The sequence below is a fragment of the Zosterops lateralis genome (genome assembly GCF_965231275.1).
Source record: "Zosterops lateralis genome assembly, chromosome: 2".
Taxonomy (NCBI): domain Eukaryota; kingdom Metazoa; phylum Chordata; class Aves; order Passeriformes; family Zosteropidae; genus Zosterops; species Zosterops lateralis.
This window is the reverse complement of record NC_139763.1, coordinates 35865617-36009795: the sequence shown is the minus strand read 5'-3', so window position 1 is coordinate 36009795 and position 144179 is coordinate 35865617. Positions and strand designations below refer to the sequence as shown.

Below are 144179 nucleotides of genomic sequence, written 5' to 3'. Positions count from 1 at the left end.
CTGAAGCTGGCACATCTGGTGACAAGCCACATCAGCAGACTGGAGGGAACTGAGGAGGCTGTGCAATGTACACTCTGTTACTGGACTTGCAGCATGTCTTGCCCTGAGGGTGATGTAGGTCTGTGAGGAAATGGTTCTCCTGCTCCAAGTGTAGCATGAGCACATACACAAGGGAAATTTGGGGTTAAGAGTAGTGCTAGAGCTGGGTACTTTACTACCTCCTCATCTCGTGACCTAGGCAGCCCCACACTGCAGGGCTAGAACACCTGTTCCCTCACCAGCCCATGCAGGTATTCTCTGAGGTTTTACAGTGGTTAGAGTGTAACTAAGGCAAACACAGCATCTGGCCAAAAACATGGAAAAGATTTCCCACCCCAGTGCAACCAACTTCTTAGGCCGTTTTGTGCTTTTTCACCACATATTCATGTCAATGACAGGAACAATTTGTTTCATTCTAAGTGCTAATATTAATATCAACAATGAAAGCAAGTAATTTTTCCTTTTCCTTTTAAATTATTTTGGTTTTATGATCACTGGTCATGCCACTTTACTTTTTATTTTCCTTACCAATGCCATTTGTTCCCACTGTTTTACCCATTAACCCCACCAAAACTGCTCTTCTTGTTCTTTTCTCCTTTTGTCCGGGTTGGGCAGCCCCTGGATGCATTTTCCTGGCAATTTCAGGCATAATTTCAGGCATAGCCTCTCCAAAATGCCTTGTTTTTTCCCCCTAATATCACTGTTCTGTTTTTCTTCTTTTTTCCCCCATTATATTTATAGACTTCAAATCTTTCAGTCATAACCATTATCTTGCTAGACTTGATTGATTTCCTCATGGTTTAGCAACTCTCAAAGCTCTCTTTTTCTAACTGTTACAATGTCAAAACATTTTGCCATATGTTCATGCATTGCTTTTAAAAGCCCCATTGCCTTCCTCCTTAGAGCAGAGTCTTTTTGTATGAATACCACCTCCAGCAGCAGTGCTAGCATATTTCATCCCTGGAACGGCATTGGAACACACCTCATTTGGGACTTGTCTATCCTGAACATTGTGAAAAACTGTGCACACTGCCTGGTATCCACTGCACCAGGAAATGTAAGGGTCTCTCCTTCCGTCTGTTGGAGAATGAGGAGAGGCAAGGCTACTTCAGTTTGCTTTACTTGCCTATTTCCCTCAGTGTGAGTCATCCTTCAGTCAGAATTAGCTTAATAAATTGGAGTAAAGAAAGATTCAAGAAAGACTACAAACAAAGGGTTTGCTGGGGGACTCCAGGTGATTTGTGCTTCTTGTTACCCTCTGAGACAGTTCTGTCAATAAGACTTTTTTGTGGGAGAAGAACTTATGCCTGAAAATTTTAGGCTACCAGTTAAAGCTAAGGAGATTTTCCCTGTAGGATAAGATGTAACGGAGTTGCTGGTCATGCCTCCCTTTCCTAGCCATTAATGACAGTAATTCTTAACTTTCTGATCTCCTTTTGGTGCAGTCTTTCCCCATTTCATTACTGACCCGTCCCTCTGGACAGGCTAGATAGATTGGTTGAGACCAACAGCATGAAGTTCAAGACCAGGTGATTAGACATTCGAATAGGCTGCCCAGGAAGGTGGAGGAGACACCCTCCCTGGAGATACTTATGGGGAGACTGGACATTGCACTCAGTGTCACGGTCTAGTTGACGTGGTGGTGTTGGGTTATAGGTTGGACTCGATGACCTCAGAGGTCTTTTCCGACCAAATTGATTCTGAATGATTCTGTCCCTAAATTAATTCTCTTCCCCTTTTCCACTCTCCCCTCCATTTTTAACACACAGGTTTTCCAATGCTTTTTCTTATCTTAAACATGAAGCCTAAAACTACTTGTTCCCTTAAGACCTGTCCCATATTTTGACTACCTAAATCTGGGAATAAACCACATGTTGTTCCAGAAAACAGCTAGTGCTACAAACTGCACTGTACTAGTAACAGATGAACTATTAATTATTCAGGGTTTCTGAGCATGAAAAATAAAGATTGAAAAATTTTGGTGTAAGATTCTCTTATAATTAAAAAAATAAATTTTAAAAAGAGTTACTGTAAAACAATGTTCCAGAAATACCAACATGTCCTTTGGGAGATGGAAATTAAGAAAACCCCACTTCTTTCTTCCTGAGTGATTGTCTCTGTCTTTAAAAAATCCATGCCTCTCTGAAGAGATGCCATACCTCTTTAACTATATAGGCCATTTCTTGTCATCTTGGTGTCACTTAAGAACTATGACATTTGTGGAGACATTTCTTGTCTTAAAGTATTTCCCTTCTCCTTCTGCTCTTTTTACATGTGTCTTATAATTTTTCAGGAATGTTTCTGTAGGTGCCTCATAAATTCAATATTTTCATATTTATGGGTACATGTGTTTGATAACATGTCAGTGGCTGTGTATATACTTCTAAAGCAAGAACCCCTTCTTTTATTTTCAGATAAATACATATACAGGACTAGTCAAGAGAAGCTCTCTTAATGACATTCTTTCCATCCAAATATTTTTATTTTGTCTTGTATTTTGTTATGGTTTAGTCAAAACAGAGTGGCAAATAAACTGCATTTCAGTTTTATTGCTGCTGTTTCTGTTCTGCAGAACTCTGCGGGTTGTCTCCTAAAATACTGTCTGACAAGGAAATTGTTTCCACACTGTTTTGTGCTTTCACCCACAGAATCTCTCAACCAAATCCACCAAAAATTGACTCTGCTGTAAACAAAACAAAATAGTTTGATCACAGCTAGTGTAAAATAGTATCATTCAATCAAAGCCAAACTGTACCAGGTTGACTTTTGCTAGTTAAAGTGTTGGCTCAAAATATCACTTGTCTATAAAGATGCCCAGAATAATCTGTGCATATCAGATGTGAAAACTAAAATTTAAATTTTAGTCCTGTCCTACACATGCTCAAATACAAGGCTTTAAAAATGAATTCAAAAATACACGAGTCAATAAAATACTTCCATACTTAAAATTAACCATATTTTTAAGCTGTTGGCAGGGTAAGATCAACAAAAATGCTACAAGCCAAAGGATTGAATTTCTTTTTCTTTTTTGATGGCCTTTGATCTTTCATGTACTATGAGGATGACATGTGAACAAAACTGTTTGCTCCTGATGCACTAACTGAAACGGGTTTTTTTGCCTGTGTTGATTTGACTTAGAGCAAAGAGCAAATGCATTTTCAGCAGTAAAAGATAAATATACCTTCATGTTTTTTAGAAAGTGGAAAACAGAAAAGGTCAATTATTACTGCAGATGCACTGCTTCTTCACTGATGATATCACCAGAATAAAAGTGATGCTCTTACCAAGTCAGCAACTTGATACAAACCAGCATCCTTCTAATTTCAAAGACATATTTATCCAAATGTACAGGACCATAAAGAACATGATTATCCAGATACACTTCTCTTATCTTTTGATTCTCCTTTTCTTAAAATGTCATTTCTATAAACACAGTCATTTGGCTTTCTGCATGACACAAAGATAAAGGTAAATTTTAACTCTTGATTTATATTTCAAATATTCTGCAACTCTTTCTGCATATAAGTAATAGTCAGATGGGGCTTCTCACTGAAAACATCTTGAAAGCTCTGAGTATGTCTAATGACTCTCTTAGCACTCATACAGGCATAAGGAAACAAAATTATATACAGGTGCATATAGAAAAGGTTTGCTTTTTCTATTTTGACTATGAAGGAGGCATGACATGGTAAGCAAGGACGTGGGCGAGCCTCAGAGGTCACCTACCTCCAGGGCTTAGACACAGAACTCTAGGCTACCCAGAGGCATTTCCATTTAGTTAAAATGTACAGGTGGAATGCCTTCTGGAGGAGGACACCAGTTTAATAATATATGTATCTATATATATGTATATACAAAGCTAATATGTATATACAAGGTATATATATGTGTGTGTATATAAATATATACATACAGTAACAAATTAATCCGTTAGTTTTGTGTTGGTTTAGGATTCAGAAGAATACTTGTGAAGTATTGTTTTTGTTGTTACTGGATGAAATATGTAATCAGTTCTTGAAGCAGAGTTGCCAATGCAGTGCTTCTGCACAGCTTCCACAGGTAAGTTAAAGAATGCCCATAGTATATCAAGGCCTTCAGCCTGCTCACCTGGGTTTCCTCTGGAAAGCTGGCACAAGTGACCCTGCAGCCTCTCAGCTACAGGGTGTTTAACACAGGTCACACACATCCTGCATGTTAACATCTGTTATAACAACAAACAGCACCACTTCAAAGAAACAGCAAATTTCACTGCATACCAGGCTGAACCACAGCAGCAGGTTTGCTGCGAAGTGATAACTGAGTTGAGTCCTTGTGGAACAGTGGATGGAATATTATCAGCCTTCATCACCAACAATGCTCAGTGCTGTGAAAACTGACATGCTGCTCTTCATATCCAGAAGGAGGAGACAGAATGTTTTTTTTAAGATAAGGTACCAAGAGCTGAGAATCATAGAATTCCAGAACAGTTTTGGCTGGAAGCTTTCTAGTCCAACCTCCCTGCAATGAACAGGGATGTTTTCAAGTAGATCGGGTTGCTCAGAGCCCAGCCCAACCCGACCTTGAATGTTACCAGGAATAACTTAAAAAGCTTTACCAGCTTTTGGTAGTAATTAGGGAGGTCTTGTAGATGTTAATTAGAAGTCTAAACTCTGTCTAAGGTGTGCTTGTAACAGCTAAATCCTATTTTTGCAACTTTAACAAAATGAAGACAACAAAGGGCTTTTATGACAAAGGACTTAGAAAACAAGACTGATACAAGGTGAAAATTGTCACATCATTGGAATTACTACAGATTAGGAGGTAAAGGCCAGCCTATGCAAGCTGATTGGTATCTTTCAAACATGCATTTTCTCATTAAATGTTTCACTCCAATGGTGCCATAGTTCATACTCTGGTCTTGTTCACTTCTGCACTTGGGAATGCTGACTGATGATTCAAGAACCGTGAATTGAATGCTTCATTTATGTAACCTTTACAGAGCCTAGGTAATTTCAAAAACACAGAGTAATATCTTTGCTTTATTTTTGTGCTCAGGAAGTTAAAGTTATGTTACTTCAGCAGATTTTTTCAGTTATATGTCAGCTGAAATTTCGTGTACAAATGTATTCCCCAAGTTGAGTGATCATAAGACTTTAAATGTCAACTCAGTATTCATGAGGAATCTTTTGTCTGTATTAAGAGCCAGCTGCTGTCAGTGATATTGGGTTACAGAGCACAAGAACAGCCAGACAAGGAAAAAAAAAAAAAAAAAGAAATCCAAAGTCATTGCTTGATTTGATTGTTATTCACTTTTAAGTACTTTCATTCAACTCTGATTGCTGTAGAATTTGTCGGCTTTATGAGTGTCTTTAAAAGGAGACATTGATGTTTTATGCTGTCTTAAGTGCTAACAATCATCGCTGCTAATGAACACAGACTCATTAATGTCTAAATCATTCACAGCACAAGGGTGTTTCTTTCCCTCTTGAGTTTGCTTTTCCTGGGACAATTAATATTAGCTACTGCATCTGTTTCCAATACCATCCATGAATTCTAGTTTATCCTTTAGATTACAACACTAAATTTTTCACTGTCAAGGTAGAATTTTTTATTCAGGAGAAGAATTTTTAGAACACGCCCCCCCTCCCCCCCCCCCCCCCCCTTTTATCCATAGAAATACACATTTTTATTTAAATATTGTGTTTAATTCTTACATCTATAACTTAAAGCTCTTTTAACTGTTCCCTAAATGAAAGCTGATATTATTTTAGTGTAAATAACATTACACTGTGAACTATGAAGGAACCAGATATATTTCTTGAGCACAGGACTATTAAAACTGACAACATTACACAATGACATTATCAAAACATGTGGGAACAAGTTAAAGAAGAAATTGTATCATCATACCTGTTTTTATATTTAGATCTTATATTTTGGATCCTGAAGAACAAAATTTTCTTTAAAAAATTCTTTTTGGTGACATCTTATTGTGACCATTTCTGGAAAAGCACAGCACTGCCAAAGACTTGGACTGAACTACAGCCCTAAAATTTCTAAGGAAAAAAACTGCAGTGTCCTGAGAAAAATGAATACTCTGAAACTGCATTACCAACAAAAATATAAAATTAATAGTTGTCCTGTAGGTTTGGACAATGCAGAAACCCTTCATCCCACATACTATCCAGTAACTCTGGTGAAGCACTGGGATACCACGTAAACCAAACCATAATTGAATCAGATGATTTTGTTGGGAATTTCTATTGGTTATCAAATCACTCTCCCAATGCTCTGAGCTTGGCTGTTATGTAGTTTATGGAACGAAAAGGAACAATCTGTGGAACAGTTTTTTGTCTATCAGTCTTTCTTCCTCACATTTGGCTCTTTCTGTTCAGGTAGAAATTACCTTCTTATATGAGCACTTTCCTTCTATTTCCTTCTATTCTGTTTAGATTCACTGAATATTCATAAAAAGGATGAGATAGCATTGTATTTTTAGTATCTTTCTCACTAAATAAAAATGACAACCAGCACCATATTATAGAAGACAGTAACAAAGCAAGAGTGTGTTTGATTCTGAGAGTCTGACTAAACAACACAAATAAAAATCATGGCATCTGCAAGAGTGGTGCACATCAGGATATACATCACACACCATTGCAATGCTGAACATACAGAGTTCTCTGAGCAACAGAACCAGATGAGAGTGGTTTCAAAGAGTTTTGCAGATTAGTGATTAGATACATTGATGCCTAATGAAGTATGAGATTTTCATGTGACTGTGCATTCACTGTTCCGTCTTAACATCAGCACTAAGCAACAGACTGGAGCAGGAGAGGCAGTGTCACAACCAAAGAAGCTTGTGTTCCTGTTTCTGTGCCTTGGATGGATTGACTTCATGAGAAAATGAGAAAACTGGGAGAGTTTTCTTGGCACCTGAAATATTTTCTTTCCAGGATAGGTACACAGACTCTTTCCCTCACAGAGGCCATTAACACCTTCTCTTTTAAAGCGTCTCCCATTTGGAGCTTGGGCAGAGAGAGGGATGCCACTATTTCTTTATGAAATTTGGATAAAAGTGGTTCAGAAGTTACTATATATGAAAAGACACAGACACAGGCATTCACATTTTGATTGCTCAATGTTTGTTCTTTTCAGGCACCTTGATTGAAAATGTGAAGGGAGGGAGAGAAAACAAGTAAATAATATGCTTTCTATGTAAAGAGGTCTGACTCCTAACAAGCTGCAGTTCCCTTCATTTTGCCTCTGACTTCCCACTTTATGGTTAATATAAAATTCTCATAGGGAGAAAAGAAAAGAAAAAAAGCAAGTCTCTAGAAAAACAATTTAACTACACACAGCACTTAATGCATGCAGCTTCTCTCTGAATTCAAAATACGTGTCTTGCAAGTTCCATTAAATATATATATATATATATGTTTTATGAATGTGTCTCTTCATACAAATTTTCCTCCCTCACAGGATTTCAGCTTACTGTGTTTCAAGAGTCCGAGGTTTACCTCTGGTAGGGAAACCTAGCTCAGACTTCTGAGGAAATTGCTAAGTTGGAAGAAAGAGCTGTGACAGCATCTGCAGAGTGGAACTGTGTGGGACAAGAAAGGTAAAGATGACAGTGGAGGTAGAATTATTGAAACTGGATCTGTGAGTGGTTCAAAGATTCTGAAGGAAAAAAACTCCAGTGTGGAAAATAAAAAACTCTGAAGGAAGAAGAAAGTGGTGAAAGAGAACTCAGGAAGAGATGAAATCCAGAAAGCATCAAGGGCCAACCTTGGTGCCTTTACAAGACTGGGGATCTTCCTGACCTGACCTCATTATTGATCCCTGGCCATCTCTCCCTGGAGTCTCTGAGTGTCACATGGGAAGGGGTGAAGGCTGAGCACAGTAACATTTAGCCTTGCTCTTTATTAGATAGCTAACATCTGTATTTGCCAAGCAATGAATAATTGTTATATACTTTATAGTTGTATGTATTATGCTGTCATAGTCTCTGCAAATAGCTAAAGGTGTCCAAAATATTACAAACAGTTACATCAGCTGGGTACATCAAACAGGTAATGACTCAGCCATGCTGAGTTTCTGTGCATGCCACCAAAACCCAAACAGACCAAAAACAATTGGTGGCAGAGTTTGGACAGGGAGAGAATTTTGAGCTATAACTGCTAAAAGAAAAGGAGTTAAATGATCTGCGCTTTTCACTGCATGATCTGGACTTTGAAATATGGTTGTTGAAGGGGAAGGCCTAATTGTAACTGTTCAATAGTGTAATTTGTGGCCAATTAATGATCTGGAGTGCAGGGCTAGAAGGTCTAACTGCAAGAAAGGGTTAACCTCTCTGGAAGCAGGAATGCCAGATACAGATGGACTTCTTGCAAGGGAAAAAAGGTTCCCTGGGTGTTGAGATGAGAAACAACCTCAGCATTGCCTTATAAACCATCCTGGAATGGGAATATTCAGGGGTGCAAGATTAGGGATGGCCTTTGGATAGCAGAGCTGGGCTTGGGGGACAGACCCACAGCTGGACTGAGATGCAACCATTATCAGGATTGGTGCTGATGCAAGAGTTCATAAGGCATCTGCTTATGACACATCTATGGAGACTCCCTGTAGAACTGCATATACTGGTAGAATTCTGGCCAATGCATTGTTCATTAACCATTTCTATTTTATATTTAAATTCACATATGTGTTTAATGGTGGTAGCATAAAAATTCCTCAACACTGTATATATCCCATTTTCAGACTGAACCCCTGTACCTTCTAACATTTCCTAATCACTCAGGAGCAATATGGTAGCTGACAGGTAAGCTATTGCCCCAAAACCAAAACTGTGACTTGACACTTTGGACATTTATAGGTATTTTCAACCAGCAGAAGAACTGTGGTGTGCAAAGCCTCTCTCTTTAAATTGGAGACTTTAATGGAAATACGGTATCCACATCAGCCCAAAACTTCTCATTACATCCTGTGGGGTAATGGCTGGGGCATTTATATGGACTGTTGTATCAGTTCCTATCATGATTCCTCAATGATGTCAAGTAAATAAACAGCTTTGAGAGCCGGGACTGAAACTTCCTATGGCAAATACTTCATTTGTGAATCCAGGTTAAAAAGCCATTCAAAAATCTGGATGTTTACCAGTCCTTTTTAAAGAAGAGTTTATGTTCACCCAGCTTTAGGAAGAATTCAAGCTCTGTGCCAGCCTTGCCTTAAATATCTAAATTTGGAGGACAAAAGAAAGAAGTAATTTTTTTTCAGTTAATGAGTTTTTTTTCCCTTAACAGTGTGTTCAGATCCAATTATTAATATTAGAGAGATGCCACTGCCTGAAGTAAGGTGCAAATGAGACCATATGCTGAACTCAATAATACAGATTTTTATTTAATAGTAATTGTTAGGTAGAGAGATGGATAGACATAGAGATAGAAAGAAGTAGGGAAAAGAAAGAGAAAGAATAAGAGTAGAAAGGTTTATAGTCATGCCCTATGGGATCCTGCCACAAAAATTAATTTTTGCAACTTCAAAGGCTGTTGGTCAAAGCAATGGTCACTGTCTTGATCCATCAGGGGTGGGGCAAAGCCACAAAACAGCATCTACTGGGTTTATATGCGCTCAGGTTCAGGTGGGAATGCACAGGTACCTTCCCTGGGGTGTGAAGGTAGGATTTCTGGAGTTTCACACTGAAGGATGTAATGCTGTGGATCATGGCACCAAAGACTTCAGGAGTCTTTGGTGGTTTAAGACCTAACAGTTGCCTCTCAGGTTGGCACAGCTGAGTCAACAATAAAAGGGGCAATAAATAGAAGGGGCAATTACCTTCAGGCTACATGTGAATGTCCAGATTCTTCCCTGAAGGGGAGTTTTCATACCTGAGCCATTATGTGAGGACACTGGCATGATAAAAAGCACTGTCCTGCCTCATGGGATTTGCCTCTTGCCAGCTTTCTCCCTTACCTCGTTTAATGCCCAGCTGTAGCCTCCTGTGATGAGTGTGCACTGCCCTCTGCACCTGGGCACTTAAGAGGCCAATGGTCTGAGTTATTAACCTGTCCAGTCTCTCACACACTGTTTCACTCAGTTTGTGAGGTTTCTAGAGGCCTCTTTTTGTATAATGGTCCATTAGTCAGAGAGTCAGGCAGCTGGATGTTTCAGTGCAATACAACATGCTACCACGGTCCTCCCATTCCTGGGAAACACTCAAATCACAGACTGTAAATAAAGCAGGTGGAATATAGAGAAGGGTGAAAGCTCTTTTAACTGTTCTCCCAAAACATAGGTCATGCATGATTAAGAACGTCAAGGAGAAAGAGGTGTGAAGAGTCAAAGGGAATCAGATTTCACTTTTACAGATGTCTGTGGGACAGATTAAGATGAGCTTTCTGCTTCGGAATTTCTGGGGTGTATATTGACCATTTTACAAAGAAGAACTCCTGGGAAGAGGACCCACTTTATCTCAGAAAGTCTTCACAGAGCACTAAGCTTACAGCTGCAGTCAACAGGCTGGACACCCAAATAAGTGATACCATGAAGTGAGGGAAGTTTTTGTACAAGTAACTGGAGACAGGCAGACCTAAATCCTCTCTGCAGATCTCCAGAGGCTGTTTAGCAAATTTAAGCAGTTCAGCTTTGATGCTACATGCACATAATGTTGATGGGTCAACGTTTAAGTTAGAAGGATATATTGGCAAAACTTATTTCTTCTTTGTGATCATCTTGAACCTGCTCACACTACATTCATGCATGTAAAACAGCCAGCCCAGCCTATTTGTCTTATACACAGAAATTATTTTACACCATTTTCAGCACAGCACATACTGCTTAATGCTGGTGCATAAACTTCATTTGAATTTAACTAATTTCCAAGTCATCCTGATAAACATATTAATTGAAATAGCTTGTCTGCCTCTTTCAACATCATTTAAAACAAGACCTAGCATGGGAGTCTGCAGCATGCAACCCCACCTAAAAGGAGGATAAAGTGAAGGATAGAAGAGAGGTTGGGATTGGAGGTGGTTGTGGTGTGGAGAGGGAAATTAGGCTGGCTAATAATGCAAAGGCTGTTCCTGCTTGAATACTGATGAGCCAAGTTATCTATGCTGGCCACCTGCCTAACTATTTATTTCCTGCCAATGTTTGATTGCCTGTGCTGATCTTCAGGGAACTCTTATTGTGTGAATGCTGCTAAATGATTTTAATCTTTATTTTAATTCCTGTAAGCTTTTAATATAATTGTAAAAGATAATATGTGATTTGTGCGTTGTCTGATTGCTAAAACCTTTGTGCAGTAATAAATGAGTATTGAAATTCCCTGTGGAAATTCTGGAATATAGCCAAAGGGCAGATAACTGTGGGTGAAGGCTTAAGTGAACAGCAGCAAAGCATTGCCACTGCCCTTGTTGGAGATGCACAGAGAACATTTTGGTTATGTCAACATGGCACTCTTTATCTCTCCTCAGCCTGTGTAAGAGGCAGCTGTGGTCTCTTTTCTTGCCCTCTGTGCACTCATTTTGTTCTGCTGTTACCTATAACTGCATGGTCAATTGTGAACACTTGTCTTCTCATGAGCTCCAATTCCCACAGCGGAGCTGTGTCTGTGCTCAGGGACCACAAAACCCAGCCACCTCTCTGTGTTTCTTGTCTGTTCCTGAACATAATCCAGAGCATAGCATATCTATTCCCATGGTCTCAAGGCTCTTCTTCATGTCAGATGCTCAACCTGGGCTCAATTCCTCTTCCTGACTAGACAGTTCAGTGGCACAGGCCTGCCACTACCGTGCTGTTGTTCATAATGCAGCTTGGTCTGGACCAAATACCATTCTCCAAAACAGTGATGAAGTACCAGCTAGGATGGCCTGACCTAGGCTAAGGGTACAGCTTTTACATGACCAGACTATTTTAAGAAATGAGAACTTTTGCTGTACTAATGAGGAACAGCTGGTGGTGGTTGGCAATATAGTTTGAAGAACTAGAACTGGGAACCACTTCTGTTTAGTGTAGGCAGAAGAATGCAAGAAATGGTCTGTGCTGAGTCCTGGGAACTTCTTATTTCTACTGACAAGTAAAACTTTCACAGTCCATTTTCTGGATGGGGAGGAAGGGGTCTGTAAGGCACAGTCATGCCAGTGACTGTGTGCAGGTGTGTTGGCCTGGGGCAGTTTCTTGTTCTCTAGCCTTCCCATCCACTTCTGGGATCTCTAAAAACATTTCTGAGCACTGTTAAAGATGAAGGAATAATAAGAGGTGAGGGCAGAAGAGAGCCATTCTAATCATCACATCTCTCTCTCAATATTTATGCACACACACACACACACACACACATATACACTCCATATGTGTGTGCACATTTACACATGCTGTAGCAGGTTTTGGCTACTCTGATTTAGAAATCCCCTTCCCCTCCATGCAATTCCTGGAGCTCACTCCACGTCACATGCTGGACAGACAATCATGCAGTTGCAGAAGTTGAGCAGGGTCATGACTGAGCCACAGTCCATCCCTGCAGCCAAAACATGGGCCAAGGGTTCAGCACCCAGAATGAACCACAGAATTGTGTAAGTCAGACCAGAATTCATAAACAAAGACAACCCAGTACAAAGCATGTAATTCTAAAAGCATTTGGCACTGAGAGCAAATATAAGCATGATTTTGGAAAGGTTGAATCAGCCGTATCTTCCAAAAACACAGGTGAGGAAGGCAGGTTATCCAAAACACACACAGCAGAATATTTCTCCTGCACCATTACATATTAAGAGCCAGGTCTTTTCCTAGTGGTAAAATGTTTCTTTATATTTCCCAGTCACTAAAAAAAGTTAAATATTTCAGTCTTAAAAATTTAAATATTATCTGTACTGCACCTTAGATGGCTTTACTGAGTGTCTGCCAGAAATCTGTATCAGATCTGTATACAGCAGTTTTTCTGTTCATAGAGCTCTTCATCACCAAGCATAAGAATTTAGACAATTGATATACAAAAAAAATTTCTCAAGTTACCACATAATTCAGAGGGGGAAAAAAAAGGAGAAGAATTGTGGGTTTTTTCTTAACTGTCTTTTATTTATTAACTTTGTTGTTAATGCATGTAACCTCACTGCTCTGCCCTGGTTGCTGCTATTCCAGTGTGTCAGGCAGTCAACTCCCAACACCTGTTGTGTTTCAGTTACAGAGAGATGTAATCAGCAAAACTGTCTATCCTGTTTATTTCCCTTCTCTTCATACAAGAGACCTAAACAATGTGATACCTTCATATTTACTTTTGCCTTGAAAAATCTTTTTTAGTACTCTAATAGCACTCAGGTATTTTAAGTAAAATAAAAATTTTAAAAATTTAAAAAAAAAAAAAAAAAAAAAAAAAAAAAAAAAAAAAAAACACCACAGGAACCCAACAAAATCCCAAAATCCAAGATGTATGTGACCATATGTGAACATGTTTGCAGGGCAGACTGAAGCATAACAGAGAGGTATGCAAACTACCTTTAAACTGTATGTGTAAATTCACAGCACACAGGTCTGCCATATAAAATCTATAATACACTAGTCAAAAGAGGCCAACTCAAAAGAAAAGCTGTGGGAGACCAAGAAGGAAAAAAGCAACCACAAGACTTTAACTGAGACTAGCTGTGTTACACATCTATTTGCTGTCTTTTACTTATGCACCAACAGGAACTCCTATCCAAGTGCCTTTGACCAGACAGTTATTGCATTAATTGCAGGTGTAAGATGTGCAGGCTAAAATCTTAGATTTCAGAGAACACGTTGCCTCTGCTTGCTGCTGTTGCTGCCATAGCAAAGTGTGCTGAGGTTGGGGCATATTAGCTGCAGGAGGAAGCTTCCATGTGCAAGAAGGTGAAGAAATCCTACCTCTTCCTTGAATCTGTAGTGTTTATGTTTGTACGTCTATCATCACAACAAAGAAGCTGTTACTTAGCACTCCCAAATCAGCCCTGGGCAATCAGATGAAAGTGGTTAAACTAGCGGAGCTTTTTTCACTTTCACAATTGGTAGAGTTATACATCACCTCAAATTGAAAACCAGTTTTTCTGTTCTCTCAGATATGGCTAGTATTTAAACATTTATACACAGCACTTACACAGCTCTTTCCACTGCTCAGGAGACTGAACGACCTTAATGTTCATGTTCATTATAATTCAATTTGGTTTATGCTTTGGGTTTTCTTGGTTTGCTTTGTTTTTTTTCCTCCAGTTTAATGTGCAGCTTTAAAAGTCATCCTTGATAAAGAGAGTTAGCTATACAAATATCTATTCTCCTGCAAGTTAAAAAAAAAAATAATCCATTAAATTTGCAATGTATATGTCACCACTTGACACTTAGACCATTCACAAGACACCTAAAATCAGAATGGGAAATTTAGTTCAGACCTCACAGAACAGCTGAGGCTGGATGGCCCCTCCTGAGATCACATAGTCAAACACTGTCCAGTTGAAGGGTCAGGTAGAGCAAGTTGTAGCTGATTGCATATTGAATGTCACCAAGGATGGAGATTCCACAACCCCTCTGAGCAACCTGCTCCTGTGTTTCACCACCCTTACAGTAAGAATTTTCCTAGTTTTAAGCAAAAGTTTCTGTTCCATATTGTGCCCATTGCCTCTTGTCTTGTACCTTGGCTGCTGATGACAACTCTTCAAGCCTGGCATTTAAACCAGATTTCAGTCCATTTCCCTGTCCATTCATCTAGCCCACACTTCATTAGCTGTCTATGAAAATATTACAAGAAGGTGTCACAAGGCTGCCAAAAGCTGAGAAAAACAACATCTAGAGTTCTACTTTTCTCCATCAAGTTGGTCTTGTACTATAACAAAACACAAAATGCTGGACAAATTATAAAATTTTAAATTAGAACCACAAGGACCTCTATAAAAAATGAAACAAAACAAGCAATCTTCTACCCAAATCTATTTCAGAAGGTTAATTTGAACTTCATAAAAAGCTATAGAAATACCATAGTTAAGTTATTCTAACTAGTACAACTCTATACAGAACCAGACTATGTGAATTCATTCTATTCTGGGAAAGACTGAGGATAAAAGAATTGAATATGCCACCCCTCACACCATACCCACTCATTTTGTGTGTAACAAATATTTCCCCCCACCCCCCACCCCCCTCCCACCCCATTATCTTATTTCTGGCAACTTTAGTCCTGAAAAATGTATTTTACTTTATGTATGACAGGGAGAAAAATGAACTTTGGTTTCATCTTTACATAGTTCCTCTACCGATCGTATTAACAGAAGAATTTAAATATATTTTGTCACTAATCTAGTGATAATTATACATGTTGAAACATTCTTATTACATCAGTTTTCAAATACAATCACATATGCTGTGAACATTAATGTTTGTGGTTTGAACTTAAATTCAACTCCCTTATATGTTCTGTCAAGATAATCTTCCCCAAAATTACAAAGAAGGAAAAACTACATCTGTTAAAAAACCCAAAAATAATGCTAAATATATTTTTTCTAAAAGAAAATAATTCTGAGGTTGGTGCCTTTTCATTTCCTTGCTTCTAGAAAGGAACATGGAGAAACATTATAATTATACCTACAAGCTCTTTCACTGTTAGGTTTGCATAATAAGTCAAACTTACAGAGAGTTCTCTCATTCATATCCCCTCACAGCAAAAAAAGTAGAATAAAATTTTACAGGCCATCTACTGTTTTGTGCTACAACAGCTGTTGCCAGCTGGAGATGCTTTATGCTCAATTCAAATATGTTAAAAGGCATTTCCTAGTAACCTTCAAATGAACATTTTTAAATCATTTTATGACATTTTATAACTTCGAGTACCTCTTTTGAAAGAATTCAAGCTACAATTACATATAGATTGGAAAGATTAAATGGCTTTTGATTGTATTTTAACAGAAAGAGTGACATAAAGTATTACAAAAACCCCATAAGCAAACTACAGAGCTTTTTAAAATTTCTCATCAAATCACTGAGATGCCATAAACAGAACAGTAAATCTTACCTGTTATTTACTATAGCTGACAGATTTTGACTGATTTCAACTGAATAAGTGGATCTTCTGCTTTTCAAGGATATTAATAGAGACTCTGAAAACATACGGATGTAGTCTTTCAGAAAAGAGTAACTGGAAACTGAGCAACAGGAACCATACAGTTTTTAAATGTTTCACCAAACAGATACGCTATAGTAAAAGTGTGACAAAAAGTTTTTAAATTTGGTTCTGGAAAGGAGTTCACATCCAAACTAAAGATCAGATGAATGTCAGGGGGACAAAAGAAAGGTGAGGATTTCCATAACTGAGAGAAGTGAGGTTTTCCTTCGTTCATTCAAAGCCCTGCTGGGTCAAGGGGTGCAAGTGGGCTGCTCCATGAGGGACAGCATGCTGAGGGAACAGCAAGGCAGTGTCCTCACCAACAAAAACCACAGTCCCACCATACCAGCCCCACTGAGAAAAAGAGCAAAGCAGCCTTGGTGACAGGAAATTTGTGGACAGTGGCTATTACAACCAATATTTTACCTACTGAGTATACTTCAAATAATAAGGGAGCTGCTGACATACTAAGAGATATCAATACAATTCCAACTAACCGATACTGCAATAAAACTTTCACATAACAATTACCAATTCTTTTTACAGGAACTTTTGCATGAACATGACCACAGAAAGCAATGTAGAAAGAGGTCAGTTAAAACTGACTCCATGTGATCTGCCCAGCTTCATTTCTGTTTCATACCAGTGTTGATGTAACAAGAAACAAGGCCTCAACCTTTCTCCCCTGAAAGTTAATGCATGAATTATCTATCAGTAGAAATCAAGTTTTTCAAAAGTGACTGTCTTTTAGAGATAAACAGCAGGCAGACTTTAAAAATACGTTTTATTTACTAATTATAAAAATATACATTGAACAGGATATCTGGAAATTAATCCTACAATATTTTAAGAAGCATTTTAAAAAGATAAACTGATAGTTAATTGTAAAAGCCTAGTCCTGTCACAATTCACAGTTAAACTGTAATAAGCACAGGAGTTATTACAATTTTTAAGTAAATAATTTGTATTTCATACACATATAGATCATTATTAATTCATTATCACTTCAATGATAAGTTTAGGTCCTTTTGTACAAAGGGTATTTACACAAAGAAACACAGGATCTACACAATATCCTAAAACCAAAGTGCTTTCGAGTCTGTGTGGTGCTTAATGCTAAAACCAATGTAAACAAATTAAAACAGTCCAGATGAAGTTTATAAATCACTGGATCCTCTAGCATATGGAATACATACAAAACAAGTCAACAAAAACATGAATGTGATTGCAAATCGATAGTTAATAGATAAGCAGCAGCATCTCCATAAAATAATAAATTATTGTCTCCACTTTGAACAATGGAGGCAAGCATTATTAAAGTTAGAACAAGCTAGCCAGTTTCCAACATATTTTATTTATGTAAAATTTTAGATCTCTCCTGAGACCTGTTTGTGGATTAAAAGGCTTAAATTATTTATCTTGTGGTGTTTTTTTTCTTTCCAACATAGCTTAGCATCCTCTTGCTTCTGCAACAGTAAAATTAAAAGCCTTCCTGATTTCAGCAATTCAGTGTTATTCTTTAGCCAGAGCCAGCTTTAAAAAGACATGAAAGCACACAAAAAAATTTAGGACCTCACAAAACCCAAGTCACATCATGCCTTTGCTCTGATCTTAAAAACTGCTTTAAACTAAGTACTGATTTTCATTCTTTGTGACTCCTTCCTCCACTGAGTGTGTTACCCACAGCTCAGATACAATTTTAAATTTTTTCCCAAATGTTCTTCTGAGTGCTTTCATCTCTTCTACCCGTGAATGATCTTCTCCTACAATAACATGGGAAACACCCTCTTCAAGGTGAGAAACTACTTTTGCACCATAAAAACGGAGCTCCAAAGCTCTAATTGATAGTGTAGTTCCAGGGATTTTGCTTTCGGGCTCGCTGACAACAGCATAACAGTCCACATAAATAGTGCTTCCTCTGAATACACCGAGCTTACAACTGTTGCACCAGTAACGTTCTTCTAGCTCTACAATCACGTCCAGAGGCATTGCCTTATTGTCTTTCATTCTTGAGAACACTTCCTTGAGCTGTGCAACATCTGTGTTTGCTGTGTAACTGTCTCCATAACAATCATACTCACAAGCAAAATGTTCTTTTGTGTCAGGAGACATGTGAATCATAAAGGCTGGTTTCCAAGGCACCAGCATTTTGGTTTGAAAGCACTGAAGAAGCCACTCTGCCCTCACCACATCATATTTGTTGGAAGCAATGATGTTTTTCACTCTGACATTCTCAGCTCCTACAATGACACAGTAAGTCTCCGGCCCTGGGTTCTGTACCACACTGCCACCACACTGGGCTATTTTGCTTTCCAGCTCAGACTTTGAGTATTTTCCCATTCCTGTCATAACACAAAACTCAACGTCTTCAAATACATTTGAAACCTTGCTTACACTAGAAAGATCAGGAGCTTTAAATTGCTCTGCTATTCCAATTATCTTCCTCACCTTTGAAACAGTTTTCCTTTTCTTCTCATGTGGCTCATCAAACTCATCTATGTGAAGGTGCTTAGAGGCCAACTTTCCTTGTGCTTTGCTTCTGAGGTCTTCTAACATGTCTGAAGTCATGCACTCATACCATTCTTTGTCTTCCCTTATCTTCTCAATTCGGGGGAATCTCAAAGTACAATCAGTTTTGTACATATCACTGTCAACAATCTCAGCTGCCTTGATCTGAACTATGACAGAGTTGCAAGGTTCAATGTACATTTCAGGTTTTTCAGTTCCACACAAAATGTTACCAGGAGGGTCCTTCCTATTGTAGGGCTTCCAGTGTTTAGCCAGTTTCAGGCCTAGATCATACAATTCTTTCATAGTATAACCAGAGCCAACACGACAAATGGAGTGGAAAGTGGTTGGTTTTTCATTTGGAGGGGGCGTCTCTGCAACAGCACATAGAAAATGAGACATCATTCCACCACGAGACCCCTTCCCCCAGTAACCACCAACAATTAAAAGGTCCAGTTCATCCATCAGTCCATTGACATATTCTGGCTTGATTTTTAACCAGCCTTCCCCACGTTTGTCAGGCTTGTAGGTGGACATGGGATCTTTCACCATAATTCCTTCCTCTCTGTTATCTATTGCTCCATTTAAGGCATCAATCACTTCTTTTCTTGTTTTGGCACTTCTCTTATCGACAACATGTATCCTGCCCTTTACTGGGGTAAATACACTACTTAAGATTTCATATCTTTTGCTTAGTACTTCGTGCCCCAACTTCTGATCATTAACCATCAATACATCAAATACACAGAAGCAGGTCTGCAGATCAGAGTCCTCCACCATTCTTTTTATGTCAAATTTGTTTCCTTTTTGCATAAAAGTTTGTGCCTCAGGATTGTAAGCCATCATTTCACCATCGAGAATGCAATTTTGTATATTGCTCTTAAATACATTATGAATAAATGGCGTTAAAGAGCCTTCAAGGGGTGAAGCACCAAACTGCTGAGTATAGTCAAACCCATTTCGGGAAAAATACTTGTACACATCCCCATCTTTGTGCATCTGCATACGTTCACCATCCAGCTTAGTTTCTATGTAGAATGTCTGGTTATTCATTTGTTTCTCAATTTGCTGGACATCTGCAATAGCAGCAAGCATTGGTTTAAAGGCAGAAAACAACATGATAGAAACATCACTAAGTGAGACAGAGGGATCATGCAGTTGTCTGCAAACTTTTTCCAAATCAGTAGTAACATTGTGCAATTCAGCAGCATCAGGATGAAAAATGGAAAATATAGTTTGTTGACTAACACCAAGCTTTAGATCCTTTATAATCATTCTGATAAGCCATTTTTGTTCCAATGCTGTGCTCTGGGTAATTAACCGAAGAAGACTTTTCTTTAACTGACCCTTGTTTTTAGCAGCATTATTATTAGCTATCACATCTAAATGTTCATTGACTTGTTCTATTGTCAGACTGCCTTCTTTTGGGCACCTAGGTTTTAGCACAAAGTATGCGATCATTGCAAAATCTCCAGCATCTCCACGCGAGCCCGAAGGCGTCCTGTAATTTAAAAGCCTTGCAGCATCTTTTCCATCTTTTGGTAAATTAAGGAGTTCAATATAGAGCTTTGCAAGCATAGTTTCCTTAATTCCATATGCCATCCTTTCTCTTTCCAGCTGTGGGAGAATAAGTCGCATAGCTGGGTAAAAGGAGTCTGTAACATCTTTCTCTTTTTGATGAAGCGCATCATGGAATTTCCTCCAGGAATCCAGAAAATTCTTGAAATGCTGGGCTTTCTCTGGACGAGATTTGGACTTCTGTATTTGCTCCAGAGTAGAACACAGATCTGCAAAAGGCACGTGAGAGGCCACCGTTTTTTTAGGAAGAGGCTGCGAAACAGGTGCAGAAGCCATCAGTCTGTTTTTCACTGGGAACAAAACAAAATTATATATTTATAAACAAAGCCTCAGCACGTTATTCTGTCTAGAAAAACCACTGTCTCTAATTAGGATCTATGTTTTTTCTCATTTTTCTACCTAAGATCTAACCACTATCTTTGAGGTCGCCAGCTGATTCTTCATTTACTCGTCCAAGTCAGCGGCGAGACACCGAAGCAGTGCCGTGCCTAGACACAGAACTGCGCGGCTTAAGGCACCGCGCCCCCCTCCCGCGGCTGCCCAGGTGAGAGCTTTCAGTGCTCGGAGAACGATTCCTCCACCGTCCCCGCGAACAGCCTGCCCCCGACACCGCCCGCCTCGGCCCCTGTCCCCGGGCCGCTCCGCGCCGCCGGAGGGAGCGGTGCCAGCGGGGCCGGGCGGGGACCGCCCTGGCCAACCCCCCGTTCCCCGGCACGGCGCCAACACGGCCACAGCGCCCGGGGCATGGCCCGCTCCGCACGGGAGCGGAGAGCCGGGAGGAGAGGACGGGGGAGCGGCCACCCCGCGGACACTCACGGGGAGCCGCGGGCACCGGCGGGCCCGGCCGACAGCGGCCTCCACCGCCCCGGAAGAGCAGGGCCAGCCCCGCCACGGGCCGCGCTCCTCCCCCGGGCCGGGCGGGGAAAGGCGGGGAGAGCGGGGAGAACGGCCGGGCTGTGCTGTGCCCTGGAAGCGGAACCGCGGCCGCGGTGACTTCCTGCCTCGGGAGGAAGGAGCGGCGGTTGAAGTTGCGCGTCGGGGGCTGCGCTGGCCCGAGGCCCCGGCGGCGCCCGGGAGGATGCGGCGGGTGGGTCTGGCGGCGCCCGGGCCCGCCGCGGCACCGGCACCGGAGGGGAGCGGGGAACGGGGGCCGGGCCCGGCCCTGGGGCCGCGCCGTGCACGGGGGCAGCCGGGGCGGCGGGGGCGGCCGGCGGGTTTGGGGCTCGGTTTGGGGTCTCGGCGGGGCTAAACGCGGCTGTTCCCCGGGGAGGCGGCAGGCGGGACAGTCCCGGGCCGTGTGAGGCCCCTGCCCAGGGGCTGCTCCCTCGGCAGCGCCGGTAAAAGTTCCTGCAGGTGCCGTCCTGCCGAGCCCCGGCAGATCTTGAGCTTCTCGGCAGCAATGTCTCGCTCCGGTGTTTTAGTTTATTTCCGCTGCCAGATGGAACAATTCCTGCAGTTGGGTGCTTGCAGAAGGTGGGGTAACTGTAGTGTAATAAATGGGCCAGGTGACTGTTTCGAAAAGGCTGAACTCGGTGTTTTTCTGAAGTCAAAAAGGCGTCAATTTAACAGGCTTAATTACTTCTAAAATTGCTGTTAGGAGCCTACGGTCCCTAGAAATTTAAGGTTCTAAGTTAAGGTATAGCCAGCCTTGTTTTGTTGTTTGGTTTTTTTACCCATTATCATCGTCATCGAAGGCATGGAGTTACGATGATACTTTGTACCGTTTGTCAGCCGGGAGAGGTGTCCGGCCAGTTAAGGGGGAAACATTTTCAGTTTCAGTTCTATGGACAGTTTGATGCAGAGCTGTGGATGTTGCCTCTTTGAAATAAGTAGGACAAGTGACTCGTTGATTTTAACGTCAGAGCCATGAAATGCGTGTTAAGTTATTCTTATTGTACTTTTTCCTTTGGCTTTGCTAGGAGTCTCTACTTTGCTGGTGTTTTTCCTTTTTTTTTTTTTTTTTTTTTTTTTTTTTTTTTTTTTTTTTTTGTGAGTGTCTAGGATTTTAGTATGAACAAAGTGTATTTTTCTGGTCCTTGCTAAGCCTGTAGGTTTTCTTCCAGATCAGTTCCCCCTCTGAAAATAACTTTTTATAGTTGAGGACCTGATATTTCTGCTTACAGATGTCTTCTGAATAAATATGAGTAAATGTAACACTTGTGCAAATCTTATCTGTATCTGGAGAAGGTGGAGTCTAGGAAAAGGAAATGGAGGCAAGCACATGTCGTTAGATATTTCGTAAGAAGACTGAGAATTGCTTTTGTTTGTTTGCTTTGAAATCCAAAGGATTAAGGAGTGTTAAGACTGCTTTTTTTTTTAAAAGCTCTTTAATAAGGAAGCAGCCATTAAAGACCTAATTGTGCTTCTTAGCACTAACTTTAAAGCTACTTGTGCACTAAAAGGTTTAAGGAGAGAATGTAATGTTTGTTTTTATGCACTACGTATATATGCTATGTTATTAGTAAAATTATTTATGTACGTATATTATTATAATATTTCAGTATTGTCATATACTGTGTGTTATGTATATAGCCCAGGACATTTCATTGTGATTCTTGAACTTCATTATAAGATGTTTTCAAATTAATCAAATGTTTCAAACAAACATTCAGCTAGAAGGAGCATGAGATGAACAGCTTCATTAGTGAAGCAGTTGTAACTTCTAGGGGGTTTGGCTCTTATCACTTCTTAATCTTCTTTCAAGTAACAAGATAAAAAATAAATTACATGTGTAATTCAAAACAATTTTACTCAAAATTCATAAATGGAATTGTCTTTCAGGCAGAGATGAAGCCTGGGAAATCATCACATCTAAAGGTAAATTTTTTATGATATGATTAGTGTATGAAAATAGTACTGTTTAATATTAAAAATGTAGACAAAGGCTAAACAACAGAACCTGTGGCAGATACAAGAGTCATTTCATCTGCCATTCAGAAGGAACAAAAAAAAGTTCCCTAGTACTTTAAAAATACACTTGAATTTTTATGATTTTTTAAAATTGATAATGGTGTTAACCATTTAAAAATAGCATTAGGGCAAAATACAATATTGTTAAAACACCTTGATCATAAAGAGGGTTTTTTCTCAAAATTTTTATTGTTGGGAGTGATTTCTATTTTCAGTAGCTAATTGAATTTTAGGACTTGTAGCTCATATGATAGAACACAGAGGTCTGCAATAGTTCCTAGAATCGTCAGTGGAGATGTACAGATACAGGGGGGTGTGTGTATATCAACAAATGTGTATATCCCAACACAAAGCTGAAATGCACTGCTTCCAGATTTCCTGTTTTGAGAGACAATACGGTTCCATGGCAGTTTAAGCCAAAGGTACAACAGCAGTTTGGCCAAGTCTTACTTTCGTTAGGTCTTGATGTTGAGTTGGCTGCATTGCTGTTTCTGTGGGGCAATGGTTTCCACAGTAAGGCTTTGTATTTCAGTACTGTCTTCTGCTTGTTGTTTAAGCTTACCAAATATAAATTACCGAATAAATACTTGTAGGAAGTATTAGAATTCCCAAAGGCTAGCTTTTCTAATGCACATTATCAGAGGGACAAGGGGAAAAATTCTTTTTAAAATGACCTTATGCTTATTTACCTAGTCTTTTATTTAGTTTAAATAATCAATGATTATGAAATACTGTGAATGCTGTAAAATGGGATGTGACTCCTTATTAAAGGAAAATGTTGTTTTCAAAGTTACAAGAATTACATGAAACACGGTGCTATAATACGATATTTCTTAAGGTGGTTTTTTTGTTTGTTTGTTTGTTTTTTGTTTGTTTGTTTGTTTTTGGTTTTGTTTTTGGTTTTTTTTTAGTGGAGTAAAAATGCCCTCTAAGAACTTAAAGGGGTGAATGCTTCTTGATATAAGTGGGACATCAGACAGTTATGGGGCAAGTCCACGACTGGTTGTTGCAGTCTAGGAACAGAACCAGTCTTGTCTAGAGAGAGTTAGTCCAGGTGGTGGATTGGTGGGTCTGCTCTGTTTCTCAGGTTGACCACATCAGACACCAAACTCTAAATACACTGTTCTCCCACTCCTACCAGTCTTTTGTGGATTATTCTGGCCCCCTGTTAGTCATAAAATTGGAGATGCAAGAGAAATGTACACATGCCTTTCATAATTCTGACAGAGTATTCACATCATAAGATGTTACCTTGTAAACTTCTTGAAAGATTTATAACTTCCCATACAGCACACCAGGGTGGGAAATAAAGACCAATAAGAGAATTTTGTGTGCGTGTGTGTTGTCTTGCAGTTGAACAGTCTCAAATCTCATGCACTTCACAAAGTGCTGACCTTACTGCTCACTGAATATCACTATATTAGCTTTCCCTTTTTTATTTCTGTCTGTCAAGTGGAAATTTTGTTCTGTTTGTATCATCTTCTGCTGTCCAAGATAGTGTTTGGAAGGTCTGCTGCTTTGAGCTCCCTAGAAAGTGTGGGTTGCAGCTTTATTGAGAGCAGGATTGTATTGATTTGGCTTAGAGTCTCTTCTAGGCCTGTATGCTTGTTTGAGAAACCATCCTTTTCTGCTCTTCTTTTAATTGGTATTGAAAGGTGGGGAGGAACCTAAAAAACTTTTTATCCTAGTTTCCTAGCTTACAAATCTTCCAACAAGATGTGAAGGCTTGGAAATTAATGGAACCAGTGAAGTTTTACAAAGCTGGGGAAAAAAACCCCCTTTAGTAGTAATGTAATTGTTCAATATCACAGAGTAGTCAGCTTTATTTAAATAAGTAATGAGTGTGAAACATTTGTGTCTGTGTAGTTTGCTCTTCCTGTTAACTGCTTACTGTACATTGAGCTTTAGTTGTAGGATGTACTGGCTAGTTCCAGTAGCAAAGTGTTTGTATATACCTATATATATATATATGCATACACATATATACACACCTATATATCTATATAAGTATTTATATATATACACCTATATATATATATATCAGAAATAGTCACACAGCAGCACTATCTGGTGTATGTATCTGTAGTATGATATTTTGATAATATTAGCCTGCTGAAATAAAAATAGAAGCAGTGCCCTTCTCATGAAACTAAGATGGCTTATAAAATCAGCTGTGGGTATCAGTCTCCAAATAATCCTTATTGTACGTGCAAAACTTCATCACTTGAAGTGATATTTTTATTAATTCTTTGTCTCTTAGTACTTTTGTTTAAGAGTTGGTCTCTCATTCTTGTGAATGTCTTGTTGAGAAAGCATTTTTGGAGTTCCTTTCATTTGTAAAGAAAGTCAGCAAAGTGTTGAATAGCATAGGTAAGGAGAATGGTTTTACTCACTCATTATCAATTATCTTATAGTTCTGAAATGTAGTGCGGGAAATGTTTGTTAACTTCTTTAGGAAGTTCTCTTAGAAATTGAAGTAGCTCCTTTATATGTCTTCTAATCATTGTGAGTTCTTTTAAGGGAAATGGATCACAAAAATTAAATTTTCCTATAGACAGTATTTGTGCTTATTTGGATATGGATAATAGACGTGAACTTATAAATAATATCAGAGAACAAAGTTGAGATAACTGCTTTTTTAGACTATTTTACATTTCACCATGTTTTTGTATTTGGAATAGATACCATATATAAAAGCTTAATATCACATTGTGTTTGGTTAATACATGAATCTTAAGATGGGGCATTTATTTTTTATTTCTGATTTATTTCTAATTTTTGCATAAAATAGAGATGGCAGTTTTTCCTGTTGTAGCTGCAGAGGTCAGCTTTTATCACTCGAGCCTACCAGGATGGCTGGTATAAAATGTTTGGATGCATCTCTGCATGTCAAATTCCTTTGGAGTTTGAATTCAGATTATTGCTGTGATATATCATTTTAGGATTATAACTTTGTGTCTTAAGTGTAACTATTTTCTGCTATATAGCTTAGTGTTCTCAAACAAGTGAGTTTGTGTTGTCTCTTCCAGGGAGTGTGATTATTCAATTCAGTGGTGACTGAATGGTTACTGTAGTTTTTGTGTAGGTTTGGCAGTTTTTGCCTGTTTCCATATGAACCAGGAGTGAATACTGCAAGATCTTGTATGGATGCTGGGAGACATAACCTTTGGTTAGAAAGAAGGTTTAATCCATTGTCATTAACATCACTCTCCTCATTTTATGCCTTGTATGTGTTTTTGTCATGAGTCTGTTTTCGTGTTTGGTATTTTCAGCAGTACTTTTCATTGACCAGAGAATAATAATGTAGTTAACTGACTGTTTTCAGTTGTCTTGCATGATGATAAAATCTTCCATTCAGCTAAAGACTTAATATGGATTACTGATCTGATAGCAGAAAATGGTTGTTATAAATCAAAAGCAATCAAAATATAGGAAAAAAAACCAAAGTTGTCATAAATGTAACTACAGTGTGGTATCTTAGTATAGAGGAGTCTCTCTCTTCTGAGCAGTTCAGGTGTTGTTCTGTAACCACAGTTGATTGAGATGCTGAAAGGCAACCAATAACTCATAGCAGTGCTGGGATGTGTGGTGAGCCTCCAGTGTCTGCAGGGTGACGTGCACAGGCTTACTGCATGCTACTTAACAACTTAGAAATAAAGGCTATTTTTGTTTGTGTTCTCTGAATTCTAGCATTACTTACCTGAGCAGCTTTGACAAAGTGGTAATACAGTCTGTATGGTTGGTCTATTGCTTCGTAGGAAAGTCTGAGGGAAAGCAGAAGTTACTGTGGTCTCAGTCAACTAATCTTCCAGTGCTGTTAATGGACTGCCTGAAGAAATACTGTAAATGGAATTTTGAAGATCTCTAAAGCCTTTCTTTATGATTGTATTTCTGCTTGTTTTACAGAGTCAAATGGTTTCCAAAAGCTCAAGGGGGGTTTGCCACCAAATTTTATGTTAATACTCCAATACATTGACTTTCCATTAATCTTCTGCAAGTACAAATGCTTAAATTGCTACCTTTTCCTTTTTCCTATATTTATATGTATACATTTGGATTCTTTTGCAGGATTTACTTGGAGTAAAAGATCACTGACTTCTACAATGGAAAAATCATGGATGCTTTGGACCTTTGTTAAAAGATGGCTACTAGCTTTGGCTTCCTGGTCTTGGAGTCTCTGCCGTATTTGTCTTTTGCCCTTGATAGTGACTTTTCACTTGTACGGAGGCATTATACTCCTTATATTAATATTTGTATCAATAGCAGGTATATTATATAAGTTCCAGGATGTTCTGCTTTACTTTCCCGAACAGCCCTCTTCATCACGTCTTTATGTTCCCATGCCTACTGGTATACCACATGAAAACATCTTCATCAAAACCAAAGATGGAGTTCTTCTCAATCTTATCCTGCTGAGATACACAGGGGACAATGCAGCGTATTCTCCGACCATCATTTACTTTCACGGGAATGCAGGCAACATTGGCCACAGGTTGCCAAATGCTTTGTTAATGCTGGTAAACCTGAAAGTCAACTTAATTCTGGTTGATTATAGAGGGTATGGCAAAAGCGAAGGAGAAGCAAGCGAAGAAGGCTTGTACTTAGATTCTGAGGCGGTCTTAGACTATGTGATGACTCGGTCTGATCTTGATAAAACAAAAATTTTTCTTTTTGGCCGTTCCTTGGGGGGAGCAGTAGCTATTCACTTAGCTTCTGAAAATTCCCATAGGATTTCTGCCATTGTGGTGGAGAACACCTTTCTTAGCATCCCGTACATGGCCAGCACTTTGTTCTCTTTCTTTCCAATGAGATATCTTCCGCTATGGTGCTACAAAAACAAATTTCTATCCTACAGAAAAATCTCTCAGTGCAGAATGCCTTCTCTCTTCATCTCTGGGTTGTCTGACCAGTTAATTCCACCAGTTATGATGAAGCAACTTTATGAATTATCCCCAGCTCGGACTAAGAGATTGGCGATATTTCCTGATGGAACTCACAATGACACTTGGCAGTGCCAGGGTTATTTCACTGCACTTGAACAGTTCATCAAAGAAGTAATAAAGAGTCACTCTCCTGAAGAAATGGCAAAAACGTCATCTAATGTAACAATAATATAATTGATATTCTTCTTTGGGGTGGGGCAAGTACCTGCACTGTACCTTGATTTGTGATAAGTGGTAAAAGAATGTCTGTTTTTAAATGTGTGTCATGTCTGTACTTGCCTAAAGAGTGAAATTAAACTTGGAAAGGTCTGATATTTTATTAAGATGTTCCAGATAACTTTTACATTTGCAGCATTGTAAATGAACCATTTTATGTCTTTCTCATACTTTTTTGGTATCTCTGTCCATATATTCCATTTGTTTGATATGTACAACAGATGCTATTAAAGAAACTTGCTACAAAAGTAGTACAGAATGTATTTAGAACAACGGGAGGCTCTTTGGTATTCACTGCTGTATGTGTGAGCTTTCTGGACAGCCATGGTTAGCACAATGATTTGTTGCTTCTCTTAGAGTTTATTTAAAGTGTGCCATGCATGAGATTAGTGTTTATTTCTTGAAATTTTATATTATGCAAAGTGGGAAGTCTTTAATGTGCTAAATAATATAAAATAACATAAATGGTAGAGTATACTTGCAGGTATACTATCCTGGGTTATTACTGGTTTCTATGGTTATGCAAACTTACATATGTCAAACTGCAGCTGAAGATGGAAAGATACTTTCCTTATTTTCATTTACTATTTGTATTATAATAGTGCACAGAAGATTGTATGTGCCTAACATCGTGACTTCAGGATTTTACCCAGGAAATTTCTCTATAGAAAATAGAAGTAGCTTTTTCTGAAAGAGATCAGTGCAATCTAAGCTCCTTTCTGCCTCAAGCTCTCCTCACTAATGTACAGGCAAACTATTAGTTGGTACTAGTCTGCTTGTGCATTTGAGGTGGTTTTTCTTAAGGCAAAATGGGTGGTCACACAAGGTAAAAGTAGATTTTTGTGTTCAGACTTTTATGCTGGTATGTTAAATGTTTGTTCCCTTTATTTATACTTCCTAAAGAAACAAATTCAAATAATTACCAGTGGACACATGATTAGAGATAGTTGTTGCAGTAAGCATAATGAAAATGAGCAGAAAGTCCTAGTTGGTTTTAATCATTGAGGGTAGGAAGGCTCTGCAGATACTGATTGACTGGAGCAACAAGCCAAGGTCAACTGCACAAGGTTCAGTAAGACGAAAGGCCAGGTCCTGTGCTTGGGTCACAACTACCCCATGCAGGCTTGAGGGCTGGCCAGCAGAAAAGAGACTTGGAGCTGCTGGTCAGCAGCTGGCTGGATGTAAGCCCGCAGTGTGTCTGAGTGGTTGAGACGGCCAATGGCATCTTGGCCTGTATCAAAAATAGTGTGGCCAGAAGGACCAGGGCAGTCCTGGGTGTCCCTGGTCCTTCTGTCCCCCTGTATTTGGCACTGGTGAGGCCACACCTCAAATCATGTTCTCATTTCTGGACCCTTCACTACAAGAAAGGCATTGAGGTGCTGGAACAAATCCAGAGAAGGGCAACAGAGGGAAGAGAGTGGAGCACAAGTCCTATGAAGAGCGGCTGAGGGATATGGTGGTGTGTAGTCTGAAGAACAGCTGGCTCAGAGGAGACCTTATTGCTCTACAACCACCTGAAAGAGGCTGTAGCAAAGTGAGGGTCAGCCTTTTGTGCCATATTTCAAGAGCAAGGATGAGAAGAAATGGCTTTGCAGCAAAGAAGGTTCAAATTACGTATTATAAAACAAATTTCATTGAAAGAGTGGTTAGCTATTGGACTAAGTTGCCCAGTGGAATCACCACCTCTGGAATTGTTCAAGAGTCATCTGGATGTGGCACTTGGGGATATGGTTTAGGGGTGATTATGGTTGTGTTACCTTGATGATTGTACTAAATGACCTTGAGGCCTCCTTCCAGCCTGGATGATTTTGTGATCAAAGACATATGCTGTTAGCTCAGTCTCTAATGGAGTGTGAGAGCTGTTTAGATCTCTTCTGCAGGTTTAATTACTCATCTGCTGCAGCTGAGCTTGCCTCTTCAATTTTTATTTTTTTTTTAATGAAAAGAATAAATTGGAAAATCTTCCACACAATCTGTGAAATTGCCCTTTGGATTCAAATTTTTAAGTAAACTTTTCTGCCATGTTGTCCCGATTCAGAAAAGCATCTCAGCACACTTAGAATCTGCTTCCCGAGGGACAGTAATGTTTTAAGCTTGTGCTTAAGTTGTCTGGTTGAATAAAACTGCTTTCCTGAGCTGGTGCCTTAATGGTTATGCCTCCTAATGGAATTATAGTTCTTAAGTACACATGGGTAATAGTTATCAGCCGTTTGTATATAGGATGATACATCTTTTCATAAACGTGATTTTTTTGGTGGGGCTTTTTTGATTTTTTTTGTTTGTTTGTTTGCTTGTTTTTGTTTGGGTTTTTTATGTTTTTTAAATAAACAAATACGTACCAGAAGTTGCTGCTTTCTCTGGTAAGTATCTTTCGTGATACTATTATTAAGGTTTTCTTAGAGTTGATAGAAAAAAACCTATACATCTTTGTGCATCTATAGATATGAAAACATAGAGCATACTTTTCAATCTGAGTGAAACCAAAATTATCTTTTCAGCCTTAGAGTGGTGATAAATTTTTTTTTGGGGGGGAGAGAGGTACTTGGGCAAAGTATATTGGAGAAGTTTGACTGGGGCCTGGAAAATGAGGCTGTGTTTGTATAGCAGAAAGGAGTTGATAGATGTAGTACTGCCATTCCCTGGTGTATTCTACAGTGAGATATGAGCTGCTTGCATAGGGTGTTTAATGTACTTCACATTGCTTTAGAATAGAAGTGGAGGCAGAGAAGGAAAATTAGCAGTCAAATACTCCTTTTCTAAACTTTAGTTGATAAAGCCGAAAGAGCAGATAAATTGTTGGAGACAGAATGAAGAGAAAGTAATTGTTTCAGAAGTTATCATATCTTGACGTTAAATACCATTGGGCGAGGGGGGAAGTTCACAAAGCATCAATTTCTAAAGTAACATGGCATTTAACTGCACTTCCCACCAATCAAAAAAAAACCTCTCTACCCCAGAATACCCCTAGTATTATGATGGTACTTGTAAACAAATTATGTATTCCTATTTGAGCACACAGTTGCTAAGACAAAGTCAAATGTGTGGTGTAGATTATGGCAATCTAAAACTCTTCAAAGTGGGCTGTATCTAAATGTTACTTTTTATTATCCAGACATAGCACTATAGTGTCTGCAGGAAACTTTAATTTTGCAGGTATTGGGTGTGAGTTGACACAATTGTCATGTGTAGTGGGCACAAAACCGCCGCAGTCACATATGCATCCTTTACACTTACGTGGTTTCTTCCACCTTCCACATACGCAGTTTTGTTTCTCACTTAATGGGTTGGCCACATACACTTGTGAATGGATGTTATTATGCTGTTTTTCATTGCATTGGTTATGAAGTCCACTGAAGGAAAACAGGGAAGTGATGTTTTTATGCAAATATTCCACTGCTCTGCATACAATTCTTTAAGGGAGGGAGGAGGAAGAAGGGGGAGGAAACTTGTTCTGACAAGTGAAGACTTGTTTCTATTTCATGAACTGTGTGATGGAAACCACAGTTATCTGCTGCTAAAAAAATGAACTGCAAGGAACATAATAATTTTAAATTGCCAAATGGTGTGTTGTGATACTGTTGCATTTATTTTATTTAACACTATTATGTTTCCCCATAACAATTATCCATATATGTATAGAAGTTTCCCAAATATTTGTCCTGTAGATATAAATTTCTAGTTGGGAAGAAGTCGAGTTCTTTTCACAGGTTTGTAAGAAAGTCTTGGTTTAAATGTATTCATTAAAAGAATTTTCTGTTTTATAAGAGGAAATTTAAGTTAAAAAAAAAAGAAAAACAAAGTTCCTGAGGAGAGGTCAGGAGTTGAACAGCTGTAGCAGTAGAGTTCCTTGTAAGGAAGCATAAAACCTTGTGTGTGCACACGTATGTGTGGTTTTAATTAGTGGAAATACTTGAAGCTTCCTAGTAACCCAAGTTTACATTCCCAGAATTTGTTTCTGAACTGTGAAATGCAGAGAGATAAGCTGTGCTTTTTTCCTGGAGAAATATTAACTGGTTTAGCTGCCCTCATGTCCATTTCTCAGGTAAAATTAGAAATAGAGCACAAATGCATTTGGTAGGCTACGGACAATCTGTCATCTGAAGGGCAAAAGGATTAAGTATTTATACAAAATATGCATATCAGCATCTCTAAGCTAATAATCGGGTCATGTTGGATGTTCAAAGTGAAGAATGCAAGGCAGAGTTGAGAGTTCAAGGTATAGTATTTTCTGTTAGCAAAAAGATGCAGATGTACCTCCATTTGTATTTCATCAATTCTTGAAAAAGACATTTTTATTTTTGTTAATGACAGATGATTTTGCTAGGGGCACTTCTGCCAAATACAAAATCAGTGCCTCTTGCATGTAGTGGGATCAGCCTGATATATCCCATTAGGTATAATTTGCAATGCCATTCTGCTTGTATAATTTAGAGTAGAACCTCACAGAAGCGTAGCTAGAGATAGCATATTGAAGTTCTAAATAACACTTATGTTTTGAATTCAGAAACAGTCACTGATTATGAGATGCAAGGTTGTTTTTTTATTATTTTTCTCTAATATATAGTTAAGGTAAAACTATCATAAGGTATTCTTAAGTTTTGTAAACAAAGCATAAATGTTATTGTAAATGTGCTAATTGTGGCAAAGTTTTACATTATCATTCTAGTTGGTTTTTACAATAAAGTTAATTTTACAAAAACACTTTTCTATTTTTATGTACAGACATATGCAATAAATTGATACATTAAAAATGCTGTTAATGTCTTGTTCTAGTTTGTGGCCTGTCTTCAGTGTGTGTGAAGAGGTAGTTTTGTTTGCATGGTAACAGATCAACTCCAAGGTATCATTTTCAGTCTCTTACTAAAGCCAGAGCATGTGGTCTAGACATCTGCATTGTTAGATGTGGCCTTTGTGGAAAGCTATTACAGCAGAGGAAAAAGCATATTACAAATATGTTTCTAAGCCTTGTCATGTATCCTCACTTTCAGGAAGTGTTAGTAAGTTAAACTGGTACATGTTAGCTCTCCATCACTTTTTAACACATTTTGCATTTCAAAATTTCTCTGTTGTCTGGAGGTCTGAGAGATGGTCTAAATATTATGTCCGTTGGGAAGTATTTTGAAGTGTTTCTGAGTAGTTCTACCACATATGCTGGCAATATTTTAAATGTCAATTTTAAATCCTATAATGCCACTCAGATTTTTTTTTTAATAGTTAATTTATACAGTTGGAGGGGCATACTCAGTCTGAAGGAATTTCTGCTTTCTTACAGAGAAAGCTTACTAAGCTTATATTACCTCTGCTCCCATTCAGCATGGTTAATATGAAATACCCAGAAAATACTGCTGTCTTTTCTAAAGCTGCAAAATATGTGCCCTCCCCTGAATTACTGCAAGGCTTACAGTTCCTTTTTTACCCAGCACCTAGGAAACGGGGCTGTGGGGGTGTAGGTGTGGTACATTTGGACACTCTGTTCAAGATACCTATTAATTTAGAATGGAAAAAGTAAATTCTAATTTTTGTAAAAGAAGAAATGACAGTACAGAAAAAACTCCAGATTTGGGTACTTCATGTGTATATTGCCCTGAATGAGAACCAGGTTGGTGTCTTGTGAACTATGTCACTAAAACTTACTTGCACAGTGCTGTTCTGGAGAACACAAGTCTTGCATTTGCTTCTTCTTACTTGAAAATTGATAAGCAGCTAGGATACATAGTGCAACACAAACTGTGTCTTGGAATGTCTCATGATGTTACATTCATTTTGTTATATTCATTTGCTTAGTAGATGGGTATAGGTCTTCATGTCAAGTAAAACACAGTATTTGATTTTTTTTTTTTTCTCTGAATTTGTAAGTACTGATTAAATCATAGTAAACATTCCTAAACTAAAATTGGAGGAGCTGTGCCAAGAAGGACCTGGGGGTGCAGGTGGATGAGAGGCTGGACATGACCCAGCAAATGCACTCATAGCCCAGAAAGCCAAACACGTGCTGGCTTCCAAAGCATTGTGGCAGCAGGGCCAGGGCGGAGATGCTGCCCCTCTGCCCTAGTGAGACCCCACCTGCAGTGCTGCACCCAGCTCTTGATTCTTCAGCACAAGAAGGACATTGAGCTGTTGGAGGGAGTCAGATTAGAGGGATGGAGCATCTCTTCTATGGGAAAAAGCTAAGAGAATTGGGCTTGTCCAGCCTGGAAAATAAAAGGTTTTGGGGTGACCTAATTGCAGCTTTACAGTACCTGAGGGAGGTTACAAGATGGAGAGACTTTTTGCAAGGTCATGTACTGGCAGGACAAGAGGGAAAGGCTTAAAATTGAAAGAGAGTAGGTATAGATTAGATATTTGGAGGGAGTTCTTTGCTATGAAGGTGGTAAGGCACTGTAACAGGTTGCCCAGAGAAATTGTGGATGCCCCATCCCTGCAAGTGTTTAAGAGCAGGCTGGATGAAAGTCTCAGCAACTTGATCTAGTGAAGGATGATCAAGTTGTTACAACTCCTCCACATCAGAGGAGTTGTAACAAGATGACCTTTCAGGCCCCCTTCCAGCCCAAGCCATCCTATGACTATGAAATGAAACCTAGACCAAAGGCTTGCTGCCTGTTAAAAAAGACTAAGTATAGACAGAGAGGTTTTGAGAAAATGCTGAACCATTCGTTTAGCAAAAGTTATTTGCTCCAAAGATATTGAAAATGCCTGAGCTTTAGATCTCTTGTTGGACCGTGCTCAGAGTCGTCATTTTAGATTTTGTTCGGAGTTCTTTCTCTGTAAGTAGATAAGGAAGATACACTGATTATTTTCTGAATTTGTTTTGAAAACATTAATGTGATTAATTTGTTATGCTTCAGCTTGGATGGGGGCAGAATAACTCTTCTATTCCTTGGAAAAACAGCAGTTTTTCTTTCACTGAAAGGCAATGCAGTCTAAAAGCAAACTTGGTTTGACTATTAAAGAACATGGTTTCACTCCCAACTGGAGATACATATTTAATAATCTGAAGCAATGATCTGAATAATGCAAAGCTGCAAGGTGGCTGACAGAAATGAAAGTACGTTCACATACCAAGTTCAGAGAGATGTGGCTGCTAGTTTGACTAGTAACTAAGGAATGGATTGCGCTGCTTGAAGACAGAAAGAAAGGAAGTTCTACAGCTGGTTTGAATTACACTTAACATCTAGTGTGGGCTAATTATTTACAAAAATTCAAAGGGAAAGGTCAGGCAGAGAACTTTTTCCTGTCTGTCCTCTAGGACTCAAGGACAGTGTAGCAAATACGGCTATGAGGAAATAACATTATGATTTGAAAATACTTGAATCCTTGTCCTGTGCTCTCTATTGAAGGTCTCCAGACTGAAGCAGCAGCAGAGCGGCCACTCCCACATGAAGGGCCATGGCTCCATGTTTATCTTGTTACCATACAAAAGCATTTTTAGTCCATCTGTGCAAAATCTGTTAAGTTGCACAGGGTCAAAGAGGTGGAGAAATGCAGTTCTCCATGTTGCTGGATAGCACAGCCGGTGAGACTGTAAGAGAAGTGGGCTTCAGCTGTATGACAGAGCTCCTTTTTTCCTGGGCAGTAAGAAGCAATTGCTGTAACATCATGGGGAGGGGGAGGAGGGGAAGGGGAGGAGGCTGTCATTGAGCTGCTGCAGTATATAAATCTTGGGTTGTCTTTTTATATTTTATGTGTTTTTAAAATTATATATTTTATATGTTTTAAAAATTATTTTCTAGCTGGTTCTGCTGCATATTTTGAAAGACACCTATAATAATTGCTTTTCCTTTCTGTGTCAGTTCCTTTTCTCTTTGAAAGCATTGTCACAACCATGTAAAAAGTGACAGTGGCTGCCAGTCAGACATAGGTTTATTTTATGCAGTATACATTTGGACCCAAATTGTCTAGATATCTAGAGAAATAAAATATTGCAAGGAATAAAACAAGGATGGCATACCTAAAATGTGCAGAGACATTTGTGTTATCTTCAGCAATTTTGAAATGTTGAGGAAAAGAGAAAAGATTACACTTTTCGCCTCATAAAAATCTCATTAAAATTTTTATTTTCCTTTTAACAAGGTAATTTATCAAATAAGGCTTTAACTGTTTGTATAACACATCTTTTACTTGCAAGGTATTCAACAGCTTCCTAGAAATTAAAATAATAAGATGTAAGATATACAGCCACAAGAGTGGAGTATCCAGAAATAGAGTACTTTTTGGATCCATTTGGGAGGCAGAAGTTGCCTGAATTTGCTACTGTGTAAGTTGTAGTTAATAGCTTCAAGAACTAATTAGGTGTTCTTGAAGGGAATGTGTACTGTTTCAGAGGGATATCTGTGAATACTCTTAAACAGATCTCTTTATTAGCAGAAAACTATAATGCAGGGTTTGTTCTCATCTCCTCCAAAATAGTCCTCCTATTTTGTCCATCTTCAGAAAGGACTTGAAATTAAATGGAAAATTTCAGAATGGAACCTTTGCTTTTTCTGTGCTCCTCTATCTGTTCTGCACTGTCTTGTGTGGTAAGGTGAGATACCGTGGTCTCTTTCTTGTAATAACCACAGGGACCATTTTGCGGCTGCTTCATAAGTATGTGAAGCTGGACCCTTGCCACTGGAGGCTACTTTTAGTGTACACACTGGCCTGGATCTCTCTTGGTTGCAACTTCTGCAAAACCTTTTTTTTTTAAAGCAGAACATTTATTTTTAAGTAAACTTTCATGTTTCTTCAGTAAACTGGGTTTTTCCCCAAGGCTTCACAGTCGTATCAATTGCTTCTCTTTTGTGCACTGAACTTCATTATGGGTTTTTCCTCCCTCACAAAGAAGATGCTTTTGTGGTTAAAGCACATAACTGGATTTCAGGAAATCAAGAATTCTGTTTCTGGTTAAACCACAAATTTCCTGTATGATTGGTTACTATCTCTGCTTTGGTTCCTCACAGATGTGATGTTGATCTTTTATAAGTTTTCAGATTAGCAGGACACATCTTGATCATTTAATCTGATACTCTGCATAATGGAAAAAAAAAATCCTGCATAAAATTCAGGGCTTGTTTCTGCTGTAACATCTTGGAAGTTTTAACCAGCTTTAATTTTGTTCAGAAAACATTCACTACAATTCATTCAATGTTTCTTGTAGTGAAACATTCTTACCCTTAAGAGTCTTCAGTGGTAATGTGTTGGGGTTTGATTTTCACTTATTTATTATTTTGAATTTTACCTAAATGTTTGCTCTTTTTCCTGGAAGTAAAGGACTTGGTTAAGTAGAATTCTTAGACTAACCAAGCCATTTCTTAGTATTTTTTCTTGGCTAAATTAAAGAGGTTTTTTTTTTTCAGTCTGAGTGTTCAACATGGTTCATCCTTTGGGTTAAGGAGACACTATGGTATATGCATGGATCATATACTCTCCATGCAAATTAAGACCCTGTTTTCAGGATAACTTTATTATAAGGGTTTATTCTTATTTGTTTGCAGGATTAGATGGCCAGGACTAGGTTTCTGCAGTTTAATGCAATGACATTTTGTTTTGTAGAAATAGTTTGGAAAATGCTGCTTTGAACTGGTCTTGAGGCGGCCCTTAAGGTTTCCTGACTGCGTGTGTGTCTCGAGTCCAAAATTGTTGATGTGGTACAAAAGTTTGCAAAAGGATTTTCAGGAAAGCAGTCCAGTAGAAGCAGTCTGCTAACCAAAACCTGAATACCATTTCTGAAATTAGTTCCTTAGGTGTCTTATATTCATTCTGGATTTTTGACATTTTTCACAGTTCAGTTTGTCAGTCTTAGCTATAAGTAAATAGGCTTGTCAATATAAAAGCACAATGCTATTTCCCCCCAGCATATATATCTAAATAGTATACCTCTATTTCAACAAGAATATTCCACTGAGGGCTTGTATTCAGCTGAAATCATCACCTTCCCATGTCTGCTGATGGGAGGCTGATTTGAGCGTTCCTTAGTCCTCTTTAGTCATGCCTTAGTGTAAAACACAGGAGAAACAGCATGTGCTAATCTTACTGACTTGCTTTAAGCGGGCTAAGGACCTCTTTGCAGCTCTGCCAACAAGAGGAATCATAAGGACGTGTTATGACAAGACATAGTGGCAAGCATTGAGGCACTGACTCCATCCAGGTTCTAGGCTCTGCAACTAGCATGGGGTTTTTGTTTGGTTTGGCAGCTTTTTTGGGTTTGGTGATTTTGGGAGATTTTCATTATTGATCTCTTGTCATTAGTTATTGTTCTACTGTTTTTGTCATCACAGAAGTTGTCTGAAGTTACATTTTCTTTCAAACCACATAACTGCTTATAAATCTACAGAACAACACAGAATTGCCAACAAAGAGATCCCTTTGATGTTTATCTACAAATTCCTATTGAATTTAACATTTTCCCATGTGTGGGCTGTTGTGATTTTCCTCATCTTCCCTTTGAAATTCTTATTGATCAGACTTATAAGCAAGATGGAGCCAAATGTCTTACAGAAGTTCTCTATGCCACCACAATTACTTTGTCAGCCCAAATAATGACCCCATTTAAAGAGGCTGTGGAGGCTGGGAATAGCCTATTTTCTCTAGAAGTGGCTAGAGCACTGCTATTTATATACCGGTCTGTTATTTTCTGATACATTAATGACTGCAGAGACCTCACTGGCCAATAGTTTCTTGGTATTCCTGGATAGCTAGTTATAACTTTCATGCTCTCACTCTGTTTCATTTTCTAAAATAGCACTTCTTTTCCAACTGTCACATTATCTTTTATTTTTGGAACAGTCAGTACTAGGCTGGTAATGTTCTTATGTCTAGATATACTTGAAGGCATGTCTGCTTAGTTCTAATAATTGCTTATTCTGTTGAAAAACCTTACATTACTTTATATTAAATTTACTTCAAAATGCAGCCCCATATATAGCTTAACTTAGCCTTTAAAATAGGAACAGAAATTGTATGGTATTCTATTTTTTCCACCCCATACTGATTTCTATATAATTTCTCACAGTATGTATGCGGCTTCTAGGTGCAAGATACCGGGGTTTTTTGTTTTTTTCCTTTGCATTTAGGAGCAGATCTACTTGTCTATGCAGGATGTGTGTGGTTGGTAGAAGTGGCAAAATAAAGAAAAGAGGTCCTTGCATCACAACAGAAGATGATAAAGTTTATAATCACACTAAATTTCTTGTAGCCTTAAGAAACAGAAGAGGGAGACACTGCAGAAGTTGCTACTCTATTATTGTTCCTTCTTCCTTCTCCTTCCCAACAGAATTAACTTGATCTGAACTACTCTGGTAGGTGTTGTCATCAGGATTTATTACACATTGTTTGGACTGACCTGAAAAAGTTTTCTCTTTTGCAAAGATAAAGTTTACTTACATGGTAAGAGGGGCTGACCTGTTGATTTTAACCATAAATGTGATACTGTTTATCTTTTTTCTTCTGTCCCAGACTACTGGAACTTTTAATAAAGCGGTAAAAGTTGAATTTTGTATGGAAAGAGAGTAAAAAAATCACATGAACAGATGTGGAATGTCTAGGTAGCCTTGCTGTTCCAGAGAAGAAAGGAATTCCTAATATAGAGTTTTAAGAAGAAAAGACTAATAAAATCTTAAAAGATTAGCTTAAACCAGACACTCAGGATTCACCTGAGTGTTGTCAATGTGTTTGCTTAAAGTTTTGGGTTGTGTTTAATTTTAAATCATCTAAATAAATATTTTCCCTTTCACCCTGTTCTTATTTCTCCTTCTCTTATTCTTTTCCATCCCCTAGTTTTCACTTCTTCTAGTTCCACCCTGCCAAATTTCCTCTCCCTGCTTCGTGTTCCCTTCTGCATTAATGCAGGTTCTTGAATTCTTTAGAGAAACTGTATTTATTAGAAAAGTTTAATAAAATGTCATTCCTTTTTGAGTTAGTTTGATGAACTGAACTGCAGAATTTTCATCTTCTTACAACTGAAAAAACTGTAATTTGCGACTCATACTTGGGAATGTTTTTCAGTATTGTTTTTAGGAAAGGACACAAAATTTATTTTGAATAATTTGTCTCCTTTGTAGGCATATTGGCACTTTAGATATGACTATAAATATGTTAATATAGATGATATAAAGTATATACAGAGTACATCTATATGCCTTCACACACACATAGGCACGTGCATGTCATACATGTATGTCTTTTAAGTAGCACTGGATGAAATACTGCCAGGAAACTTTACATGGTTTCTGCACTTCTAGATAAGGCTCAAAATTACCGGTGATACTGGCTGTGCCTAAACTTAAAGATTATGGGAAATGGCTATAGCAAGCTGCCACATAAATAACCAGTGGAAAGTGAAAGGAGGAAGGTAGCTTGTGAGAAAGTATTCATTTCCAAAATGCAGCACAGAGAGGTGAAAACAAAGGGAAGACAGAGTCTTAGATGTTCACTCCGTACATTAAGTTTAATGGTACTATCAACAGCTTCATATGACAGGAAATGATCTGGGCGTTTTGTTCACTTATTCTGGATGCCCTTAGTTTCAGAGAGCAGCTGGTAACATGGATTGCACCTCGGAAGGGGACAGCTGAACTCTCCCTCTGGCTTTAGTAAGGAAAGAGCAGCGATGAAATCCGTGGACTGTGTGCACGTCATCCAACAGAAGGATACCGCCTCCTCTCCCTCTGCCCCCCCTGGTGCTCTTTCAGGCACCACGGGACTCTTTTCTGTCACATTCCTGTGGCTTGCAATGCTCCTGTCCTCTTGTCTTGCAGCAGTGTCTCTTTACCATGTTATCACCCTGAAAACAGAACTAGAAGCTCTGCGCAGTGAGCTGATCTACAGCGTCCAGGCAAGGTCTGCGCTAGACCAGCCACTCGTGTCCCGTGATGAAAATAAAGCAGGTACCCCTGTTTCTTCCTTCCTGCAAGTGTCTGCAGCTGGCTCCAGGCAGGTAAGCTGCAGGGGTGGATTTTGGCTTGCAGGGCATGGACAAATGTGGGGCTGCTCTCACTGTTGCTTCTCCTTGTTAGGAGAGCAGGCTTGCTGGTACTGGCCCAGCTGAGAGCTTCCAAAAGGAAATCTGGAACGGGAGTAGAAACAGGGGCAGGAGGTCTGTTGACGACACAGAAGAAAAAGGTAAATACCACCTGATGAAGTGGGTTGGGATGCCATGGTTGGATATTCTCTAGAGAAAAGCAGGAGTGTTCTATCCATGTTTTCTTTCTCCTGTTGGTTGATCCGTGTTCCCAGAGCCCATTCTAGTTTTCAAAACTGTTGATGGATGAATGCTGTGAACCATAGGCGTATTCTCTTAAAGGAAAGAATACTGAAATCACAGGATGTTTTGGATTTGAAGGGACCTTTAAAGGCCATGCAATCCAACCATCCTGCCATGAGTAGGGACATACTGTTTAAGGTACCAGATGTTTATGCTATCTGCAGGGTAAACTTTGAATGTTAAATGCCAAATCTGCATGGTATGTTAGAGTTGAGAAAGGCAACTTTCTCAACTTTCTCAGTTTTTAAACTGTTCAATTCTCTCTGATCAAAGGGGGGCAGGGAAATCTATAAATAAAAATGCCAATTCACTTTTCTGAGGGAGCATGCTCACCGTAAAAGAGAGAAGTAATGAGAACTTTAGGGAAATAGGAGCTTTCAAGAAGAAAGGCTGGCTTGTACCTCATAAAAGAGGCAGACTACAAAGAATTTAGAAGTTTAGCATCATTCCTACATTAAACAACCCATCAATAAATAGTAAAATTACTAAAGGATTGCCTATCAAGTAAGATTTTTTTTTTTGGTTGTGGTTCTCCTTTTTGAAAGGTTCTGCAAAGAACACTGAAGACTGTGCTCCATAAAGGACCTTGTATGTGTATTATGGAGTTGACATATTAATGGGATATACTTGTTTCCTTTGGGGACAAAATGCCTACATTTCTTTCTTTTTTCCAAACACAGTGAGGCCTTATAAGATGAAAAGCAGAATTTCATTATACCAGTTAGCACACATACTCTAATTGCACTGAGTAATTAAAAATATTTCTGTGTTGCTAAATCTGTTCACTCTTCTTATGTATACTTTTATATCATTTTAACTGATACCTTGAACTATTTAGAGAAGTTGAAATGGAGTAAATTCTAGGTAAAGACTAAATGAAGCTTTGCATAAAATGTGTATATCAGTGAGCAACTAATATGAAATGTATTTCACTTGAGCTTTAGTAAGCTAAGTGAAATTAAAGTCCCGGAGTATAATCACTCTACTTACTTGTAATATTTAAAAAAACCCCAAAATATTAATTTAAGACATCACTTAAAATCCACAGGTTTATATGAGATTTATTCTATTTCATTAGTATTTGATTCAAGATCTTGGCTAAGAAAGATTTCGCAAACAGGACTGAGGTCATGATTGCTTAAATTGTATTTCTTGTAGTCTGTTTCCTACCACAGAAACCACAGTCCTCCCCTGCCCTCCCCACCCTAGGAACTCCCAAATAAAAACAAGTGATCTGAAGTTCAAATATCATAAAAAATAAGGAGATCTCCTTTTTAAAATTAATGTTAAAACAACATTACTTGCTAAGTGATCCAGTTTCCTTCTTTAGAGCTTTCATCTTTAGTCTTATTGCTATTTGAGCTGAGCAGGGTTTGGACCTCCTCAGCTGTACTTCTGAGTAGAGTTTAGATTCTTCTCATCATGTAGCCACCTCTGATTACACCTGTTTACTTCTAACATGTAAAATTTCAATTAAGCTACTTATTTCTGTAAACTTTTTTTTAAGGTACAGCTGGCTTTAAACTTGTTTAGGATGGATGGCAGAAAACACAGAATATGAATGTTCATTTTAAAGGGAAAAGCTACATAAGTTGACCTATTACAAAAATGTTTTTTAACATGAACCTCATATTTTTGTCTATATTAAAAAAAAAAAAAAAGTAAATTGCAAATCTTGCATTTATAGCAAAGGTTGTCTATTAGAATTAGCTTTCTGCCTGCTCTAATTACAAAAAAATTAGCTTTTCAGAGTTCAGTAACATATTTTCTGAGATCAGATTTCACAGATGACCATGAACCTACTAGTCAATGTTAACTTTTGTTTTAGCAGAGTGAGTTAAATAGAAGAACATGGTGTTGTTCATGGTGCTGAATCCAGTCTACTCCTTGGTGATGTACATAGAATTACAGGCTCTGCATTTTGATCTTTTGAGATTCATATTGGGGTACCAGAATCCTATCAGTCTCCAAATTGTCCTGCAAATGTGTGGCACTCATTCTTTTATAATGGCTAATAAATCAGGGTATTGAGTGAGATGCCTGTTCTTGTGTTACTTCTATTTGCTTCAGCAAGGTCTCAAAGTAGAGTCTGAGTTCATAATTAATTGTTGACCCATCATTTTACTTTTATATGCATCAATTCCTTAGAAAGTTAATATTTGGAAACATCTCTGATATCTAATTGCTTCTCTTGTGCTTCAACAGAAAACAGAAGAAAAATATAGAACTAATGTCTTGTATATAAATAAAGTTATTGTTCAGTTCTGGGGTTTTTAGACTTTAATTGCTAAAATCCAGGAATGGATGCTCCATCATTCTTTTTTTTTCACCAAGTACAGCCTCTCTTAAACATACTGAATTTCCACTTCAATGCATACAAGTGCCCACAAATTAGCATTTTAATTTAAAGGACAATTGAACGGAAGTGGATTTAACACAATGTTGTTTCTTTTTCTATGGTTACAGGTTTGTCTGTGCTAATGCATAAAACTATTAGTCATCAACAGTTGCACATTTTGTGTTTTGCAAAACTTTCCAGCTTGGGTAGGTTGAAGAGAAGTGTTTCAAGCATCAATTCCAAGTAAAGCTGCACAGTCAGCAGTCAGAACCAGAGCTCTTGCTGAAATGAGTAGGAGGTTAATGGGGGATTTTGAAATGTACGCTTCTGGCAAATGTCATATCAGGACGCATTACAACAGATGTACTTGTACTTTTTCCTTTTATCTTTCTCTTTACAAATTTCATCTGTGGAAGAAAATTGGTGCACAACGAAAGACATCCCCTGAATTTTATATTCTATTCACAATTATTGACTGCGTTGCCTGTGTGTTTCTTCCTAAGCTGCACATACACTGGAGTCTAGGAACAAGATTTAGGTCCCGTTGCCTAAGCCAAAGTACGAATATCAGGTTTTATTTTCACACTCCTCAGTGCCTCATTCTGATCATTATTGTGGGATTCTTATTCTCCTGACCTAGGGAGGTGAGAACCAGGTCTGCTGTAAATGCAAATGCAGGTGTCCTGCTGGGATCAGACCGGAGCCCCTGTGGATTACATTTACCTTGGTGAATTGACGTTGCCCAACTCCTAGCATGTATGAAGGAGCTGAGGAACTATTCTGTGTAATTCCACAAATCAATGAGTCAGGGTAACCTGGCATTTGATTTGGCAATTGGTTTTTACTAGCAATTCTCAGGTTCTACTCCAATATCAGTTGTGTCCATGGGTAGTAACTATTGCCTTCCAAGCATGGTGTGAGAATTTTGCCATTGCTCTTGATAAAATTGCTGTACTGGAAAATTGGTACATTTGTTAGTTGGAAGTGTTTTGACTCTGCATTGTTGTTTTACATGTCCATGACAAAGGGATAGCAAGAGGTTTTACCAATGGTATTTCACTTTAGTGATCTTTGAATTGAGACACAAGTGTTTTTTACTAGCCTAATCAAATGCCACATATAAAATTCCCTTGCCAAATATTCACAGTACTTTGTATTTTATTGTTTGAAGAGGTTAAATATAAAATAAAAATTAAAATCAAATTAAAAAGGAGAAAGAAAGGCCTACTTCTTGAAAATATGTTATCCTTATTTGCATCTTCTGACAACAGTCTAACTCAAAAGGAAATAGACTGTTCTATGCAAAAGGATAGAAAATATCTTGATCCAATTCCTGCAATTTTATGTGAAGAATGTTACTGAATGAATGACTGAATAAATCACTGCTATGTATTATGCAGAACACTGTACAGTCAAAAATACACCAAATAGGCTCTAAGTTTTAAAACACCATTCTGCTTTACACTTTGTATAATGGAAATCTTAATTCCTAGTAAGCAATTCCTTTGTTTTTCTAAATGTAACATGTTATTGGCAATTCTGTGAAGGTCAAAATATTGCTACTAATTCTGTGATGTTTGTTAGATCTTAGTCATACGTGCAACTATGATCAAGGCATTTTAATGCAAGGACTGATTGAATCCATAACTAATGCCATATAAACATGTCTCTATAAAAAAAGCACCAAATTAACCAGTTGTCCTGGTTTCTGCTGTGATTGAGTTCATGAAAACCAGTTTATAAAAATGTGCAAGCCAAAACTAGGGTAAGCTCTCTTGTGATGAGAAATCAAGAAGTTAAGGTAAGAACTGCAAACAGTTAGAGAAAATGTTTGTCACTTATAAATTAAATTGTCTGATGTTTAAATGTGCTTTGGGAAGCCTACAGAGAACAGATCTAGACAAAAAAGGAACCTAAATAAGCAGATCTGGGGCATTTTTTTCAAGGTTAGGGTTTTTCCTAGGTTTTATTTCAGCAAAAATTGGCACAGATGTCTCAGGCCTCAGTTATCAAAACTTTACATTTTATACATGAGCTCATGAGTATTAAACTTGAAATTTTGTTTAGATGGATCATTAAGTGAGATTGCAAAATACTAGAATTATTATGCAATTTAAATAATAACAAAACTTGCATGTGAGGGAAAATTTTATTTTACCAATATAAGGTCTTAAATCATGGAGATATGCAGATATCTGGACTGCTGTCCATCAGCAAAAGATTGTTTTTTTAAAATTGTGACTGCATTGCTCAACCGGTAGAGAACACATCACTTTATGTGCAGGCTGTGGCATCTGTACTGACTAACATCTTCAGAATTGGGTTTTCTGATCATGGAATAAGACAGACTCCAAAATGAACTTCTGCCAACCCACAGCCTGCAGAGCAATTAAAATCAGAGAGAAAAAAAAAGAATGTTCATCAAAGCAAAGGTATTATGTAAAGTCACAAGACGATGGGGCATGCTTTATCATTCTAGGTACACTTCTATGGAGACAGATCTCATGGTGATACTCACTCTAGGTATTTTTACATATTTTCAAGATGTATTTCATTAATCCTGTATTTTGCTTTCATTATTAATCAAAAATCCTTTAGACTACAAAGATGTTGCTCAGGTTGGATTTACACTGGGCTGAAAGACATTCAATAGCAACTATTCAATTTGTATTTTGTAATACATGTATTCTTTATATTGTACTTGAGGTAAGGGTACTTCTTGGAGCAGAATTGCTAGCTTTTCTTAACAACATTTACTGTTTACTGAAAATTCCTGTTAATTTACCCAGAAAATGTACTTTGTATATCCCTATCTTCTCCTTGATAGTAGTTGTTGTTTCAATGAATTGCTTAATTTTAGGCATGCAAGTTGTTCCACTGAAGTCAAAGTACTTGTATACTGGAAATAGTCACGTGTCAACTTTGGCTTCTGAACATATTTTTGAAGCACGTTGTTGTTGTTCAATCCTTCAGGCACTTTTTTAGATATTGTCTTTTGTAGCTTTAGGCAAAAGGGCCACTGTGCTAATTTCTATTGTGGTGAAGCACACTATTGCATGCATTTTCTCCAAAAACAAGCTTATGATATTCTGTAGAGGCTTGCTCCTATCTGCATATATTAAAAGAAAAGAGACAGGTTTATTGGTGTTTTTTTAAGATTATGTGCAGGTCTGTTTTCTGTAGAATAAAATAGAGTTGATATTTTTTTAAAAAAAGATGAAGATGATCTCACTGTACTGATCTTGCAGATTTAAATTACTGTGAGAAGTTTTCAGCTCATAGTTGACTAGAATGTCAGTGCTGCAACCAGCTGAAAAAGAAATCCAGACCTGAAAACTGAGAATTAGGATAGTTTGAAGAATGCCCACCAAGTTTGCCAAGTGAGTTTAACAAGAGTTGCTAAAGTAACCATGGCTTTCACTGCTTGTGGACACTACTCACTGGTACCCAGCTGGATAGCAGCAGGTTAGTGGGAATCATCACAAATCCTCTCATTTGATTAGTGAAAAATCTGGTGGCCACACTAGTGCGTTCTTTTAAAAGCAAGAATTAAAATTTTGTTTTAGAATACTGAAATACTAGGGAATCAGCAAATTCCATTCACCAGGAAGGCATTTTGTTCCAAAGAAGAATTAATACCTTGTGAAATTAATTGCCTGATGTGCTGTGTTGTGTTTCTCTATAAAATTACATTTAAATTTTATTTAGAAGTTTATTTTCCAGAAAATTCTTTTGCTCACAAGTGTGATAGAAAAATAAATGAAGTATAATACCTTTTTTAATTTGTTCTTGGCTTCAGTTTTTTTATTTCTTACCAGAAGGCAGATAATTCAGATGCCTTTAAATTCTTGGTTTGAAAAATCTATAGATTGTAGCATATTATTGATGTGTATTGGCAGGACTCAAGGACACACTTCAGTGTAGGAGACAGGAGTTTTAGCCTTCCTATTAACATAAACAGGGCTTGCAGGTTGTGTGATCATTCTGGCATTGGAGCATTCCCAGATGTGCACTTCAATCCTTGTGTGCTGCCAGTTGGCACTGCTGGGTGCTGGTGAGCATCCAGCCCTCTTCTGCTGTTTTCAAGAAGGACCTCATAAAAAAAGACAGAAACAGAAAGTGACTGCTTTCCACCCAAATCTTCTTGATATCTGCTCTGCAGCAAGAGGTTTGTGCTACTGGACACTTGGTTGCTCATGTGGGTACCCCTGACAGATGCAGAAACAGGATCCCAGTTATCCATGGCATTCCTCATGATAGCCAGATCTGTGAGGCCAAGTCTGATCCATACCCTTCTTGTCTGAAAAGTGGTAAACAAAATGGAGCAATCCATAGCAGAAGTTTCTTCTATTGAATTTTAATAAATTAATTTGGTCTCTGTCATGTGCAGTAAATATTGCTACTCAGTTTTCCATCCTTCAAAGTGACAGGAGAACCAGCTATTTTGATTAAAATCTGCTCCAAGCAAATGCAGCTATTGTTTTTTTCCTTTTATCCTGCTGCCTGACACTTATGCTCAGCAGGTTTTTTACAAGATCTTTGTTTCACTTGCAAATCTATATTTTAATATTATGCAGTATTTTTCTCTGAACAAATACCTAATTTCTCACTAGTGTCACCATCTCTACAGTTTTGAGCAACACATTTTGACAGATACCAAGCTATTTGTTATGTGTGCATTAATTTGCTCAGTCATATCTCTGTTTTCCCCCTTAGTATCAGTTTAGATTGATCGAGTGTAGGCTTCTGAAAACATATTGAAAGTACATATATATGGACTTTGAGAATTTATTAGGAAAGTATATATAACTAATATTTTACAGCAACTATAAATAGAAAGTAAATTTTCTAAATAATACAGCAAACATAGTTAGAAAATGTGCTATCTATCATAGCTGGTGGGGTTGCGGCTTTTTTCAAGCTTTCTCTTAAAAATTTAACAAGGCTAATTGACCTGATGATTTCTATCTCATTTGACTTACTGTTACATAATTATATTAAGACCAGATATTAAAACAAGCGAGTGTTACTTCCATAGCTACCTGACGCTTCCCACTTAGCTGCATGGTCTCTGAAAGTCGTCTACTATATGTTATGACAGGAATTTTCATTTTGCACACTTGAGTAAGATCTGTGTTAAAATCAATATATTCTGTTTAAAATAAGTAGTGAGACTGAGAGATTCCTTTCATGTCCTTTTTTCTCCTTAACGTAGTTTCATAAGTTTATTCTATTACTGATTTATGTCTCTTTGATTACAAAATGCTTTCACTTTGCAGTGCTGCAGGCCTGCTTACAGCTGATTGCTGACAGCAAAAGTGATATCCAACAGAAAGGTAAGAATATGTGCCATGATTTATAGTTTGTAACTATTTCATGGGATAACTGTTTCAATAAATTTTACCTAACTTCAAAGCAGCAACTGGGTTATAACAGCACATTTAAAAATAAAAATTAAAACAAAACCCAGCAAAACCAAAACCAAACAAAAACAACAAACAAAACACAAGAAGGAGGTCCCTGAGCCTGGAAGGTCCCTGTATCTGGATGGCTCTTGCAAATATCATCCTTTCAGTGGGGAAATCTGCCTAGTGAGACTGGAAGTTCTATCTAGAAGTCAGCTTTGTTAATTTTCAGCAGGTGAAAATGAAGAAAATAACCTTTCTGATCACCCAAAATTATTTTGTCTTTTAGATGATTCAAGCATTGTCCCTTGGCTCCTGAGCTTTAAACGTGGAACAGCTCTGGAAGAACAAGGAAATAAAATAGTGATCAAAGAAACAGGTTATTTTTTCATATATGGCCAGGTGAGGAAGCTCAATTCACTTCAGCACCTGACTTTTGTAAGGATTTTTTAATGCCTCCATACAATAAGCTTAAAGTTTTCACCTTTTCTTTCTGTAGGTTTTATATACAGATACAACATTTGCTATGGGACACCTAATACAGAGGAAGAAGGCTCATGTGTTTGGTGATGATCTCAGCTTGGTGACATTGTTTCGTTGCATCCAAAATATGCCACAGTCTTATCCAAATAATTCTTGCTATACTGCTGGTAAATATCTGCATTTTTCTTTTGTTTGCAAATAAGCATCTGTAGCGCTGGGAAATTGTATTGTAGCAGTCATAAAGAACAGGGTCTGAATTCATGGATCTGGCTAACTGAAAAATTACAGAATGCTTTCAGAAAATACAGTTTTATATAAAGTATCAGCAGTTGGAGATTATGCATCCACCTTGGTGATCTGAACAATTTTGCTCTCTCCATTGAGTCTGTAATGTGGTTAGACATTTTGGTGCTTTCAGTTAGGTGCCTGAGGCAGGCAAGAGGAGTACTTACCATCCTTATTGAAGAACTCAGTATAACTTAAGAGTTGAATTCCACATTTAGTAATCTCAAGAAAATATTAAAAATCTATATTCTTCTTTGAAATGTATGGATTTTAGCCATCCAATACTTGCATACCTTACTGTGATATTTCTACTCCTTATAAAGGCTACTGCATTTTTAGTCTTTGGTTTGATGAAAAACAGTCAGTTCCTATAAGGTGCTCTTTATGACTGCATGAATTGGAAACACCACAAGAAATACCAACTAAAATATTTAATGCAAGTCCAGCAGGCTCCATGATCAATATATATGTATATTCCTGCAGTAGCATTTAAGGAATTAAGTGTCCAGGCCTATAAAACCCTATATCATCTCTTATCTGTCTGTCTTCCCACTTTAATGGTGGATTTGAGGGTTTTCTCTTTGGTTATTTTCCAGAAAGATTTTTTTTAAATGCCTTACAAAAAAATGGGTGACACTTGGGATGGAGTTCACTGTCTGCAAGTAACAGCATTAAACAAACGGGATGTGGCAGGAAGCTAATTTTTTTCCAAATAAAAATAAATTCCAACTAACTAACTAGATATTTTGTTCTGGCAATTGAGGCTGTCCAAACATTTCCTTTAATTTTTTGGCCCTTCAGTCAGACATTCTGGCAACATAACCCCTTCAATTTCATCTATATTCTGATTTTACCCTTGTATTACTGCTCCCCTTTTCTAACTAGGATCTCTATCTTGCCACTTCATGATTCCTTCTTTCCAAATTCCCACTGTTCTGTTTTCACCTGGAAAAAAGAGTTCTGACTGCTCTCTCTCATGCATGTGTCCCATCAGATGTTAGATGTTCTCTCAGCTCTGTGGCTGCAGCTTGAAGGAGACCTGCTCTTGGTTATCATATCAGCTGATGTCTGGCTGGCAGGAAGCAAAATTTGTGCTCTGCAGTTGCAGTGGGTCAGCTGATGTGTGATAACTTTATTAGGTTGGTAAAACTCATAAGACCTCCTCCAGAAGTGTGGAGCAGAGTGGTCTAGGGCCACTAATACTCAGTGCTGACTTTGACTGTCTCACCACCCTAACATGAGGAACCTGGGTACACCACTGTTAAATTTTTTTGCAGTGTTTGCTTAAGTGAACTGTGTTATGCCGAGTGCAGTGTGGCAATCAGGTCCATCTTCACAGAGGATGTTAAGTGTCACTTTTGGATAGGCTGTAACCTCTAAGATTGTGCCTAAAGATGAAAGCACTCATCACAAGTAACAAGTTATGCTTACATTTGCAAGATAACACATAATGACTTTTGAATACCATTTATAAAATAGTGTATTTGAAATATTAACTTTAAAATATTCCAAATCTTTTGCCAGGCATTGCAAAATTAGAAGAAGGGGATGAACTTCAACTTACAATACCACGGAGAAGGGCTAAAATATCCTTGGATGGAGACGGTACTTTTTTTGGTGCAGTAAGACTCTACTGAAGCCCTTAATTTCTGTTATTATGCTTAATGCCATTTTCTTCTCGACCTATGCCTTCGTCAGAAAAAATACTGAATTGTAATAAAGCTGCCAATTCAGCCTCTCCCAATTCACCATAGGCTTCTAAGAATTTTCTTCACTTTAATATGCAAACCCAAAACAGGAAACATACCAGACATGCTTGTGATATGACCACCATGTGATTACCAGAAAGCCAGTTTATTTTAGACAACTTTAAAGCAGTGAGGTTTTGGTTTTGAAGGAATTTGTTGTCCATATGGTAAATCAAAGAAGGAGTTGACCAAAAATAGCAGCATGACCCAGACCACAGGCTATCAAATTGTTATCAATTGAAAAGGAAATCTAAACTAAAAGTGTATCTTAGGTTTGCATTACTTCCTAAAAAATTATTTAATATATAAAGTGTGGGGAAAAAACATCTAACAGTAGATTCCCCACTAAAAAATGAAATTGTTAGGCAGATTCTGAGTTTTGGATTTCTTTTCTTTCCCCAAAGATACTGGGGAAGGAAAAATTCTAAATGTCCAGGATAATGAAAACAAATATACAGAATAGTAGCCACTGTCTTTCTTCTTCCCGGTGAACAAAAAGTGAATAAATCACAAATCTATTAGCATTTACTAATTAGAATTCCTTTTATTGGAAAAAGGACATGTAAAATTTTGCTTCAACAGCTCAATTTTGAAAGCATTGCTACTCATCAAGGAATATGTGTACACTTCTATGTCAACAAGGCTGGCACAGGAAGAAACACAGTAAAATTAGACACAATACCATGGTTGGAATTTGATTTTGGGCTCCATAATTTCTGCAGTCATATATAGATGTGTATATATATATACAGTATATAGACGTATCTGTATATATTTGAAAGTATGTATACACACATAGGTCTTGGGCATTTGGGGACATAATTTCATCTTCTTTTGAGTGGTTTATCCAATAGAAATGCTACTTCATACATATTTTTTGTATTTCCCTTGCTTTGTGCTATGATCCATTTTATGCAATATAGTAAAAAGAAAAATCCAATAAATCTGGAAGCAGCCATGCAACTAAGAAAATACAATTGTATGTCAGAGGCTTTTTCTGCAGTTTTGAATATAGTGCTTGAATCTGTTTTACAAAGATATTCAGATCTGTAGAAAGAATAAATAGATGTCCTTTTTCCTTTTCTTTTGTCTGTCTGCTTTGTTCAGTAGATAGTATTTATGCCTTTTTTATCCCAAATATTGTATGGCCAAAGGAGCTATTGTACTTTTCCCCCTGATCTTAAAGGACCATTTAAGTGCTATTAGAAGAGATAAAAAGTAAAACCCTAAGTAATGAATTGTACTTTATTTGAAAATATTTTTAGGACCTGAGAATCATGTTATATAAGCTCACTTAGTAAAAAAAAAAAATATGACCTGTATATTGCAGTTTCCTTGATTGTTTTTATGAATTGTGATTTGATTAACTTCTCATGGTGATAGGTAATAAATAAAAGAGATTTGGATCTCAGAATTATAAAGCATGGTAAACTAATGAAAAAATTATTTCCTCTTCTCTGGGCTTCAGAAGACATTTTAACAATAAGCATATGTATATTAGATTTATACACTGGGATTTTTATAAGGCTTAAATACAGTTTCAAAATACATGCAAGTCCTCCTTTTTTTGAAAAAAGTTATTTATGTGTTATGGAGCTGCAGCTACAGCTGTTTTTTGGGTTTTTTTTAATCATTATTATTAATATTAATATTATTGAACTCTGATGTGCTGAATTTGCCAAAAAAGCATTTTAAATCCTACACAGGTGCCCTCCATTTAACCATGGTTGTATAATGCTGCATGTAGGTAAAACAACTGTTAGCATGCAGCGAGTTGTTTGTTATTACTGAAGTACATTAATGATGCCCAGAATCTCTCATCAGAGATTTGTCGATTCTAGGAAAAATTATGTTGTTACTGTTGCTTTCCCAGAGACTTGTAGCTAAACTTGCAAATTTGACTTTCATTGCATAAGCTTTCCCAGTGGTTTTGGTGGACCTGTGTGTGCTCAGCTTAAACTATTTCTCTGGCTGTATTTCTTCCTTCTGCTGCTGACAAATGTGCAAAGTGCAGAAGTTTGGAAGGGGTCTGGCACATAATTTGACTTGGAGGAAAATTTCTGTCTTCTGAAAGAAGAATTTTCAAAGATGTTCCCTTCCTTAGATGGATGAAACTGAACTTCAAGTTTCTTCACAAAAGGCATGTACCATGTTTCTGTGAACCACGAGAACTCCCACATGTATGCAGAAGAGTCCAGGTTGACAGGCTGTTCAGATAATTTTACTGACAAATCTGGCAATTTTGTTGCTGTCAGACTAGCTTTTTACTAGCTTCATGAGAAAACTTGTCTTCTCAAAATTAACCTGCTTCTGCACAAAGTTGAGTTTTAACAGATCAGCATTTTCTTGTCAAAGCATAAAGAAAAGGAGACTAGTTCATCCCCGATCATTCTGCTAACAAGCTGGCGAGACAGAAGGTAGCAGAGTGTATCCAGACCACCATCACACACATACTTCAGTGAGTGAGAGTTAGTGAAGCATTCTGCATTTGGGAGATATTTACTAAGTGTGATGGGCAAAAATTAGTATCTAGTTGATTCATACATTTTTACCAAGGATATCTAGCATTTAAGACAGGTTTCTGAAAATGCAACAAACTGTATGCGTACTCTGGTTCCTTTTCATGGGTGGCAAACATAAGGGACTTTTTCTTTCCAATACATTTTAACAGAAAGTGTGAAGCTGTATCACTCTTTCTTTTTTAATAATGTACAGTTGACAGACATATAGCTGCTTTGAAGGTAATGTATTTAATGTAATGTGCATCTCATCTCTTTTATATAATATGCAGTCACACACCCTGCCAATATACTGAGTATATTCATTATGTGACTCTCTGACCTAAACAGTCCTATGAGACTGTTTCTCAAATTGTTCAGCATTTGCCAACTTAAGACTTTGATTTCAGAGGTCCCATACTTTTGCCAAGCTTAGGCTGCTGGAGGTGACAGTTTCAGTATCTGTGGTTTGTGTCTTAGGTTATCTTGGGTTATCTTCAGCCCTAAAAGTTCTGCTCTTTTGCTCTAAAGATGAAGTTAAGAAAAAAACATTCTTTGGAATTTATTTTAAAAATTTGGCTACTTTTTCTTTGGAAAAGTCTAGAGATTTTGCTTTGAAAGAAGAAATGTGTGTAATGTAGATTTTTGCTTTGCTTTAAAAAGAGTTTTCTTTGTTCCTTCCTCTCTTTCTTCTGAACTCTCACAGGGTATATGCTTTTGAAGAATATTTTATGCTTTCTCATGTTAAGCATATTCTACCTCTGTGGAACTTTCAAAAAGAAGAGGAAAATTTTCTTAGCAGTTTTGTGTCTGGATTACATCAGTGAGGTCTAAGCTTGTTTTTCAAGGTCAGTACAAAGCAGTGAGAAGTAAGTTGATGCAAATACAGGGAAGACGGAAGCTAAATATTTGATGTAGAAAGGCTCTCATGGAGTTTTCAGGTTACACAGATCCCAGCAGTGATGGGGAAAACAAATTAGACTTAGAGCTTGATGGCAGGAAGCGGAGACACCCAACTGGGATTTGATTGCTTGATTTCTAATTCACAAGCTCTCTTATTCATAGCTCACAACTCGTAACTCATGCACCTATGAGCAAAACATGGCTGCTGGGGTGAGCTCCTGTTCTTCCTCCTCTGCCATGGTACAGGTGTCAAACAGTGAAGCATGAAAGCCTCAGCAGTCCAGCTGCTGCTGCAGCCACTTTAAAAACTGCTTGGGTAAGCTGACACCTTCCAGCTTGGACATTTGGTCTACACCATTTGCGGGAGTCAACAAGTATTGAAGAGACTGCCAGACAAACAACAGGCAAAGATGATGGCTGCAGGTGACAATGGCTGCATAAGGACCTTTAGCTCTTTCTGGCCACTGTGTGGAGCATACATGTTGCCTTTCCTTTGGCCGAACAGCACTGACCCCAGCATACATCAGGGGGTAACATACAGCATGAGCCATGTGTTAGCCAAAATCTGAGCTGGAAGTGAGTGAAGAGTCACACCATGGGGAGTGCAGTGAGCCACTGCAGCAGATTGTTCACAGATTTCCAACACTTTTTTTGATAAATCCCTGAGCAGCATCATCTGAATTCAGTGTTGATCCTTCTTTGAGCAGGATGAAGTACAGGCCTCCTAAATGACCCCTTTCCCCTGGGTGATTCTCTGATAAGAAAGCAGGAGATGTGAGAGGCAGAGAAAGGACTGTAACTGGTGGGTCAGAAAAGGTCCTGCTGGGGAAGGAAGGGTGTTCATTTCCTGAGTGCAGATGACACACAGGTTCCTCAGTGTGTGCTTCAACAGGATCAGCAAACATTTATGTACTGAGCAGAGCAGGTTCCTGTTCAGCACAGCAAGCTGCTAGTAGTCATCAGGTACTGCATGACCTCAAACCTAAGAGTGTGAATTGAATCAAACCATGTGGCCAAGTAATAACCTTCATTCACTCTCTTGCAAATTTCCTTTGACTTTATTTTCCTGGCCCCCTCCCCAGTTCACTCAGTGGATAGAAAGAAGACACTTCATCCTGTGGAAAATGAGATATCGATGGAAAGTGTTTTAAGCTGAAAGCCAGAAATATATTTCAGAAATGTTGAAAGGAAGTAGTAAATGAGGCAGAACATGAAAGAAGAGAAATTAGTGTCCTTATTAAATTGGAATTGCATTCCCTGCAATTGCTGGCTGAAAAGTCATGTTTACTTTCCACAAATGTTGATTTTTTTTTTTTCTTCTTTTAAGGCTAGAGTTGTTTCAGTTTTGACTTTAAACCATTTCTACAGTAACTTTTGTTGGCCAGTCTACAGATCCTATCTCTAGACCTGATGAATGTCAGTTATTCCAGTGGCTGTGGGAAGTCCTGTATCTCAACATGCGAGTTCTCCTTCCCTACTGTGCTCAGGGTACTTGCTTTCCAAAGCTTCTCTGCCTAGGGAGGCGTCTTGATGAGCTCCTTTGAATCTGGAGACTTCCACTTTCAATTTCCCTGGCTCAGCAGCCAACCACCCTTTTGGAAGTCCAAGCTGAGTTCCCCCCAGACATAATTTTCAGTTTCATAACGGTTTGTTCAGTCTGAAATAATTTAAGGAGAACATGCTGAGCTCCACAAACTGTGGTTTTGACAAAGCTCTGTTTTGTCTGAAAATTTCCAGACTGCCCTAGTCTTTGCTGTAGAGTTCCATAAACAAGATTTTTAAGGTGGTCACTGAGTGAATGTTCCTTATTCTCTGTCTGACTGACTGATGCCCTTGTGGTCTCATTTGCAGAAGTGTTGAAACACACAGCTGCAACTGAAATTAGCAGGAACATGCTTTGAATGCATAGAGGGCTGTATATTTCTGCTAGAAGTCTGCTGTGGAAATACTACAGCAACAAATATTCTGAAAAAGCCCCAGGGGAAATAAATTCTGATCTGGAGGCAAACACAGTTAGAAGTATGCAGTCAGCCAAGAGGCATGCTTTGGAAAAAGTTTGAGGAAAAGTTCTTAAATCATTGCTTGGGTACTGGACATTGTGTGCATTGAATGTGATAGAGATCTAGATGGGAAGGGCCATATGAGAGTATATAAAGTAGCTGCTGCTACAGGTAGTAGGACTGAGGCTACAAAGAAAACTTTCATCCATCTTTACTGTGAGCATTTAACTTTGCATTGGAACATTTGGCGAGGTTGGAGACAGGATATCCAGGGGCCTGTTTCTATTTCCTCCATTAAAAAAGGAAGCTCCACTCCCCACAAACCTCATAGAAACTACTTAATGTAGCTGTAGAAGGGTTGGTGACAGTTCTACCTGAGCTTAGAAAGTGTTTGTCTTGACATTAAGGGAACTTGAAAACAGCCACTTCATAATTCCTGGCACCACTGGAGAGCAGACCTAGCATTTTTAAAGAGGGAAGAGTAAGGGGTAAAGTTTTGCCAGAGAGCAGCAGATAAGGACTTCTGTCTCAGGATTTCTTACCTAGCTTTGTTTGTCTTCAGAACAGGAAAGTCACAAGGATGACAGAGATTTGAAAAGCTAAATGAGTCTATTTTGCAATAAATACTGTTGATTTTTTTTTCTTTCTTTCAAAGAGTAGATTTTCCATCTCCCCACCAGCCCAGGAAGGGCATAATAAGAGCAAAGTGAGTGGATGGGGTGAAGAGCACATCTGATGTGATGGCAAGTGGGAGAGGTAACTGAGATGTAGCTGTGTGGAAGGGATGAGTGAAGATGAGACAACAGCAAGAAGACTGTCATGCTGCTGCTGCTGCCTGTCTTCCCACACTGCTCCATGCAGCCTTTCAGTCCTGTGTTAGTCTGGCATTTAATCGCAACTGGTAACTTTTTTGAGAGGAAGTTCATGATGGGTCTCTATTCAATTATCAGTCACTATCAGTCGCAGATACCAGCCAAAATTACCAGTGTTCAACCTATAAAATAATGCTGATGATGCTCCGTTGGGCTGCTACACTGGAAGTGAGTCAGGGCTGATGCAAACAAGCAGAGCAGGCTGATGAGAAATGAGGTTGAGTCTGACAAGGATGATGGTACAATTTCCTACCTCTCAGGCTGCCAGAAATGCATCTTCCACCATCAGTGTATGCAATGAGCAGTGGAAACAGCATGTAGTCTGCTACTTTTCCCATCACTTATTTTCTTTCTTTCTTTCCAGAATCCCTTTGTCCAGCTTTATTTATCTCTGTACTCTCTTGTATTTATCACTACTATACTCAGAACATGCTGAAAAAAAAGCGGGCGGGGGGAGCAGATAATTTTACTGTCCCCATCGTTAGTTTTTGTTGGATAACCTCACACCATCATCATCAGAGCTGTAGTCTCGCCCAGACCGAGGTGCGGGCGGTCTGTCCCCATCGGGGGGCAGCAGGCGGTGTCCGCACCCCGAGCTGCAGCTCCCGCCGCTTCCCACCGCAGCGCACAGCGAGCTGCTAATGAGAATTCCTCTCCCCTTTAAACCCAGTGCATCACTGCTGACACTGCAAATGGAAAATGAAAAAAAAAAAAAAAAAAAAAAAAAAAAAAAAAACCAAAAAAAAAAACCACGAAAAGAAACAAAAAAGAGAAAAAGAAACAAAAAAGCTTCTGGAGCACCAGGGCCGGTGAAGTAAAGTAAGCTTTTCTGCCAGATTCTATGATTAGTTATGAGTTAGTTCTATGAATAATGATAGAATATCCTGAATTTCAAGGGACTTACAAGGATCATCAAAATCCAGCTCCTGGTCCTGCTCTGGACAGCCCCAAGAATCACACCAACACACACAAACATTTTAAGAATTTTGTTCACTATTCTAGTTGGATTAGGCCCACCTTGTTATTAATTCTCTCTTCCCTCTATTCACATACATGAGTCTACACACTCTCAATGTACATGTAAGCTCAGCCTGGTATGAGAAATTAAAATTTATTCACCCATAATTTCCCAGCATGAATGGATCCTTCTCTAACGTCTAAAAAGCCAAATGCTTTGTTTTGTTTTTTCTTTCTAACCAGGTTGAAAAAAACAGGATGGAAAGAGTAATATTCTTTTCTGTAATTTAGAAGCCAATGCTTTGAGAAATTTTCTATAAATCCATTTTCTCATCTTGATTTAATATCTGACATGAGAAGAAAAATAAGTCCTTGTATTGCCATAAGTATCTTACCTCTTTGAAGACATTACTTGGGTGCCTGTAGCTATCTTCCTATTTTCATTAGTTTCTAATACACTTTTCATTTTAGCTGAAAACCACTTCTTTGTTAAACTGGGAATAATGCAAACCCTATCCATTTGATCCTACTCTCTAATTCACAGCTTTAGAGCTGATATGTTCTTTTAGTCTGCTCAAATATTTGCTTCTTTGGAGATGGTGATAGCTTATATTTATATATATTCATTAGCTCTCTTCACAAAGGAATTGTACTAAAACTGATCTCTTGGGATGCACAAACTTATGGTCCATGCAGAAGAGCCAGGCAGAATGGCAACATTACACACCATTGTGGCTAAACTGTGCCTTACTGCTCAATTTTCTTACCCTAATGGTTATGAGTACAGGAGATCACACTGACTTTCTCTAAACACTTAGGACAAGGTTCTTCTGACTTAATGGAGACATCAGCATCTGCCATGAGGAGGCCTCCATGTTTTGAGGTAAATATCTGGCAGACCATGAGGAGAAACAGGCACTTCTGTGTCAGTTTGACTTTTACTTACGTAGATGATTCATGGCTGAGGTGAATCATACTGAAAATTATCTTTTTTTTTCTCTGTGACTGATACTCAAGTTAACACCTCACAATGTAGCTGTCCAAATTTAGAATAAGCAGATAACAGCATATAAAAACAAATGAAAGAGGATAGTCTTCATGTCATGATTTGTAACTTGGCATTTAAGGGGATAAACAGATCAAGAGCAGCGTGGCTGAAAAGGACTTGGGAGTAGTGGTGGGTGAGAGGCTGGACTTGACCCATCAATGTGCACTTGCAGCCCAGAAAGCCAAATGTATCCTGGCTGCATCAAAAGCAACAGGGTGAGGAAGGGGATTCTGCCCCTCTGCCCTGGTGAGACCCCAGCTGCAGTGCTGCATCCAGCTCTGGGGTCTCCAGCACAGAAAGGATAAGGATCTGTTGGAGTGAGCCTGGAGGAGGGACACCAAGATGTTTAAAGGAATGGAGCATCTCTCTTGTAGAGACAGGCTGTACCAGCTGACATTATCCAGGGTGTTTTGTAAAGAGGGGAAGCATGCAAGTACTCTCAACTATTTGTACAAGCATGCAAGTACTCTCAACTATTTGTATAATAGTTTATATATGAAAAATAAATTTATTCGAATTTCTCAATTACTTTTAAATATTGCCCAGCTCCATGGGTGCAATAGGTTCTCTCTTTTTTCTTTCTTTTTCCATTTTTTTAAACTTTAATTTTATTAGTTTATTTTTTCTCCATCTGGATAAAATCAAAACCCCCAGTCATATAATAGTTATGAGTTACCTTGACTTTGCAGATGAATAGGGCCTTTTCTTCTGCTTATCAAGAAAGATTCAGGTCCCAAGTTCAGCTTGGGGGTATCCTCAGCAGTGGCAATGGTGAGTTCTGCCTCTGTGTCTGTCTATTTGCACCTGCTTTAGAAAGGCAGAGCTTTCTCCTTAATCCTGTTACAAAATCCTTTTTCCTGCCAAACTGAGACCAGTGGTATTTAACTCAGCTGAGCTGTCATCCATTTATTCAGCCCATAGACACAGATCTAACTTCCATTACTCACTGACCCAGCAGCAAAAGCTGCCCTGGGAGCAGACTCACTGCCTCTGCACAGACTGTTAGGAATTTCATCTGCGTACTCTCTGAACTGGCCATGCTAGTCCAGAACTAGTGAACTCCTGGGTAGGGAGATACACAAGCACTATGAAAACTGAACATCTTACCAAAGTACTGGAAGCCACGAAAGCGTGATTCAGATGAAATGCAAGTCATTTTAGTCCCAGTAAACTAACATCATCCTAACTTCACAGGGCTATTTAGGCAGCCTAAGCAGTAGCAGATTTTGTAGGGTTTTGAATCACCGTGGGTAAATCTTCTTCATGTCAAATGTTCTGCCAACGCATATACCCCAGGGCAACTAAATGGCATGTCTCAGAATCAAAGAATCTTGGAATCACTAGGCTGAAAGAGACCTTCAAGATCATCGAATTCAACCCATGCCCTATCACCTCAACTAAAGGTAGCACCTAGTGGCACATCCAGTCTAATATATCCAGGGATGGTGACTCCACCACCTCCCTGGGCAGACCATTCCAGTACTTTATCACTCTTTCTGTAATTTTTTTTTCCTAATATCCAGCCTAAATTTCTCTTGCAGCTTAAGACTGTGTCCTCTCATTCTGTCAGTTGCTGCCTGGAGAAAGAGATCAACCTCCACCTGACTACAGCCACCATTCCTACATGTCCTAGCAACCCCTTCAATACTTCTGAGAGACCTGACCCTCCTTCCAAAGATGATACATTTTCTTTTTATTTCTAAATTCCTTCAAAACCTTGTTGCCTGTCCAGGCTGGACATTTGCCTCATTGACTCATCTTTCAGCACACCGAGACAGCCTGTTCCTTTGCCCTCGAGATCTCTGTTTCGAAGCACCCCCAGCTTTCCTGAGCTCTTTTATTTTTAAGGGCTGCTTCCCAAGATATTCTCTAAATAAGTCTCCTAAACAGGCCAAAGTCTGCCCTCCAGAAGTCCAAGGTAAGAGTCTTATTGGTGTTCCTCCTGATTTCACCAAATATTGAGAACTCTACAATTTCATTATCACTATGCCCCCAAGCAGCCTCCAACCACCACATCTCCCACCAACCCATCTCTATTTGTAAACAATAGGTCTAAACGCAGTCCTTTCCCTGGTGGGCTCACTCAGCAGCTGTGACAAAATGTTGTCCTCCACTCATTAAATACTTCCTGGACTGCCTCTTTTCTGCTGTACTAAGTTCCCAGCAGTTGTCTGCTAGGTTAAAGTCACCTACAAGAACAAGAGCTGGTGATCCTGAAACATTCTCCAGCTGCTTATAGAATAGATTGTCCACCTCTTCTTCCTGATTGTGTGGTGGGTAACAGACTCCCAGTAGGATGTAAGCCTTGTTGGCCTTCCTCTTAATTCTTACCCACAGGCATTCAATTTATAGCCATTAGTTTCAATTTCTATGGCATCCAAAGCCTCTCTAATATAAAGGGCCACCGCTCCACCTCTTCTCCCTTTCCTGTCTCTCCTGAAGAGCTTGTAGCCATCGAGTGCAGTGCTCCAGCTCTGTGAGTCATCCCACCACATTTATGTGATGGCAACTACATCATAGCCCTGCTGCTGCACCATGACCTCCAGCTCTTCCTGTTTGTTACCCATGCTGCATGCATTGGTGTACATGCACTTCAGCTGGGCTACTGATTTCACCCCTAACTCAGGCTTAGCACCCTTGGGCCTGCCCCTAGATAGTCCATCCCCTTCCCCCTTCAAGCCTAGTTTAAAGCCCTCTCAATGAGTTCTGCTAGTTCATGAGCTAAAATCCTTCTGCCCTTAAGAGAGGAGATGGTGCTTATCCAGTTCCAGCAGGCCAGGTGCCAGAAAAGTTGTCCCATGATCAAAGAACCCAAAATTCTGCTGACGACCAACCTTTGAGCCACTTGTTGATAATAGGGACTTCTATTCCTTTCATCATTTTTCTCTGCCACCAAAGGGACTGAACAGAACACAACCTGTGCTCTTGCCCTATCAACCACCTGACCCGGTGCTCTTTTACTTGCCCTGGTGCTCCTCTTTTCAATCTCATCACTGCCAGCCTGGAGTATCAGCAGTGGGTAGTAATCAGAGGGCTGAGTCAGCCCAGGAAGTCTCTCAGTAATATCCCGTATCTGAGCTCCAGGGAGGCAGCAGACCTCTCTGTGGGATGGGTATCGTTGACATATGAGGCCCTCTGTTCCCCTTATAAGGGAGTCAGCACTTATCTCAACCTGTTTGATATTCATGGACTAGTCACCACTAACGATGAAAGCCCAGAGCATGACCCAGTTTCATTCCAAAACCTGACCCACAAGGGAAGGAAGTGGTGTCCTGACCTTATAATAGCTAATAGCATGGTGGTTAGTGCACTTGTTGAAGTAGGGCATCTGGAATTGAACACTGAGCCTGAGCCTGGGAGGGGAATCAAATGTGTGCCTCAGGTCTCCTCTCTCTCATCACTCGTGCCCTGCAGGGCAAGCACAAGACAGTCCCTCACAGCTGGAGGAAAAATTTAGCTGTGCATGTGAGGACAGAGGTTGCAATGGTGAAACTCAGCCTTATTTGAATCCCAAAAGCAATGATACAGATAAGAGCGAAAATCCTGTTTGATATTTCCCAAATTCATGGTAATGGCAATGAGAAAGTTTGATGTTTACTGCTGACTGCTGTGAACCTCACTCTGCTGTGCCTACCTGTGTCTGTCCTAGCACCTTGCTGTGGTGATTCTGAAACCTCTCTCAGCTGCAGAGAGTGAGGGGTTAAGATACTTTTGGTATGAGTTGCTTTATCTTTCAACATTACAATGAAAACTTTTCCTACAGTTTATTCATTCAACCAAAGTAAAATTCAGAAAAATATTTATTTCAAGGAAATTTACAGATTTCTCAATCTCCAAGTGCTTGTACTGGTACCAGTGGTTAACAGAGAAGAAATTAAGAGAGAATGTTTACACTATATGGATGAGAAACAAGTCATATCTGGTAGTAGACACATATTTTTTTAATCATTGGGAATCGTAATTTCTTTAGTGGGTTGCGTTTGTGATGGACTTTGTTTCTTCCAAAACTGATCTTGTCTCTGGATAGTAAAACATCAGAGGAAGAATGTTTCCCAGCAAACTCTGTTCCTTGTAAATTCCAGAAACCTTTTTCACTGTAACTATTTTCATTATTTTGTTTATATTGGAACCCACGCATTCTCACTAAGACATAGAATCACATGATAGTTTAGGCTGGAAAAGACCTCTAAGATCAGCTGAGTCTAACCATTAACCCAACCTGCAAAGCCCACCACTAAACCATGTCCCCAAGTGTCACATCTACACGCTTTTTAAATACCTCCAGGGATGGTGACACAACGATCTTCCTGGGCAGCCTGCTCCAATGCTTGACAACTCTTGCAAAAAAGATTTTTTTCACTAATATTTAATTCAAACCTCCCCTTGCGCAACTTGAAACATTTTCAACATTTTCTATGTTTATTTAGCTTGATACCTGGGAGAAGACCAAGTACTCTTGCCTTGCTACAGCCTCCTCTCAGTTAGTTGTAAAGAGCAATAAAATCTTCCCTGAGCCTTCTTTTCTTCAGACTAAACATCCCAAGCTCCTTAGCTGCTCCTCATCAGACTTTGCTCCAAATCCACCACCAGCGTTGCTGCCCCCCTCTGGCCATGGTCCAACACCTCAATGTCTTTCTTCTTGTGAGGGGCCCAAAACTGAACACAGGACTAGAGGTGAGGCCTCATGAGTACTGCAGAAAAAAACAATGAGGTTTCCCAAAGTATTCACATGGGGCTTTCTGGGACCCTCTTGATATCATGTATGAGAACATGTATGTGTCACTGCCTTTTTATGCCTTGCAGTTGGGTATCTTGAGAAATACACAGCAAGAATGCCATAAAGGGTATATCTTCCTTCAATTTTCTACTCTTCTGGCATTTTAGGTTATGATTTTTTCCATTACAGTTGAAAATATAGGTAAATATTTTGCTTTTAACAGCTTCAGTCCCAAGAGAATAAGAAGTATACAAGTTTTAGAAATTAAAGTAATCTCCATTTTTCAAATAGTAGGATTGTTTTTTTTCATATCAGATGGTTTTCCTTAAACTAAAAAAAAATTAAAACTCACCTTTCAGAAAAGTTTTGTAAATGTTGTAATAAAAATAGCTTTCATAAGTTGTGGGGGTTTTTTTGGTTTTTTTTGGTTTTTTGGGTTTTTTTGGTTTTTTGTTTGTTTGTTTGTTTGTTTGTTTGTTTGGGTTTTTGGTATGGTAGTATTTATTAGTTTGATCTCTTGCTAGAATGACTAACAGTATGGTTTGGTATCACTTTAACCAATTCCAGTCTAGCTTGATTATAAAGCCATACAAATTTTCTCTATACAGATATTAAAGATAGACTGGAACCTTCCAAGGATGTTTCATCTCATCCTAGAATAACATTATAGGAAGAACTGGACAGCCCTCAATGTGTCTGTCTTTCACCATTGATCATAGGGTCTGGAGGCAGGCTTAGTTAGTTATTTCTTGTGCTGAAATCCAGGTGATATGAACCCATTCTGTGGTGCAGGAGAAAACAGCACTGGATTATGTCTCCTATTGGAAACCATGTGGACAATTAATTGCATTACAGCCCTCTAAGTATATTAGTTGCATTACTTACCAGCTATAAGTCGAGCTTTAGACAGGAATTGGGGCATCTGAATTGCTGCTTTACCCCAGACCGAGAGAGGACTTTTGAATCACCTCTCCCACTCACCCCCACCTCCTGCAGTTTGGCTCATGTTGCAGAGCAGTCCTGGAATACATGAACCAGGCTTCTTCCTGCTGTTGCAAACCTCTCTTGCAAGCTCCAGGACGACAGGTAAGGCTCTACAATAGCTCTTGGGCATCTAGGCCTTGAAAACCTTGTGTAAATCAGAGTTCCAAGAAATAACATCACAGCATCATTGTGCAATGACTTTTGGAAAGATGGATATGGAGCCACTGTACTCTGAAACGAATAAAAGCAGTAGTCGCTAGAGGGAGCCCCTTAATCATCATAGCCTACATAAAACCCCACTACCTTGGGCCTTCAGCTCTGATGTTGGAGCGCTTTAATAGTCACAGAGTGTTACTGCCTCCGGTAGTCAGTAAAGAAAACGAGGGAAAAAGACAGGACTATGCAAGGCTTCTGCAAAATTCAACATTCTGAAAAAATACAAATATTTCCATAGAAAACCAGCTAGTGCAAATTCAGTGCATTGATTGGGAACAGAATTAGCTTTGCCTAGACCTTTTAAAAATGTCATCTTTAAGTAGCACCAGTGAGAGAGCATTCACCTTTCCCTCCTTCAAAGATCAAATACCAAAATCTTTAGGCCATAAGCACAACCCTCCTCCCTTTAACTTCATAACACTGTAAGTGTGCCCAGTGGCAATTCCCAGCATCCAGACTTCAACAAGTGCCACATAGAGCAGCAAACTTGTCTGGCTCTCTCTGTGTTTAAAGAGGACTGATGTAAAAGACAAGAAAGGCATGTTCCTGTTGTGCAACTGCAGAATGCATTCAATTTTCTGCTGTATTCTAAATTTAGTAAATAACAGAGCAGTTATACTTTGTGGTTCTCTGTTACAAACTCTATAGAATTTGCAAGAAGCCCTGGAAAAACACAAGGCTATGAGAGCTGTGGAGACGGCCCCAGCTGCAAAAAAAAGGCTCTCTCACTCAGTAGGGCCCCACAGGGATTGATTGCAACCTGGACAGAAAAACTCTGAAGCAACTCAGAAGGTGTTTTTAGAAAACATGCAGCAGTAGGGGGCAGCAGACAACAAGAAATCCTGAATGAATCTTTGGAATGCTAAAGGCTCAATGAGGGGAATGGGAACCACAGAGGTACAGACTGGGATTCTGTAATGCAGGTGGGAATCAGAAAGCAGACACTGAGAGAAGCAAAACCAGACACATCATTTCTTCTGTGCTTGTCAGCTGTAACCACTCCATCATGCTAATGCTGTGGTGTGAGGGAACAGAGAAGGGATCACCTTTGGTGCTGTAATTTGCCTCAGAGGTACTCCACTGGCATCCAACCTGAACATTGCCATTGACACCACCAACTCACCGCAACATCTCCCTTCTCTCGTAAGATAAGAAAATGCAGGAAACTCTCTGCTATTAAAGCAAGATTGCTGTTGGGTCATGCCTCATGCTGTCCCAAGCCACTCAGTACAAGAGGACTCACATAAGAAAAAAAAAAAAAAAAGAAGAAAGTAAGCATTAGCCAGCATGTAACATTAATTTGTCCCTTTGAGCAATGGCTAGGAAACAGGCAGCACTCAGAACTGAAGCTGAATGACTCATTTTCTAAAGAAAATACAAGCCTCTTACCAGCATTTCCTCCCCACCCTAGAACTATTTCTCCCAGCAGAAACAACCACCTCACTGCAGCATGCACTCAGGGTTGCCATAAAGTGGAGAAATTAGCTCAATTTCTATTTCTATAACAAAGAACTGCTGCTCTGTAAGTACAGAGATTTTCTCTTTTCCTTAGTGGAAGTGAGGAGAGGTTTATCGGGAACTGTTACCTGTAGCACCTTTCACGGGAGTGTTTCAGGCTTGAAGGAGATCTCTCCTGTCCCTTGAGGGAATGGTGGTTAAGCAGAAAGCATTTTAGCTGCGTCTGTGACGTCCCCCAGCCCAACCCTCTCGCCCTGTGTGAATGTCAGCCTTGTGCCAACAGCAGGGGGAAGTGCAGCTTGAGACTCCATGACAAGCCAGAACATCCAGCTGCTTGGAAGCTCTGGCATAACACGCTTTTCCTGTGGTGAGCTGTGGGACATGCAGCTGGGGCACATTTCGGGACTGCCTTCAGAAACGTTGCACAGTAGCAGCAGTCCTCGTGCTGAAAAAATTGGAATCGTTTTAAGTCACCAGTCTATCAACTGCTTGCTTTGAGGATAACTTGACCAGGTACTGTATTCCTCCTTTACTATGTTGTGAAATACTTAGGAAAATATTAATGGCTATTTGGAATTTTTTGTTTTTCCTTCTGTAGATAAAAATATCTCAAGGATGTTTTTCAAATACTTTTCCCTTTACAACAATGTTATTCTCATACAAGATTATGTACAAAGTGAGAGCTGGAGTCTATGTGTTTATAAGTCTCGATTTTATCTGTATCATGTCTACAAAACAGTAATTTTTAAAAGAAACTTTCACAGATTAAATTGAGTGGTATTAACTGTGTGACTTTTCACCAAGTGTTGCCAAACTGATGCCACAAATGAGTACTGTTTTCAAGAAGAGTGTACATCTAAAAACTTGAATATTTTCTCTGTAGGATTTTAGTATCTTGTAAGTATTTTGTTGGAAAGGTAAAGACCAGTTATAAACTTCTACTCAATATAGGAAAACCATTGATAAAATATGAAAGATATGCAAGGTATTTCTCCCAGGATAAATAAAATAGATGAAGAAAGGGAAGAAAAATAAATTACTTTGGGGGAGGGATTAACTATGGGAGAGGGAGGGAAGAGTTTTGCTTTAAGCTCATTTCAGTTCAGATAGCAGAGGGGACTGTTTGCTTGCAGTTTCTCTGCCTGGACTCGCAATCACCTTTCACTGAGGAATTGGATTGACAGGTATAATATCAGTCAGTATAATAAACCAGTAGCTGTTTTCTGTATATTGCCTGCTATTTTACAGGCAGCTTCTGGGGAAGCTCAGCCTTGAGCTCCAGGCTGTGCTTGAAATTTGTGTCTCTGCTGTGAAACACAGACAGTTAGTAACAACCAACTGCACAATTAAATCTGATTATTTCCAACTCCCTTTTACTTCAACTGTTTTGGAAGCTCATAGGATGTAAATGTTAAAGATGGCTGAAGTGTTCTCTTGTACTTTTCCTATAACTACTTAGGATGCAGAAAAGGCACAAATTCGCATGCAGAAAACTGATTATCTATAGATAGCAATGCTGCATCAGGTCCAGTGCCTGTAAGCAAGTGTTTGGATGCCAGTTTTCTAAGCACAGAAATTTAATTTTTCCCATTGTAGCTTGTAGTGTCGATGGATAAAATGGAATAACTATGAATATTAACTAAACTGCTTAATACATCATTTCTGAAAAACAAAAATAAATATGAAACAAACTTAATTCATAAAATCGAGGTGCTTGGGACAGTTCAGCTAGGAATGGGATAAATTTCAAAGAAGTCTATTTTGAAGCATTAGATCAAAGCTCACTCAGCCCCTACTTCAAAGTCTTCAAATGGTTTATCTCACTGTCCTGACAATGAAAGGAAAAGCCCCAAAGAAACCTTTTCATTTTCAGAGTTAAATAAACAGAGGTCAGGAATTCTTCCAAGGAATTATAATTGTTTGAAAAAGATTACTAGAATTTCTACAACTAAAAGTACATCTTACAAGCCTGAAAGGAAACATAGCACATTATGTAAAAAACCACAATGCTGCTACTGTCTGTGATTTCCTTTTTGAACAGTGAGTATTTTTATATAGATGATTCATGTAAGAAAATAGAATTATTTTTCTATTTTGAGATAAACTTCTTTACACAAAAAGAAAAATGCCTCTAATAAGTGAAAGGCTAGCGATATAAATAGCATTAATGCCTTTACTCTTCTTCATTTAGGGTCTGATCTGAGGTGCACTGGAGTAAGTAAAACAGAATGTTAACAGGCTTTCAGTAAGTTTTTTATGTATTTTTTATTACATTTACTACTAGGAAGATGTAATTATGACAAAGTACTTGTGGTTTTGCAGGATTTGAATGCTCCAAATGCAGAAATGATTTGGCAACTAACATCTCTTTGGTAAGAAAAAAATAATGAGTTACTCTTGTATCATATTTAGATCTAAAGTGAGTGAAGCTTAATAATGATGTAATACTGTCTTATAGAAGAGTAGCATTGTTTATCTCACAATATGATTTTGTTTTTCTTAACTCTTTCACAACCCAAAAATCCCAGTCCAGGCAAAAATTATGTCAGAGGAAGTTGATCCCATTCTCAGCTTCCCAGAACAACTTTTTATAAACATCCAAAGCCACGAAACAAAATCCCTTGTGTGTCATCTGCTACATGTAAATTCCCATGTGAGACTGCTCAGAGGAAACTTGGAAACAATCAGGAAAGAAGATTTAAAGTTATGGTCCCGACAGTTTCCTCTTCATTGTATCAGTTTGGGTAAATGATAAACACTCAGCACACCCTCTGTGTCTGAACAGAGTGGTCTGGTCTGCAGCCACGCTCATGTTGGAGGGTCTCTGGCCATGTGCAGGGGAAGTGATGAATGGCCAGGTTACTGGCTTCTTTCCCTCTTCTGTGTCTCAGGTCACCTCTGGTTACACTCCTGATTTTTGGTCTGCTTGTGCAAGCACCATGCACACAGCCTTCCACCATCCCACGGCCAAACTTTGTCCTGCTGCTGGCGGATGATCTCGGCATAGGGGATGTAGGTTGCTATGGGAATGATACTATCAGGTAAGGAAACTGACCTTAAGGGTGTACAGAGCAGGTGTGATATTTAATGTAAACCTGAAATCCTCTTCCCAGGATTATCTCATAGCCTGGAGGGCATTCCCAGGGCCAGCTCTGCTGTGTGGCACTGCTTTACTATGGGAATATGAAAACAGTTCTTGTGTATTCCTTAATTGCCTAACACTTGAAAAACAGCTATACCCAAAGATAGAAATATTGTTCCGTCTTTCAACACACAGACCTCATTACCTTATTTTAATTCTATGTTACCATTCTTTCCCCGTCTCAAATCAAAATATAGTTAAATGACTGCAATGAGCAATGTTACCTGGAGATATTTCTCTTTTCAGCATCAAGGACATAGATTTTGCCTTCTTTTTGAAAATTGTGCCACAGTATTGCCTGCTGGCTTGTAACGTGTATGAACAAAACCAAATTTGCTAGGATCCCTCCCCTCCAGCAATGTTCTTGCAATCTTACCCTCAAAGGCTTCAGTCAGCAAGTTCCTGACAGGCTGCTGGTGATCATAGATATCTGGTAGGGTTCTGCAATGCCAGGCCTTCACAGCATCATCCCCGAGGCATGGATTTTGTTTTTACACATTCGGGGTGTACTGGCAGGGTGACTAATTAGCTGGGCTCTCTTAGCAACTGGTTCTCTGCAGTGCAAAGAATGGCAGGATTTCAAAATAGCAGTTTGGGAAACAGACCTAGTACCCCTTTGAGGAGGAATGTTTGCCAGATAACTGAGAAGGCAGTTGTGCTGAAGGGTGGAACAACACCAACTGCTTTGCCAAGTTACCCCAGACTGCTCCTCTGGTGAAAGCCTGTGGAGGATAAGAAACCTTGTTGCAGATGTTGTTTCCTGGCAGCGTGTCTTACAGGGAGGAATCCATAACAGTTTGAGTACAAAGCAATGAAACAGCTGGGATCTTTCAAAATCCTACAGAAGGTTTTTCCTACTTGCAAACACCATTGAACTGATAATTGCAAAAACAAACCTGTAAAACTGAAGCTCAATCTAATTTAAAATAGAAGTAGGCACACCTTGAATTGGAAGAAGGGGATATTGTGTTCCGAAATACAATATCTGTCTATAACTAGTGTGCTAGGCAAGCTTTTTTGTTGTTGTTGTTGGTTGCCAGTAGCTTGCAAAATACTCCCTTCTCATTTACTTACTTACCGTATGGCTTAATTCATGGTGCTGTGAGAGATTGCCACTACAGTGTGAAAACATGCAGAATTTCTTTCCATTTTTCTCCTTTTCCCTTCACTACAAATGTCATGAGACATACCTTGTTAACTTCCTTATCTGCACCGTAAGTCACGTAGCATCTTGTCTAGTCATTGTCACAATGTGGCAACTAAATCATCATTACACTGATACACTGAGGCTGATACACGGCTCTTCATGAAGTTAGTGTAGGAAAGGCAGTTATGGAGGAATGAAAGGTCTTTGCTGTGAGGGTGGTGAGGTGCTGGAATATGTTGTCCAGAGAAGCTGTGGATGCCCTATCCTTGGAAGTGTTCAAAGTCAGGTTGGATGGGGCTCTGAGCAGCTTCATCTATTAGAAAGTGTTCCTGCCCATGGCAGGGGGGTTGGAACTTTGTGATTTCTAAGATCCCTTCCAGCCAAAGCATTCTATAATTCTATGATTTCTGCAAGACTCTTCATAGTACATGGGGGGGTGGGGGGAAAAAAAAAAAAAAAAGAAAAGAAAAGGTTACCTTGAAATTCATCCAGATACTGATTTTCTGATTTTTAATGAAGAAAGAAAAAGAGAAATATTTCCCCATCACCTGGGAAAATTAAAATAAATTACAAAAATATTTCCTGGTCATCTTCAAATAGAAGAAACTTCCAAAAATAAAGCTAAGTATATAATTTCTTCTTCCCTTGAAAGACTCTCTGGATGATGTTTGGTGATACTGGTTGCATTTCTAGGACCCCGAACATTGATCGCCTGGCCAAGGAAGGAGTGAAGCTGACCCAACACATCGCTGCAGCTCCACTTTGCACCCCCAGCAGAGCAGCTTTCCTCACTGGCAGATATCCCGTCCGATCAGGTTTGCCTTGCAAAGCCACACACCCTCTAAACAATGTCATACAATGGGCACAGAATAAAGGAAGGTGTGCAAATAGGGGTGTCACAGACACTCCATCCCTCACTGAGACACACAAGGGGTCCTTTGTCCAAATACCTTTGAGTATTTGTATACCTCTGTATTTGTAGGATATTTGTGAACTGATCTGGAGGGAAACAGAGCAAACAAGAACCAGGTCAGCAGAGCATCTTGGTCTCCTGAAAGGCACAATTTTGGTAATGTTTTGATGCTCTGTTGTACAGATTACAGCCAGAATGGTGTTAGAGCAAACTGTTACATTCAAAAAAAGTCACTACACAAAACATCAACAATGGTAACAACACACTTACAAAGCACTAGTTAAATTAATTTCTGTCATAGGTGACTGCTCATCAGATGTCAGAAGCAGCTCAGCCCTGCAGGGACCAGAGTAGGCCTGTGCAGATGTGTCTGTCCATTACCTCCAGTCAAGGTGCAGAACAAGTCATTCATGGGAAATCTTCTTTACGTATCTGTCAAAATTAATCTGTCCTAGGAGATAACAGTTTGACAGCAATATTATTTTTCCTGGTTGTGTTTTTGAAGAAAAACCACTATCCTGTCAAACTGCATCCCTGAGATGAAGAGGTATGAAAAACAAATAGCTCTACATGTTTCTAACAGCAACCCTCAAATGTCTGTTCTATTGCAAATTATCTTCAGAGCTTTCATTCCTGAGGAATTTTGAAGCTGATATGTCATCCTACTTTTATCATGACAGCTCCCACTGAGACTGGCAGTTTGAAAACACACATGGGCTTGTACACACCCTTTTCCACTGTAACAACAGGACCAGAGATGTTCAATGCCACAATGACAGATTGAACTTTACATAGTGCTGTATGATGGGGTTAAGCCAGGATAAAATACTAAATGGTAGGGTGTAAACCTCCAGGTGAAGACAGCTACTCTGTGGGGCTCAGAGATCAGATACCAGCCATGCCACTGTGCAAGGAAACCCTGAGTTCCCTGGCAGCACCCAGTGAGCTGGAGTCTGAGACTGACAGGGGGCTGAAGTCTCCTTACACTCCTCTCTGCCCTCACATGCACACTAAGCAAGTGCATTTCCTACAGCCCAGGTGCCACTGTGACATATAAAATCTCCTATACAACGAAATGCATAGGATATTGTATTTGGAGTGTCATTCCAAATGAAATGAAATTGAAGGAAAAAGAAGTCTCAATATGAGATACAAAGAAGAAAGAAAAGGTACTATGGTGAGTCTTAACTCTTCCTTAATCTTGTCCAGGATCTTTGATTCATTTTCCCAAAGAGCATTAGGACAAATGTTTAATGCTCTCATTTCAATGAAATCAAGAAACAAAAAAGTATTTTGGATAAAAGTACCCAACCCTTTATACTTACTCCGATTGTTTTTTATTGCATTTTTAGGGATGGATGCTGTTAACGATTACCGTGTTATTTTTTGGAATGCTGGCTCAGGAGGGCTTCCTCCAAATGAAACCACTTTTGCCAAAATATTGCAGCACCAAGGATATACCACAGGACTAATAGGTATGGGGGCACACCTCTCCTAAAGGTGTTAATGAATGTGTTCCACCTGTACATCTCACTCAAGCCATTTGTTGTAGTTAGTAACTGCCCGTACCTCAGTTGTAGTATTTTTATTTCCTGATTAAGAATAATATGTAAAAAAACTTCGAACCAAATGTACCTCTCTTAGAAGAACAAGCAGATGATAAAGAGGGCAATTTTTACCATTGACCAACTTTCAAGCATAGCTGTGGTTGTTAAAATAAACAACAGAAAATGTTATTAATTTCTGAATATTATTATGGCAGGTATACCATGCTTAGTCCAATACTATTTCATTTAAAAAAGTAAAAATATAAGTGTCATTTAAATATGCATGATGATGTTTTACACAGTTCAGAGAAGATTGACACAAAAGGGACAGCAGCTACTTAAAACATTAGAGACAGTGTCACAAGACTGGGCCTTTCAGAAACAGCAACAAAGCAATTATTTTTTTCTTCAGTCACAGCATGTCACTGTAGTTCACCAAGATTTCAGTACAGCCCAAAAACACTGCCTTCTTCAGCATCAATGTGAATTTCATTTTACTTTATATTTTATAGTGCTATTTTTTAGTACAGTTGTAACTTTTGGTCATGATCTTTTTTCAGATAATTGTTTATCTTAGATATGTCACATAGTTCCACAGGCTGATCAAGCACAAACATTCCTGGCTGATTTTTCAGCTATTTGCCCTACCTCATCTGAACACGTAAAACATCAAAATCCAAAATTGGTATCTGGCACATAAAAATATTATCTACACAAACCAACTGAATTTATTAATAAAACTTCCTGCAGAAATAGATCTGTATTCATTCAAGAGAATAAATCTAAACTCCACAAGAGAAAACTAAAAACATTCCAAGCAATTTAAATTCTACTTTACTGAAGCTCCATCTCCTGATAGTTTTGTAGCAATATTATTTTAGTTGTTTTAATCAGCTCATAAAACAGACCGTGCATGCTTCATCTTGGTTTCACCATGTTATCACTAGCAAAACAATCAGATTTTTCTCCACCCTCCTCAGGGAATTGCCCTGCAGCAGAGCTGTGCTGCTTTCCTCCCAGAAGCAAAATAGGGAGGCATTTCCCCTGTGGGCATCTAAGCTAAAATCACACTACAGATGCCAAAATCATCAGTTAGATTAACTGAATTGACAGGTCCTGATTAATTGCACCATGGGGCATGATGGAAAGCACCAATGATAAGTGACATACAAAATACCACAAGAATTTTACATTCAAGTCATGAAGCAAAAAATCTCAACACATCTACCTATGTCACAGCTGAATGAGCACTAAGTAGTCTCACCTGAATTGCTCGTGATTGTTTTGCCCTGAGCACAGCCAGTTTAATTGCAAAGTTAAATCCTATTAATAACATGCAGCTTGAAGTGATAATGAGAATGTTTTTTTGGGAAATGCTTTGAATGAAGGTTCTTTGTAGTCAGAAAACCAATGCTGTATAACTAATGCCCTCAGAGATTAATTTATCTTAATTATACACTTAGTTAAGCTTCTGGAGATATGATTCTTTTCTAGCATATCAGAAATCTTTATCGACTTCAGCTGGAGATTTAGGTGTTGGAGTGCATCTAAATTCCAAGAATACTTTAGCTGCACCTGTATTTATGACCAACACACCTATGTATTGATTACAAACTTGTTTCATTGTACAGCTGGTTCTAAATATGCCAGGAGTAGAGTAGAGATTTTAGCTGAAAGCAATTCATCCACGTATACTAGAACTTCCATTCTTTCTTTTTATTTAGAGCTGAGAAGCAGGAATTTTTCTCCTCTGGGGCAGTTTTTCTGCTCCTGTTGTAGTGCACTGCAATTTTATTGAAACCCACTGAGGGTTGGCTGCTATTATACATACTGATAACATACTGATACCATTTCTGGAAGATAACATTATCCTGGAAGTGCACAGTTCCTCTCTCTACAATAAGAAATAATTTCAAATTAGTTTTTGAGTAAAATTCCTAATGTCCATTTTCTTCTGACATCCAAGATCTGCATAAATGCAATTAAACCTCTGATGAGTGGTAGATTTTGTCCACTCAATTCAGACATGTTAAAATCTCAGTGTTCAAATCAAACAAGTTTCCTATGTCACCATGTACGTGCCTGTTTGACCATGCATGTTATAGTATATTCAGTATGTTATCAGTATGTATAAACAGCAGTCTGTCTGAATAGACTGGAGGGGAAGCAAAAGCATGGTTTTGGTGTGCCATTCATGATAGTAATTGGTACGTTCATAATGAAGAACAAATTGTGTTGCAAAAGGTCAAGAGATGTTCCTTTTGATATATGAAAATTTCAATATTTAAAAGAAGTAGGTTTGAACTTTTAAAAATTTGATTAAATACAATGGCAAAAATGTATAAAAACAAAGTCTTTTATTCTCATTCAGTATAGGGAGATACAATGATCATCAAAGTTATTTACAAATGTACAGCTTAATGAGAAACCCTGATCTCCTGAGCTCAAGTTTTTCTGGATCCAGTAGTTTGTCTGGCAAATAGTTACATGGGCTGCTAGTTTGACTACTCTATCCGTATCTCTCCCCTTACCAATCTGGCACTGAATGTTGCCATAGTCCTGACATCAAAACTTCCTAGGAACAAGTCTGCATAGCACTATGAAGGTAAAGGGACAACAAAACAAGTTTATTTTTCCCTATGCTTACAAAAGGACAGCTTCCTCCTATTTGCTACTTGACAAGTCACCACGAATTTTTGCTCAGTTTGGAATTTTTCTCAATTTCTCATTGCCTTTATATGCTTTTTTAAAATGTTTGATCAAAGCTACAGGGCATGAATATATATACAGAGCACCAATAAATGTGTTGAAAATTTATACATTGTAGAGGTTTACTTTAATCAACCTTATTATTATAACTGTATACTTGGTGTATTTCTGTGTAGGATGGAGAAATTATCACAAGCAGAAAACAACTAACCACTTTTTAAGAAATGTTTTATGTAAGGAATAGTCCATTCTTTTAAAATATTATCTCTTTATATTTTAATAACCTTTATTTTCAGGGAAGTGGCATCTAGGTGTTAACTGTGAATCCCGTGATGACCACTGCCATCACCCTTTAAAACATGGATTTGACTATTTCTATGGGATGCCTTTTACACTAATAAGTGACTGTCAGCCAACTGAAACACCAGAGATGGACAGAGCCTTTAGAAGGAAACTCTGGCTTTCCACTCAAGTGATTGGCCTCATTACACTCACTGCTGCCCTTGGAAGACTGACTGGCTTGATTTCAGTCCACTGGAAAACACTGACCTGCCTTGCTGCATTTAGTCTCCTGTTCTTCATGTCCTGGTTCTCAAGTTATGGATTTGTACGGTACTGGAACTGCATTATGATGAGAAACCATGAAATTACTGAGCAGCCAATGGTGACAGACAGAACTACATTCCTTATCTTGAGGGAGTCCATTTCATTTATTGAAAGGTGAAGTCAGCTTCCTTCGACCTCAATTTTTCTGGTTCTTGCTCATTTTACAACTTGTAAACAGCAATTTCCTATTTCATGTCTTCATATGTTTTTATAATTTTTACAATATTATGTAGGCTTATAAGTGCTGTTATTTTTATTAATTTTAAATAATATCAATAGTTACATAAAGTAATTAAAAAGAAAAAAAAAAAAAAAAGCTGCTGCTTAAGGATGCCCCTTGTTCCTAGCTTCACTAAAGCTGATAATACTTCTCAATTTCCATAGGTTGTATTGAATATTTCTAGGCTATATTTAAGAAATATGTACACCTATTAATGAGATCAGCATTGCAGCTTTAAGGAATAGCAGGTGGTGTCAGAAATGTGTGCGTGGGCCCGGGAAGGAGCATCACAGAGCTGTCATGTAGCCTAATCATATACACTGATAAGTGGGCAACAGCAGGCAGGAGATGAACCTGCTGCCTTCACTTCAGTAACACAGTGGTGCTTTGCAATAGCACAAAGTGGATCTTCAATCTGGAAGTTTTCTAGCTATGATTCAGGGTAGAAAAAATGATAATTTTATAAAGACCCAATATTATTTTATCAGACAGATCCTAATCACTGGGTTATAATATTATACAAAGTAAGATTTTTCTGAAGGGATGGTTGAAATATCCATATATAGAAATAATGCATTTTTTCATTAAAACTTATCCGCATTGAGAACCTTCCTCCTTAATAACACAGTGTTGATTTCTGTTTTGTAGAAATAAGCACAAGCCATTCCTCCTCATTCTTTCCTTTTTGCATTCCCACACCCCTCTCCTCACCATGGAGAAGTTTCTTGGGAAGAGCAGACATGGTTTATATGGAGACAATGTGGAGGAGATGGACTGGATGGTGGGTAAGTCAACACAGCATATAACAATGTCTCCAGCTATCTAACACCTAGGTCTAAATAAAAAGGTTTTATTAAAAGAACAAGAAAGATAATTAAAAGCATGTACAAAAAAAATCCTGAGCTTTTCATGAACATCTGTCAATCTTGTATGAACACTGTTGATTTATATTGTTGGCTTTTTTACTTTCTCCAGTCTTGAACCAATGTTCACTCCTTTTTTTTTTTTTTTTTTTTTTTTTTTTTTTTTGTGAAGTGTTTACAAGTTTTAACCATGTTCCCTTAGCTTCTGTCAAGGAGTTCTCCTGTTCTTCTTACCAAGTATGTGAGAATTATTTGGTTTTCTATGATTAGTAAAGACCAGATCATTTCAGCCTCTCATGGTCTTTTCTAAGACACTTCAGAAGGTGATAAAATCGATAAGCAAATTAATTCCATATAGGAAACAGCAGGCTAATTATTTGTGCCTGCTGCATTAAGCAGAGTATTGAATATTTTTCAGCCATAATCATAAATCCAGTTGTTCATCAGTGTTAAATGGTACAACCCCCACAACAAGATTCATGCTATTTTTCAGCCTGTTTTTCCAGAGAGGAAGGAGAATTATTTATCATTCAGTCATGATGGACAAAAAGTACCCACATTTGCAAACAAGAGAAAAGTCAGGTACCCATACAGGAAGAATTTGGTTTCAAACACTGCAAATATAATTAAGAATGTCAGAAACAGCTCAAGAATTACTTTTAAATTTAAAGGAACTTTGTTATTAATGCATATTATATCCATGCAGTAATGTAATGCAAATCCTTACTGTGGTCTAGAAAATATAAGATAAGGGTAACCTTATGTTTTTTCCACAGTTTTCATGATGGCTACCACTGATGCAGTATCTAAATTTTGGGGGCCTTAGATAATAATTTCTTTCCGTGTTTTCACAGTTCATGGTAGTTTTTGCCCTTGACAATACAGGCTTCTTGTCTGTGACTGTGGTTCTTGCACTCCTTTTTAAAATACCAATTAAAAAGTGGATACAACACATCACAAATCTTATGTGCTTTTAGAGACAATGAAATCATAACTACAAATCTCAGTCTTAAAAAAAATATTAAACAATGAGTGGCCTTACTGGTAGATATTTACAAGTCAGAGGTTAAAATTTATGTAGTATGAGGGATATATTTTGCTTTTTAATATACCCATATTCTTGTATTTACAGGCCAGGTTCTAGATGCTATGGACAAGGAAGGCTTGAAAGATACTACACTAGTTTACTTTGCCTCTGATCATGGTGGATGGCTGGAAAGACAAGAAGGCAAAAGGCAGCTAGGTGGCTGGAATGGAATATACAAAGGTAAGAGCTGTCGGGGACAGTGACAACCCAGCAACAACCAGTAAAAAACTTAGGACACCCCTAAGGCTGAAGTAAGATTGTATAGTCAAGGAGTAACACTGGTTTATTACCAAGAAGCAAATATGTCTTGTTCTAATTAGGCATGTAGCAATGCAGTAAATTCTAACCTGGGGAAGTGTCCTTTATAAGCATGAATTCTCAGATTTTGGGGTCTGGTCTGCTGAACACACTTTCACTAATGTTCAGTAGGAGCTCAACAGCAAAAACAACAGAGTAAAGAAGGCTCATCAAGGTAACATGGTAATACAATAAAATTTGTGCAAAAATTCTCTGTATTTTAAATCAAACTTATTTTCAAATTTTTTTTCTTATTTAATGAAAGGTGGAAAAGCTATGGGAGGCTGGGAAGGAGGAATCCGTGTCCCAGGGATATTTAGATGGCCAGGAGTGTTGCCTGCAGGCACAGTTATTGATGAACCTACAAGCCTTATGGATATTTATCCTACAGTAGTTCACTTGGCTGGAGGAGCAGTGCCTCAGGACAGGTACAAACAAAAGCATCTTTATTCCTCCTTTCCCAAAACAATGGAAAATCTAGCTTAGAAATACCTTCTCAGTGTTTGATATTTTATTTTTCAGTCTTGCTGCTTTTCTAGACACATCAATACCTATGAGCTCAGTCACCTCTTCTCTACCTTTGAGATTCAGCCCCTAGCTGCCATATTCTGCAATCCTCTTTCCTGTCCAGAGCTGCCAGCCAGAAGGAGCACAGTCCTGGCCAGCTCACCCCACCTGTGGTCTGTTTCTCGTGCCAGGGTGATCGACGGCCGGGACGTGCTGCCGTTGCTGCGGGGCGCGGTGGCGCACTCGGAGCACGAGTTCCTCTTCCATTACTGCGGCGTTCACCTGCACGCTGTGCGCTGGCACCAGAAGGACAGTGAGTACAGAGCTTCTTTCTGAGGAATTATCTTCAGTCTACTGGAAGGCACATTGTTTCAACACTTTTTTTTTTCCTGGGATTGAATCTTTCCAAGTAGTTCCAGGTGTAATATAAGAACTTACTAGCATTGCCTGTATTGTACAGCGCCAGGAGAAATTACAGTACTATACTAAGTGTAGAGCTGAAGTGCACCCAGAAATGAACTCTAGAAAAACATATACTCTTCCTTATGTTAACTGACAGTGTTATAACCAGCCTTCTGTGATTCTTTCTTTCCTGCCAGCTGGAGCTATTTGGAAGGCTCACTATGTGACTCCCATCTTCAAACCTCCTGGAGCTGGGGCTTGTTATGACAGAGGATTTTGCCCATGTTTTGGGGAAGGAGTGACCCATCATGAGCCTCCATTGCTGTTTGAGCTCTCACAAGACCCTTCTGAAGCCAGACCTCTCTCAGCTGACACAGAGCCCCTCTTTGACACTGTCATCAGGAGGATTGGCAGAGCCATAGAGGAGCATCGCAGGACACTGACTCCAGTCCCAGAGCAGCTCTCTGTGTCCAACGTGGTATGGAAGCCATGGCTGCAGCCGTGCTGTGGGACATTCCCATTCTGTTGGTGTGATAAGGAAGGTGATAATAAACTTGTTGATCTATGAAGGGTAGAACCTGATACTTTCTCAAAAATGTACTGAGATTAAGAAGGTTTCCTTTGGGGGTGTTGACCCATGGGTCATTTGTTTCTCTAAATTGAGCCTTTATAAAATGATTGTTCCAGTGAATGGCACAGTGTTTAGTACAGGTAGCTTTAAGCTGGACACTCTCAGGGAGGGATCAAGATAGATGATCTGAAGACCATGTTTTAACTAGCATCTGCTGACAAGTGAATGAATAGTTCAAATGCACTAAAGCAGGCCAAGATTAGAGCTGTACAAGTAATGGTTCTGAATGTATATTTTGTGCTCAATCTCTAAGCAGTTCCTGGACTGGAGTCTCCCTTAATTTTGTTATCCTTATCTCTCCTTTTGTTATCCTGGCAATGGATAGACCCTAGAATAATTTTTTGCAGACTATTGCTTTCAAAATAATTAGAAAATAGTCTTGCTTCCAGTTCCTCAAAAAATCTTTCTTAGGTGAGGCTTTCTTCTTCCCTTGTAGCTAGTGACCCAGCAGAAGTGATGATGACAGTTGATTGGCCTGGGCAAGGCATAGAGCTTGGAAACGTGACAAGCTGGGCAGTGGCTGTCTGTGCTGAGAGTGTCTGAGAAGGGTGGGACTCCTCTGGTTGGAGTCAACCTCTTTTCATGAAATGTTGGAAAAATCCAGAAAATCCAGCTCTACAGAGGTGGGGCAACTGAGAGGTGTTTGTAAAGATTTCATCCCCTTATCAATCTTGTAGAAGGATGAGACACAAGAGATGTAAAACTCAATGCCATTCATCAGAAGCCACCCTATTTCTTTGTTACAATACCTTATAAACGTTTTTCAGCCTATTAGCTTTTGCCACACAATGCTGCTAAATACTTCTAACACCAATCACCTATTATTTTACACCACGTGGTCTTGCTGCAATGCATATTTCACAGTTCTAATTCTCCAAAATATCTGGTCTGTTTGCAAGGCCATTGTTTGAAACTTGTTTCCAGTTCAGTTTCTCTATCAACAATGTCTTCTCTATTCCATGGCCTTTCTATGTCAGCACACCTTACCTCAGAGTTTACATGCAGATGTACAAGACTATGTGAGCTTTCAGTCAAGCTTTAAGGATCCTCCACAAATCCGTTTCTCACAGCAGAGAAGAAATAAAGGAAAGGATTGTCCTATTCCAAAGCTCCCTTTGCCTCCTGCTCCCTAAACAGTGCTGGCACAAGGGGTTTTTGACATTGATGGCCACAGTAGTGCCACACTGATAACAGGTTCAGTCATTTGGGCACAGGACTGCACAAGTTACCCTAATGTCCAGATCTAAGTCATAAGTGTTTCCTGCTGACAAGTAGCATGTTCAGAAAGTAATAATTTGCTATGAAAAAAGAAATGGAGAATTAAGGTATTTTTTGCTTCACAAGTTACATTTTCACTGCACCAAAGGGCTAGAATTATTTAGGTCTATCTCTTTGCTTTTGTGCTTTTATGTTGCAATTCTTTTTTTCCATTAAAATAGTTGTTCCTAATTAAGTAGTCTTGTGGGTAATGCTTTTTTTTTTGTAGGGCTGTAAATATATCTGTTCACACAGACATGTTTACACTGCTATATCTGAATAGTTAGGCACCTGAGAACAGAATTTGTCCATTTGTTTTACTTCACTGTTTTCAACTGTTCTTTAACAACCATGCCAGGACCAATTTATCTTATCCATCTCATTTGTTAAACATTTGGTTCATTTTAATTTTATTTCCTCTTTTGTTTCCCACAATTCAGTCACCAGGAAATCTGCAGGTAAACAAAGCCCTATAGCTTAAAAGCAAATTTTTATTTTATCCTGTGACTTCATGCATTTCAGACTGTTAGAATTCAACCAGATACTCCATCAGTGCTATTGATGAGAAAGGTGCTTAGTCTTACTATGAAAAATTCAAGACATACACTAAATCCAACACTTTCACATGTTCTGATTGCTGCTACTTCCTCCATTGTTAGATATGTGTGGGTTTTTTCCTCATTTGAGTGTATTCTATTTAACTATTTTTTCTTGGAGAGATTTAAAGGTCTTTTCATATTCAAAATGAAGTGTTTTCTTTACCTGAAATTAGTGTAATCATACCGGAATTTTTCAATTTTCTCAGTCATTTTCCAAGATATCACTTCCATTCCCAAGCCAGTTTAGTATAGGAGACTTTATATCCTCTCAATTTTTTCAACACTGTTAGAAATGTATAGCTGTAATACCTCTGAATATGAGCAAAGCAGTTTTTCTTGTGTTGAAATACTTCATGGCACTGCAGGATATCCATTAGGACTAGAGAGTACTGGAAACCATCTGAGCTAGGATTTGTCCTGAACACTGGTGTTAGCACATAAAAGCACAGTGATCATCCCCTGCTGATCTCCAAAGTGCCATGGGATCAACAGCCATTCAGGGTAGAAGGACATTATACTTGGAATGATTTAGGATTGCTAAAGGCTGCCTTGAAAATAACATACTTGGAAACAGGTTAACTAGCAAATACTAATCAGCTTGCTCACATGCTTGCTCACATTTCTTTTTTTTTTTTTTCAACAATATTCGTGGGCTACTATTTCAGTGCAAATAATTTGATAAGACTGATTTTTTCTGCTTAGTCACAACACAGTTTTCATCTCATTGATTTATAGCCTAAAATGACATAGATAGTGTTCAAGAGAGAATTTCAAGAGCATCTTATAAAACTCCTAGGATCTAAATTTGGATTCTGAGAATGTTTTCAAACACAGTAGAATGCAACATTTGAGCATGAAAATTAAGCTGTTAAGAACATAATTATCTCTTTTCATTTGAAAATTGGACATAAAATGTTTGTCTGTTTTACCAAAAGGAAATCTGTGAAGAACAAGAAAAGAAAAGGAATAATTCTCTAAGAAGTATTTTATATTTTATGGGGGGGGGGGGGTGGTGGTGTTTGTTTGTTTGAGTTTTTTGCATTAGAATAAGAGCAATATTTTTAAGCCGGTTTTGAACTCTCCTGGATACACATTGGTCAAGTGCTTCAGCTTGACTTCAGCATGTAATCATCAAAAAGATCACAGTTTTCAGTGTTGCAAGCTAAACTTCTGTGGATGCCATGACAGACTTTGATAATTTGTCAGGCTTCGTAGATCAATAGTTTTGTCCCTGGACATGCAAGTTGGTATCAGTGATGTCTACACTTGAACACTATCTCAAAGAAGGCTGTCTGTGCTGTTAAATAGCGTTGCAGGGGCAAATCAATGCATCAGTAATCTATGGCAGTATCAGGAAACATCAAAATTAGGATCATAAATTTAAAAACTCACACAGCATCTGTCAATACCATGAAACTGAAGGGACACAATGTTGCCTCATAATTCCCACTACACGTCATGATATTGCATGCATTTTGCAAATAAGCATTTTTATCCTATCTAAAAATAGCAATTGACTCCTTCTTTACTGACCTTGGTGTATTCATGTTGTTTCCCTATGTGTTTCTCTCCCTTTTCTTTTCTCTCACTTGAGAGAGGACTGATGTTTGCAAGTTTCATCTGTGCAGCAGAAGAGTTAACATCTCACCCTGGCCTGTGGATGGCCGTGTGATCTCAGCTGGGGCCCTGCAGCCTCCCTTCCCCTGCCTGGCCACCATGCCAGGAACAGGAGAGAATTACTCTTTTCAAAAACTGGAAATTAAAAGAGCTTTTCCTGGGTTTTGTTCATTCTTACATATGTCTTCCCAGAGACCTATCTAGCTTCCTTAGTGGATTAACATGTTGTCATTTCTCAGAGCTTGCCAACTATTGGTTTTGCCAAGCACAAAGCTCTTAGCAGCTGCTCTCAGAAAACCACTTCCATGGCTGGATCCTTCCCTCCTCACCAAAAATCAATTAATGCAAAACCAGCACACCTCTGAGCAAGGATATGTCTACGCCAAGAATCTCCCTCCTGTTTTCTGCCTTTCTTTGAATAAAGCCCCTTTTCAGTGTATTACAACATAACACATACCCTCTTCTCAAACCAGTATAAGCACACATAGCCAGTAAAAAGTGGGGTCCAGTATGTCTATGGGACTGGAAAGATGCTTGGCAAGCCAGACTATGCAACAACATGTGTATTAGTGTTGGCACAGGAGAGAACTCATGAAGAGAGGAACTATAATAACATGAGAGGGAATTAGCCAGGCTGTCAGGACTGGCGTGCACACATCAATGTGACAATACAATGATGGATTTTCTTTGATTCCAAGGAAGCTGGTTGGTTCATTCTGCATTAGGCAGGGCTCTTCCACTTCCATCCACAGGGTGGTTCTCCACACGGTGTGCTGTAGCTGACAGTCATTGTCATTTACCAGCTTTCCCTCAGTTGCTGCTCAAGCTCTTCTGTTTGCCTTGGCAATTACAGCAGTTGGATTTCCAGCACTGACTTTACAACAATTCTTCCTTACTCAACACATGCTACCAGGGGAAGGCAGAGAAGCCCTCCTCTGCCGCAGGCAGGATGAAGTTAATGCCTTCACCCATTTTTTTAAATGAGACCAACACCTGCCAATTATTCTGATATGATGATATGGGCCGTGGTTTTGATAATCCCTCCTTGGAAGCAAAGATCAGAAAGCCTGAGGTGAAGAGGGAAGTGACAAAGCTCCTGCAGTGAGTGAACATGGTGTAAGTAAAAGAATGGGGGGTTGTTTGAATTTTGGGTTGTTTGGGTTTCTTTTTGTTGTTGTTGTTGGGTTGTTCTGTTAAAAAAAATAAACCAAAACAAAAAAACCTACCTCCTCCCCAAAAAAAACCACCCTTGCCTATGTTTTTGGAGACTTCTTTTTTTCCTTCTTTCAACAGAGCTGAGCCGTCTTTGGTAAAAGAGGAATATGCCACCAATTGCCACTGAGCCCTGGGGCTCAGGGTGGGAGTGGTTGCCAAATCCAGCACTTTCTGAGGCAGATTCCACTCCACTTCCCACAAAACAGCGCCGGGAAGTTGAGCTGGAACAGCGAGCCCTGCCCTGAAGAACTGTGCTCTTTTTTTGGCTAATGGCCTCCAGCCTTTTACTGCCATCACCTTCTGGCAAGCTCTCAGCCTCCACCTGCCAGTGGAGCTGGTCCAGCAGGTTGTAAATAGTAAAAAATGTGGGATTAGGGTTGCAGCAGTGTGTGATAGGGAGAATCAGTGGAGTACAATAATTAACAAGCTCTGTTTTCCTTCCCACTTAAGTGTTTCAAATCAAACTCCAGCTTTTTGAGGTTATTATTATTATTGCTATTATTACTTCATAGAGGTAGACACAAAGCGTGATTTACTTCTGGTTTGCTCCCCTGTGTCCTTCACTCTTTCTCTAGCAGCCATGCCCCAAGTTGTTGCTCTTTTAATCTCATTCTTCTTCCCTCTTTCTGTCTCTGATTTTCCTGCTGTGTGCTGCTCTTGTCCTGGTTGGAAGGAAAGTTCTGTGTTCCCAGATGAGTAGTTTGAAGCCAAAAGGCACAATTAGATTATTTAGACCAGGAACTGCTAACCATAATGTGAAAATTCTCCAGGTAATCTACAGCCTAGTGCCAGACCATCCCTTACAGCTGTTGCTCTGAAGGCAGAGTGCTGCACAGCAGCACCCTGTCTAGAACAGGATGGCCATAATAAATTTAAAAATTTGGGTTACTTGCCACAAGAGTATTACTTACTGACAATGCACAAAGCTATGTGGTAATATAATAATGGTATCAGAGAGCAAGGATTGATATTTTCCAGGCCACTAAAAACTGTATCCCCACTAGCAAATACTGTTGAAGCTGGTTCCCTGAGAGTGCAGAATAGAAAGGGAGGGAAAAAAAGAAAGGCTGCTAATAATCTCCTGCTTTTGGCATCCTTGCAAGGGCATCCCTTGTATTTTGGTTGATGAGCAGCACCTGTTTCTGGCTCACCAGATGCAAGCGCTGAGAAACTGCCGGCGCTCACACCAGCTGGGAGTTTTTAATTTCTTCTGTCTTTTCCCACTTGTTGCCTCTCCTCTTCTGAACATCTGTATACCTAGAAGCTATGGAAGAGAAGGGTCAACAGGGTGGAACAGTATGTGACATATGGTATGTTGAATGTGCTTTCTTCAGAGACATCATGTAATATGAAATCAGCATTTTTAATTACACTTTAATATACTGTTTACTGAGATGAAGCTGTTCTGTAGCATGTGTTTGTACAAGATGGAAGGCAAGTGTCTATTTTCAGCCAACAGCTAAGCAGAGAGAGACTTTTGTACATCACCAGCAAATATTTCTATATATATAATAATTGTAATTCACTTTTTTAATATTTAACTAAGTGTTAAAGAATTTGGAGTTTTGCTCTGATTTTGCAGAAGTGTGCAAATTATTTCTTTCACTATCTAAAGTTAGACAAAGAAAACAAGAAGGCAAATTCTTTTATTGTGTCTAATTACAGGCTTTTTGTTTAATTAACAAGGATTTATTCCAATTTTTTCTGTTGGATTTGGATCTCTCTTAGCATTTTTAAGAAGTTCCTTTCACTCTGGTGGATTCCCACTGAGAGGTGACGTTGTCAGGCTTTTGGGGATGATGGTGAAACATGAGATATCCCTTGCTTCAATAAATATTTTGATAATGGGGAAATATTTTTGAAGTGGAGGTTTGTAAATTTTTTTCTCTGTAAATTTATCTCCTTTTATTTTTCTTTGGTTCAACAAAGCAAGTATGATTAATTCTAATCAAGGAATACATTCAACAAGTGAAATAGAGGATGGGCAAACTACCTAATGCTAAGCTACAACTGGGGAAGAAGGCACTAGTTTTCTAGCAGTTTCAGGCTTGAAGTTTGCTTTTTGTAAAGCAAAGCTGAAAACAAAACAAAACAAAACAAAACAAAAAAAAAAAAAAAAAAAAAAAAAACAAAACAAAAAAAAAAACCAAAAAAAAAACACCTGAGCCTACACAAGGCTGCTGGATATAGAAAGTTTTTACCAATCCATGTTGAGCTATTTCCACATACTTCAGCCCCATAATAATCTAAGAAATTTTTTTTGACTAAATCTTTTCAAGTAACTGTTGAGGCAGCTGCAGACTTTGTGGCATTCCTGGCAAGTGGAATGAATTTTATTGGAAGTTGATTAAGCCTTCATTTATGGCTGACAAATTTGGAGAAAGAAATAGTAGAACAGTTGTCTGTAGTAACAACTGTCAAAGAGAATAAATTTTGGATAAGGTTTGCAGATAATCAAAATTGTTTAATGCCAGTGTGTCCACACAAAATTTGCTGGCCAGTTTCTGCTGTTTGGGCCTCTGTGGGATTTTATCTCATTTTGCAGAAATGTCTAGGCTGGATTATCAGAGTCCTGTGACCTCTTACATGGAGGTACCAGACTTAAGAACTGATGCTCTGCACTTCTGATTGTACCTTTAAAATACTTTCATGGACAGCCTGTTTCCATGCTTTAGAACCCTTTCTCTGAAGAATTTTTTCCTAATATCCTGTCTAAACCTCAACTGGCATAACTCGAAGTCATTTTTCTTTGTGCTGTCACTTATTATTTGGGAAAAGAGACTGACTCCCACTTCACTCCAACCTCCTTTCAGATAGCTGTAGACAGAAATAAGATCTTCCTTGTAAAAAGTTAGAAGGATTGATTGAATTCCTCTTTTACCTCTGACATCACACTGGTGACCGTATCCAATCAATCTGTTGCTTTCTATAAGCTTAATTTATTTTTGGGATTGCATTACTATATTGCAGAGCCATTGCTGCCATTCTCTTCAGGTTGGCAAATTTCTGGCTCCTTCCTGAATGCATTTGTTTGTACTTGGACAAATCAAAATTGTGTTGTTTGAATTGACCCACCTTGGTTTTTTTCCCAAGAACCCTGGACTCAATGAACCAGTTTTCCTAAGGCTTCATTTCCTTTAAGTTTTTGTCGTTCCTTTCTTTACCCTCATTTAGGAAATTAAACACTATTAAAAATTATGTCATTATTTTCCCCTAACCTTTGTTTTAATCCTTCCCTGTGAGCACCACAGAACTAAAATCGTCTCTTCCTTTGTACAAACCCTCACAAAAGGCATGAGGGTCTTTCACAGGTACAGCTTCCCTGTGAAATCTTGAAGGAGCAGATTTCTTGAAAAGCAGGATGCTATAATTTATAATGCTTTCATTCTCTAGATGCACATTGAGCACAGCAGTATCAACTTAGAACATAATTCTAAGGAAAGCATAAGCACCAATTTTTATAGTTGAGTAGGGTTTTTCAATGTCTGATTGCCTGCGCCAATGGCTTCTGCTCTGTCCTAAAGATCATTGTTATTAAGGCTCTGTGAGTTCAGTTATGGTGTGAGTCCATATCGAGGCTTGTAAACAAAAGTCACATAACAGTTGCCTGTATTTTTCTGATGTTTTGTACTTACCTGATTCCTTAAGCAGATGTTGTACAATCACTTAGTAATACTAGCTGCCAATTTTATTTTTTTTCTTTTCATGTTTTTAAGCAATGAGATCTGTTTCTTGAGTGGAAGTCTCTGACCATGCCTCTATCATAATTTTCAGAAATAGAATTCTAGGGAATTTTGAAAAGGTTTACATGTGTATGTATCATATATATGTTTTATACTCTTCTTTCCATATTGCTTTCAAAGTTTACTGGTGTTTAGTAACTAAACATACAGTCTTCCTCCACGGATTGATGAAAAATAATCAATTAGAGCTCTAAGCATGGTTATTTTATAGTTCACAATATTACTACATAACAACTTAGAATATAGACCTGGAACTGTAAGCAGAATGTTACCTGAGATGGAATCTGTCCTTGACCCTATCTTAATCCACAAGCTGGATCACCACAGGGATCAGCAAATGTGCAGCATTTAATACCATGAGAATGTAAAGTGCTGGGGTGGAGCTGAAGACATAAATAAAAGCAGATCTCATAATTTGCACCTTTTTTTATTTTTTTTTTTTATATAAACTATTTGAGCTCTCACAAGACCCTTCTGAAGCCAGACCTCTCTCAGCTGACACAGAGCCCCTCTTTGACACTGTCATCAGGAGGATTGGCAGAGCCATAGAGGAGCATCACAGGACACTGACTCCAGTCCCAGAGCAGCTCTCCGTGTCCAACGTGGTGTGGAAGCCGTGGCTGCAGCCGTGCTGTGGGACATTCCCATTCTGTTGGTGTGATAAGGAAGGTGACAGCACACAGATTTTCTGAGATGCGTGACATGTCCTGTTGATGCCTCAAGTTTTAGCTGTCATGTTTTACAGATTCTGCACTGCCTAGGGGTATAGTTCTGAGCCTCATGTTAGGTGTCAGTAAGCTCTCTTCAGAGTAGGCAGAAAAAACAAATCCTTTTCCTGCTGAAGACCAAAGACAACTGTTACAAGTTTTCAGGCCCCAAAGCATAAACAACAGTGGACTGAAGAGAGAATACAAGGAAGATGAGACTCCACAATCTGAAGCTGTAACTGTACAATTAAACCCCAATATGCAAATGGACCAAAACTTACGGAAGTGTAAGACCTCATGACCAGTTGTCCATTTTGTGACCATTTTGGGTCCATCTTGGGTGTAGCCCTGGCCAGGCTCTTGTACTGCCCAAGGTGTATCCTTAAAGACCTTTTAATAAATACCTGCTTTATTCTCTAGCTCTGTCCAGTTTCAGTTCCAGGTCAGCCTTCCCAAGGCATCACTGTGGCACTGAGTACTCTGCTGACAAAACTATCAGATAATAATTGAGTTTTTTCTTCTCCTGAGAAGCAAAGTAGATTAAAAAAAAAAAAATTAAAAACAAAAACAAAACCAAAAACAAACCAAAAAAAAACCAAAAAACAAAACACACACACAAAAAAAAAATAAAAAACAAGAAAAGGAAAAGGAATATCAATCAGAAGTTTTCCCCTTCATTCTTTGCCACTAGCCAAAGGTTTTATGAAATACTGGTTATGCAGACTTGAGTATAAGAGAAAACTGTAGAGGAATATTCCTAATATCTGGCTAATTTATGCTTGCTCAAGGAACACAGTTGAAAAATGCTGCAGAGAGACAAGTGTATGGTGCTGAGCAGGCAGCAGTAAGAAATAAAAATGAAACTCTAAATATTTGCACTTGAGCCTCTATGGTTCCCAAATCACAGTTGTACTCTATTAAAACATAGTAGTTGGAGTCATTACTGCTTCCTGTAGTTGTCTGTTGAGATGTTGCTCCTCCTGAGGTGGAGCAAATCTGATTTAGTGAAGGATTTCCTTGAGTTGTGAACTTGAGATCTGAAGCTTTATCTGGATAAAAATAACCTATATCACAGACAATATGAGGTATAAAATATTGATGTGCAGTATACCTCTGCAACAGTTATGTAAGAGAGAGAAACATTCTAGCCATCAGAAAGAGGTCCTGCTGCATACTAATTTGGCAAAACAATTTCATTGCATATAAGATGCTAATTAAAATGTTTTAAATTAATAATTTGCATTGTTTTAATGTCAATTGTAGAAAAATACAGTACATTTGAGAGTCATATTGGAGTAAAATATATTTAGTAGCAATATAAATTTTTTTCCAAACTAAAACTTGTATAAAAGTTGTATACAACTTGTATATGTGCCAGTACTAAAAAAAACCCATAAATCGAAACCAAGAGAACAAACACCTTCAATGGTGTGACCCTAGACAGACTTTCTAAGGAGATGTGACTTTGCACTGCATTTTACAATGAAATTAAACAGATTTTTTTCAGAGCTTTAAACTGTATTAATGGCTGTATTTTTGTAGCAGTAGATTAAGTTAGAATTCATTATAAGTATCCTGTTAAAACTCTAGAAAAATTGCTTGTTCAATTTAGTAAATGGGAAAAGGTTTTTGTAGTTTGTTGTTTTGCTTTCCCACCTTCAAATATCCCTATAACCAGTTTACTTGCTCAGCCAGTTTAGTAGGTTAACACTTTCATTCTTATTTCTTAGGGATTTTTTTTTTCCAAGGTCTGAGATAGAAGCAATTTTATGAAATTTTGTATGTGTCATTTCAGTATTTATGTTCACAACTCTGTGTTCACTGAGAAAGCTTGTCAAAGGGAGAAGCAGCTAAATGAATGCCAGTGTTTGCTTTTAGTACTTAGACAGGTGTAAAAAGTCAGAAAGAAAACAGCAGTATAAAACACACAGTGACTCAAAAGAAAAAAAAATGTTGTTGCTGGCAGAGAATTTGCCTGTTTACAGCAGAGAGTAAACAGCAGCTTTCTGTGCTCAGGGCAGTGAAAAGCTGGTTAGCTGAAGAGGAGGAAATACTGCTTGGCTCAACCTGCAGAGATAAAAATAATCTCCCTTCTGCTTTGGTGTTACTTATTTACTTTACTCTTTTTTGGTTAGAAAACTGTTTGTTTAAAATTTAATTCTGTGGAACATGATAAGTAATCATGGCTGTTAACTCTGTGTTAGGTCGCTAACGTAGTGGTGAGAAACAGAATGTGACATCTTTGCTTCCAGACAGATTTTTGCTAGCAGGGAAAAATGTGAAGATGTGCGACCTTTTTTTTTTTTTTTTTTTTTTTTGGTGGGGGTGGTAAGGGCAGTGCAATTTGTTTCAGTTTGCATTTTTAAGTCACGCCAGCAGCACCATGGGCCCATCCTCAGTAGTGAACACATGGCGAGAAAGATGTACATAGTCAAAGAAAATTTAGTCATAATTTGGATGGAAGTAAGTGAAAGCTATTACTTGTGTTATTGGCAGTTTTCAAAGATCTGCCATTCCCAATGCATGCTGTAGTTTTTGAGAAATACAATTTTTTCAAGTCTTTGCACCAGAAGCATCACAAGCCATTAAGCAGTCATACAAAAAAAAAGTATTATAGTCAAATATATATGAATCAAAGTAGCCTAATGTCACAACATAAAAATAACTGAATATAGCCATAAGTGCAAGCATGTTAAAAAACCCAAACAAAACAAAATTGTCTCCAGCACTGGTTATCCCTGCCACTGGATTTTATGAATCTGATAATTTCAGCTGCTTCATCTTTCTATCTCACCAACTCCCACTGACTCCTCTAGAACACAATTTTAAATGCAGCAATTGCTGTATTCAAGTAGCATGGAGAATCAAAATATCAGCAAATAAATAAGGGTCCTCCAAGTAATTTCCCATGACCTTCTGAACTGTAAAATGTATTACACCAGAGTTAAGATCTGAAAGAAGGGGATGGATAGTAAACACTACAAATAAACACATCTTCAGCACAGGTATGCCTACCTTTCTAGAAAATACAATAAAAACAGAAAAATAATGTGACAGAAAAAAAGGAGGACAAGCTAGTCTTTTTATGTCATCTGGAAGGCTGGAAAAGCTGTGTGGGAGAAACAAAACCTTTTGTAGCATATCCTGTTATTATTTATAGCATCTCTTCTGAAGTACTGGAATAGAGCAGTGACAGACTTTATACACATTTTCTCAGAATTAACTGGATAGGGAACATAAAAGAGACAGTAGCCATGTTGTGCTAGTATTTCAACAATAAGGACTTTGTACTCTGCCTGGAATTCATGTAAAATCTGCATAGCTGTTCCCATTTGATGGCTGTTCCAGTTTACTGGCTGTTGCTGGCAGGGATCCCAGTGTGTCTTTGTTGGAGAGAGGGGGAAGGGAGAACAAGAAGAACAGGAGCGAGTTCCTGCCTGCTTTCACCCACACACCTTTTAGAGAATCAAGACTGCTCAGCATATCCAGGAGCAAGAGGGATTTCAGAACAAGAATAACTAAGAGGGTTTGTTTTCCACATTGTTAAAAGGGGATGGCCTTTTTAATTAGTCCTGATGATCATTTTATTGTGGCTTACTGGCTTACAGAGGGAATTACTATCTGATATATTCTTGGATTTCTGTAAGAGTTTGCTGATTTTTAGAGGCTGTTAGATTTATAAATTATGTTGGGTTTTCTCATTTAACAGCTAAAGGAAACTGGACAAGCCCTAGGGCCCAGTAGTGGGTTCATCACATCCTAGTGCTGTCAGTGAGAGCTCTGCTTTCAGACAGCATCAAACTCCAACAGAGAAATGTGAATATGTATATTTAAATTGTGATGGGTTTTTTAGTTAAGTGTGGTCATTCTTGTAGTCCTTCAGTAAGAGAAGTGCTCCTAAAATGGCTTGCAGTAAATCAGATAGTGCCACATCCAATGGTATTTAGATCTTTTTAATACTACTAGTGTGCCCTCAGTTCAAGTTCACAGTTTTACTTGAGTGACTCTACATATGTTTCTGTCTAAATACTGATGTGCTTGCTATGACCAGCTGGCTGTGATGCAAGAACCTGTGGGGAGAAAGTGGAAAACAGCAAAGCTGTTGTATGAGCTTGGAAAGCTGATCAACACCCTGGGAACCCAAGAGGTTTCTTAGATATTCAGATCTGTCTGGTTCTTCTGCTCCACTATAGCTCACAAGGGCTGATCCTCAGCTACTTGGTGTAGAGTGAAGATTATCGTTGTAATAGTTTTGGCTTAACCATGTACCACAAGCGCTTTAAAGGTAATGCTCCCTAACAGTGGCTAGGAAGGCAGAGCTCTGCGTTGTTAAAGTACCAGGAAGATGCTGCCATTATAGGTGCTGACTAGAGCCATCAGTCGTTCTTTGTTGTCACAGATTAATGGCTTCAGGCACTTGCCTCATCAACGCCCCAGCTCTGTCCTATGGGATCAGAGCTCACTGGAGCCTTGGGGGAACTGCATCGAGGCTGTGACAGTGGAACACCACCACACTGCCATCTCAAAAAGATCTGAGATCCTAGTAGCAAGTCCTTTGCTTCATATTAATACAGCCTGCTTTTTTGATATTGGGCTTCTGGCATCTGCATTCACAATAAGGTCTTGCTTCAAACAGCCACTGCATTGACTCAGAGAGACTTTGCTGCCTTCCCATTAATCTCTGAGCCACCCACTGTGCAGGGAGGATGAGCTTTCAGTACTGCCTTTTAGGATCTTGCCAACAGCAAAGGAAAACATCAACACCAGAAAATTCTCTAACAGTGATCAAGTTTGTTGGGTTTTTTGTTGCTTTGTTGTTGTTCTTGGAGATTTTGTTGTTTGCTTAAGGGGCTTATTTTTGTTTTGGTGGAGGGGTTTGTTTGTTTATTTGTTTTGGTGGTGGTGGATTTTAGGGTTTGTTCAGGTACTTTATTTCCTTTATTGTCTCAGCCACAGCCAAACAAGAATATAGATGTTGCTTGGAAAAATTATCAATGCACCCCAAGTTCTGACTCTTTTAATACCGTTTTCCTGAGCAGAATAATAATACTGTTTTCCTAATCAGTATCTGCAAATTTTTGCCTTATGGCTCATCCTCTGAAATTCATAAGGTGGGATTATACTCTGCTCTGGGCAGTTTAGTATTCTTCAGACACTCCAGGTGAACTCTTGTGTACTAAAAAGGCAGAAAAAAAACCCCTCAGAAAATACTGTGTTTTCATTTTTGGAGGAAAAAAAACAAGTCTTTCATTAGTCAAGATAGAACTTTTCAGTTCTCTGTGTTTTGAAGTGACTCTTGTGTTTACAAATGTGTTTTGAATTATTATAGAAAGTAAAAGTTCTTATTACTTTCAATTTGTTCCTTGGTACAGCCAACAACATCTTTGCTCTTGTGCTGTTTAGAAACAGAAAGAAGTGTGGAAAAGTAGGGACATTGCATGGATGGGATAGTTCCATTTTTTTTTCTCTCTTCTCAGTGATGGAATGAATGGCATCTCTAATTTAGCTCAGTATACTCCACAAAGCTGAGCATGTGCCAGTCCCCACTGCAGCCAGTTTACCATGTACTTCTACAGGACTCTGCATAATTCCAGTGCAACATTATCTGTAGATCCCTTAGGCCACTCACAAGGAAAAGGAGTGTGTGTACCAAGTAATTCTTTTTCCCAAAGTGAATCTATTTCAGCAAGCAGAGAAAAACACTTCCACTCATAAAAGTTGCTTTGCCAGACAAAAATAAATATTTAACAAACAAAAATTCTAGATTTTTAAAGTTGAGATGGACTTCACAGAGTTGGTAGGTAGAAAAACTGGCTTGTTAAATTTACAAATGGCATTAAAATTTGCAGTCCTTTAAGGAAATAATCATAAAGTTATTTCTTTCTAATAACTTCTAGTTTCTTGAAGTTTTTAGTAACAATTTAGATAGAAACACATTTTTGAATGTACTAGATGGCATCTAAACCAAAGAACAATACAGCCCCATTCTTTAAAATAACAGTGACTATAATAGTTTCCAGGATGGCTTTTATTTGATGTATTTTTTGTAGTTTATAAACTCACAGTAAAGGTTAGATTCTTTTCCCTAAAGTTGATCTGAAGTTAAATAAAAAGTGAGATAATAGTTTCATCTCATTTGAAGAATTGTGAGAACATTCCTTTCAGTGAACACCAACAGTTCTGTGCATGTATTGAGTAATAGACACCTCTAGCACTTTTAAAAAGTCATTAACATTTTCCCTTCTTTCCAAATCCTCACAAGTCCCCCTGGAGTTAGCAACAGCTAGAACAGACCAGACCTTGCAAAACTCCATGCAAAATCACCAAAACTTCTGGGTTCAGATATCTTTCTTTTCCTTTTTTATCAGAATTTATATGACCAACTATGTACCTGTTTCATAAAATGGAAAACTATGAAGTTTACCAGGGAAAACAATGGTAAGCAAGACATTCACTGAGGCTCTTTCCTGGATTTTAGGCATTGTGCTTAGGAAAACAAAAGCAGATAATCTCACATTTTCCCTGCTACCACCACCCCAACTCAATAAGAATAAGCTAATACAGGTTTTGATTTATTGGTGTTTCAAGACCTATTAGCCTACTTTTATAAGCCATGGAGGTTTGGTAGTATAGATAGTGTGTGATATAGTAAACTTACTATATACATTTATCATATTGTAGTATCTACTAATAAACTAATGTAGTGTCTATGTAGTTAATGACTAGTATGGTTTCTTCTGAGCTCTTTCGCCAGCTAGCTTTGCTCTTCAGATAACCATAAAATGTGATATCTGTGGGTCCGAACCTGAGACAGAAACGTGGTCATGGCTGGAAGAAGGAGGTCTCAGACATGGGAAGCAAGAAGCTTTATTTTGGGCTCATGCCCACATGAGGAGAGAGCCCCTGGCCTCCTGGCTTCCCCTTTTTCCCCAGGGGGCGTCCCCCAGGGAGGGGAGAACCCAGAGCCAATAGCAGGGGCAGGGGGATGTGACCCAGAACAAGAGGGCCATCTATGGGGAAAAAAAAAGAAGGTGAGGGGATCTGATACCTGACTGAGCCACTTAGCCTTCACCAGAACATTCAGGCCTTAGGGTATGTGGCAGTGGGTATTTTCAGGGAAGGATTACAATGAATTGGGAGTGGCGGCGGGGGGGTGTAGGGATAAACCATTGCAGAGATTTAATAACAAAACATACAGAATTTTAGGAAATCAAAAATACACCACCACAAACCAGCAGTTAGAAGATGTGTTCTAGCATGTGTATTTTACTTCAGGTGAGCATATGTAAGCTTCCAATTGCAAACTTTTTGAGCGACTAAAATATGCAGAGATATTCTCAGGGTCTCCTAGAAAGATAATAAAGTTTAAGCCTGTTGTTGCACCTTGATTTTGCAGATGGTCCCATGGCTTAAGGAGCATTTCCCAGACACTGTGTGTAGCAGGGGGTGCAGTAAATGCCACAGTCAAGCCATTGCCATAATGACCAGCATGACTCCACACCAACCCTCTTTGTGCTCCTGTCCCACTCATTCCAGGAGCCTTAACAGGAGCATCCTACAGGTCCATACACGGTGCCTCAGGACACTTGCAATAATCCACTTATTCTGCTGGGAACGTCCACAGACATCAGTGAAAATGTCAATAAAGAAATGCAGACACAAAATTCCTGTCTGAAATAATAATAAAATAACAGCAACAACAGCCACAAGATTAACAATAAATAACCACCCCAGAAAATAATATTAATATTGTAAAACTCAAGGACTTCTGTACATATTCAGGAGCTCCATCTGCTGGCACTCTTTGGTTGATGTTTGCACCTATACTGAGTCCCCATAAAACTTTAGGAATAGTAGTTTAAAGTCTATTGTAAAACTTACAAATTTTTTTTTTAATTTTACCTCTTTACTTTTTTTTTAGGAGCTACCTAAACATTTGGCTAATTTTATGCCTGTTTCCAAGAATCTGTGTATCAAATCCTTCAAAACCTAACTTTTTACTGATACTGGCTGATGATCTTGGTATTGGAGATGTGGGTTGCTATGGCAATGATACAATAAGGTATGTAATAAATTATCCCTTCCTGGTGAACTTCAGTTAAAAAACTTACTGATGATACTTAGCATTAAAATTCATTATTAGTTTATCTACATACACTTATTTTCAAACTATGTACAAAATGGATGTTCTACAGTAATTCCTATTGGAGTCATAATTACAAGGCATGCTTGAGAAACTCTCTGGGACTTGGAACTCTGCAAATGTATCTGTGTACTGTATTTGTCAGGCATGAGTATAATACATAAATTTCCATAATTCCAGGGTTGAAATATGAAGGAATGAGATTAGAATTTAATATCAGTTAACTCTACTAGACTTACTATGAAATGACAGGTCAGTCTATGTGATATATTGATCCCTAGTATCTGTATATAGATTGATAGAGAGAATTATGTGTCTTTGTTCTTGCCTATTATCATCTTGGATGTTGTGTTGTGAAAAGACTCTTGTTCCCTGTGCTGCATGGGATTTCAGTGTGGGACTTACCTGAGATACCTTGTCTTTTTTCCTCCCTTTATTTAGTTATTAATAAAAACATATGTACCCATGGAAAACTCATTTCTAAGGAGTCGAGGTATCATAAAAATGCATATAAAACACAGAACGTCTCTAGCTGAGTTGTAGGTACACAGATTATTGTAAATTTGATGGTGATATGCTCAACAAAACTAGGAGGAGTGGTTTACCATGAATTTCTGTGTAATACATTTTGATCAGAGATGGGATTTTTCTCTTCAGGACCCCTAACATTGATGGCCTGGCAAGGGATGGAGTGAGACTTACTCAGCACATTGCTGCAGCAGCTGTCTGTACCCCAAGCAGAGCCGCTTTCCTGACTGGCAGATACCCTATCAGATCAGGTTGGGCCTCTCTCCAATGGTTTGCTGCAGTTAGTCTAGTCAGTGTTGATATTAAAAATCCCCTTAAACAAATCATGTTAAAGGACAGTTAATCTTGGGATTTGGAGTCTCAGTGAAATGGGCAAAAATTAATGATTGATTTCTATGGGAAAATCCCCATACAAAACACATTATGTGTGGCTAAATAACAACACAGAAATGAACAAAAATCCAAACAGCACAAAGCACCCAGAGGTAGAAAAAGAAAGAAGAAAAATGTGTGATGTTGTATGTTCAGCGGCACTAGGATTATACTAAATGTAATATTTTTAATATCCTGGCAAACCTTTTCACAGTGAAATGTGTCAGACTGTAGAACAATTCTCAGCAACTGTGTATTAAAACAGATTTATTTCAGCCATGTAAACTTATGACAGAAGACTTCAGACATTGCATATAGCAGTAATAATCAGTGTAGCTTCTGATGTGATTCTGACTCTGTTAAGGAGAAAAGGAGAAATATAATCATGAACTGCCCAATTCAGAAGTGTGTTCCCCTAACCCTGTAAGCCTTTTGTCCTAGATAAAACTTATTTGCCTTTTTTTTTTTTTTTTTTTTGGTTAACATCATATTTAGATAGAACTTTGATTGTAAGAAGTTGCCTAATATCCAAATGTGGGTGTCTGCCTGTCACTTGTAGACATCCCAGCATAGCGGAGGCATCTGCACTGGCCTAGCATATGATGACATGGAACTTGGAAAAGACATAATTTTGGAGGTCGAGCAGAATATCCTAGGGCATAGGAAATGGCTTATAAAAAGGCACCAGGCTTAGGGAACTGAGTCCCTTTCATTAGAAAGCACAAACTGAGAAGACTGGAAATCAGAAATCTGGCTTGCTTTATTTTAAAGACTATTATTCCTCTCTAGGCATGGCATCCAGCACTCAACGACAGGTTCTCTTCTGGAATGGTGGTTCGGGGGGGCTTCCACCAAATGAAACTACTTTTGCCAAAATACTCTACCAGCAAGGTTATTCTACAGCACTTGTAGGTATGAAACAAAGAAAGTAGTTGCCCTTTCATTGTTATTCTAATTGGATTACTTCTGTAAATACTTCTCTTTTTTTTGTCAAAATGTCCAGGATCAGTAACACTAGATTTTCTAGTATGAATAACTTTCAAAATCAGCAGGGTTTTTGGAACACTATCCACAAGTCAAATGTGAGTACAGAGTATCTGGTAAATTCAAAAAGAGATGTATGTAATACATGAATCCACACTGCAAATGAAAGTAAATTAAAAGGAAAGAGTCCTGTTTGCCCAGTAGAGATTGCTTTAGGATGAACCCACAGAGATATTCATTGATGTATTAGAGCAGAAAAATGTTGTCTGCCAGTTGGCACCGAGACACCACAGTGGTCTTAATTATGTCAATTTCAGCACAGTGGTCTTGATGATACTGACTTCAGCAAGGTCTTTAACACTGTCTCTACCAAAATCCTCATAGGCAAACTCTGGAAATGTGGACTGGATGCATGGACAGGGAAGTGGGTTGAGAACTGGCTGAACAGCTGATCCCAGAGGATCATAATCAGTGCCACAGGGTGCAGTTGTCACCAGTGATGTTCCCAAAGGTCAGCACTGAGCCCAGTATTGTTTAACTTATTCATCAATAATGAAAATAATTAGGGGACTGAAGCATCTCTCTTGAGAAGAAAAGCTGAGGGAGATGGGGCTGTTCAGCCTGGAGAAGAGATGGCTGAGAAGGGGGCCTCATCAGTGTCTGTCAGTATCTGAAGGGAGGGTGCACTACTGCTCCATGAGTCCATCCCCATTTCCTCCCTTGGCTATACCTTAAATGAGAAATACAGGCAGACACACCCTACTATTGGATTTAAGATATTTGTTTTTTATTTCCAGGGAAGTGGCATATGGGTGTGAACTGCAAAACCCGCCATGATCACTGCCACCATCCCTTAAATCATGGTTTTGATTATTTTTATGGCATGCCTTTTACCCTTGTGAATGAGTGTCAAGACACAGATGACCCTGAATTGGCCAAGTCTTTGCAAGAAACGTATTGGTTTTACACTCAGATGATCAACCTTGCAGTATTTACTCTTGTGATTGGAAAACTTGCCAATTTATTCCCAGTAAAATGGAAAATAATCATCTGTGTGGCCATCTGTGGTCTCCTTCATTTCATCTCCTGGTTCTCCAGCTATGGTTTCACCAAGTACTGGAACTGTATCCTGATGAGAAACCATGATGTCATTGAACAACCAATGAACCTGCAAAAAACTACTTCTAATATGCTGAAGGAGGCAATTACATTCATTGAAAGGTAATCAACACAGGTGAGGAACAGACTGGGGAGGGACCAAGTGACACAAAGGGGTCCTGGCCAAGTACTGTGCCTTTGCCAGTAGGAAAGAAAAATGATCTTCGGGTAGTGAATGGACTGTCACAAAGTGTCATATGAAGTTAATGTTTAACAAACAGGACAGTGATAGTGAGTTTTGTTTAGTTTTGTGGGTTTTGTTTACTTTTTTCCCAAAGGTGTCCTTCATTTATTGTCAGTAACCTCAATTGGAATTGAAAAAACTGCTAAGTCTTTAAAAATATTTGTGTGTTAAATCTGGGCATATCCATATTTCTGTCAGGGTTTAGGGGTCGTATGTTTGTTTTTTAAAGGAAATTTGAGGTAATATAAATTCCTTCTCTAAAACTTTGAGCATAGGTAATCTCAGGTTCGTAGGATATCCTACCTGGCTTGATGTTGAAGTGGTAAGGTTTCACTGTGGGTGATACCTGCCTCTTCCATGAGGACACCTCAGATGCTCAGTGATGCACATCCATGTTTAAATTTAGGCAAGTGAGTCCTATTCTCCTTGCTTCCAGGAATGTGTCAGTCTTTTGGCTATGACCTCTTCTAGTTGTTTATTTAATGTTCTGCACATGTCTAATATGGAACTGGAAAAAGAAAGGACCCATTACTGTTTTGGTCTTAACATAGCAAAAAACATATTTGAGGGGTATGTTTTAATCCCTGATATCTCCCAAAACCTCAAAGCCAAAAAGGTGTCAAAATAAAAATTGCTTAGATCACAATATAATATAAATTCAGAGTGTAACTGCAATACCACTGTCATATTTTGGGTTGAATGACAATTGGAAGAGAAATGACTGTTGTTTTCTTTTATTTCAGAAACAAGCATAGACCGTTCCTTCTCTTTGTTTCCCTTTTACATGTTCACACTCCTCTCATTACCACAGAGAAGTTTCAGGGAAGAAGCAGGCATGGCCTGTATGGAGATAATGTAGAGGAGATGGACTGGATGGTGGGTAAGTGTTGGTCTTGAAGAAAATTCTTCATTCACTTGGATGTGGAAAAGACATTAGAGGGGTAATCACCAAATCCCTTCTGGCATATCTAAAAATCAATGAACTCACCTTGATTACACAGTTGGTTTCACCATAATCATACAATACCTCTTTTTTATTTTCTTAAAATGAAAGCTTAAACTTTCCTCATTGAATGTGGAACCAAGACCTAAAAAATCTGACTGCATCTGCTGATGTTTTTTATGATGTTTTGCTTTGTTTATAGGCAGGCTTCTGGATGTTATTGATAAAGAGGACTTGAAGAATACCACATTTATTTATTTTGCATCTGATCATGGGGGATTCTTAGAGGCTCACAGAGGAAATTCTCAGTTGGGTGGATGGAATGGGATGTATAAAGGTAAAGTTTTAGTAGTTTGTACATGCATGAGACTTCCTCTTAAAAAAAGAGTGATAGAAAAAATATATCCAAACAGACTAAATTTAATAAACTATATGATGGGATTATAATCTTGGATTGTAGGGTTGAAACAAAGGGCATCTGCTATTCATAGGCTGAGTAGAGGGGCAGGGCCACTTCCTTGAATCTGCTGGCAATGCTCTTCCTAATGCACACCAGGATACCCTTGGCCTTCTTGGCCCCAAGGGCACTGCTGGCTCATGGAGAGCTTATTGTTCACCAGGACACCCAGATCCTTCTCTGCAGAGCTGCTTCCCAGCAGGTCAGTCCCAGCCTGTAATGGGGCATGGGGTTATTCTTCCCAAGATACAGGACCCTGCAATTGCCTTTGTTGAATTTCAAAATGTTCCTCTCTACAGATTATCTGTGTCAACAGATATTGTGATGTCTATTTTTCTTACTATAGTTCTCCAGTTTCTCACCCATCCTATAGAAGTTTCTTCTGGACTCTCTATTGACTGGTTTGCAACACAGAGACAAAATCTCTATGGAAATGAAGTTCTATAGTACCTCTTGTATATGCTTCCTCCAGATTACTAAGCCCTGAAAGGCCACTGGGACATCTTGGGCATCTTGGCACTTACTGTGTAATGAAATCTGAAAGCTGCATCCAGCACTTTTTCCTACAGAAGAAGAGTCACGTGCACATTGACCTTGCTCAGCATCACAATGCATTGTCTCGTAATAAGTTACTTGATAAGCCACAAAAGGAATGTTTGATACAGCTGGGATCCATACACACACAGTCTGAAATGTAAAATTAGCCTTTAGCTCTTGACATGAAGATTCCATGCCAGTAACAGATGCAAAAAGGCCAAGAGGCTCACTTGAATAGCTTAAAATCTGATCTAAGGAATTCACTTCCACTAGCTGAAAATAAGTAACAGGAGAGTCCAGATGGGAAAGCGAAATGTGATTAGGAAGTGCAGGATGGCAGGACAATAATGAAATCATGCCTGCTTAGAGAGAAGGCAAGAGGGGATACAATATCAATTTAGATATCATAATAGAAAGACATAACTATTTATGTCCACATACAGGGGATATGCCAGTGAGACAAACTAGCAATATTAAAAAAAAATGTTTAATTAATAAATATCTATAAAACTCACTCTTATTATTGGGTACAGCATATTAAAAACAAGCAGATAAATAAGCCACACATAAAAATAATGAGAAGAGCCACTTCTGAATCATAGCCTACTCTTTTCCAGGATTTAGTATGTTTCCATTAAAGGTGCATGAAATATTCTAAAAGTTTTAAAACATTTTCTTATACATGCACAATAAACATCTAGTATCTTCTTTTATCTTTTTGACAATTCTCTTCCTTCTATAACAGGTGGAAAAGGAATGGGAGGCTGGGAAGGAGGAATCCGTGTTCCAGGTATAGTTAGATGGCCAGGAGTGTTGCCTGCGGGGACAGTTATTGATGAACCTACAAGCCTTATGGACATTTATCCAACAGTAGTTCAACTGGCTGGAGGGGAAGTGCCTCAGGACAGGTACAGAGGTGGCTTCATAAACTATATTGCTTCTCTTTCTTTATTTAGACAGAAAGTGATTCTGTCATGCATTCTAACAGCCACGTGTTAAATTCTCTCTGTTTCAAAATCAGGCAATTCTCTAGCTTTCTTTCTGTATAGCTTTCCCCATCTTGTCTGCTTATGTGAAAAAGGCAAAGAAAAAGAAAGACATATGTTTTATCTAGGGTCATTTAGCTAATTCAGTTCTCCTATCACTGAAAAGCAGCTTGGTTGATTTGAGACACTAGGACGACTGAAAAAAACAGACTTTTCTAATGGACATGAGAAAGTGCGGGTGGCTAAGGCATTTCAGCAAAAAGCATGGAAGTACTGGTAGATTGTAACTAAACCCAGTTAAGTGGCTTATTTTTTTTAAATAAATTTTTCAAAGCCTGGAGCTCACAGAGCAGTCAATGATTTCCATTTCAGGTGGCAAAATTAACACCTGTGAACCATGCCTTCCCTATTGTTATTACTTCCAGGAAAATTACAGTAATAGTGTCTGTTCCCCCCAGGCAGAATGTATGAACTAACTGTAAATGCAAAAACATCTAGTAGCTGCTAATTACTGGTCTTCACACAGGGTTCATTAGCTAAACAGTACCTTGGTTTAATGATGGCACTTGAAATCTTAATGCTGCACACACAGAGTGCTCATACTGCTCATGCTTCAGCTGCAGATTTAAAGTTCTTAAACTGGTGACTCTGGTGCCCTCCATCAGGGTCCTGGATGGGCACACCTTGCTGCCCCTGCTGCAGGGGACAGAGCAGCACTCCAGGCACGAGTTCCTGTTCCACTACTGTGGTGTGTTCCTGCATGCAGTGCGCCGGCACCAGAAGGACAGTGAGTATAAACATCCCCCTCCTGCAGGTCACACATATGTAATGTCCTCTAGCTTCTAATAGAATATAATGTAAAAATGTACATACACAGCCATATACTCATATATATGTACAGAATACACTGTCTCAAACTCTTAGTTCTTCTGCAAGGCCTCATTGTTAATAGTTCTGCCCTGCCTAAGATAAAGGGGTTTGATTCCTGGGATGTAGAGCTTCAAGAACCTTGGAGATTTCTCTTTGTTTCTCTGTAATGCATACCATTTTTTGTGAACATAAAATGTTTCTGGGCAGAGAAAGCTGTGTCTGACTGCCCCAATTCCTGGATAATATTCCTGCTGGAAGAGTCACGCCATACTTCCTCAGTGGGAGGCTAAATTCATACTCTAATCAAATGGGGGATTTGAAGAATTGCTTTTCAGGTTCTCCAGCTATTCTCTTTTCCTAAATTACATTGCTTCTTCTTCTAAGCTATATAAGTTCTACTTAAGTAGCTGTGCATACAACATGCAGATGCAAGGTGGAATTTGTGGCATTTCATGTTCCTACGAAGCCATGTGCACGTTGAGATTCCTTATGCATGTATTTCTACAATTCTTCCCATTGAACTGCCTTATAGAAGGGGCCTGAAAACAATGCCGTGTTCTGCATATAAAAGACCAGCTAATCAAATATGTAGCTCAGCTTTTAGCCAGGCCAGAAATTTTGATTCTTTCCTCTAATTGCATTTTTTTCTGATTGGGCTGAAAGATAGAGTCTGTTTTAGCTCATTTACAAGTATGTCACACTCACATTACATATTTATTATGTGTTAGCGTCTGTCTCTTGATCAGCCTAGATACAGAGCCACTGTGTCTTGATGTCACCCAGGCAGGACCTATCCTTTAAGCCTTCACTGAAGCCAGAAAAATCCTTTGTTTATATGTTAAAGAGTCCTGTCCTTTACCTCTGCACCATAAGTCTTATTAGTGACTGTCCATTTCTTTCTGCTCATTAAACTGATCGAGTGTTATGAGATGGGTTTGAGATTTGGATTGAAGCAGCAGGTTTCCTTTCCCTTGGATATATTAAATTAACACACTGCCCTAACATGCACATGTACCCTTCAGATTCTGTCAGAGCTACTTCAGCAGCACATTGTATATCCCTCTTTGCCTCTTGGAGAACCCCCCCACCACCACCACCCCCGCGCTTTTATCAGCATTGATTTCTACTACCTTTTTTTTTTCTTTTATCCTTCTGTAACCCAGCTGTCTACTCAGCTCACCAACACAGGTTAATTAAAATCCGCCTCGGTCTTTCCTTCAAAGTAAACTAATAAGGACCTGTCTCCCACTCTACAACTCCAGTACTTATCCACAGCTGTGAAAAGTGAATGTTAAAATTTAGCAGAATCAGAACAATTCTCCCCAGATACTCTGCACTCACTACTCCAAATTGCCATTCAGTGTATAAATTATAAAGAAATCAGCTCAATTATTTATGGTGGGGGGGGGAGAAAGACTAAGTTCAGTTTTTCTGAACACTGATCACAAAATCCTACATACATCTAGGTAAGTCCATCTGTCCATCTCATATAATAAATGGTTATTTTAGCACTATCACAACAGCACTCCAACTAGAGCTAGATACTCAGAAAAATGCATGTCCCAGGGAGTGCTTATTTAACTCCTTGTAACAAATATCTATGCTGCCTGACCAACAGATATAAGAAGTAAATCCCATGCTCTGGGCACCTTGATATCACAAAGGATGCTTGCATGTCTATCATGAGACAAACATTATTTTAGTAACAAGACAGGGATAAGCTTGAGGATGCAGAACACATCCAGCCAGCAGCAAACAAATACTCAAACAGACCTAAGGAGTATCTGTCTGCCCTAGTAAGTTGTCAGAAAGTTGAAAGATTTCATCTTTATTTCTAGATCCATGATATTCTGAGCTGAAAGGGGCCCATAAGGATCATCAAGTTCAACTCTTAAGGAAATGACCCATCTGGGATTGAACCCACAATCTTAGCAATATCACCACCATGCTCTAACCCTTTTTCTTTCAGAAAACATTCTTTATCCTTTCTTTCGCAATTTCAGAAATGGGGATATCTAACATTTATCTTCATTTTCTTACACCAAAACATTTCAGAACCATTGAGACAGCATCGCTCCATAAAAGTGCAGAAGCAGAATGTGGAAACGGTGTGGTGAAAATAAAGAGTGACAGAGCCAGCCAGCAAGCCAGCAACTGGATATTTTAATCTAAGATATTACCTAAACCTTAATATCTGTTATTTGTTCTCCTTCACCTTTTAAGAAGTTTTAAAATTTTATTTATTCACAAAACACTGTTCTAACATAGTGACAGGAGAAAAACTGGAGAATAAAGCTGTAGGCTCCAGCATAAAGAACAACTCTGGACACAAGAGAAGAAAGGAAGAAAAGTTCAGCCGACTCCATTGAACCAAAAAGAAAATTCCATGTAGGGACAATGCAGTTGTCAGCTCTTTAATGCTTTGAGCACAGAAGTGACTCCAAGCAGTGAATGTCCTCTTTCTTCTTGTCTGCTTTTTCAGACATAGTGTCTAATTGCTGTCTTCTTGCTGGGCACATCCTCGCCTCTGAGTCCAGTGTAGTGCTTTCTAAATGTGGGGTAAGGCACAAGAGAAAAGGGAGGAAAGAGGGAGAAGTAAAATATCTTGATGAACTGCATTCAGCTGTAGTCCTAATAATTTACCACTTTTGCAGCACAAGTTACAAATGTGCGCTTATCCCATGGTCACTACAAGAGCTTGATGAAGTACGAGCTCTAAAGCTGTGAACTATTTGCCTTCCTCATGTTAACTTAAAAACTAGACTCCAGATTTTATTGTTTTAAAGGCCTGCAGTTACCACCCTTTTTGGAAGTGTGCTGGAACATGAGCAGAGAAATAAACTGAGGTCAGTTTCTGCCTAAATGTACTTCTTCACTCAGATGTACAGAGCCAGGAGAAGAACCACCTATCAATATATACACCCAGAAACTGGGGACTACATTCTCCCCTCCCGCCCCACTCCTTCAAGAGGCATGAAATTTTTTAAAAGGGAACAAGAAAGTGGCAGGCTCCATCTGTACTGAAAATATTGGGCTAACCATCCATACACTGCACATGGTACCCAGAGCCAAGGTGTACCCATGAGCCACAAAAAACTTTTGAATCCTTGCCAGCTTCCACAACACCTTTTCCCTGTATGCAACAACCATGACATAAGGTTCCCCCTCGAGCAACAAAGCAGATCATTTAAACATAAACCAACCTTTCAGGGACCACCCCCCAGCTCCTAATGACACTAAGCTGTTCAAATGTGCTTCTTCTGTGACAGGTGGCACCATATGGAAAGCTCATTATGCTACTCCAGTATTTCAGCCAGAAGCCTCTGGGGCCTGTTTCAAAAGAGGAATTTGTACATGCTTCGGGGATGGTGTAGCCCATCATGACCCTCCACTGCTGTTCAAGCTCTCACAAGATCCATCCGAGGCAAATCCTCTATCAGCTGACACTGAGCCCTTGTTTGACACTGTAATGAGGAGAATAAGAAGAGCTGTGGAAGAGCATCATAAGACACTGACTCCAGTCCCACAGCAGCTGTCTCCTTACAACAACATATGGAAGCCATGGCTGCAGCCATGCTGTGGGATCTTCCCGTTCTGTTGGTGTCATGAGGAAAACAGCAAAACATAGTCTAATACCAAAGCCAAAGTATAGTTAGCTTTAAAGAAATTGCTAATTTTTCACATTCACATGACTACAGTCATAAAGAGATTAGAGATAAAGATTAAATTATACTGGGAAAACTAAAAGGGACATTTGTGATGGTTTTTGTTCAGCCTTTTCTCTTACCCACATAAATTAAATAGGCCTATGGTTTGAAAAAAAAAAAAAATTAGGGATCATCTGTATAATCTATACCCCAAGTGAATAATTCAGGATTAAATACCAAATAAATGAAACAAAATTTATTTTCTTACTGACTTACAATTCAAGCAAATGATGACTGATAAAAAAGCAAATTTCTAATAGTAGATGTTTATATAGGAAACATGCTTGTTAAGAGAACAGGACTGAGTGTATCCCTATTCAGGCCTTATCTATTAAATGAAAAAAACCTGTTGCACAAAAATGAAAGGATGATGACAATAAAAAAAATAAAATTGCACACTTAATTTGGAAATATGCTAAAATGCATTGTCCTCTCAGAAATAAATGCCTACTAATTTGCAGCAATTTTTTGCTTCATCATCAGTGCATTGGTCTGTCATGTACGAATTCCCAGGGAAAACTGAACTGATAAGTTTGTTTTAAAAATTAGATAGCTAAAGTTAGCATCTCACGATCAGCAGCAAAGTACCTAGCTATTCTGAAATGTTAAACCACAACAATTCTTACTGACATGTGCTTTCCACGTAGTTAAGTCCTCTTACTTGTGAGAGCATTGAAAATCATCACCCTGCTGCTTTGAGAAGATTGCAAAATTTTGGACCCATCTGTGAGACCAATTTATAAGCCTGCATGTCCCACTTGAATGACAATGCCTCTGATTTCATAGGAGTGCCAATATGCCCCGTGAAAATTATTGTTTTGTGAGAAAACACTCTGTTTTCAGTAGGAGATGTTAAAAATAATTCACCTCACAGATTAATTGCTTCTGTGTACAGGTCATCTTCCCCAAGCCAAACAAGTGTCAGCACTCTGTACAGTTATTAGGGAAAGGGAAGGAATTAAAATATCTAATCCTCTCTTGCTGCCCTTAGATTAAGTAAATTCATCTCTCAAGATATAATCCTAACTGTGTTCTTGGAGAGGTTTTGTGTCAAATCAGATTTTCAAATGGAGGTTCCTGTATTTTTTCCTTCCCTCCCAAAAGTAGATTGTAGACAAGAGACTCAGATTCAAACTTTTAAGTCTTCCTAAGCACTGTATATTCATCTCCTACTATACAGCTAAAGGTCACCCAGGTTTAGTATCAAGGCATGGTAAGAGCTGCAGAGCAGGTGCTTCAAGCGACGTGTTTCCTTAGAGCTTGCTGTCTCGAGGAGCCACACCAGTCCATCTCTATTCAGGACCAAGGTTGCCTGTGTGTCATTTTTTTGCCTTTTAGAAGCAGAAAGAGACCAGAAGGCCCTTAGCAGGTCCCTCTGCCAGCTCCTGAGCTGCCATAGCCGATCCCTTTCACCAGCTTTAGGACAGAAGAGAGTGCATGCTTGGATTATGCGCTCTTTGCAGCGTTTCAGGGAACCTCCTGATTTACACCTCAGTGTGCTAGGACAGGGTGTGGTGAGTTGCTGCTGTTTAAACAGCACAGGTGGTGACCATGATGCAGCACCAAATGCAAGTGTCTAAAAAGCTGACCAGGCATTTCTCCAGGTCATTTCCTATTTCACCTTTTGTCTAAAAGGTCACCAATAAAACTATGTAGAAAATATTCCACAGAAATCATAGGGCATGCACAAAAATTAACTGATTGGATGCCTCAATGTCACACTTAATAGAAGTATCTAAAAGTATGTTTGTTCTCACATCTTGATAGTGTTTAACTCTGCACCAGAATTGCTACACACTTTATCGGATTTTTGACACTTTTCTGCGGCTGACAGGGACTAAAACCAGAGTGGCTGCTTTTCACTGGATTCACGCAGGGAGAAAAGAGCATAAAAGACCACACATTTTAAAGCCAGTTTGGCTGATTCAGAGATGGAGGACAAATCCTACTGCTCAGCGGGGAACACAGCCAAAAGCTGTCAAGCCAGTCAGTTCGGTAGCTTCTACGTTATCAGATAAGTACAAGGATAAGTTTTTTCTCAGTTCACTTGACTGGCTTCCCTACTCACCCACTCCATTCATTAGGTTAGGTATCAGGAAAAAGTTTTTGACACAGAAGGTGATTGAGCACTGGAACAGCTTCCCCATGGAAGGGGCCACAGCACAAAGCCTGTCTGAGTTTAAAAAGCATTGGACAATACTCTCAGACACATGGCGTGACTCTTGGGATGTCCTGCACAGGGTCAGGAGTTGGACTCAGTGATCCTGCTGGATCCCTTCCAACTCAGCATGTTCTGTGACTTACACAAAAGAACATGCCCAGTCCCACACTAGGCCATGATGACAGCATTTACCAGGGCATGGGATGTTGTTCAAGCACCCACTCAGCCTGCAAGCATAGATCCAAACTTTAGGAAGACAGACTAGGAAGGCCAGTACATTGGCAAGGACTCCATCTCTAAACACAGTGTGAAAAAATCACCCTGTATAAATGCAAACATTAAACATTTGTCTAACATCTCATTCCTCTGAAAATTAAATTTGCTGACCTGCTGTATAGAGTCAGATGCTAAGGAGTTGCACAGATATCCATGCTGCCTTTCTGATATCCAAACACAGATAATTTTATCTTGGCTGGCATCTGTGGAAAACCAGAGCTGCTTTCAAGGCAGGAGGAGGAAAAATTAGGGCTGGCAGCATAGACAACCAGCTTTTGTCAACTGCTAAGAGACCTCAGCCAGGCACAGGGAAATGTGCTTTTCCCTCACTGAGAGAGAGAGGGCAGACACTGCACACGAATCTGCAGGCAAGAAGGAGGGCAAAGTAATGGGAAATAGCTGAATAGGATGCACAGCACTTCGAAAAACGGTGTGGAAAGGCAGGGGTGGGGCAGGAGAGAAAACTATTTTCACTGCTAAGTTCTTTTCACTGTCTAAAGATAAATGTATCTTAAAATGTACAAATTTTGAAGAGATAGTAGTAAGCAGGGAAAAGCGAATTATTTTGCCTGTTTCATGCAGATCCTAGCCATGGATTGGTTGCAAATCTTTGTTTGTATACACTTTAACAAGAACATGTAAGCTCTGCAGAAGCTGTTTTTCTGATCTTCTGGCAAATGCATATTCCCCATAAAGCAGATGAACCCAACATCACACTCGAGTTGTCCTTGTGAACCCTTTCACATAAAATGCATTAATAGGCAAAAAATCTGTCACAAAACTTCTTGAATAACACTGGAAGGAAGAAACTCTTAATTCAGTTCCATAGGTTTCCTTGAAAAATCAAGTGTGATCTTTTTCAAAATATATTAATATAAGGATAAAGCCTAAATTGTATGCTTGCTCCCTTCTTTTCTCATAGTTTCTCCCTTTGCAAAAAGGAACAAGAAATACATAAAATCACCTATTGGGAGAACCTGAGACAACTGGCCAATCTCCAAGCCATTGTTAGCCATACAAGAATGTGCCTACACATGGTTTAATATAGGCACCATTAGAGAGGGAAGTATTGCTCTGTAACAGATGAAGTTTGTTTTACTGAAAGAGCTGTGGTTGTACTGTGTAAATGTTTGACATTCATGTTGTGTGAAGCTGACTTCCACTAAACTCGTTTGATCATTATTAAATGACATTTGGAATTGTTGCATTAGACTGACTCAACAGAGTAATTGTCAAGTCTCACAGGAATGAGGCAATAAGCTTCTAAGAAACCTCACTTTACCATCTTTAAATATTAGACACATTGCTTTGCTCCCTGCTGGGACTCAAGGGAGTGCCAGCACACAGATCACAAGATCCCATCTTCTAAGGATGCACAAATAAATTGAGAAAAGTAATTTGAGCTCAAAATTTATCCAGCTTGAAATTCCGAAGAACTCTGAGTATATCTGGGAGGTATTTACATAAATGACTGAGGAGTAACAAAGAACCTTTTGCCCATGACAGACTGTAGGTTCATATACACACATGGAGGTATATATATAGTGTTGAACTCAATATGACACTGGAAGATTTTTGTAGGATGTTTTGATTGTAATGTTACATCTAATCAACTCCATTAAAGAGCTCAGATTTATGCAAAACCTTGTTTCTCTTTGAATTACCACACCACTGCACTACTAAGATATTTTGAATGCCAAAAAAGAAAACTTAAAAAAACAAATTACAACTCCCTATATTGAGATAAATGGAGTTGCAAGAGGATCCAAACAATCCTGGCTTCTGCTCTGCCATTTGTCTAAAAGCTGTAAGTAAAAGCTTTGGAAACAGAAAGAATTTATGGAGGTTGGGAGGAAAAAAAAAAAAAAGCCTCTAAACTAAACAAAACATAAAACAGGTACCCAGCCATGACACACAGTTAGTTCTGTTCCAAGTACTTAACTCTATGAAAAGGCTCTGAAAATCTTATTGCTCTAAAATAAACAAATTATCTATTTCTTGTATTTATCATTGCTTAGAATGATGCACAGTGCCATAAAATTGAACAAATACTTCTCCAAGACAGTTAATGATCTGCCATCCTGAAAAGTAGTAAAATAATCACAAGTTAGAGACTGGCTGTCTTGAAATTTTAGGGGTTTTATACTTCCAGTTTGTTGAAGTTGGAAGGGTTCTGACAACAGAGGAAAATTTAAGAAAAAACTTCTTGCAACTGTATTTTTTTTCCTTTATTAATATAACTCTTAGTTTTCTAGCAATTATTATTTATCAGTTTGAATCAATTATATATTACTGTATTTTTTTTAGCTACCTTTGCAATAATTATGGTATGATGCTATTACAAACTGAAAGTTTATACCAGGATGCAAAATATAACTTCAGTGTCACAGCTTTTAATTTTTAGCACAAAAGAAACTATTTATGAGCCACCCAACTTAGGATGAGCAGAATTTTAACTGAAACGTTTTGCAACCAATATACTGACAAGGCAGACTACTTCAATGAGCAGTCTTATATATTTTTGGAGGCTATTTAAGAATTTACTACTATGCATTTAATCTCATATATTGGGTTGATAAAAACCAGCCAACCAAAAAAAAACCCCAAAGAACCCCAAAAAAAACCCAAAACCAAAACAAACAAACAAACAAACAAACAAAAAAAAACCAAAAACCAAAACCAAACCAAAACCAAACAAAAAAAAAAAAAAAAAATTCAAATCATAGAAATAAAATCCCATAGTAATGAAAACAGGGAGGAAACTGGAACGTGAGATTTGAATTAATGAGATATGAATTAAGAAAACAGGTCCATTTAATGTTACATTTAAAGTCATAGGAATCTTTTAAAGCAATTTAGATCAGGAAAGCAACAGAATCAGACCCATTAAGGAATAAATAGGCATAGTGCAGACTTACTGGTGAACAACATGGTGTTTATAGGAGCACCTGCTGCTAACCAGCCTCTCATTCATGGATAGAAAAATCAAGGTGAAGAAAACCAAACAAAACAAAGCATTTTTTCAAGTACCAGCTTTAGAAAAACCATTGCTGTGAGCTGACTGATATAGACAGACAAAGAAAACTTATTTCCAAAGAACAACCCAGATGGAAAAGCCCTCACAAAACACTAGGCTGTAAGTGAAGTGATATTTCAAGAACCCCAATCTCCTTTTCCTGTAGGCTAGGCAAGTACATTAACCCACGTGTAAAATTTTCAAGAATCTCTCTTCTGGCACACCCACATCCTTCTTATATATGAAGAGCACCCAATAAAAGCTGTAAATAATCCAAGCACATGACAGAAGAATCAGCCTGTATTGTTTTAAACACAAGTTGTCCTCTCTAAATACAAAGTCTACCACACAACAGCAAGTCATAGTCTGGCCTTGTTTAAAGATGAATAGTGCCACCAAAAAGCTTACATTTCTTAACTTTCTTTATCCTAAAAATATTTAAGGCTATACCACAGTTTAATGTGGGAAAAAAATTCCAGGTGAAGCTTGGTAGGTTTTCTTTTCTCAATAGGCATTTTGACTTAGCAAACCTCAGTGCTGTGGCTCTGGCCACACACAGCCTGTAACACCTCTCTGCCCTGCCTGTGACCCACGATTTCACAATGATGGCCATAAAAACCCAGAATACTGCCTGAAGCACAGCACTGGATTCACATACAAAATTCTCCCTTTTCACACCCTGGTGGCAACAGTCGTGTGCTAGAAGCCACTACAACACATTACCAGTAACAAGTTCAATTTTTTATGTGTGAAGACAGGACACAAAAATTAGGACAAGACTTTCAAGAGATATGCTTTTCCATGACTATTAGCATAATAGTGTTTGCTAATTCAAGAGTTCCTAAACATTATAATTATGTATGTCTGTAGAAATAATTATTACTCTCATCTTTTAATTCTGCTCAGCAGGTAATGCTAATGTCTCAAAAGCAATTAAATAAAATTAAAAAAAGAAATTAAGGTAACTAGTTATTCACAAGTAATATTCCCTGGGATAATGTAAACAATCTATAGCTCTTCATCATCTGATAAGCACAAGATTTCATATGTCTTTTCCATTTCTTTTATTTCCACTACATTATTGTACTACAATTTTTGCAAAACATTGGATAAGCCACACAGAGTACCATTGTACATACTAACAGCTTGAAATGTACTCAATAACACATTTGACTACATTCATATGCCTATTTTTAAAACCTTCCAGTTACTGATTTCACACCAGTAATTTTTCTTCCATAATCTAATCAATGTACCAAATAAGATCTAGTAGTTAATGTAAAAAGTACAGCTGCATGAAGCATGAGTTCACATTGCCAACTACAGCTTTATTTAGTCTTCAAAAGCTGCTAGGATTATATTAGCAGCAATATTTACAAAACAGAGGACTTCCTCAGCAGTGCATAAGGATCACAAAGACACAGGGATAATCAGAAGATCAAATGCCACGTAAGTAAGGGTGCATTGCAGCTGCTGTTGTCTCCACTTCTGCACTGGGCCACAGCACCAAGAGGTAGAACACACCTACCTGTGTTAGTGTGTGAAGATCACCCACCCAGGAACACAGGCTGTTGAGAGTGCCAAGGTTAGTCAGAGAGACAACTGCTCTCAATTTCTCTGCTGCTCCTAAACACCTAACTTAGCCTAGAAGTACATATCTAACAGACACACCAATGGGATTCCCCATGTAAGAGTTTAAGGAAAAATGAGAACTAGATAAAATCAGAAATATCCCACAAAAGTGAAAGCAAATCTACTAATGTGAATATTGGGAAGTAATTCTAAGATACTCAAAGATTTTTTTTTCTTCTTTTAAGGAACCTTTCGACTCTTTCATTCCTTTCCTAATTTATTCCCTGCCCCACCCTCTCATTCTTTTTGATGGGAGGAAAAAGAAATAAAATTTTCTGCTTCTCTCTTATCCTGCTATCCCTTTTTCTTGCTAGCATCTATGCACAATAATATATCATTTGTTTCAGACAGAATTCCCAAGATATTTCATTAGGTATCTCTCTGCCAAATCTATTATTAGCATAACTGTCAGGACTCTTTCTTTAAAAGTTTTTTTGCTCTGAAAGAAAGTATTTTACTTGTTTGTTAAAACAAGCTCACTGAGATGAGTCAAATTTAAGTGGCCAAACAAAGAAAACATTCCCCCGTAAGTGCCCTTAATACAGTCTCATCAGTAGATTGTTTTTCTGGAATTATCCTCAGAGATTTATTGGTTCCCAAACACAGCTATTGTTTAAAATATCTTCAAAGGGCCTATTTACTAAAACAGGTACCAATTTTGTTTTCAGTTGCACTCAAATTGCCTGCAGTATGGGGCAACAATGCTAAGCCAAAGAAGGCCTTTATTAGCTGCAGTTTGAAGTACTGTAAACAAATTTTTAAAAAGCACCAGAAGGTTTACACCATGCTGTCAGCATTTCTTCTGACCACACAACTCAGAATATCCAACTAAAGCTTACAATATTTTAAAAAGCATCAGTATCCTATGGCAACAATATAAAAGGTTATCATACATTATCACTCTGTCCTAAAGAGTTTTAAACCACACTTCCTCACACTTGTTATGGAGCTAAGCAGCTTCCTATAACTAGGTAGATCATCCACTAGTGATCTCAGATGAAGTCTGATATTCCTCTAATCCTAAATATGTTTAAATTAAAAAGTTTTGTTGCAGACTCCTATGAGGTCAGGATTTCATGACTTTTTTCTCATATTGAAGTCTACATCATGGTCACCCTTGAAGGTGTTAATTTGGCTTCAAAAATAAGTTATTTTTATTTAAATACTTTATAGCAACTTTTCAAAGTAATTTGGGAATAATCTCAGTTTGGAAAAAGATCAACTTCCAAAACAATCTCAACTTCCAACATGTTTCCTATACGTGACTGTTTCTGCAGAATGCCAATGGGGTGCATCAAGGAAGAGTGATAAATACTTGAGAGTTCATACTCAGAAAGGTACCATTCATTATTCTTTAGAAGGCACTATGTGAGAACAATGAAGATGAAACATGTAACAATAAAGTTGAGGCACATTTGTCAGTTAAAAACCAAGATTTATATGTTAAAACCCAAGATGTATCTGTTAAAGTCCCCCAAGAATGTATGTGGACCCATAATAGCCTCTAACTGGTGTCAGCTAGAATTCAAGAATTGCATTTACAAAGAAATGGATCACGATGGGCATAACAGTACACCTTGTCTTAGAGTAAAAATGCATCCAATTTTTTTTTGATATGTTCAAAAGCATCTTTCCCCATATAGTCCATGCGCCCTTCCTCCCATTTCCTCCGTTCATCTTCTGGAGTTGGTTTTGGTGGTTTGAAGTGAATAGACAGCTCTGAAATAGAATGTGCAACCTCATTCTGTGGGAAGAAGAAGAGTGGGAAAACAGTCATTTGGTTGTTCTTATTTCAATATTGTGACTTTAAACCTTAAATGATAAACTTCTACACCGTACACTCCCAGTTAAAACACTAAAACAGACAATATTCAAACATTCATTCCTGTTTTGATAATGTGACCTCATTTTCCCATGGTTTTAGTACTTTCTGTGGCATCTCTAAACATACCAAACATTTATTTTACTGATCTTAACTCAGATCTCGGCATACTCAGCAAAAATACAATGAAAATATTACAATTACTACCTGGTTAGAGTAGAATATCTGCTACAATAAAGAATTTACAATTTATCTGTTCAAATATTGTCTCCAACAGGTTTTCATGTGAACATACATTTCTAGAATTTTTTGTAATTTGTTTTATTTGAACTCCAGTGAGATCGGTATTATTTAGCAGATGTAAGACACACAGTTCATTAAATTAATTCAAAAGATGGACACTACTCATTATACCAACAGCTAGTTCATTTTGAATGACACTCCAAAACTGTAAATGCTGGTTCAAAGTCATGTCATCGTAGGTGCAAAAATGCAAGACACATTATTAATGATAATTTCTACCACATAAAAGAAAAACTGTGTCCACAACTGACCAATGCCACCAAAAAGGGAACATCCCAACAATTATAATCTGTAATAAAGACAAACTATAACAAGGACTAATCAAGGCAGCCACTCAAAACCTGTTTTCAGTACTACTCAAAGATGCTCATAGGAAAACAACTCATGGTATATACAAAACTGAAATCAACTAAAATGGCTTTCTAGTGAAGCACTCACAAATTCAAGGTAAAAACATTTCAGAATAGAATTTAATGGGCAGGAACCAATGTCTTAAACTGCCTAAATACCCTGGAATATCCATTTCATCTGCCAGTTTAGGGCAGATAAGGCACAGGACTTGTGCAAGACAAGGTAAGGTATTTCAAACAGCCAACATTCAGTAAGGTGTGAAGATTCCTTTCTTTATCATTGGCAAGTTTTATCAACAGCTTTGGAAGCCATTAACAAGACAACTGGAATCATCATGTTTTTAGAAGATAAGAATTTTAGCTTGGGCCCAAACACCCCTGGCTGCACAGCTACAGTTTTGTTTCTCAGTCTTAAAGTATTTCACCACGTTGTGCTTCACAATCATACAAAAGCCCTCGTTAGGAAAATGGCTGTGTTCTGTACCCTACAAATCCTTGCTGCCATGTCAACCCCATCAGCACTAAGTCTGTCCCAGTTGTCACACTGCCCACAAGTGCAAGTGTCCATAAATACAGTGCAAGATCACAAAGGAAAGGCTAGTCACTCAGGCTCCTGCATGTTCCCTTTCCACTTGCTTGGAAACATCACTTTAGCAGGTAAAAAAACCCACAACAAAACAAAACATAAGAGAACTAACAAACACAAAACACCCAAACAGCTTTGCTTGTGTTAGTATTGGAGAACTAAAATTAACAGCATGCATTGATTACTCAGGGGTTTGCACAGGAAAACACACCTTTAAAAACTCGAAGTTTTAAAAAGAAAAACTAGAAAGAGATCACATCATGTTGGAAACAGTTAAGGAATTACATGTCTAAAAGACTAAGGAATTTATTTGCACATTGCATTATAATTAGTTAAGCTTTCCCAAAATTCTGTTGGCAGCAAAGACGCACATGCAGCTATCAATAGATGTTCAATGCCAAAGCTACATGTACCATTTCTGAGGTCTCCTGAAATGCAGGTTGAAATACATGTTGGTCTGAAGGTCTGTCAGGCTCAGAGAGATGGACGTTAGAATCTCTTGGTTCGACTTCATACACAGGTTGCTAAAATACAGCCACTGAGGTTTTATTAGGAGAATATTTTCTCATAATTTCCTTTTAATGAGAATTCGTACAATACAATACAATCACTTTCAGTCTTGGGAATGGGTAAAGCAGTGGATGGGAGGAAAGCAAGGAAGCACATTACCACCAAGGAGAAAATTCATGTCACCCAGCTTTAGCTATCAAAACTGGCATTGAATCGAAGCTCCTACTATAATCAATCTAGGATAAGTATCTCCAGAGGGGAGATCATCTCATCCTAAAATAGTTTCAAAGTGGCTGTCATTCTTCAGTGACTACACATACAGCTTGGGAAGCAAGCTTACAGTAGATCCCTACCATTCATGAGACCGAACTTCAACAACAAAAATCCCGTTTCAGGATAATATCTAGCTTTCACATAAGCTTTTTATATGCATAAAGTAAGAATAGAACAAAATATTCCAAAATAGAGATAAAATCTATTGCCCCAAAAATACTGTCCCAAATATTTGCTTTTGACAGACAGCAAAACATAAATGAGTAGACAGACCCCTTTCTAAAGTCCTTTACCCCAAAACAATCCCATAAGACAAATGAAGCTAAAGAACAAAAAGTGGAACAATGGTATTCTTAAGTAAGGGAACCAGCCTATTACTTTCCAATCAATAGGGTCTTCTGATAAGCCAATCCTAGTAACCAAAAGAGTAATAAAAATTTAAATTTTAATGAAACTACTTTAGGTGAACATTATGATTTTTTTACCCCAAACAAACATCTTGATAAAGTGTCCCTATTTAGTTTGAGCCTTTCTAGTGAAGTCATATGCATAAGGCACACAAGAAAATACATTCTTTGCAAATTAATTATTCTTAAGTTATGGAACTGTAAGGTTTACAATTTTCCTTCAGCCCCTTCATACTCAGAGAGGAAAGGAAAGAAGGTGGAGGAAGAGGGAAAATGGGAAAGGAAAATTACAGTTGTATTTTATAGAGTAACTATAGTCTAAAGAAATGAAGGAAAGAACATCTGGAAAGTTGTCTTCATCGTTCTAGAGCATAGTTCACAAATTACAATGCAGACAACATCAGAACACTAATTTTATTTTCTCCCAGTTGTACCATGGGGTAATATGGTTTATCATGCAATACATAATGACTTACATCTGCAGATGTATTGTGCTATTATATCGAATTTAATTCCTGCCTAAAATAAGGAGATTCAGTGCAACAGAAACACACAAATACAAGAAAAGTGAAAAAAGAAGCAGAAAGACTGCAATATTCTTTACTGGATTTTTTCAAGACTCTCTTTGTTGCCCTAGTCACAGAAATTTGAGGAACAGTTTTCTGGGTCAACACTTGTGGGAAAAAACTTTCTACAGAGGAATGATAGAAAGGATTTTAGTTTTAAGTATATTAATTCACAAAAGTATTATTATTCAAAATACTACTTTGGTAGCAGGTTGTTTTTTGTTTTTTTTTTATATTACATTTGATTAAGTACTTAACAACTTTGAATAAATAACCTCTTCCTAAGATGCAAAGCAAACTCTTTCAACTTCCAGACACATCATACATGTATTACTATAGATTAAAGAAAATAAACAGGCTTTAGATTATTTTCAATGCTAGTGAGAAAATTCAATAGCTACAGCTAAATTGAAGGTATGATCCTCAAGATCAGAAGCATAATGGAAGAATATTTGGCATATAATTTGACTTTGTTAGTGCATATAATAATATACAACACACTCACAGCTTTGAAAGCGAGTTCCTCTGGTGAGCATGCTGTGGGATTTACTTCATTTGTCTGCTCTGGGAGCTCAGGCTTTGGTAGAGAACTGGCCACGGAAGGACTGACCTTCTTCAGGGTAACTTCAACTCCACTGAAAGAGTGCTAATGAAAACAAGAACACCTCACTGCTGAAATACAATTTTTCACGATAGTAATAACTTATTTACAACAGTTGCACTTCCTTAGAGTGTTTTCATCATTAAATGAATAACTTAATACATGCAAAAAAAGTATATGGTCCTAGATTCAGAGCGTGTTACAGTTTAGGTCTTTGCTTTTTTTGCACTCGTGAGTACACCAGCATTATGAGGTAAATCTAACAGGTATTTCCACCTTCATTTAACACAGTTGAAATATTTATTTAATATGCAATGACTTAAAAATTAAAACATGTTAAAGTATAAGATCAAAAACTACTCATTCCTTCCTCTGCTTTCCAATTTGTCATAAGGTTAACAAGCCAAATTATTCTCTGAGGCTTTGATGGTAAATATTCAACAGATCCTTTGGGACTATGCAATTAGTTCAATTATGTTAATAATTTAATATTTCAAAACATTAAGAAAATATTTACATATACATAAATGGGATCTAATTAGTCTTGTCTGGATACAAAATTAAAAATTGTACTTCTATACATTTCTTTATGTTGCTGGTTTCTAAGAAATCGTCTATTTATAAACAGACTTTTTTATTCTATTCATGAAAAGCACATAGCTGCATTTCCTTTGAAGAAAAAAAAAGGCATAAAGAGATCAGTAAATGTTTGATGACACAGGAATACTGTGCATAACATCTTAAATGCAATTAACACTGCTTTTGCAAACCTGATTTATTTGTTATGACCTCAGAAAATAAATAAGAATGTAATTCTGAAAAGGTTAAATTTTATTACAGTTCGAGAGCTAGTGTGGTGGTCTATATCAATTTAGTTACAAGAAAAACAAAAGTCTGATTGTTTCCTGGTCCAGATTATCCCTTCTCTGGCTAATTTGTATCATATTTTGTATACACATACATTACCATAAAAACTTTATCAATTAAGAGGAAAGCTGCAGGATATCTTGGGAAAGCAGATAGTATTAGAAATCCTTCCTAAATGGCTGCTTTGGACACTTCTACTACCAACAAATAGAGATACAAAGTTTTCCCACACATACTGGGATTGCATGGCAAGGTTTTGGTAGCAGGGAGACTCCAGGAGTAGCTTCTGTGAGAAGCTGCTAGAAGCTTCTCCCAAACCAATGGAGCCAATGCCAGCTGGCACCAAAATGGACCTGCCACTGACCAAAGCCAAGCCCACTGGTGATGGTGGAAGCGCCTTTGGGATAACAAATTTAAGATGGAGGAAAATCTTCCTTCTTAAAAGAAGGAGAAAGGAGTTGCCTTACCACTGGACAACTGCAGACAGAGGAGTGAGAACATCTGTGAGTAACAACTTAACAACTCTTCAGGGTCACTGAAGGGTAGGAGATGCTTCAGGTGCCAGAACAGAGATAAACGATTCCATGGGTAAGCTACAACCATCATCATCCCATCCCATGATTCATCCCATGGTGCATCAGGATGTTCTTCTGTAGCCCATGGAGGTCCATGGTGGAGCATAGATTCACCTGCACCTCATGGTGAACCCCACACCACAGCAGACTGATGTGTGAAGGAGGCTGTAACCCCATGGGAAGCCCGTAATGGAGCAGGCTCCTGGCAGGACCACTGGACCCATGAAGAAAGGAGCCTGCAGTGGAGCAGGTTTGCTGGCAGGACTTGTGACCCCATGGGGGACCCACACTGGGACATGCAGCCCGAGGGACTGCATCCCACAGCTCATGGGAGGGACTCATGTCGGACAAGTCCAAGGAGGACTGTTTCCCATGGGAGGGACTCCACACCAGGAGCAGGGAAAGATAGTGAGGAATCCAGCCTCTGAGGAGGAAAGAGCAGGAGAGGCAACATGTAATGGACTGATCACAGTCCTGATTCCCCATCCAATCTGCCATTGGGGGGAGGAGTGAGAGAAAACGGAGTAAAATTGAAGAAGTGAGGGATGGGGGTAAGTGTTCCAAAACTGGGTTTATTTCTCATTACTCTACTCTGATTTGATTGGTAATAAATTTGATTAATTTCCTGAAGTTCAGCCTGTTTCACCTTTGATGGTACCTGGTGAGAGATTTCTCCCTGTCCTTATCCAGACCCATGAGCCTTTCCTTACATTTTCTCTCCCCTGTCCAGCTTAGGAGGAGACTGATAGAGTGGCTTTGGTGGGCACTTGGCCAGAGTCAGTCCACCACATCATGTAATTTCTTCCTCTAGCAATTTTCAGAACTTTTGGTTTTGATTACGGCATATTGTCACTAAATCCATATCAGTTACCTTGCATTCCTCAGATTCTGATTCTTCCATCTTTTGAAGTTTTTCCAACAAAGGCAATATACTGGCACTGTATATATCCCACCAGAGGGCAAGAAATGACAGTTGATGAAAAGATGCAGAGGTGGTGCCATCCTGCATAACTCTCTTTGTTTGAGGGTTGTATTTGTAGTTCCAGGGCTTTGTTGCTCCCAAGAAGTGAACGACTTTGGCATCGCTACCAAAACTGAAGAGATCAAACATACAGGTCTATACATAAAATATTTTTTTAGCTTCCATAAACTCTTAGAAGAAACATGCTTGCTCACAGGTGAGGTAATTTAACATTTTGCAACAGCAACACATGAGATGATATATATGAATATTTTGTTTCTATCTTCCTGGTTTTATTCATCTTGTTTAACATACAGAAAACAAAAAGTTGCATTGCCATTTGCTTCCAGCTGCTGATTCTAGTAGAAAAGTTCATGAAGGAAACTGACAGGCTCATGCAGTACTATTTCCAATCCGCCTTCATGCTCTATTCACAAACAAATACATATCACTTCAAATAATTGATCACCAAAATTGGATATTACTGATACCACATTAAAATTTGCTAATAAATACACTGGCCTAAGTTGATCTTCCAGTAAGAGTGCATTGTGCAACTGGAAAAGAAATTCGTGACACCCTAAATACAACTTGTCTTTTACCAGAAAAGTTTCTCAACTGCACTGTCTGGAATTATATAATTAGTAGCATAAATTTCATTTCATAGAAGGACCTAAAAAATGTCTCAAAAAAAATTTAAGCAATGCCAACTGTTTCTCTAAGAAGTTACTTGAGAACAAAGGAACAAGTTTAAAAGTAAACCTGTAAGAACCTAACACCAAAGTAAATACATTTTGTCAAAAATAAAAGAAGCTTCTTTGAAAGAACATAAAAGAACATAAAAGTATCCAACTCTGGGACTCCCCCTGTGTCCAGACATTCACATTACATTTCAGCTTCTATTGCGTGGTGTCTACATAAGATCATTTGTGATACTGTAATTTATGATCAACAGAATATGCCATTATTACTCTCTCTTACAAAACGATGTTTGTTAATAAACTACAGAGGTTTACAGAAGTGTTATTACTTACTGATTGAAAGCAGGAACATAGGTGTATACAGAGCTGCTGCTTAAGTTATAGAGGAAAGGCAAGTGTTTGCCAATATCTGCTGTTGCCCAGTTGCTGAAGAAGCTGTTCAGGAGGCCTTGATCACCTCCTAAAGAATACATAAAAGACTATTACCATAATATAGGTACACTCAAATTTGTATCAAAATTCCACATCCAAGGATGGGAGTGAGACTGGGGACTGAGACTGGTGTGTTCATGGACTCCAACTTGGACTTGAAAATATGGCCATATGAGCATGTACGAGTGAATAATACCTGATTCATTCTGATGCAAGTTTAGTGTAAATGAAGTCCTATTGTAATATAAGAAAAAAGGAGTAGTGTTTGGCCTCCCTCAGAGCAGAAGACTGAAGATCAGCTGTATTTCTCTCTCCTAAGCCAGACAGCAAAATTAAAACTTACTGAGCAAGACTCAGATACTACATCTCTTCACTGTCTCTGGGAAGCACAGTCCAGAGTAAGTCAGCAGGTCTTAAATACAGTCTAAGGGGCAAAGCTCTGCATCTTGAATTCTTACATAAAACCCAGAGAACTCCTGCCTTCCTCTATACTGCCTGATAGCATGGAAACTGTCTTGCCTTACGCCTTTCTTCTTACCATCAAAGCTGCCATGTTCAGCAGCAAACTGGAGCAGCAGGTTGTAAGTCTTCAAGGAGGGCCGGAACACAAACACACCACTATTGAAGCAATCAGGCCAGCCAGAATCAGGAGCTGCAGAAAATTCTTCTCGATCAAACAGCTCATCAACATTGCAAAGTACCTTAGGGAGAGTAGGAAAAGAGAAAAAAACGTCAGAGTAAATGTCTGTCCAGAAGAAGCATTGTCAAATTAGTACCAATGGAGTAAATTGATAGCTTGGCCTAGTATAAAAGCATAAAAGCAGTGCCATTGTAAAATGCTAGGGGTCAGAACCTCTAGTTTTAATACAATAAGGCAACATTAATTGTGATTCTTCATGATAAAGTACAAAGCCTGTGAAATTATTTCATGAACCTTGGAGACCATCCAAGGTCCCTTTAAATATTATACCATGAAAACACACAATTTCCTTCTTTCCTAACTCACATTTCCATTAATTTTGATAACTACAACAAAACTGAATGAAAATTGGGAATTCAAATCATTTTACTAAACAACAGACTGACTAAAGGGTAGTAGAAAAATTGTCTCTTTCTTCCAGTTTTCTAATGCAATTTAAGTTCATAGATTTGCTTTTCTTTTTTTCTTTTAAGCTTCACAAGGAAGCGGGAAAATCAATCAGATTAAGGCACAGGTAAAGTTTGTGGAAAGACATCTGTGCAGTCACTGAAAGTCAGGACCCCACCTACAACAGAGCCACTGTGAAAACCAGAAGAAAATATTTTTAGAAGTAAAATTATTTAATTGAATTTTTATAAAAGACAAAAATTTGCCTTCTTCCTTTAACATTAATGTAAAACAAGAAATCATAAGCCTTCCTCCTCAAGAATAACTTAATTTGGTTTCTAATTGAAATAAAATCCTATTAAATTAAAATGCATCCCAAAGTGAGCCATGAAAGCACAAGCAAAGGCTGACCTGATTGTTCTAGCCAAAATTATGAGCATTTTTATGTCTATACATCTAAAAACTTAAGGAAAAAAGAAATAATGTCTGCATTTCTTGGGGGAGACAGTCCTGAGGCCAATTTCCAAGCTGAATTTATTTTTATGCAGCTAGAACAACTGTGAGAATTGCCAAAATGTGCAAGTATGGAGCTCCTGTGACCTTGTGGCCACCAGCAAAATCACTTCACAGGCCAGTAGGCTGCCTGGCAAGGAAGCATCCCGCAGTCAGAGACGGACACAAATGTTTCCACGGCTCCCACTCCACTCACCAAAGTGTCTGCATCCATGAAGACACATTTGCTGTAATGAGTAAGAGTCCAACAATGAAGCTTAGTGAAGGTTACACCCAGTTCTGGCCTCTGCATCAGAGCCAAATGGACTGAGTCAGCACTGTCAAGCACATCCACCTCAATCACTTCATCAAATACACTGCTGAGGACTGACCTGCCAGAGCAAGAGCAGAGAGAAAGAAGGGAATTTAGACAAGTTCATCAGAGTTCACTTCAGGCGTGAAAACAGTGACACACACCATGGCATTAATTACGACAATAACCAAAGCTAGATTAACTGGTTAGAGTAAGAAGTCAGAAGTATAAAGTCATTGCAAACAGCCTACTGAAGAGGCAGCTACCAGCTAGGCCAAAAAACATTGTCTCTTCCACTATGAGGGCCAGCACATCTCAAAAGTGAGAGCTGCTGTTTGAAGGAAAAAACAATCCTTATTTTAGTCACTTCTCTCCTACAGAAACACCACCAAAAATTTAAGCAGATTTCATCCTGCACAGTTGAATCCAAAGAACAGTGCTATACTGTGTTCCCTCTGCGTTTTACAGGATGAGACATGCACAGCACACTCATTTCTACCTGCTGTGCCCAAGTAAACACAGCTACAAAACTGCACCTTTTATAAGGTGCATTAATACTTGCTCACCATATATATCTCCTCACTACTATGTAGCATCGCAAATGAGACTTTCAGCTAAACGCTTTTTTCTATGCACATATTTTATGGGAATTCTATAAGTAACACCAAAGTAGGTAATTCTCCTTCAAGAAGCAAGAAAAAAAAGTCCTTAAAGTTTATTTACTTAGCGCTACATTATTATAATCAAAGTCCTCAATGTCTCTCAAACACAGAAAAAGAAAACCTGTGCTTGTTTGAAATCTAGACTTCGGGATCATTAGCTTTTGCCTGATTGATCTTCAAGGAACAGGAATCAACTGGCAAAGAACTAAGTGAAGTACAGATTATTAGAAGTTTATTTCAGTGATACAGGTTTTGTTTTGGTTTTGTTTTTTTACGTTATCCTTGATTTAAAATACATATTATAAATGCTTTTCTTCCCACTGAACTGGCATTAAAAGAATTACAGACTCAGTATCGACCCATGCATCAAATGGATACAGTATTCCCTCAGAAAGGTTATAGTGGTCTGGCAAATTCCATACTTCAAAACTTTGTAAAACCAGATTCTTGTGCAACCAGTCACAGCAAAAATGTGAAAATATATTTCTTGAGCCAGATACATTGCAAATACATTCACGTAGCATACAGAAAACAGGAGCTTGCACACTTCCTAAGTTCCTAAGCAGAACTAAGAGCTTAAGGTGTTATGGCATGGCATGTGCCTTTTAACAAGTGTCAGTCCTCCAGATAGCAGGGCTTGAGTTCAGACTTAATTAGATTTCTGTAAATGATTTTCTGCAGTGGCTGTAGAATCACAACATAAATTGCAAAGTGATTTATACAAAAAAGCAAGAAAAAACTTATTTCTTATCATGTTAGCTGTTCACCAATATTTTAAGAACACTAGTCATGTGAAACTGAGCCCTTAGGTTTATGAAGAGTTCTGATGTCACAGGTGGTTATGTTTCTTGGTATAAGACACAAAAAATTGAGGGGAAAACAGTTGTGCAAGACACTAAAACCTTAGTTCCAAATGTTCAGCTCAAGTTCTCAATTATAAGACAAATTCTAGCCAAAAGCTCTACTTCTGCAAGTGAATTCTTAGTAGGCTTAGGAGCCTATAATAGATGCTATTTGCGACTCTTCTTAGAAATCACTAGCCAAGAGGGAAGTTCTAGGCATAACGCTGTGAAGTCCACAGAAACCAAATAAAATCTTTCATGCTGTTGCTTATTCTTCCATTATTTAGATCTCCAAATACGCATTAATACTTACCTCATCCCACTGGAAACCTCTGGAGTAATTAGAACTGCCAATTTTCTAGATGTGTTATGGTTTTTCAATGACTGTCCGAGAACAAGAGCACCTTGACAGTACACATCATCAGTAGCAAGGGTCACAAAGGCTTGATCTGTTACTGCAAAAAAAAATATTCAGAAGAGTCACTTTACAGCTTTAACATAAGCCCTTTTAGCAGGCTTCCTCCTCTTCCACATGAACTACAATCTTTGGCTTACAACAACCTGCAGCTCCTGTCATGAGTTCTCTCACAGACTCCCCCCCAATGTCACAATTGAATAGAAAATCCAGTGAATGTGAGTGCAGAATGCACATTACTGATTTTAAAATTATTTTTGTTTGCCTGATTTACACAATAGCAGGTATAAAGTTTTTGCACTACCCTTAAAAAGATAATTCCCTAGGTCTTATTGCCTAAACACAGTGTCAATCAAAAAGCTGATCTGTACATATTTACATTTTATATTTAACAAACATAGTATAATACAATCAATAAAGAAAATGTTGTTCTTTATACAGTGCCAAAAGCTAAGGAAAAGAACAAGATGTTGAGCATTAGCCAGAAATGTTCTTTCCATAACACCGCTGAATCAACCCAACATTATTTTTGTTCTGCCTTTTTTGGACTGGGGTAGCTGGTGAAACAAGCACAGAGAAATTCCTACCAAGACCAGTACACCTCCCAGAAGCTGAGAATCCCTACCTCAAGTAACTCCAGGGAATGCAGGAGTGAGTGTTCCTTATTGTCAGGAAACATATGAAAAAACAAGTTACAATAAAAGAGAAAGTAACCTATGCTCCTGTACAACAGGAGAAAATGTATTTTGTAGAGACACCAGGACAGTGGCATGATCACAAGGGGCTGCTTCTTCTGTTCTGCCCTGTGACAGAACCACCACTACCAGACCTTTCCTGGGGAAAAGCTGTAACTCAGCAAGGTGAACAGCCTCCTCAGAGCAGAAGGATGATACACTCTAAGCTGCAAAATTAATCAGAACAAGATGAGCAGGACTCACAGCTGAAGGGAATTCCACTGAGGTCTACAGAACTTCAATAAACATTTGCATTGTAATACTTGTTTAGAACCACCATCATCTCAAGGGGCAGGCAATTGCATTAAATAAATTAAAACAACCAAACAATACCAACATAAACAACCTGTCATACAGTTTCCAGGGTCTGTGAGAAACACTAGGAAAGAATCTCACAGAACTAGTTGCAGAGAACTCAACAGATGACCTCATTAGCTGCCTCAGCCAGAGGCTGCCAAAATGAGTGAGTTCTAACCCCTAACCATCATCAAGGTATGCAGTAAAGTATGCTTGATGCCCATGATAAGCTAACAGATACTAAGTATTTTTATTTTTCACATCCTCCAAATCCAGATCAAAAGACAGGCCCACTGGTATGCTGCTTCCAACCCGCCCCCCGCCCCCCCCCCCCCCCCCCCCAATTTTTTGCTCTCTTTCACTCATCTCCAGCCAGCTAGCTTCATCTGAAGCACACATACCTTACACTTGTTGACATTGCCACACATCCCTGCACCTCAGGAGAATCCCAGTGTCAAACTTGGCCAAAAAAAACCCCCAGATCAGCCATCCAAACTTAAAATAGTTTGCACAGTACAAAGCTGAGCAAACTCCAGTCATATTTCTAATCACAATTTCCAGACAAAGCAAATGAAGCAAATGAATCTTTCAAATCTCCCATTATAATACCAGCTTAATCAAGTTATGGGTGTTCCAGAAATCATGAATAAGGAGTTGCATTAAAATGACAGATGTGAAGTAAACTGCTCCTACTGCAGTTTTCCAAAAGGTTAAAGGAATTAATATAGGCATCCCTAAAAATGTAAACCAGAAAACCACTGAAGGCTACTTCAGCAATAAAAGTACTCTTAAAAAATGCAAAAAGTAAGGAAAGCAAAGTTTTGTGTTAAGCAATAAGCATCTTCAGCCAAAGAAAGCTAATAAAACAACTACTGAGAGGAATGTGGGTTAATATAAAAAACAAATTGTGAAATGAGTGGGAGTTCCAGTCTTAAAATACTGTTTTAAATAACAACTACAAAACTGAGCACAATCTTCACATGGCTTTTGCAAATCCTTTTGGCTACATAAGCTGAATCTTTACTTAAGTAATACATAGAAAAATGTACAAACTACTCATTAAGTGGTTCAGCAAGTTGGTATGGAAAACTACCACATCCTCCAAACACTTTCGTGCCCTGCACCCCTGTGGTCATAACCACAAGGAAGCAAACTGCCAAACAACTGCTGCTTCTAAGAAGCTCTTGCTGATACCTCATAAAGAACAGAAACTAAGTGTCTGTTTTGAGAATCAGATGTGGGATACATATTATGGCCTTCTTAATACAGTGAATCATCATAGAGATAACTAAATAGATAATCAAAGTATTGACTGAAAATATTTAACACTAAAATATTTCTGGTGCAGAGAGAGAAACAAATCCTAGTGATTATAAAATCATACAGGGGCACCTCTAATTCATTAAGGATCCATAGAGGGCTTAAAATAAAAATATTTTATCATTACTTTTTCTTTCATCTAATCCTTGATTTCAAGAAAGAACTGTTATTTGACCTTGTTTATAAAATTCTTTGGAATATAGCCTATAAGTAAACATTTCATTTATATAATTGAAAGTAGGGATCAGGTTTTCGTAAACATTTTTGGAAGTAAATGGCTACCTGAAATCAAGGACAACATATTAAATCTACTCACTGACTTTAAAAGAGCAAATGTTCTTTAAGTTTGAAAGCCAGAGGTGTAGATATTTAAATTCATCACAACTGATTTTTTGTTGGTTTTTTATTTGTTTATTTTTTTGTTGTTGTTGGTTTGGTTTTGTTTTTTTTTTGTTGTTGTTGTTGTTGTTTTGTTTTGTTTTTGTTTTTTTTTTTTCTTTCCTGAAGAGTCAAGGAAACCATTAAGCATAACTTGAATTCTTCGTGCTCAATGAAAAAAAGATTTTCTTTATGGACAACACCTATAGTTAAGGGTATTAAGTTTACAAGCAAATTGTTTTCAAGTTGTGGATCCTTATGGCTAACACAACACCACTGGCTATCAGTGAACTATGAGAAAATAAATTGTATGATTAGAATCCCATTAAAACTCTGTCATATGAATTTATAAATCTGCTCATTTCTCTTGTCTGGATTACCACAAAGCATATGATGATGCAATTTAAGAAATCATTATCTTCAGTAGAGGCTCCTCAGTTTAATTACCTAACAATATTTTCTTGGAACAAACAAAGGATCTTCAAGGAATTAACTTGTTGAGTTATTCTAGAACCTGGTCTGCAGCTACACAGTAAAGACAGCAAAAGTAATGTGAATCAGTCAGGGTGATCTTATGTGGAACTTGTTACAGCTTTTTTTATCCAAGATCATCAACTTTCTATGCTACTTACTCATAGAAGTACTACCTCCAACACCGCCAGAGGCAAAATTCTTAGACAGGCATGAAAACTTATTCTAGGACACCTAAAAGCTTTATTTAGAATATGAACAGAGCAAACAGACAGGGTGGTGCTCACTTTCATGTTCAAAGAGAAAAAGATAATTAAAAAACACCAGGTACCCATTTTGAGAATCTGAGTGACCCAAGTGCACCTTCCAACTTCAAGACAAGTTTAAGTAGGGTAGGGAAGCTTTTGTCATAATCCATTAGACAAAGCTTTTAAATCATATTTTTTATTTTTCCTCTGATAGACAGTGGAAGGGTAAATGTACTCCAGCTGTAGGTCTTAATGTAGCAATTCAAATTTGCCAAGCTGCCCACTGCAAAATGGCAACAGGCGACTAGACACCTATGTTATGATTTTTCTGTAAGAACATTCTAAGTTACACATTATCATCTTATGCATAAAAATAAGAACAGATAAATCCATAGCTAAACCCTCCAACAGGCTGGTTAAGTCCCCAGTGCCTGCTGCCATTCATACTAACCAACACTGTACAACTACTTCCTTCAATTCCTCCCCGATACCATCTGTTGCTCTTTTGTCACCTCCCCCCTTCTACTCGAGACAATCTGCAGGATGAGCAGGCTGCAGCCTCGACCTGCACCCACTGAGCCAAAACACCTCTCTGAAATCCCAAGTGGCAATGACACAGCTCCAAATCACAGCACTTCCTGACAGCAATTCTGTTACTCCCTCCCCAACACAAAGGACCCTGTGGATCTTCCCCCAGAAGCACACTGTGAAGGTGTGTTAGGCTACCAAAAAAGAGAACACAAGCTGTGTGCTTCTCGCTCCTCTGGCCTAGCACAACCATATCCTGGAATAGAAAGCTCTGCTCCTCCTGATACCCACAACCTTACAGGCAGTCTTGAAGTATTTTGTTGTAGGTAGATAAAATGAACAATAGTGTCAGGCAATAACCTGAATCAAACCCCTATCAAAAACTGTTATGCAAATTTCCAGCAAAGAGGCAGTTCTTGGCCTAGTAAACAAATGACAGCTGGCACTTTTAATTCCCATGCTTTCTTAGGTCCAATAGCAGACACATTGATTTACTAATGAGGATAAACAACAAACACTTTACAAAGACCTTTTTATAACAGAATTTAAATTGACATTCAGTGGCATACAATATTTCTCTTGGCCTCATGAAGTTCTGCATCATCCAAAACCAGATTCTCTCTTATCTTTTATTAAAACAATACTGAATTTTAGTAGGCAGGATTGATGCTGTTGTGTTGGAAGAGTACTTGATTCCAGTTCTTTGTAGCTTTTATTATGTGTCTTTCAGTTAAAAAACTGTTATATTCTGCTTCGAGAGTCTGCAATGTTGTTATTCAACAGATGGCAAATGATTCTCATGAAAACTCAAATGCAACAATATCATAAGATGCAAACAAACATAACATCGAAAACAAGTCCCAAAACAGTAACATATCAGTTTGAAAATTAGTAATAATTGGTATAATTATTAGAAATAATTGTTTAAGCAATTCAGAGGCAGCACAGGGAACTTTATGGTATGTATCAAGTTAGATGTTTCCAGTCTTTCCACAGCTTCCTTTCAACCAAAAGAAAAAGAAAGAAAAAATCAAAAAAACCCAAAAACCAAAACCAAAATAACCTCAACCAAACAAAACCACAATGCTCTGTTCCTTTCATTTGCAGATTCACTTTCTGCATCTTCCCAGTGCTGAAGTGCCACATACATTCAAACTTGGCATCCATCAGTCCAGATGACTGACACCCTGCAAATGTTCAATTAACCGAGATTTGTGGGGTGGGAACTGCTGCTCTCAAAACCGAGAAAAAAGTTGAGTATGTTCAGGAACCAGAACAGCACCTGCACCTACCCCGTGTGATTACCCTGAAAGCGGTACCTCATGGCTCTGTGGATAACAGATTAGACCTTACAGCTGTGTAAGAACGGGCATGGGAAAGGTTTCTCTGAATCTGCCTTAGGTTGAGATAGCCAGCCCCAGCCTGTCACCCGGGGTGTCACCGCCAGGAAAACACGCAGAGACCAAGCAGGCCCAGCTGTACATACAAGCAGAATACATAAACGAGTTCACCTATCTCACCCCATCACCCAGACCGTTAAAATTCTCCTCTGGGGCTGCTCATTACAGCCCAGCACTCTGCTGATAAGCAAACAGCAGAGACCCTCTCCCGCGCCGGGATGTGAGAAGGACAAACGCCCGGGGGGCTCCGGGCTGCGCTGGGATCGTCCCCGCCAGCCCCGGGAGGCTGCCCCACGCCAGCCGGGGGTGCTGCGGCCGGGGCACTCACCGGACATGCCGGGCAGGCGGGGGCACTCACCGGACATGCCGGGCAGGCGGGGGCACTCACCGGGGGCACTCACCGGGGGCACTCACCGGACATGCCGGGCAGGCGGGGGCACTCACTGGGGGCACTCACCGGACATGCTGGGCAGGCGGGGGCACTCACCGGGGGTACTCACCGGACATGCCGGGCAGGCGGGGGCACTCACCGGGGGCACTCACCGGACATGCCGGGCAGGCGGGGGCACTCACTGGGGGCACTCACCGGACATGCTGGGCAGGCGGGGGCACTCACCGGGGGTACTCACCGGACATGCTGGGCAGGGCAGGGCAGGGCTGGGCCCGCGGCACCCCCCGCTCCCGCCGCCTCCCCTGCGGCCGGGGCCGCTGACCCGCGCGATGGGATTAGCCTCCTTCCTGTGGAGGCAGCGGCAGGTGAATTACATTGGCACGGGCTCCTGCGCAGCAGCAGAGAAGAGGCATTAGCGGCGGGGACCATGGCGGGGGGGCTGGCACCACCCACCCCGCCCCCGCCCCGGGTGCCGGCTTTCCTGCCGGGAGACGCGCTCCTGCCCCGCGGCGCTCCCGAGGCGGGCACGGCCCGGAGCCTGGTCCAGCACCTCTCCCGACACGGGCACGCAGCTCCCGCTCCCCGGGATGGGAGAGACCCTCGCTCCCCTTCTTCCTGTCCCCTCCTGCCCCGTTCCGCCCCCTGCCCGATGCTCTGACCCCTCCGGGTCTCAGGCGCTGGCACAAAGCCTCCCCACCAGGCACAGGTCTGTGCAGAAACCGAGAGGAAGAGACGCGGGTCGGAGAGACTCCGCCGCGCAGCGCCCCGAGAAAACACCAACCTCTGTGGTGGCGAAGGCGGCAGAGCGGGGAAAAGGTCTCAGAGCATAAGCGGGGTGATTCCAGCGTGGCGTGTGGTCACCCAGATACACAGGAATCACAGTAAATGCAGTCTACCCCTAACTCCCTGTCGTATCCCCTACAGTCTGATAACTTGTCACCCAGATGAGCAAGTAGATGATTTCAGTGCCAGGGGGCTTATGCTATTCAGAGGGCTGTAAATATTTCACAAGTGCATAAATAAATCCATATTTACTTGCACGCCATGCCTTTGCCACTAGCGTAGAAGTCATGTAATTGCGATGTAATTCAGCCGTACAATGTCTCTGCAAATTAATTTTAGGCTGATGTGGTTCAGCCAAGGCATTTTTTTCATCAAAATGTGCTGTGAACATCAGTATCTTTGTAGCAGAGGTCAACAACTTTCAGGTAGTGTGCCACTGAAAAAAAAAAATGCCCTGTGGTACCACCCAACTATTTAAAACTTTATTTCCCACAATTTACAAGAGATCTCTGTTGTCACTCCAAGCTGCAGCATTTGTTCTCTCACACACCCTGGGAAAATCCTAAATGTTCAATGATGAAGAGGGTGGTCATTGCTCTGTAGTAATGGTGGGATGTTTAAAGGAAGAAAGGACGGACATAAACACATAGGAAATGAAATTTTATTTATCCCACAGAAACAAAATCCTCAGGGATCTGTGTTCACCACTGGCTTATGTAGACAAGTCAACTAGACAACATGCCTATCAGTACTATGATTGCTGTTGTAGATAATTTTACTGGCAGATCTATTTCAGTTGAGGGACTTCATGACAAAGAAAGAACTTTTTCTTGGTTATAAAAGTGACGTCTACATTTAGATGATAATCTGTTTTACTTGTAAACTGTATAGAATAGATTTTAAGTATCAGAGCCAGTAACACAAGGTAGAGTTCTGATGTTCAAACAGCCAATTAACATTCCTTCCTTCCCATCCAAATTTAAATATACTACAGCTTCCCTACATAACCCCTCAATTACCTGAAATAATATAGTTAATACAATAATTATAAATTGGGTTTTATCATCATTATCATCATTCTAGTTGCAAGGGAAATTACCACCTAAAAGTGTACACTGCACATTGGTATATTGATATATTGGATATATGCTGACAAATAATAGACCAAAGAGCTTCAGGGGTTTAAACACTTGTGTAGTCAGGGTTTATCCATTCAGATTCATGGGTTTTGCTCAAATTCTCCAGAATAAATCTGGTTTTGGGCTATTAATATCAACACAAATAGTAAATTATTTTGAAAATATTATGAACAATTTTAAAGAAATTGTCATAGTATAGCAAAACCAAAATGTTGTACATAGACCCTTCTCTAGATGCTTACTAAAAAAAATTTTAAAAAATGAAAAAAAAAAAAAAAGAGTGAGAAAAAGAATAGATAGTTAGCCTGTTTTGATTATTTGAGGGTTTTTTTTCCCTGTAATTTTTTCTTTAGTTTGAAGCATATCCTTTTCCTTAGTGGACATAGTTGACCATGTCTATAGAAGGTATCAATTCTCATATGTTCCAGGAAGTAGCAAACAAAACAAGCAACACTTGGGTCATCTTAGATAAACACAGTAGGTGTTTATTGAAAAATTTTGAAGAGATAGAAGCAAAATATATATTTTAATGGTTGAACAAGCAACTGAAGTTGTAACAGCAAAACACTTGTCATTTCATTAATGAAATTTTTATGTCTATCTGACAAAACATGTATCAATCTGTTTTAACTATTAGCGTGGAAAATTAATATTTTAAAATAAATATTAAATGTCCTTGAAACCATATTAAAAAAAAAATCTCATTCATAAGTTGAAAGTGATTGCCACAAAGCTATTCATTTGTTTGTATGTTTTCAAGATGTTTCTATGTTTAAACTGATGCACATTATAATTTCTTTCAGGATCAAAAGAAAAAAAAAAGGTGGTAATCTAAGTAAGCAACTGATACATATCCATTTAATACATCATTTGGATAAAAAGTATTTTATTTTATGAAAAAGTATTTTTTAGTATATGTCTTCCTGTCAATGATATAATAAACACAAAATCATATTCACCTCCATACAAATGGAATTGTAGTAACAAAACCTGTGCTTTGCATATAAAATGAAGATAAAATCACACCAATTTCCTTTTGCTTTAAAAAGTTAGCTCAAATGGCTGTATTGCAGAATTATGTCAGTAAACTGCTAGTTTTGCCAGCTTTCATCTGTATTTCATTATCTTGCTGTTTTTTTGATCCAGTTAGCTAAATGAAGGCAGAGAGACAGGAAAAGTGTCAGTTTTCATGATACGTTTGTCTGCATGAGGACATTGTTAGCACAGCATGGCTGATCAGGAATGATGGAAGGACATGAAACAGTCTACCTAGGAAAGCTATGTCAACCACACCTACACACAGTATGAAGTTTAAAAGTCATTGTGACTTAGATTTTAGAGATTGAAGCACCACAAACTCATTCTAAATGAATCAGAAAAACTTTTGTACCCATTTTCCTTTTTCAAAATTACAAATAATACCTTAAAAAAAATCTTACTAAATTAATGTCTTCAAAGGTTCCTAGAGCAGGGCCTAAGTTTTCAAGAAGAGAAAAGAAACTTAAGTGAAACTCTAGTTCTTGAGAAGAGCTAAATACCATTTCAGTAATTAATCAGTTAAATAAATAAATAAATAAAATTAGCATGTGTTCCTCTCTATTGTATTTTAAACAGCAGTTTGTCAATATGCATAATCTTTTCAATATATCATAAATTAAGAATTAATTTTCTAGCTATAATTCCTTTCACTTTGCTAGTATTCAAACATAAATACAAAGTAAAGGCATTCAAATTTTTAATCCTTTTGACAACTACAAATTTTTCTTAAACGTAGTAAGCATTACAGAAATATACTGGAGAAACCCAACAAGAGTGAAAAGAAATGGCAAACTCTTTATCCCAATTCTATATGAAGAATAAAGTTTTTTGTCTAATTTTAAAAACAGAAAAAATTTATTTGGTGACTCCTCACAAACTCAAATCTTTCCATTTTTAGCTTATATCAAACTTGATTTCTTTGTACTTAAGATAACTTCTGAGTCAAAATCTGTATCCAACCCTTATGAATGCTGGTCAGAAATACAACCCCTGGATGTTTTAAGCATATCTTTGATGACATAAAGCTCAAGGTGCAAAAGTTACATCAGGTTAGAGGGAGCAGGATTGCAATGTCTCAAGAAAACATTCGTTAGAGGAAGATTTTCTTCTGTTCGGGTGGCAATGTAGAATGTCACCAACGAAAGGAGCCTGTGATCAGACAGCAACTCTTCTTTCAGTGGTTTACACTGTAGCCCCACCTGAAAAATGAAAATTAAACATTCAGTATTTCTACTGTGAGTGCTCTTTGCCAGTTTTTCTGAGGTCAATCTGGTCCACCCAGGCTATTTTCCATACACAGAGCCACAACAGTCAGACACCTCTGTAGTGGCAGAGACAACTGTTTGTCACATTCCCATCTACTTCAGTACTAAATCAGTGGAAAACTGTTTGGGCCTTACCACGTGGTTTGAAACAAAGTTTCTTATTCTTGTAAGCGCTGTAGGCTGCAATTGATCCAACAACCAGTATTACAAATGCAGAAATTACAGGAGATGTAACTCCAGCTATTAAACCCGAATCTGTGGAAAAAGAAAAAGGCTTTTCTTTCAGAGGCACTTACATGGTTTATCTTAAGCATATTGTCAACTAAAGTGTGCCTTTACCAAATTATTAAAATAGTTTGGTCAAACTATTGAATTAAGCAGATAAATAGAAATTGTGTTATATTACAGCTGATACGAAAATTATGTCTTAAAGCCTAATTTATTATATGTGCTACTTTTATAAAGCTATCTTTTTTAAAATATTTCTTAAAGATCAGAAATAAATTGTAGAGTAATATAAATTATTTACTATACCTGTGTTCCCTCCATGATTGAAATTATGCTCCTGGTCTCCTGGAATAGAGGGTGAAGTGTCATCAAAGAAACGTTTGTCATCCTGTTTTGAGAACTAAGTCTTTACTCAGCAGTGTGTGATGTACAAAGGGCAAAAAGGGTGGCCCAACAAGACTGCAAGAGAGGAGCTCCCCTTCCACTCCCCACTGATGGCTGTGCTGGCCAGAGGAATAACTGTGCATCCTATTGACACTTCCTTTTTGGGGAAGAATGTCATCATCTATTAGAAGGACCATATGTAACAGGCTACATCAAGCTGATTTCACAGGGAGGCCAGTATACTCTATCTCTTCTCTACTGCCAGACAATCAGTAGTTTGCATCAAGATCTTAATCTTGGTCCATCTACTTCAGCATGTTCCTTGCTCTTAAACTTTCCTTGCTGAATTCAAAGGGATAAAATCTGAAGGCTTCTGGCATATGCTAGAATGCTAATAAATGTTTTTGGAATATGTTTCAAGTTTTAGCTTCAGGCTCAAAACCATGTTTTTTCATGAAGGATAACTAACCTAAACAAAAGTAACAGAGTCTGGTCCTATACCTTCAGAGACAGATTACCACTGAAGCAAAACCAACCAGCTCCAATTTACAGGCGTTAGGAACACGTTACAAGGGAAATAGGCAAATGTTACCTGGTGGTAAAGGCCTTCCATCAAGGAGATCTGAGTCATCAAAACCTCCTGCAAGATAAAGATTCCAGTTGAAAAATTATCTACTAACCCCTTCAACTCTCTTGTCCACTCCTTTTGGAGTGTTCTAGGGGGAGGTGAGAGACCTTCGAAATCCCAGCCTCAACATGGGTCATATGTCTTACACTGAACAGTCACCTACCAAAATTCACCTGAAGATTGAAGGACTGACGCTGCTGGTGTCTATGTATTCTGTGGCTGTTTTGGGCACTTGTGGGATATGTGAGCTTGGGCTCTTAGTAACAAAAACCCTTATATAATTTGGATATCTTGAGTCCTAGTGATCCCTGAAGCAGAGAGTCAGTGAGTCCTTTCCAAGAAAGACTCCAGGAGTCCATGACTCACCACTACAGCCATACCCAAAGTAAGTACAGGTACAGGGTGAAAGCCAGTATAGATATGACACATTTACTTTATTTAAGCAAGTGTCTGCAACCAAACTCAAAAGCAATCCAGGCTGCCCAGCCCCATCTGCTGTATGCCCCAGGGCCATCTCAGATGCACATCTCAAATTGATTGGAACACAGGTTTATCCTTGCCCTGTGGCTAGATGTCAAATTCGAGCCTTTGCATAGTTCAGTGTATACATGCCCAAAATGAAAATGCAAACAAGATGAAAGGTGAGTCTTGTGCCACTTAAGATGCAGCATCCCATATTTTGAACAAACAGAAAAACTTTATGGTATCAACACTAACATTTCTGTTTGGAATCCAGCAAGGCCTTTGACACTGTCTCCCACAGCACACTCCTGGATAAGCTGGTAGCCCATGGCTGGGACAGGAGCACTGTTTGCTGGGTTAGGAACTGGCTGGATGGCCAGGCCCAGAGAGTGGTGGTGAACCGTGCTGTCACTAGTGGTGTCCCTCAGGGGTCTGTGCTGGGGCCAGTTTTGTTCAATATTTTTATTGACAACATGGATAAGGGTAATGAGCCTTCATCAGTAAATTTGCAGATGACCTAAGCTGGGAGCGTGTATCGATCTGTTGGAAGGTAGGAGGGCTCTCCAGAGAGATCTGGAACAGTTGGATGGATGGGTAGAGTCCATTAAGATGAAGTTTAATAAGTCCAAGTGCTGACTCCTGCATTTTGGCCACAATAACCCCCTGCAGTGCTATAGGCTGGGGACAGTGTGACTGGACAGCGCCCAGGCAGAAAGGGACCGGGGGTTCTGGTGACAGCAGCTGAACATGAGCCAGCAGAGTGCCCTGGTGGCCAAGAGGGCCAAGGGCATCCTGGTCTGGATCAGGAATAGAGTGGTCAGCAGGAGCAGGGAGGTCATTCTTCCCCTGTACTGGGCACTGGTGAGGCCACACCTTGAGTGCTGTGCCCAGCTCTGGCCCCTCAGTTTAGGAAGGACATTGAGATGCTTGAACATGTCCAGAAAAGAGCAACAAAGCTGGTGAAGGGCTTGGAACACAAACCCTGTGAGGGGTGATTGAGGGAGCTGGGGTTGTTTACCCTGGAGAAAAGGAGACTCAGGGGTGACCTTATCACTCTCTACAGCTTCCTGAAAGGTGTCTGTAGCCAGGTGGGGGTCGGTCTCTTTCTCCAGGCAGCAACCGACAGAACAAGAAGACACAGTCTTAAGCTGCGCCAAGGGAAATTTAGGTTGGATATTAGGAAAAAGTTTTTTTACAGAAAGAGAGATAAAGTACTGGAATTGTCTGCCCAGGGAGGTGGTGGAGTCACCATCCCTGGATGTGTTTAAAAAAAGATTGGATGTGGCACTTGGTGCCATGGTTTAGTTGAGGTGTTAGGGCATGGGTTGGAGTTGGTGATCTGGAAGGTCTCTTCCAACCTAATGATTCTGAGATTCTGTGATTTAGAGAAAAGCTTTCTCAACTCTAAGTCAGAAATAGTGACTACAAAAGGAAGACAGGGAAAAGATGATAAAAGCTATTACAAGAGAAATAAGAGATTAAAGTATTCAAAATGTCTGCTCTGAACAGCTCATAGCACTATTTTTTCTTAAGAGCAAGTAGTCTTACCAGAATTACCATAACTTCCTGGGCGCGGTGGAAGAGGTGGGTATAAAGGTTTCCTTGAGATGTCACCTATTGATAATTAATATTGTTAGATGATTGCACAGGCAAAATTGGCAGCTGTAAATTAAAAAAATTATATTTATTTCTAATTTGTCCTCCCATGAATTATAAAAGGACCTTGTCAGTAGTTAAGAAGATTTAAGCACTCTATCAACAAATATCTAGCTACAAAAACTGACATGGAAGTGAACAGGGGATATTTTCAAAAGAGAAGAATACACAAAAAATATTGAGGGAAAATATTCTATGTATATCTGGCAAGTGCTGACATTGTTTAAAGCTGACAGCTGGGAGGGACAAAGTGTCGCTGTGGGTGTCACTGGTGCAGTTATTCAAAGCCAACAGAGGAGCTGGTGTTCTTGTCTGTGCAGGAGGCAATAGGTTATCTCATTGCCATCAGCAGGTGTTAATAAGGCCTGCAGATTACTTTCATCTAACAGATGATGAACTCATCTATTGCGTAATGAATTTTCTGCTCTCGAACTGTGCAAAATGAACTCAGACTTCAGCTTTGCTGTTGTTGTGGACTTTGTCCTAGCATTTAGCCTTAATTTTTTGCCAAAAGATTAGAAAGAAATGCATTGGATAGAGGAGATCTGATGATTAACAGCAGTTTCCAAACTGCAGTTTCCAAACTTCAATGCTGAAGAGCTCAGTCATGTCAAAGCCTGCCAGATTTAATATCTAGGGTTGCTGCTCTGTGTGTATAGAGTTGATCTTCTCTTGCCATCCTTTTCTCAACCAATTCAACTATATATTTAACTGCTTTCATAGCCAGACGGTGAATCTAGCTCTGTACAGATCAAAATTAGGTCACAGAAATAAATAGCAATTTCCCTCCCCCTCCTTAAATCTTTCACCTTCTAAACATGCCAGATGCCCCTTTGCTATTTTTTTTTCTTGCCTAGCTGTAAATACAATGCTTCTGTTTCTGAGCATCATTTAGGTTCTGCTGCAGAAAATTATTTAGGTATATGCTTAACTTCAAGTGAGTTTAGCCAACAGTCAATAGATTTTATGTAGAGTCACAAAGCTTTGCAGAATCAGACTTTGCCCAATTCATTATATTAAGTAGAGGAAGGACTTGCTCTGTTCCAGCTCTCTGTGTAACGCATTAAGATTCACTGTGGCACAAAAGCAGAAAGTCACCAATCCCATATTTCATTTCTATTGTGATGCTGCACTTAGTCTTCTCTAGGGATAAGAAGACATATTGTATGGCATAGCTGGTGAAAAAATAATGCCTTCAGAAATACTGATAATGAGATATGTAACTTCAACCTCATTATACCATGTATGAAGGTCAATTAAGAAGCTGAACTGAAAATGGAACAAAGAAATAAAAAACAATGGAAATACAATTTTACATCCTTGGAATGAAAAGATTTTGTTTAGTTAAGATACTTAAGCTATTATATATACTTTAGTCAGTATATTTAACTATCCTTTCATAATAACAAAAAAATAAATAACTTAATAAGCTTTCAGTAAAAGATTTCAGGAATGGAAGAATTATTGTAGGAGGAATAAATGA

The 144179-nt window shown here is 38.7% G+C and overlaps 6 protein-coding genes across 16 annotated transcripts in view; 3 read left to right on the top strand and 3 right to left on the bottom strand.

The window, feature by feature from the left end:
• Positions 1-16881: 16881 nt before the first annotated feature.
• On the bottom strand, positions 16882-21096 carry LIG4 (DNA ligase 4). The gene is made up of 2 exons (XM_083885279.1): positions 21017-21096; positions 16882-20490 (listed from the first exon to the last, which is right to left on the bottom strand). Exon 2 carries the CDS (start codon positions 20474-20476, stop codon positions 17738-17740), a length of 2739 nt encoding a protein of 912 aa, XP_083741405.1. The 5' UTR covers positions 20477-20490; positions 21017-21096; the 3' UTR covers positions 16882-17737.
• Positions 21097-21163: 67 nt separating this feature from the next.
• ABHD13 (abhydrolase domain containing 13) lies at positions 21164-28372 on the top strand. Of its 2 annotated transcripts, XM_083885280.1 has the most exons (3): positions 21173-21287; positions 22982-23017; positions 27179-28372. In XM_083885280.1, the coding sequence occupies exon 3, from the start codon at positions 27214-27216 to the stop codon at positions 28225-28227; it is 1014 nt and encodes a 337-aa protein (XP_083741406.1). In that variant the 5' UTR covers positions 21173-21287; positions 22982-23017; positions 27179-27213; the 3' UTR covers positions 28228-28372. The 2 variants fall into 2 exon arrangements, with proteins under 2 accessions (XP_083741407.1, XP_083741406.1); XM_083885281.1 differs by lacking the exon at positions 22982-23017 and having other exon boundaries at positions 21164-21287.
• Positions 28373-35547: 7175 nt separating this feature from the next.
• TNFSF13B (TNF superfamily member 13b) lies at positions 35548-53046 on the top strand. 6 transcript variants are annotated; one of them, XM_083854958.1, is made up of 8 exons: positions 35548-35782; positions 40021-40092; positions 40767-41179; positions 41259-41364; positions 49124-49180; positions 49539-49651; positions 49749-49899; positions 51542-53046. In XM_083854958.1, the coding sequence occupies exons 3-8, from the start codon at positions 40853-40855 to the stop codon at positions 51652-51654; spliced, it is 867 nt and encodes a 288-aa protein (XP_083711084.1). In that variant the 5' UTR covers positions 35548-35782; positions 40021-40092; positions 40767-40852; the 3' UTR covers positions 51655-53046. The 6 variants fall into 6 exon arrangements, with proteins under 6 accessions (XP_083711084.1, XP_083711089.1, XP_083711086.1 ...); XM_083854959.1 differs by lacking the exon at positions 35548-35782 and adding an exon at positions 39464-39542; XM_083854963.1 differs by lacking the exon at positions 40021-40092 and having other exon boundaries at positions 41001-41179.
• Positions 53047-67589: 14543 nt separating this feature from the next.
• LOC310906168 (uncharacterized protein) lies at positions 67590-109619 on the top strand. Its single transcript, XM_083855230.1, has 23 exons — positions 67590-67931; positions 69610-69663; positions 69741-69790; positions 70310-70459; positions 72401-72522; positions 73973-74095; positions 77173-77596; positions 78351-78487; positions 79698-79832; positions 80215-80377; positions 80648-80769; positions 81056-81414; positions 97007-97065; positions 97834-97902; positions 98549-98689; positions 99428-99549; positions 100460-100582; positions 101452-101875; positions 102740-102876; positions 103142-103276; positions 104679-104841; positions 105585-105706; positions 109059-109619. The coding sequence occupies exons 3-23, from the start codon at positions 69765-69767 to the stop codon at positions 109415-109417; spliced, it is 3615 nt and encodes a 1204-aa protein (XP_083711356.1). The 5' UTR covers positions 67590-67931; positions 69610-69663; positions 69741-69764; the 3' UTR covers positions 109418-109619.
• Positions 109620-116044: 6425 nt separating this feature from the next.
• GYG2 (glycogenin 2) lies at positions 116045-135368 on the bottom strand. Of its 5 annotated transcripts, none has more exons than XM_083855476.1 (9): positions 135352-135368; positions 129245-129386; positions 127332-127506; positions 126074-126236; positions 125437-125563; positions 124313-124535; positions 121904-122044; positions 120056-120166; positions 116045-118325 (listed from the first exon to the last, which is right to left on the bottom strand). In XM_083855476.1, exons 1-9 carry the CDS (start codon positions 135356-135358, stop codon positions 118164-118166), a joined length of 1251 nt encoding a protein of 416 aa, XP_083711602.1. In that variant the 5' UTR covers positions 135359-135368; the 3' UTR covers positions 116045-118163. The 5 variants fall into 5 exon arrangements, with proteins under 5 accessions (XP_083711602.1, XP_083711601.1, XP_083711604.1 ...); XM_083855475.1 differs by lacking the exon at positions 135352-135368 and adding an exon at positions 135180-135206; XM_083855478.1 differs by lacking the exon at positions 135352-135368 and adding an exon at positions 130779-130795.
• Positions 135369-139255: 3887 nt separating this feature from the next.
• XG (Xg glycoprotein (Xg blood group)) overlaps positions 139256-144179 on the bottom strand; it is a gene marked incomplete at its 3' end in the record, with an annotated part of 20285 nt that continues 15361 nt past the window's right edge. Inside the window, exons 5-9 of the mRNA XM_083855229.1 lie at positions 142589-142654; positions 140543-140590; positions 139873-139911; positions 139474-139593; positions 139256-139272 (exon numbers count right to left, since the gene is read on the bottom strand). Of these exons, the coding sequence (XP_083711355.1) occupies positions 139256-139272; positions 139474-139593; positions 139873-139911; positions 140543-140590; positions 142589-142654 (290 nt within the window). The remainder of the gene's footprint in view (positions 139273-139473; positions 139594-139872; positions 139912-140542; positions 140591-142588; positions 142655-144179) is intronic.

Coding starts and splice junctions, on each gene's coding strand:
- LIG4 (XM_083885279.1), bottom strand. CDS start 20,476: ATGGCTTCTGCACCTGTTTCGCAGCCTCTTCCTAAAAAAACGGTGGCC.
- ABHD13 (XM_083885281.1), top strand. CDS start 27,214: ATGGAAAAATCATGGATGCTTTGGACCTTTGTTAAAAGATGGCTACTA.
- TNFSF13B (XM_083854960.1), top strand. CDS start 40,853: ATGAAATCCGTGGACTGTGTGCACGTCATCCAACAGAAGGATACCGCC. Junction 41,180..41,258: donor CTGCAGCTGGCTCCAGGCAG/GTAAGCTGCAGG, acceptor TCTCCTTGTTAG/GAGAGCAGGCTTGCTGGTAC. Junction 49,900..51,541: donor TAATTCTTGCTATACTGCTG/GTAAATATCTGC, acceptor ATCTTTTGCCAG/GCATTGCAAAATTAGAAGAA.
- LOC310906168 (XM_083855230.1), top strand. CDS start 69,765: ATGATTTGGCAACTAACATCTCTTTG. Junction 70,460..72,400: donor TATGGGAATGATACTATCAG/GTAAGGAAACTG, acceptor TTGCATTTCTAG/GACCCCGAACATTGATCGCC. Junction 80,378..80,647: donor GGAGCAGTGCCTCAGGACAG/GTACAAACAAAA, acceptor TTCTCGTGCCAG/GGTGATCGACGGCCGGGACG.
- GYG2 (XM_083855476.1), bottom strand. Junction 126,237..127,331: donor TCATGGATGCAGACACTTTG/GTGAGTGGAGTG, acceptor ACTCTCCCTAAG/GTACTTTGCAATGTTGATGA. Junction 124,536..125,436: donor TATGTTCCTGCTTTCAATCA/GTAAGTAATAAC, acceptor TGATCTCTTCAG/TTTTGGTAGCGATGCCAAAG.